General features: G+C 50.0%; 1 protein-coding gene across 1 annotated transcript; it reads right to left on the bottom strand.

Annotated features, from left to right (window-relative positions):
- Positions 1 to 223: 223 nt before the first annotated feature.
- On the bottom strand, positions 224 to 102,032 carry LOC142585367 (leucine-rich repeats and immunoglobulin-like domains protein 3). The gene is made up of 19 exons (XM_075696081.1): positions 101,516 to 102,032; positions 19,232 to 19,303; positions 17,692 to 17,763; positions 17,484 to 17,618; positions 16,070 to 16,213; positions 15,101 to 15,244; positions 14,144 to 14,215; positions 13,982 to 14,053; positions 13,325 to 13,468; positions 12,527 to 12,754; positions 11,533 to 11,696; positions 10,357 to 10,496; positions 9,849 to 10,026; positions 8,739 to 9,020; positions 7,779 to 8,054; positions 6,740 to 7,021; positions 5,907 to 6,020; positions 4,777 to 5,247; positions 224 to 4,232 (listed from the first exon to the last, which is right to left on the bottom strand). Exons 1-19 carry the CDS (start codon positions 101,707 to 101,709, stop codon positions 3,976 to 3,978), a joined length of 3,441 nt encoding a protein of 1,146 aa, XP_075552196.1. The 5' UTR covers positions 101,710 to 102,032; the 3' UTR covers positions 224 to 3,975.
- Positions 102,033 to 144,179: the final 42,147 nt, after the last annotated feature.

The raw sequence follows: 144,179 nt of genomic DNA on the forward strand, positions 1-144,179 counted from the left end.
CACGCACACACAAAAAAACTGAGTCCTTGGTGCACCTTACAGACAGCTATAATCAAGTTGTAAAGTGGTGCCGTAAGTCGCTGTGGCTTTATTTTCAGGTAATGTGCAGACTGTATTGCGACAACTCGAGACATATCCAGGCCAGTGAACAGTTGTCAATGCTGAAAGGGGCCGGCACTCGGTGTCCGCTCTGGTTGTTAATTCAATCAACAGGACAAAGGCGTACTGTGCATACTGAGTTTTATTACAACTCTTTATATTGCCACTGCATATTGCAACAAACAAACAATACTAGACATATCTTCGGGTCAATAGTGAAAAATGTTTCACTATTGTTTATGGCAAAAAAGGCGTGTGAAACAGAAAAAAAATAACCAACATCAACAAGGCTGATAAATTTGGCAAAAACGGTGAATTCAGAAATTAACAAATGCAACGCATTCACAGCATGGGCAACACAAGATGTCACTGATTCTCTCTGTCTTGACCGAGGCTGGCTGTGAAACCATTACTGGTTTTCATTTAGTCTATAAGACAACAAAAGCGAACTCAGACATACCGAGAACACATATGGCACTATTCAGAGTAATAAAATAAACAAAGGGACTGGTTTTAGACCGTTGACATATTGCAGTGGCACTATATCCATCACTTTTCTCGGCGACAAAAAAAAAAAAAGATGTAGTCTTAAATACACTTACTTACAATTTGCTATCTACAATACCAAATATGTATATTATATATCAACACCAAAGAAACAATCGCCCTTTGGAACTTCGGGAAAAAGTAGGTTACGGACCCTGACACACGTTGATTGGCACTGGGAATTGCAGCTTGCGGAAAAAAAATATTACATCGAAAAATTGTAGAAAGTATAAATCAAGCAGATGGGGAATGTTTTCCTCGTTTTTTTTTTTCCTTGCAATACAACTGACCTCAATGCCTTCCTGAGTGGAACTGTACAAAATATGGCTTGCACATCAGTCTTGTCTTGACACAATAGACCTTTGCCATATTTTCAGAGGAAACAAGTTAAATACCAAAGGAAAGGGAAGCAATGGTACAACCTCGAAACTTAAGATTTCCGTGAGCAGATTTAAAAGAAATTAGGCATCTGCGAGCTTTTATGGAAAAAGCACAGCCAAGAGAAATCACTGTGAAATCGAATGTTTTGGCAATATCCTTTATCAGCTGCGAAACGGCCAGTGAACACCAATCGCGTACACTTTTTTCGACGTCCCGGAGTAAGAGTCGTCGTCGTCGTCCTCTTTTGCAGCTACAACAAACGTTCGCACGTCCCCATTGGCTGTATTAAAACATCCTCCCTGCGAGTGTGGGCCATCGCTTTTTAAATAAAACTATATGATCTCTGGACATTGACTAATGCTACAATGATCTCCCCGTTGCGGGGGCTATACAGCTATGTACAATTGCTTGTATGTATTTACACTTGACTGCGATGATTATGAAACACTGACGACACTTGAGCTAACGCACTTTCAAAGGCTGGTAGTCTCCGCCCTGAAACCAATTTCTGAGCACACTCGGGTTTTCAGAGTCTGCTGTTTCTACACCTTGCCAGCAGTAGTGTAGCACTGGTGAGATTTGTACACATGTACGCCCCATCTCTTAGTCTCGCGCCTCGCGGTGCACGTCACGAGAATTTGAAACTGAGAATTTGACCCACGTGAGAATTCGGTTAATGCCCAAACGTGTAACATAAGCTGCCGAACAGATCACTAGTGAACGATGCGTAAGAGGACAAAAATAAAGGAAAGAGAGACGGAAGCCAAGTTGGGCCACAGTGAGCACGGACACTTTCCTTGAAAATATGCAGGTACTTTGTGTTGTAGTATTTTGTCGATAACAATTCACAACCCACCAAGAATGCTTTCTTTTGCACCGGGCAAGAAAAGCCAAGAGCTCTTTCCCGTGGCCACTCGCGCGCATAATTCCGTGTTGGTAGCAAGCTCGAACAATTGTGGCGGCATTTTCTGAAGGGTAAGCAATGACGACAACTGAGCTCGAATCACTCCGTTCTTTCATTCCTTGTTTTTGATGCGCCAGTTTGTACGCTACAGTATTTTAGCAGGCGCGGCTCCCTTTACCGATTGGGAATGGCCGAGAGTCAATACCTGGGCACGGAAGTCGCCCTGGGGACAGCGCACTGGGCAAATGTCGGCCAGGCATGCTCCATCTCCCTCGGCAATGACGACTGCGCTCCTTTATTATTATTTTTTTTTTTGGCACCTTTCTTTCCGCAACGGCCTTGAATGAGACGCCCAACCTAAACTATATACATAAGACTAACGGAGGGAGGCGAGATTAACCCACGTGGACGCATGGGCGGCAGCCTTCACTTCCCGCCGATGCTGCACAAGGAGTCTTGCTTTTGCAGCTGCTTTTCGCAGGTGGGCGCAGGCAACTTGCGAACTTTCTGTCCAGCAGCCGATGATGAGACAGACCAAAGGTGGCTAACTACGCTAGGCACAAAACATTAACATACACTCAACACCAGTGACGTGACTATGTTACAAGACACTGTAACCCCTAGGAACAAATGGGTTTACGATCAATTCCACAGATATGTAGTACAACCACGGAGACAACCATTTATACACAATGACTTGTTTCTTTCTTAAATTAAGAGTGGTGGTGGTGGTGGTGGTGGTGTTGTCGGTGCTCTGCTATGTACATTATGTAGCTAAAAATCTCTCCCCATCCCCGAAACCCCTAGACGACGACGTCTTGCACTACGCTATATACACGGACATGGAGAAAATATACATGTGCACACATAACAGCACGACGACAGGTAACCGTTTTTTTTTTTTCTTCTCTTTAAAACATGGCACAGGATAGCACATCTCCCTCGGCTTGGAAATGGCAGGCGCAAGCGCCACATTCGTAGCACCCCTTCTCGCGTCACTCGGGTTTCCTCCTTAATATTACATCTTTGGCTGCTCTGCAACAAGCGAAGTGCCGCAGTCTTGCATCACGTGGGGGGCACCTGTTGGCTTGGAAAAGCGCTCGGATGGGAGCCACTGGCCACACAGGCCGATGAAATATGCGATACCCGAAGTAGGCTTGCCTTATTTGCAGCCCCCCATCGCAACACCCAGATTTTTCTTCGCATTGAAGTGGACTGGTGCAAAACAAAACAACACATAGGTGAAAAAAAAAAGGTGACCTGAAGGCAAAAGGAAGTAGCTCGAGTTTGAGCACATCTGCATCAAATATGACACACACACACAAAAAAAGAAGACTACTGATGCAACAAACACTTCTGTCGCAGGCAAACAGTGCCCAGTGGTTACTCCAAGGTGTAAACTTGACCATGTCAACACAATCAACGGGTTTCTGTAAACTGCCTTCCCCATGTGATGCAAGACTGGTCTCCAGCACAAATTAAAATAAAAGACGGGGCATTTCTGTCATTTCTACATGAGCATGCATGTTTGCGTGCAGCGAGCGAACACTTCAGCTATGGCGGCTGGCCAAACCCTGTTTGGCGATGATCCAGTTGCTGGGCGATGCCGATTGTGTTTGCATCTTGGCGCATGCGTAAATGAGCCCCAAAACAGAGGGCACATCTCTGTATGCCGCTCTGTCCGCCAGCATTCATCGCTCCTAGCCGGTCCCGCCTGCAGTTGACAGGAGGCAACTTCTACTGAGCACCAAGGTAACCAACACAGTTGTTGGCTAGCTAGCTGCCTTTTTGCGATGTATCTCACAGTGCCACAGTTTTCCCTAGCCAATCCCGAGCGCCTCTGCAACCAATCAATTGCTTACCACACCATTTGTTCCCTACAAGCGAGTGGTGTGGCAAACGGCACTTCTGCGTGCACCTAAGCATTCGCTCACGAAACAGGCCGGCCGCTGAATGCTCAAGTGTTCACTACGATGCACCCACGTCAACCATGCTCCACCCCATTTGTGCTGGGTACATTCCGGCAGCTGCCGCTGCTGCTTCTGCTACACCACCGAAGCCATTGTGGTTGGTGCCCGACGAGCAGGGGACGGCTGTGGTGGCCTCTTGGTGCCGATGATCAGGGTCGCTCTGGTGCGCCGTCTGCCCGGCGAGAGGTGGACATCTGTCACGGCGGGCTGCTGTTCAGCAGATGCGGCAGACGCCACGTCCTGTTGACTGACCGAGGCTGGTGTGAGGCAGCACGACTGCTGGGAACCAGCCCCGCTGACTGTTGCTATGCTGCCTCCATTGATGACAACCTCTGCGCAAAGGAACCAAAGGGAATGAATGAATGATGCTTTAACTTCAGTAAATCTCAGTCTGTTCATTACCACAAACTTTCATTACGTTATGAGGCTGATAGCTCGACAAGTTTGTTGGTGTTAATTTCTTCAGAAATGTTGCATTTATACCGCAATGCAGTCAAAACCCACTATAACGAACTTGCATCCTGCACCAAAATACCTTTGTTACATCCAATATTCGTTATAAGCACATATTTGTCACCTTTTGATATTGATGAGAAACATTTAATTTATGTTGCTATATATTCCATGATTTGTTATATCAATGATCACTATCACAAGGTTAGACTGCATTTTGTTGAATACGACGAGTTTCCAAACTCACAAAGTCATTTCAAGACAACAGAACCAAGTTTAGGCAAATCCGTGTTCTACTTATCATTCCCATGCTGGCTCCATACTTGCACCTTCCATAGACATTAGCACCAGATTTGCCTCTCGTGATGTTTTGGCAGTAAGCTTTATGTCCCAGCCCACAGAACCACTTCCTCGTGCACGTACCTCTGGGCTGCAGCCTGCAATGCAGGGACGCCGAACTCCAGCTGCGCACACTCCGAGGAAACGTGGAGAAGCCAGAGTCCCGCTCATCACTGCTGCCACCACGACCACCACTGGCGCCGCTTGCTCCGCTGCTCTCGCTGCTCGCACTGGAACCGCGGCGCACACGGATGTGCCGGCGGGCGAGCGGTACGGATGCCGCCCTTGGCGCCGCCAGCTGGCCCTCCGAGAGGGACCGGGCCTGTCCACTCGCCGACGCTGTTCGCGAATGGACAGGGGAGGGAGAGCCGCTGGGAAGGCAAGGCCGCCCAAGTGCAATGGGATGCCTCGTCAAATGCCGCAACGTTGTCTGCTCCAACAGAGTGCCAGTCGCCGCACGGGGCTGGAAACTTGTCAGCGTTGCTCGCACGTGGGGAGGGCTCGGCTGGCTGCTGCTGCTGCCGCTTGCAGAGCTCAGGCTGCCTTCTCGCCGACCTGATGAAGAGAAGAGTGGTCACAGGTGGGAAATTAAATTAAATTCTGGGACTTTATGTGAAAAAAACTATGATCTGATTATGAAGCACACCGTAGTAGGGGACTCCAGATTAATTTTGACCACCCAGGGTCCTTTAACGTGCACCTAAATAAAAGGTAGATGAGCGTTTTTGCATTTCACCCCCATCGAGATGTGGCCGCCACAGACAGGCACTTGACCCCACGACCTCACATTTGGCAGCAGAATGCCATAGCTACAGAGCTACTGTGGGGCTCACCGATGAGAAGGGCTTCCATAATTGGCTAATAAGTGCAGCAGCCAGCTGAAGACTAAAGGTGGCCTTCAGAAAGCTACTCGTTTTGAGAGTGCCCGGTGCAAGACACTGCAACTGCTCTAAGTGAGACATAATTAGTATTTTAGTTCTTTGTGCACTTATAGAGTATTTTACTAGCAGCAGGCTCCAGCCCTAAGCTAACCTCACAGCAAATAAAAGTAACGAAACTACCATTACTGGAAAATGTAACTCTGCAAGAATTGTATGCCACGCTCGATCATTTCTAAACATACAGTCAATCAATTGGAGGAAAGAAAACTTTTTTTAGCATGCAATGTTCTGTGGCGTAGAGGAAGGGCAATGCAGATAGCATGGGGTACTGACCTCGTGCAAAGAAAGGCATCCTGCTTGCCCCCAGAATGAACGTCTGACTACTTGTGTCCACCTGGGAGCCCAAGTCATCACAACTTTGGTGCCCGCTCTCCTTGCTTGAATGGTCTGCAAAGATGAAACACAGTGATACATTATGAAGATATGCCTCATTTCACATGCATACAGCATCATTCCAGGCAAGCACTACTGGTTTTCAAATGTGCCTTGTCTTGCATAAGTGTGCTCTGTATAGAATAAGTCTCCCACCTGGAACCTTTCTCAACAAAAATAGATCCGCCTTGATTGACCTTCAATAGTACAGTAACTGACCAGGCCACAATAACTACATGACAATGACGATAAATGATGCGGGTATGAGTTTTTAGTTTTCAACTGCCGCGCCGAATGAGTGTCGAGTTCTGCAGAACGCTATATTCTTGGCGAATTCTTTGTTTGCGAGGTGAATCTAGTTTGTTATAGGCACGACAATTTTAATTCGGTAAAGTGAGGGATTGAATAGACAAATTTCTATGGGCATTTCAAGGGGAATTGCATTTATAGTGGAATCTCAATAAACGGAAATCATTCGACCGGAACTGCCCCTTAAACGGAACACCATCCTCATCGTTGGTTGGTTTTGTAGTCATGCAATTGTATTCAGCTTTTTCTCTCAGGAAACGGAACTCCTGATAAATGGAACCAATTTTTCTGGTCCCTTAAGGTTCCGTTTAAAGAGAGTTTACTGTACTTTGTTATATTAATTATTTCGTAACACTCTGTTTAATTATACCGATGTGTGAACGTACAACCTTAACAGCACTTGTGTAAAAGAGTCCAGGACTTACCAGAACCCGAGTCAGCACAGATGTCCCGTGTCACATGGATGTCACCTGCATCAGCCTCAGCTCTGAGAAATGGCTCCTGCTCCGGAGGCCTTCTCGGAGGTTCCACAGGAGGCGGGGCTTCTGGAAGCGTGTTGCAGGTAGGGCGCTGCCTCTTGCGCGTCTTGTAGATGATAAACACCCAGACCAGGGAAGTCCCCACGATGCAGACAACGACCACAATCACCACTATGCCCGTGGTCATGCCTTCCGCATCGGGACCCAAAGGCCCCAGTGAGGACTTGGCTGCGCAATGCAACGAACAAAGGCACATCAGTAAAGGCAACACCGAGAGTAGGTTCAAGCAGGCTTCACCATTAATCACCACGGGTGGTATTCTCGGTTGTTGACTTTTGGCGATAAATCATGTTCATGGGCTTTTTATGTGACTAGCCTCAGGGCACACTTGAGCGAATACTTTGGGAGATACTTTCACTTTCGCGAGCTTTCATGCGACTAGCACAGAACGTTTGATGTCTATAGGCAACAATGTTCCTGGCACAATACTGGGCGTGCTGTCCAGGCGTTGCACCAGGAACATTGTTGCCCGTAAGCACCAACACTTTCAGCACTAGTTACACAATATCTCATGAAAGTGAAAGCACAGTATCATCGAAAGTGATCGCCCTTAAAATGCCCTCATAGATGCATCAGTGTCTACGGGCGACACCATTCCTGGGTGCTGTGCCAAAATGGCGTGCGTGCTTGGCACTGAGCCAGAATGCTGTCGCTCGTAGACACCAATGCATCCAGTGCTATTCACATAAAACCTCATGAAAGTGGTTGGATGCCCAAAACTGAACAACCAAGAATTATGTGCCAGAATGTAAACTGAATGCAGCATGAATACGCTGTTCTGACATTTTACATTGTTGATGGTGCACAATCAATAGTATTATCGATATTGATGGTGCACTGTCGATAGTACTACCGATAATGACTAAACTACCAATGGTATTGATAGTACTCTCAATAGCTTTGCATAACTGTGGTACACACTCACCTGGCACCACCTTGAGGAGAGACAGCCCCCTCTCAATGCCCAGGGTGTTGGTCATCTCGCAAGCGTATTGGCCCGAGTCTGTCGTCCTACTGTCGGTGATGACCAGCAGCTGCGCTTCAGCCACTAGGAAGTGCCGCTCAGTGGCCACCAAGGGTGCTCCGTCCTTGAGCCAGGTGAGACGTGGTTTGGGGCTACCAGACGACAGGCATTCCAGTACCGCCGTGTCGCCGGCTGCCACCAGCTTGCTTCGCATGGGACGCACAAACGCTGGTGCCTCTGCAGATGTGCGAAGCACACGTGTCAAACGAGAAACACACGAACGTTGGCAAACACTGTGAGGATGAGGATGAACGCCTGGGGGGGGTGCTGTAGACCAGAGTTGGGTCAGCCTTTTGCAAAGTTCATGAAAAGGTGGCCCCAGGATCACTACTGAGGAAAGGCTGCTGCATGCTCACTTTATAGGAGGTACAGAATGCCGCTAAGAAAAAAAAAATTATACAGAGAAAGGGAAAAGGAAGAAGCACACTACACAGTCAAAGTTACAAGCTGCCATCATGCTGTATACAGCATGCTTGTACACCCCCTTATGTGATACCCTCCAGGCTCTCAATTAACAATAATTGAAATCCAATAACATGACCAAATATGCAGTGGAATGCATCTCCCTGCGGAGCCTGAATCTGCATGCACCAGAACATCCCGGCCCATCACCTTGGCACAATGTCATATTTGTTAGAAAGACTAGAAACAGTGCGTGAATTGCACACTCAAGTACTGTTACTGCGCTTAAAGCGGCTAATAGTATAGTAGCGGCAACAGACGGAAATGGCTAGCATCAGTTTGTGGCATCCGCGAAGTCTGTAGAAAACAGCTTCACAATCATCGCTCATAGCAAGCATGAGAGAAATCTGGAAGAAGAGAAAGGTACGAGAGAAGATGAGAGAGGTAGACGACACTCACCGAGCACAGTCAGCGTGGCATTGGCACGAACCACGCCAGCTCGGCTGCGGGCGGTGCACGTGTAGACACCCGAGTCGGCTGCCTTGAGGGCCACCACGAAGAAGACATCATCAGTGGGCATGACATGCATCCGGCGTTCCCTGGCGGCCGGGAAGTCATCCCCTCCGTCCTTTTGCCACGACACCGTGGGCGTTGGCTGGCCTGTGGCGCCGCACTCCAATCGTGCTGTGCCTCCGGCACGCACCGTCAGGTTTGAAGGAGTCTTCACAAACGAGGGTAGCACTGCAGTTTAGAAAAGTAAAAAAAAAAAGGCACAAAATAAACACACCGCACACAGCTGCACAAGGGCAAGCGTGGATGTGAAACAGCAGTCGGAAACAGTGCCCACTTTGTTTTTTCCGTATTAGCATTGCACTTCTCTTAATCATTCAGGTGCTGCTCCGCAAAGTGAGAAGCTTGCGACACTTATCTGACCAGAAATTACACTGGCAGTACATTCTTGCTTCAAGCTCTGCAGCATCAAACCAGTTCTTACCTTTACAGCTGTCTGCGTAAGTGAAGCTTGTGGGTAGCTGTTTTGAGATTCTTGTGAAGCTAGGGTGCATTGGACATACATCTTCCTAGCCACATACGTAGCATATATAGCTTGGCATTAGGTGACTTGATAAAAAATCTTGTTAAAAAAGTTGTAACGATATGTTCATTTTTGACAACCTGTTGCGTTTCCCTTGTTCATTGTTTTTTTTTTTTTTTCAATTTAAAAAGAATTTGTGCCCTTCAATGTCTTTTCCCTTTCTCATCTCTCTATATTGCACGCTTCCACACCTTCTATCTGCAGCACCTTCAGTTGGTAGTTTCCATGTGTGTGTGTCATTCTGTTTACGGTGCGAGCTCTGTAGTCTTAACGCAAGTCATTGCAGAGCAATGATTTCCTGATAAGATACAACAGTATAGAGTACAGCGTACTGTAACTAATGCCATGCTTAGTGATGCTAATCACCTGTGGAGTACTAATAAGTTTATGCTAGACATGTTTACACCTTCATTTGGAACACTACAGGAGTTGTGAAGCAGGGAATCTCGGACAGGGATGCGGCCGAGAACACTCACCATAAACGCTGATGTTGGAGTGATTGGAGTAGACAGAGCCAAACTGGTTTCGGATCACGCACTGATACCGGCCCTCATCTTTATTCTGAATGTTTCTCAGGTGGAGGTAGCTCGTGAACACCACCACATCATTGGGCTCCACTTGCTCGGAGACCTCAGTCTCGACGTCAGACAGGAACTGTTTGGAACAAACAAAAAATTATGTTGGCAAACAAACGCCTGTTTGGAATGTTACGATGGAAGCCTGAAACTCTGCTAACACAGGCAAAGCCAAGCCCATCTGCAAATACAAAGTCAGTTTCTTTCTGCTATGTCTGTTTCTAACTGTTGTTGAGTACATTGTCTGTTTCGGTAGTCCTGAATCAACTTTAACAGAGCACAGATGAAAACACTCCTTATCAACCAATAAATATGTCTAAGAAGTCATTGTATAAAAGTCAGCATTGAGCTCTGTTGATTATAAGCGACGAGCACACCCAAGAGAGAAATGATGTTCTGTTTCGGATACCTTCTGTTCTTTTCTCCACTGAAACTCAAGCCTCGAAGCACTTGCTGTGGCTGCCTTGCATACAAGCGTGATGTTTTGACCCTTGAGTGCAACCTGGTTCTCGGGGCTTTGCAGCAAGATCTGAGGCTTGGGAAAGTCCTCTGTTTCCAGGGCAAAAAGAAGAAAATAGATTAAATAGAAAATGTTAAAGCATTCCTTTCACCCAGCAGAAGCAGTAGAGGTATCATAAACTGAGAAACGCTGGGCCAAGCAAGTTTACAAATGTTATTGGTGTAGCTTTAACAGATTAGGAATACAGTTACGGTCAGGCCAGCAGAACATATATTGTGGTGGGGTGTTATATGCTATTGTGTTCTGCTTGTAAGGTAAAACTTGTTATTCTTATTTGCGTTTATTCTTAATGTGCTTGTTTACATGTCTGTGCTTTGTTTACTGCATAGCATTAACATTATCGTATGTACTATTGTGGACAAATGAAACGCGAACAAGTTATGGCTAATTAGAATAAGTTCTTTCATTTCTGCTTCCACCGATACACATGATGCATGCATCGGTTTTTATGCTTAGAGTGAGGCCTACATTTTGCCGACCATCTAAGTAAGTGCGAGATAGTGCTCTCCAGTTATCAGACACGAAATGTAATCTGTCCTGCATTGTAACTTTCTTTTGTTCATGTTTCATTTGCCCACGATTGTACCTAGGTTTATTGCACATTATTATGTACTTAACTAATCAACTTATCTTGTTATACTTCCATAGTTCACTTGTTTGCACTTTTATCACTGCTTGCTCTCTTTCTATAATTATCGTACTCATGTAATAATAAAAGCCCCCAGCCAGCTTTTCCGAAAATGACTGGGACCTCATGATGTAATGTTTTTGCCATGTATAATAAACTAAAAAAATGCAAAATAAACTCGACCTGACTTAACGTCAATAATGCCAGTGTTAGTTACGATTAGCTTCAGTGTCAAGAGGTACTCTCTTGCTGCTACGCTACCATATAGGCAGAGCTGTGACTTTATGTAACCCCACTGTTTACACAGCGAAACGCATCCAAGCACCGCTGCTTCCAGAAGAAAAAGGAAAAGGGAACATTCCCACAGTGCCATTCATTCGAGTCCATATGTTATGAAAGATATTCTCAGAACGTGCAAGTAGATCAGGTATACGCACTGCACGTGAAGTTCTCGGCTGCGATGTTGAGCACTGGTAGACCCTCGAGTGCAGGCGGGTGGCCACAACGCACTTTGACGCTTTCCTGGAAACCTTTGCGGACAATCCATGCAGGCAGCCAGAGCAGATTGCAGTCGCACAGAAGACTGCTGCTGTCCAGAAGGCTGGTGAACACAAAAAAAGAAAGAAAAGGGCAAGTGGCAGTCAGGGAATACCATTCGTGGAAAGCACATTCATACCGTATTTACTCACATAACAATTGCACTCGCGTAATGATAGCACCCCTGAATTTTGGCGTAAAAATTCGATTTTCTCTCATTCCCGCGTGATGATCACACCCTGAACTTGTCGCAGCGATGTGTCGTGTGCCAAGTCTAGCTAATGATGATCGCGCTTACCATCTGTCGAATGCTACGCCGACTCTTGAAGACATGCCAAGCGGTCTGCACGCACCCAACATTCTTAAGCAGCTGCCCCATTTCATTCCTTTCATCCACTTTCCGCACTTCCACGAAAAAAAAATAAGCTACAACCAAACTTGCCTTGGCTTAATTATTTGTAGGCTTCATAATGGTTTTGGTCAACAACAACACAAAGGGTGCCAAAAAGGCACCAGGAGAGAGGATGAAGAAGTAGACATGCTAGTGCTCAAGGTCTAAGACTTTAGTTCCATACTATATCTAAATTCATACCCCTAATACACTTCTGAAATCTTCAGACTCTTGGCCAATCCCCTTGAGTAGGTCACTACTGCATTAGTAGTAGTAGTAGTAGTAGTAGTAGTAGTAGTAGTAGTAGTAGTAGTAGGCCACTACTGCATTAAGCATATCCTCATCATCATCATCAAGGACCAACTAACGTATCCGTAGGCCCCAAGCCAGCTGCTCATAATAATTAAAACATCACCAGGTCCTTTCAACATATGTCTGTGACGATACTCTCCGACAGTAAGAATCATCGCAGCACTGAGTGAATGATGTGTTGCAGGACTCACAGGGTGGTCAGCCTTCTGCGCAGAGGAGTAAAGGTGCCCTGGCTGATGGTGGTGATTGGGTTCCTCGAGAGGTCCAGAGAACGCAGGCGGCCCAGGCCAGCAAACGCCCTCGACGTCAGCGACTTGATGAGGTTGTCGGAGAGGGTGAGAAGACTCAGGCTGCTCAGGCCGAGGAAGGGCCCATTTGTGTCCTCCATTGTCGACGAGAGGGCGTTGTGGTCCAGGTACCTGAAACGCATTGGTACAGTTGGGAGCATAATGAGTGTGTGCAGAGCGATCAACCGCTGCAAGACTGGTGATCAAGAACTGTAATGTCAACGTATAAGTTTAAATACAAAATCACAAAATAGAAACACATCATGATGTATCATTAATGATGAGCCCAGAAAACAGAGCCTACAAAGCTAACAAATTCTTCATCCGAAGCCGATTAGATTCATTGTAGGATGAAGGCCTTGTCCAGGTAATTCCAGTAGTCCCTATCCAATGTCAGCCAACTCCACCTTCTGCCTGAAAATTTTGAAATCCCATCATTCCACCCAAACCTCTGCCACAACTAACTGCATTTCACTTCCCTTGGCATAGCTATTCATTATTCTAATAAACCATCTTTACCAGTCCTATGCACTATACGAACAAACTACACTTCATCTTAATCTTGACTATAATATCAGCTACCTATGTATTCTCACTAATCCCCGACACTGCCTTCTTTACATCTCTTATCGTTATACCTATCATTATTCATTGCATTACAGGCTGGCAAATAATGCTGTACTTGACTTTGTGAACACTTACAGTTCTTTCAGTTGGTTAAGCTGCTTGAAGGCCCCTTCTTCAATGTAAGAGACCGAGTTGTGTCCGAGGTAGAGAAAGCGCAGAGACTCCGCCTTTGCAAAAGTACTCTTAGTAATGGCCTGAAGGTTGTTGAAGGTCAATTCTCTGAAAAATGCAGGAAAACACATAGTTATTACCACTAAATTAATAAACTGATGTGCCACGGTTACAGACACAGCAGCATTACACCAACACAATATATTTCCAAGTGGCCTTCTAGACCAGGGGTGGATAAACTACAGATTACAAGCTGCAGACAGCTTCTTTAGTGTCCAGTTGTGGCTCGTGCATGACTGTTCAATCAGGCAGTCAGTGTCCGTTTTAATCTAATCATATGTTGCATTCTACTGGCTTTTACCAAACTAGGTAGTTTTGATGCACTTGTGCATCTGCCATTCTTAGAAACTAGACCTGCATTCCCCAGCAGGGAGAACAAGCAGTGAAAAAGGCAGTACACATACTGCTACATGATGTTAGTGTCTCAAACTGCCATGTTTCTTCTGTAGCTCTACAACAATATGGTGAAACTCTTCTGTGGTTCTTTGAATATGCTTGTCTGTCCACCCATGTGCTAGATGGAACTATTTGCGCTGCATCATGGCAAGAGTGAATACTTACAAGTGGGTCAGCTTTTTGCAGTACTCGCAGCCCCCCATGTCCACCTCAGTGATGGCATTGTGGGTCAGGTTTCTGCATGGCCAAAGAAAGATGGTGACGCACACAAACGACACACGGAAGCACTACAATAAAATTTCTCAGGCGCAATGGCAACACACTTACAGCGATCTTAAAGAGGACAGCCCGTACAACCACCCATTGGTCACAGCCGTGATGTTGTTCAAATCCAGGTTGCTGCACAGAGTAGCAAAATGAGAAGTCAGGGTAGGTGTTGCTTCGTAGAACAAGGCACACAGCAATAGAAAGGCTGATTCTATACCAGTGATTCTACCATGCTTGAAAAAAAAAACTAACTGAGAGTGGTGCTTAGCATTTAGCTATCACAGACCTATAAGAGAATGAAATCTGCAATTATGCTGTAGAACGTAAACCTAGCTAAATGAAAAGACAGCTACCCATGCAAGCAGATAAAAAAATATATGTATTTAATAAATCAGTAGCTTACTGAAAATACAGATCATTCAAGTCTCAGAGGCATGAAGAGCTTTGGTAAATAGTAAAAAAAAAACACGATACAGGAACAGAACGAAGATTAACTAACTAAAAAGGTGTGCAATCAATAGTCTCATCTTATACATCATGCCAATGACAATCAAACGTACCAGTATCCTTTGTTCATCATGCATACACAGCTCTGTTTAACATGACACTGTAGCATCATATTCATTGCTGTTCATCACCATTGAGCGACATAAGCAACAGTGCAGAATCATATTGAAACTCAGGTTACAAGTGACAAACATGGACTTATTCCTGTTTGATCATTTTCAGCATTATCACCTTTAGTGCGCATCCGCCAGAGAAGTGAGTAAACAAAAAAAGACTGGTGCACCTATGGCACATCGAGCTGGATATCACGTCTTGCACAAGTCAACAAATTCCCAAAAATGACCAACTAAGGATACAGCCCCAGAACATACTCTCACAACCGACTAGCTTAGCTGAACCTGCTGTTCCACTTGCCTTCAGACTTTCTAAATGGTCAGTAAGGACGACAACCTACACCGTCTTGTGTTCTTGCAATATCATTAGAAAAAAACATCGAAGGCAACAACTCACAGAGTCTGAATCTTGCCGAGGTAGTAGAAAGCCCCATCAGAGAGGTGGCTGATGAGGTTCTTGCGTAGGCTCAGAGATTCCAATGCCTCTAGGCCCTTGAAGCTGAGGCCCTCAATTGCACGGATCCGGTTCTTGTCCAGCTCCCTGGATAAAGTTAAGTACAATGTTCGTCACATTCCAAACCCTGTTCAGCCTGAACGGGCAGGCATTTTTGAAAACATTTCCACGCATCCAGTCCAAACGAACATGCTCTCCTCCTGCACGTGTAAAACAATTGCACCTGGCATCATAACAAATGAAGCATTCTTATATAGTGCTTTAGGATAATGCAGGGCAGGTTTGCAGAAGCAGTAATGTCCTCAAACATCACTGTGCCTATCTGTCAAATGTCATGCGGGCTTCAACATAACTGATTTGTGAATGTTATGTTTTACAGGGGCTCAACCCAAAATTAGTACACTTGCTCCAACTGAACACGCAATGTGAAAAGCAAGCTCCACTAAAAGCAATTTTTAAAACCGGCCTTGCTTAACATTTCAGAAACAAGCTTCACCGTGAACACATGCACTTAGAACAGTCAGTGTTGGCCGTTTTTCAATCATTGCCATCTGACTCAGCTGTGCTTGTTTGGCAAGTGGAGAAAACCCACCTGTTTTGCCCGAAGTCGACTACAGTGCTCTCGGTAAGCCCCGACTAAATTCTGACACATTGGCCCAACTTATTCTAGGACCTTTTTATTTCCTTTACACCTACCAACTCAGGGTAGCTTGACGGCAAATATACAGAAGCATGCCACTAGGCTATTACAACGTGAAACCCTCTTGTTTGATTTATCATCTTGAGACTGGTACAGTAATTAGCTATGCACACAAACAACAATGTAGCAGCACCATATGACATTGGTGCACTCTGAGGTGCCACCCTTTGTGCTACCTAGGAAGCCATTAACAGGCTGACTGGGGAACTTACAATTGCTTGAGGCTTTTAAGATTCAGGAACAGGTTCTTGGGAATGGTGGCGAGACGATTCCTGTTGAGCTGAAGTGTCTGCAAACTCGTGAGGTTGTCGAGAGAACCTTTCTCGATGCTCGAAATTTTGTTTGAACTTAGTGATCTGTGCAAAGAAAGAAGAGCAACCATTTTTGCACATCAGCCGAATGCCACAACATTGTTAGTTCTAAGACGGACACTTGGGCAACGCAAATGAGAATTCTAGAACCATGGAGCCTTGCAGAGAGGGCACACAAGTGACAGTAATTGTTGGCCTAACGCAATGCACGGCAACAATTTACGTGCACACTAACATTTGCGCCGACGTGCAAACAACCACAGCCCAACAGACAGTAGCCTGTCTGTTGGACTATGGTTGCATTTTAATGAGGCTGGCTGCTTCTGACAAGAAAGCACTTTGGTCAAGGCCCAAGACAAGACAAGAAGGAATCACAAGACTGAAGTCACAAGGGAGTCAAAGGACTCAAAAGGAGTCGCATGGTCAAGTTCAAGACAAAATCGCTTGACTGGAGTTGCAGGGTGTCGAAAGAAGTTGACTTTCAGGCCAACTACACTATAAAAAAATTACTCTATTTAGAGCATATCTTGTACCCAAACAATAATCATTATCTGCCTTGCTTGCATTTTCTTTCTTGAAAACTATGCACTTGCTACTTTTGGCAAGATGTCTGTCATGCTAATAATGGGCATGCCAATTGTTACCTGCAAGTACCAGGCACACAGTGTTAAAGAAAAGAAAGGCATGCAACATAGATGATGATTATTGTTTGGGGGAACACTAAGCCCCAAAGGGTGCCTGGTGTGAGACAAAAGGAGTCACTTGGAGGGAGTCACAAGAGATTCACAGGACTTGAATGGAGTCAGCATGGAGTCGCATGGCCAAGTGCAAGAGAAAACAGAAATATGGAATCATACGGGAAGCCACAGGAGAGTCAAACTTTCAGCTCAGTCAGAGTTCATGAAAAGAGGTGCTTGTGTCACACGCCACTTGCTGCAATGTTAACTTGCTGCTGTTACTGCTAGAACATTTCTTCAAGACATGCAGGAAATTGTGTGCAATATGGAAGAAGATTCGTGGAACTGACAAAGGATTTCCTCATAGGCATATGCCCTTTAGCCTATCTTAGACAACTTTACAAGAAGCCAAAGACTACAAGACAGACTTTCGTATACACAAATTTACAAAAAGATATAGCAGAGCTTTTTTTTTCTTTCCTTCAAAACGCTACAGTACTGCGAACTATGTTGCAAATGCTTCCTCAAAGTCTCCCCCTCAAAGTCTCCAACAGATGCTGCAGAAAAACAGGTGGTTCAGATCACGTTTCCTGAAAAGTCTAGCAACTACAGAAGGTTATGACGAGGTTGGTACTTACAGGTACTGAAGGTTAGAACTGTTGGTGAAGACACCTCCAGAAATAGATGTGATCTTGTTAAAACTCAAGTCCAAATTCTTCAGCTGAGGAAGCTTCTTCAGGTCACTGGTAAGTTGTGGTATGGCATTGTGAGCTCTAAAACAGCAATGAAAACTTGTCAGAGATGTTATTGGCACAACTGTACGCATTTAGCAGGATATAAACTTACAGGTTAAGTTCAGTTAAATGGGGATGAGAGCCAAGATCTGGAACTGCAGAGAGCTTGTTGTGTGCTGCTTTTCTGAAATAAGATTGACATTATCACTGTAAATGCTGCTGTTGTAAAACTCAATGTAAGCACTGCTGCGGGGGGGAAAAGAGGGAAATACCACTGATACATGTCCCGATGATGTTACAGTACTAAAGGCATTTGTTTTAGAGTATAGTGAGAACAATATATTTAGTTTCCATCAAAATTAATGACATAAATAAAATTTTGATAGCCTCACTTTGCCAGGGAGCAAAATCTTTCTTTCACCATCTGGTTAAACTTCTGGCTGCCGTTGACTGCTTCTTGGCTCTCGAGTGCTGGAGCAGCAGATATTTCCTGCCATATAGAATCTGGTTCTTTGCTGCCCTTTTTTCCTCAATTCAGGATTCATCAACAGCTCGTAAATTCCTTCTTCGGTCAATGCGCAAACAGACCTGCCGCACAGGCTCGCCGTGTCTGCCCTGCCGAGACAGAGTGACAAAGCATCGAGACATGTGCTCCGCCTGCTTTTAGAAACTTACAAATTTTGTCTTTGGATGACCTCTTTATGGATGCTAGAGTGGGTATGCAATATTATGTTTCTGTGCGAGTTGCTTCGAGAGAGGTAGGGAGTGCACGGAAAACACAAAACAAGTATACTCAGCAGATGAAGCAGGGTATTGTGCAAGGGTAAGTGGCCAAGCTATCTTGGGAGTGGTGGTGCAGGCGTTAAATTCCCAGTAGCCTTAATTAAATTCTGAATGTCCTTCAATAGGTTGCGGATTGCCCCACCAAATTCACTAAGGATGAGTTGAAGGAGTAGACCACACTTAAAACGTGCAGCCAGAGCAATGGGCGAAAAAGTGGTTATCACTTCCAGCAGACTTCACACTATGACGCTCAGCTGTTGACAGTAAGCCTTGTCCCTTATAAAGGGCAAGAAAAAGAATGTTGCATTAATTAACACTGTTGGCTAATGATAACGGGTATGCCAGTTATGCAACTGGCCTATGCAAATACAGTTCGACCTTGTTATAACGAAGTACCATCCAGCACAAAGATGCCTTCATCATATTCTAGTTATATTCAATATTAGTTATAAGCATATATTCATTACATGCCGACATTGGCGACGAACATTTTGCATGTATATACTTCGTAATATCAGATAATTTGTTACATCCATGCTCTTTATATAGAGATTCGATTTATAAAGAAACATGCAGTGATAAACTTCACATTTCATCAGTGCCATCTCACACTTAAATGCCAGCTGGAGTACGTCGAACCACCACATAGTGAACACGAATATAACAAAATATTGGATATAACGAACAATGCATATAACGAAGGTACTGTCGTGCCGGATGCGACTTTGCTATAGAGAGGTTCAACTGCATAGCTGGCAAACAATTTGAACAATTGGGTTCTGTAGGGCCTATGTTCTTTTCACACAGCATGCAATAAGTATGCACCTAAAGTAAGGGTTGCAAAAGTGCCTCGCTAATGGATTACTCACAAGCGCTTTAATTGAGTGATGTGCTGAAGGCTCCTGGTGTCCAACACGGTAAACTCGTTATGACTGATATCCCTGCACAGACAAAGAAGGAAGAAAACTCATGAGTGATTCAGACATGCACAATTTCTAGCGAAACTAAAACATCATATAAATAATGTGGCAAACTCTATTTAAGACAAACTCTGTTAAGACGAGCTTCCTCATGAGATGAGCAGTTCCGGGGGACATATAATTCCCATGGATTCACTGCACTTATATTAATGTGATAAAGTCTGATAAGATGAATACACATTCCTCGTCCCTGCATGTTCGTCTTAAAAGAAGTAGTGGTAACAATAAGGCAATACTTACAGTGAGAAATACGAGCTTATCTCGGAGGTGTTATACATGCAAATGACAGTGACACACGAAGGTGTCAAACAACACATTTTTATAGAATGGCGCGTTTGCAGACGATTCACGCGGTAGCACGGTGGACTATCTCGCTTATCTCTCCGCTGAGTACAGTCCACGAGCGCTATGTTGTAAAACTCAAGCTCCGACGTGTACTTTCAAAAGTCGCCATCTCGTCAGCTCTGATTGGCTCACGGGGCGGCTATGGTCCGTCTGACTGGACCGAAACGCGAACATGGCGGACTCTGACAGCGTCCCCACCATGGCATATCCCACCCGTGGGGTGCTATTTCAAATCCGCCACATCATCGAATTGACCATCTCGTCAGCTCTTGATCGGCCTGCAAGGCGGCTAATATATAACGGCCTCTCCGATTGGCTCAAAAACTGTGTATGCCATTGAAGGAGTTTGACACTATATGGCGCAATTTAACGAGGTCCAGAATAACGCCCCTGGGTCACATGACATGTCACAGCACTGCCATGTTTCACACGACATGTTTCGCTGTCTCCACAGCGAAACCACGTAAAGCGTACACGCACGAAAAATAGTGCACCCTATACAGCGGCGGTGTGCGCGTGGCTAAAAAAAAGAAGGAAAAAGGAAATGGGAAAGAAAAGAAAGTACGATGAAAATAAATCGAACGGTTCCGAAATGGGCGGTAGAGCCACATCGCGCAGCTGTCTCCTTTCTCTCCCGGGGATGAACCAGAGGCGGCCGCGGTTCCCTCTCCCAGACGAACGAACGTATGCGCGTGCGCACACTGGGGCAACACACGCACGCAGAGCTCTGACGCACCGAAGGGTCACGTGCAGCCCCCTTTCCTCCCCCCCTACCCCAAAGCGCCTCGCATCACGCGCGCGCAGAAAACCGCGCGGACGCGTGATCTGTCAAAGGCGTACACGCACATTTGCGCAGCGGCTCGGAACCGATTCAATCACGCGCGCTCGCAGCCGCAACCATCGACGGAGAAGCGTCGGCTCACTGACTTCTTTTATTTTCGGCGTTTTCTTTTTTTTTCGTCGTCGTCTTTTTATAGATGGCCCATCACCGGGCGGCCTGCAGCTAACAAGGCGCATGGCCTCGTCGAACGTGAGCACGAACTAAAACAATTTGAGGAGAGAGGGGCGGTTTCGATTCACGGGAAGCGCAATCGAGTCCATCTCTGCTCTGCCGAACCCACCGTTATTACTGGGGCCAATTTTGTTTCGCGCCCCCGAGGACGGAGGATGACGATGATGTAAAGGCTTAGCTCGCTGCAGACGGTCGACGAGCTCGTGAGAGAAATTCTTCTTCCCGGTCGACTAACAAAAGGGGTATACAGAACTGTAAATGTGGTACAACTATAGCTCGAGAGGGCAAACGGGTAGTTGTACAGGTACCGCTGTAGCACGGCCGCCTACGAACGAGTATGTGGAACGAAGAACGGTCACGCGGCTCTCCTACAAAAGCAAAAGCACGAATTGCTAGACATGTACAGCCGAACGCGAATGCAAGAATAACCAACTATACACGAACAAACCAGCAATGGTGGAGACACCTAGCGGCGGCGCTTTGAACCACAGCGCATGGAAGTCGCACTCGCTTGCGAAGCGAGTGCAAAGAGTGTTGGATCAGAACGAAAGGTCGACAAGCCTGCGAACAGAAAAAGGAGGAAGTCCGAAATGCGCACGCCAGTGAGAGATAAACACATGCAAACGCGATGCAACGCAATCCCGGAGCGATATGCCTCCCTACGCCGTCAAAGGCGGCGACCGCGCTATATCAGGCGAAAAGGAAGAGGTGGCTCATTCGTGAAGGATTTCAGCAAGAAGCGAAAACGGCTGACACAATCGTCAAATGTAAGGAAAGAACCTGCACCTTTCTCACTGTATAGCCATCACTGAACCGACGGACGCATAAATTTTTGCACGAGTGCTTACACGGCAAGTTAACGCGGAAGCAGCGCGCATTTGTTTAATAGGTACTTGTTGGTTCAAAAAAAAAAAAAGAAGAGAGAGAGATATATACGTTCACACAAACATTAATTACGACGTCATACACAGACGATCGTATTTCCCCAAATGCGCTGCTTCACGCACTTCTTGAGCGCAAATCACACGCAACTAATCCGTTTCGCCCATCCAGAACAGACGGCAGCCGTCACAAACGACCACCGCAGTTTCTTGCGCATGCGCAGTGCTGCGCTTCATGGATCATTTCTGAAAGATGGCGCCGAACTTCTCCTGACGCGTAGCAGCCAGTGGATCGGTCGTCCTAGACTGGATCGAGCTGCTTCCCCGGTAAAATATCTCTCTGGAGGAAGGAAGCGTGCGAGGGGAGGGGGAAGTGGCGACGGGAGCGCAAGTCATCATGTCGCGCTGCCATCGCTGGCGAGAAAGCCGGGCCGCGCGCAGCGACTTCGGCAAGAAAAGTGCGACGAAACGAAGCCGCGCGAGAAAACAGGACCACACCGGCGTGTGAGCGAACTAGACCGCGTACACTCTTAGTGCGAACGAACGAACGCAGGCGGTCGGCGCACTCAGCTAGCGGCGGTTGAGGTCAACTCTCCCGGCGACCTTTCTTCACGCGTCGGACTCGTTTACCGCCACTTCTCTTCTAGACCCTGGTCGTGGTTCCTCTCTCTTCGTCACGGCTCGCGGAGCGCTGATAAGAAAGGCTTTCGCGCTAATGCATCGATACACACACACACACACACACACACACACACACACACACACACATGTGGAGACTGCGACATACGCCGACACTCGAGTCGGGGCTTGGGAGAGGAAGATGAACAAACACAAGTTGTAGGGTGGACTCTTAATGGCCGATCATGACAGCGAAGCTGAGCTATGGGACAAGGACACACATATGAAGGCGGGACACGCCATACGGCGCTGAGTACGACAAGGAGCCAGTGGTTACGACGTTCGGCCAGTGAGCTCGCGAGGTCACGGGTTCGGTTCCCGACCGCATTTCGACGGGAGACAACTAAATGCTAAAACCGCTCGCGTACTTGGGTGTATAGGTGGAAAGTTGGAAAGCGCCAGGCGGCCAAAAAATTAATCCGAAAGACCTTCAGAAAGATCGTAGCCTGCAGTGTGAAATTTAAGCCCGAAATTTCCTTTTATTTGACGACACGGGGAAAATGAAAAAAAATAAGAAAAGAACAAGGCGCGGCGCTCGCAGCACCTTGTTGCGTTCTTTCCCGCAACACCCAAATAAAAAAATAAAGCGTCGACAAAAGACGTTCGACGTATACAGTAGAAACCGACCAACATTGTGGCCTCGTGTGAGCTCCTATACTCTCCGCCTTCTTTCGGCGCTTAATTCTTAAGAAACGAATCCATACCAAGTACAGCTCAGATTCTACATAGTTCGCATCTTTCGATTTCATCCTACTGCATGATCGCGAATGGTAACGCGTGCTCGAGCTACCGGCGTGCCTCTTCTTTTCACCGTCTACAACAGCTTCAATAAACTGATCGATCGAGCCATCAATCAATCAAATTTGCATGCGGGCGTCTCTGTCACCGCATAGATACAGAGTCGTCGCAAAAGAAGCAATTGGTATGCGCAGAACACTCAACTAGCGAGTAAGACCTCCACGGCCATCACAACGGCTTCACCCGACGGGGAAGGGCACAGATATCTAAGTAGGACAAGAAAGGTCGATCGACGCGAAAAAAAGAGGGTGAAAAAACAATACGTGCTTACGAGGCTGCAATGCGCATTCGTTGTACAAAGGCGCGGAGAGGGAAGTATATATGATTCTTGGCACCCCCACAGCTAGCCGTTATCCTTTCTTTTTTTCTTGTTGCTTATACATATTGCGTCTGATGCACCTTCCGTCTCGCTTGTTTGCCCCCCCCCCCCATCTCCTTTCTCTCTCTCTCCCTTTCTTTCTCTCTCTCATCTTCTCTGTTCAAGGCCTGCCATACTATATTGACACAGCGCGAATCCTCAACATCCTGGCGAAGCAAAAGGGGCCCTCCCCCCGTATGACCTTTCGCGGTTCAACACCGCGCGTCGCGAGATAAAAGCTATACTCCGTGCCGCTTTAGATAAAGCACGGGTAGAACTAGATAAGGGAGCAGGCGAAGAGTACACAGCCGACGCGATAGGAAACACCCCGAGAGACTCGAACGCTAATGCGCGCAAGGAAGCAACGAGAGAACGAACGTAGAAAAAAGAAAAGGAAAAACTGATCGCGAGATGATTATTCGGGCAGGTTCTCCTTCAGCGTCTCGGCATAATAATCCCCCGGAGAAAAAAAATATATACTTACTCGCCGCATGATATAGGGATTAAGACGTCGAGGACGCCTCTTTTCTGCAAATGTATGCAGCGGGCTGGCGACAATGCTGAGACAAAGCTCACCCATTTGCAGTCATACAAAGCGTGGTACTCTTTTTTTTCTTTTTCTTTACGGCCGAGATTCCAATCAGCGTCGCGAAGCTAGGAGACAGAGCGCGCGAGAATATAGTGCGGGGGTGAGGGGGATGAACACACGGACGCGTTGCATTTAGGGCGAAGATTAAAAAGACTGCTTTTTTTTTTTTTCGTGCAACCGCGCTGGAAATGAAAAGCGGACGTTTTCGACAACCGGAAGAGATGGAAGAACATAAAAAAAAAAAGAAAGCGTGGACTCGGATTATACGCTAGCAGCAACTGCGACGTTCGCATGCACATATATATATATATGCCCTGTTGGCGTCCACGAAGCAGGAGACCTCAAAAGACCGCCGCAGCCAAAGTGAGAGGCGCGCATTGGGCTCAGCCAGAGATGGTGCCAAACACAGCTTGGCACTCGACGACGCAGCGGCGCCGCGGCTCCCGTATAAGTTTCATAATCGCTGGCAGTCCGCACATAGAGGAACGGCTACAAACCAACGCGAAAGCGAAAAAGGAGGGAGGGAGGGGGGGAGGGGAATATATTAAGGACGTGGCGATCTATCAAAACGGCACCGAGCCGCAGGGATATACACTGGCCTAACCTTACTGCTTTCCGTTTCTCAGAGTCCCCGCGCTATACTCGCATCCATAAATAGTTCCGTGCCCATGCCGCGCTCGTCGTCCTCCAATCACTCAACCAACGAAGCCTGCGAAATGCGCCTACGTACGAGTGTATACTCGTACACTAGGTACGAGTAGGTACGAGTGTATACACTACACTCGTATCTAAGTACGAGTGTGTATGACAGGTACGGCATACACGACGGATCGCGTGTGGAGTCGTATTATACCGAGCGCATATACCACGGTTCGGTACGGCGTCCGCGGTATACGGCGTACGTGCGAAGCGTCTGAAAGGCGACTGGTGTACGGCTGTTGAAAATAGTCGGTAGCCTTATGAAAGCCGTCGTTGGATAAGGTTGGTGGCGTACACTTTAGGTCGCATACACGACGGGTAGCCCGCGTACGCACGGCAGGGAGGGCCTTCCGAGGTTCTCCCGCTCCCAGTCTCGATACTCCCGATGGGGACAGGAGGAAGGCAGGCTGGGAGCTCATCCTCAAAACGGAAGGAAGGACGGAAGGAAGGAAAGAATGAAGTAAGACCAAAGAGCGAGGGATTCCGTTCGAACGCCGCTGCTCTCTGCTTGCTTTAGACGAGGGCAAAGGTCGCCACGAGACAGGACCGCCCTTTGTACGCGAAGGACGGGGCGTGAAAGGAGGCGAAGGGGCGCGGGGAGAATCGAAGAAGCTAGTTACTCTTATGAATCCACGTGCAGGAGAGAGACAGGAGGCCGAATGGGCGAGGAATGTGCGTGGGGCCAAAACCGGAAGAAACAGCCTAAACGTGAAGCGGATGTGCAGCGCGAAGGGTGCACCGCACAGTTATAGTGAACGCGGGATCAGTATTCCAGCGTTGAAAGAGCACCACGAGCTCTGACGCGAAGGCTAGCGGAGTGAGTTTTTTTTTTTTTCTATATATATAAATTCCGCCGAACATATCGACAAGCCGTATATACCACCGGGAGCACGCCAATGATGCAGAGTGAATCGATAGTACATCGGGCCCGGCGCGCCCCCTTCCTCTCTATCGACGCGAAAGGCGGAGAGAAATCGAGAATCCTAGACAGCCGCAGGGAAAGAAAGAAATGTGTTCCAAAGGAAAGAACCTCGGAGTTAGCGCCCACGGGCCGTCTCTCCGTCGAGCGCGCGGAGGCGGACGGCGTCGAAGATGGGCACGTTTGACAAGGGGGAGACCCAAAAGAAAAAGCCTGGGAGCGCCCACTACTACGACCCAACTCGAGTCGGTGCGCTTTCGCCCGCGGCCGCACTCTTTCGGACTAGCTGTTGCTGGCTGCCGCCGCCGCCGCTGTTGCCGCGATCGCCCCATCGTGTGACAGCGAACTACTAGCGTCTCCCAAGTTCCGTGCAGTGCAGCGGAAGCTTGTATACTACCGAGTCGCGCTGCCTAACCAGGAACCGGCTGCGCGTGTAGGAAGAGTATACAGAACAAGGGGCGCGGCCTCGCCCACTGGACGCGGCTTAAACCCTTCCGCGATCCTTCCATTCAAAACACCGGCGTCCCGAAGCATTAGCGACGAACAATGGGCCGAGGCCGCGAGGCCGGTGCTCGCTGGGCCGACGGGGTCCCGCGGCGTTCGCTTCACTGCAAGGAGTCGGCGAGGCGGGCGTACAGCGCGGATATTTCGAGAGCCGCCGGCTCCCCCCGACAAAAGAGGGAAGCAGTGCGCGCGCGCGGAGGCACAGAAGAGAGACGGGCAACGGAGGTGGGGGAGGGGCCACCAGACAACGGGAGCTGGGAGCAGCGGGTCGCGACGCGGAGACACGACGCTTTAGCAGCAGCAGAAAGAGAACAGTGGGAAGAGGAAGACTCGCTCGCCCTTTCAGGACAAGAAGGGCAGTGTGAAGGAGGTAGCGAACTCGAGGGGGTGTGCTCCTCAGAGGTCTGACAAGAGAAGTGAGGGAACAGAGCTGGATTCAACCCACACACGCACGCACACCCTGCCCCTGCAGGACCCTCCCGTTCTTGCCCGCCCCCGCCCCCAGATGCTCGTTCTGTCCGAAGCATCCGCGACACACCAACAGCACAGCTAGCGACGACGAGGTCGACGGCGCGGCGAGGCGGGGAGTCCGGAAACCTGACGAGACATGGAAACGCGAAAGGCCATGACTCGCTTTGCACACGCTTACGCGCGCGAAATAGAACAAGAACACCGGGAATAATTTCGAAATCGCAAAAATAAAGGCATCATTTCACAGTCCGTGAAACGTGCAGAGGCTGGCCGTCAAACTGCAGAACGTGTAAGCTACACGGTTCCGGAGCGACGAGGCGCACGGCCACACCAAAAAACTGTTGACAAAATGGTTGCCAGACGTGCCTGAGAGAAGTATCGGAGGTCACGCACTAAAAGAACGGCCTGCGTGTGGGCCTTTCAAGATGGCGAAAACCAGTGGGCAACTCAATACTACACGCTCGAGCCAGCCGACAAAGCCCGTTGCGCTTTCATGGCTCGTTGAGCGCCGTGACCGAGAGCGGCGAGCTAACCAGGCCGGCCCTAACGGTCGAGTTGCCCCCGCGCCATAAAATCCTCGCGGCGGCGCCCATTCAGGTGACGCTATTCCCATGCGCCGGAGCAACCGGGAGACCGCGGGTAGCAATAATAGTATAATAGTACAGAGTAGCGAGGACGGCGGGCAGTCTGAACGCGCGCCGGAAAATGCGGAGCACGCTTCGTGCGTAAATCATAATAGGCCTGCGCGCCAGCCAGACGTGCATGAGCAGTGAAGGAGGGTGGGAGAATCGGGGAGCAGACGGGAATCGTCTGCTCGCTCGAGGGCCAGCAGAAGGCCAGAGGCGCAGCGGTGTGCAGTACAAAGTGCGACATGCCTGTGCGAGCCGCCTTCGCAAAGTTACGAAATGGAAAAAAAGAAGGGACCAATTAAGCGGCCGATGTCACACGCGGGCGCGATCTGCTTTTATATACACCACGCTCGTGCCACGATTCCGCGACAGAGAGGCAGTTGACTAAATCGAAATTGTGTCTGAACGCTCCTCACAGGCGTCAAATGTGCCTTTTAGGTCTGAAAAGAAAGAGACAGAGCAAGCTGATTGTCATGGCGACAGCCGCGCTTGATAGGCAGATGGCACAGCACAGAATGCAAAAAAAAAGAAAACGAGAGAAACAGCACAGAATATCCGTCTTTATAATATTGGAAGAGACAAAAATGTATTTTTTGTTCTTTTCTACCCACGCGAAACGTTACAGCAATTTTACGCTCCTAAGGCGGCGTCATCCCGCTGTTCCCTGGCACATGTTCACGCTGGCTCCGTTAACGAACCTACAAAACGTGCCGCGCCCGACATCGCTGAAGAGACTAATTAAGGCCGATTTCTCCAGTACTATACATCGAAGCCCATCCCCTTGTGATGGATAGCGTTCATGAGTCCGCGCCTCTTCTTCGGCCACGTGACCTCCGCTGTTTCTCGGAAAGTTGCACAAAGTCAGCACCGCTCCGGGCGGTGGACCTATGCGACCGTACCTGACGCGCAGGTAAGTTGCGAGGTAGCATGCTGCGCCCGCACACCTCCGACGTGTTTTTCTTTCCCGGTATTAACACCCTCGCCAATCTCTACGGCGTGCTCGTTAATCTTTCTCTCGGCAAATTCATTAACGACCGCAGCAGCGGCTACAAGGCGCACACGGACGGCGTGCGTCTAACACTGTGCAACAGTAAGAAGAAAAAAAAAAAAGAAATCCAACGAGCTGCGCAGCTGGTGCAACACATACCTCGCTCTCTCTCTGCTGCTTCGTCGGGGCAGCAGACGACCGCGCTCAGAACAGACGAACAGCTGAACGCACGTGCCGCACTTCGGTGCGGAGCGTTCACACATGCGGACAGAAGCGAGCGAGCGCACGTCCGTCCTCATCCGGTGAAACCAAAACGAACAGCAAAAGAGCGGCGCTATGGGGGAAGGAAGAGGAGGGACTTGTCAAATGTTTCTCTGACAATGATTTACGCGGCTGTTGCATCGGTCCGTTGGCGCTGGTCGCAGTGAGAACGCGATTGAAGAGGAGAGAGGGGGAAACGAAGGAGCGCCCGCAAGAAGAGCAGATCAAAGCACATACACACATATACACACACACACACACGGCTGCAAAATTTCCCCGCGGGTGGTGCGTGGCTGTAGAGCAGCTTAGGCGGCACCGGCAGTCGAGATGTGCGTACGTTGTGCGCGACGCAAGCCAGGGAGTGGGGGGGGGGGGGGGGATGTGCACCACGTGACCCCGGCGGTCAACCCAATCAAGCTTCTCCGGCAGCGGGGCGCGCGGAGGAGCGCAAAAACAAGCGGAGGCGCCTTTCTCATTCCACGGCCGAAACATAGGGGCAGCGGAAAGAAAGTGACGAGCGCGCGCGCCAGAAGCAGAGAAACAAAAGTGCGAAGATGAAGCGGGAACAGCGCGAGGAGGGGGAGAGAAGCAGCTAAAACCCGGCCGAGCTGCTGCTGCAAGTGTGCACGCGAGAAAGGAGCGGAAGAAGAGCGTGCCGGCGGCAGGCCGAGGCAGCGCAAAGCGCAAACTCGGTTCCCCGAGCGGCGAGGGGAAGATATTCGGCGGCATTTCTTCGGAGGCGCCAGCCAGCCTGCCAGACTGCGGCGCGGAGGTGGCGGCGGGGTTCCTCGGGGGACAAGACCCTCCAGCGAGCGCATGGATTCAGCTCACCCAGCCTCTCAATCCTGAGTCCCCCCCATGACACCACCCCTCCCCTCGCTTTCTCGCCCCTCGTTGCAAGAAAGTTGCTCGCTTGGCCTCCCCGGACAGAAGCCTCCAGACCGAATCCTCCTTTTGTTTTAGGGATTATTGCCTGCTTTTTCGCCCCGAGCCCTTCTCCTTCTCTTTCCCCCAGTTTCACTCACGCTTTCCGCAGCCCAGGTCCTTCCGCGAGCATCTCTGGCCTCCTTTCCAGTCGCCCCTTTCTGGATACAGGAGGCAACAGTGCCCCACCGTTTCGAGCGCGCGCGAGTGCCTGACCGGACTGCGCAGCTCGATCGGTCTTGGCCCGTCGTAAAAACTGCGTCAGGGCGCGAGATTCATCGATAAGCGAAGGCCCGCGACAGCGGAGACGAAATCAAAACCAGACGGCGCCATCCCCGCATACATAGCGTATACGTACTATGCCTGCTAGACTTGGTCATGACCTCCACTCTTAATTCCGCCTCCCCCACCTCCCTCATTCCTTCTTTTATCATTTTTTTTATCAGCGTACCTCGCGTATGGTCCCTTCCTAACACAGGATGAGAGTAAACTAAAGAATAAAGTTGACCCTCTTACAAAAAAAAAAGAAGAAATGTGAGGATGAAAGGTCAGCCAACCATCCGTCAAGACGCGAATGAAGAGCAGAAGAAACCGCCCACGTATACAGAGGAAAAACACGAACTCGGGCGATTTCTCATTTCTTCACCCTCTATCTCTATTCCGTGGGAGCGTCATTTTTTTCCCGGCCTAACGAATTTCCCACCCGCCTCTCACGGGAACAATTAAAATTTCTCCCGTCGCGTCACGCCCCCTCGTGGTGCTCCCTCTCTCTGGCTCTCTCCGCTTTCGCCTCAGGTCGCGCAATGTTACCGGCAAGGTAGGCCGGCAGACGCGGAGAGCACGGAATTGTTTTTCGCAGGAACATTGTCGCCTTTTCCAACAATATGCGCAATCTATCACAGGGCGTGTTGGGAAGCGCCACCTGCTCTGTAGGCAACAATAAAGCCGCGCTCGCTAAAGAAACGGCAGCGCAGCATGATTTTTTTTATTATTATTAGTTGCCTTTTTGGCAAGCATCCGCTACCTCGGTAAAACGCAAGAAAGAAAAAAAGTTAGGGGCTGTTCTACTACCACGGGAGCGACAAAGTTAACTGTCTACAACGAGCAAAACAATTTTGCTCTTCAGTAATGCTAAAGCCTGGTTAGCTCAAGCGTTCGTCAAAAACACCTTTCGTGCCCGCACCCGCCGTGGTTGCTCAGTGGCTATGGTGTTGGGCTGCTGAGCACGAAGTCGCGGGATCGAATCCCGGCCACGGCGACCGCATTTCGATGGGGGCGAAATGCGAAAACACCCGTGTGCTTAGATTTAGGTGCACGTTAAAGAACCCCAGGTGGTCAAAATTTCCGGAGTCCTCCACTACGGCGTGCCTCATAATCAGAAAGTGGTTTTGGCACGTAAAACCCCAAATATTATTATTATTACCTTTCGGTTTTGGCACGTAAAACCCCAAATATTATTATTATTACCTTTCGTGACGTGCCCGTCGTCTGGCCGTGTAGGAGGCGTCGTCTGCTGCGCATAGAGTCGTCTGCATACAACGGCTAGCATACGCAGCAGACGGCACAGTTTAGCAGATTTTAGTTCTAGTTAATTGAACTGGGTGTCATTCTTGGGGGCCACGGCACCGTAACCCACATCGCCAATGTTCACTCATCACCATAAACATCACCATTGTTGCTTTCTTTCGTCTGCACGATTCTTATCCCAGAAAAACAAAGCCAAAGCCAAGAAATACCTTCCGAGATAATGTAGCTGCCAACCCCGTATAGGGCAGCATACGACAAACATATTTGCTCGTTGAAGCAAGCATCATCGGCGCTTCGCTTGAACACAGTCTTGAGAGACGGCGCCTCTGGCGACGACATAAAACACTAATGTCTGAAGCGCGAGTTCGTCGGCCGTTCGCGGCGCCAGCCACCATGCGTATTCCGCCCGCATCCTGCAATATCTGATCGAGCGATCTCGTCATGCATTTTTTTTTCTCGTATAAACGATAGATAGTCAAAGCACACGACTCGTATCATGCAGAAGGTAAGAGCGTGTATAGTTAGCCGCGTGGCTGGAGGCATCGTGACATGTGCAAGTGCCATGGAAGCTGCGTTTATAGGGGCGAGAGTATAACAGACCGAGGATGGCGCCGACGACGTCACGCGTATGGATTTATATATGGAGGGAGCGAAGTGGACGGTGAGTTGTAATAATGTGCGCGCTTGTACAGAAGCAATAGGAGAGTGCATGTATGCGCCGTTCAGTACACAGTCCTCCGAATCCTTTCTGTGCACAACACGAGAGCGAGGAGAGCGCCGCCGAAGTCGCACCCTGTAATATCGATGCGCTATTTCGTTCAATCTGCATGCCCAAAGGTCAACGACACGCGCGCGCACACGAGCACCGACGGGGGCCAACGCAACGTGCCGTATCGTTTCGCAGGCGTCTACAGCGCGCGCAATACCCTCTTGCCGAAAATGCCTTCGCCGGTGTAAGGTAACCGGCAATCTTGTGTACGTATACACACATCGCCGGGGCTCGGAATATCACGGTATATACACGGAAGGCACACTGGAATACGCCTTATGGTAGTAGCAACACCGCCCCCCCCCCCAACACACATATACATACACCGGGGAATGGGGGGGGGGAGGGAGGTGTCTCCCCTTTCGAAGCTAGAGGCGAATTAATGATTGCGAGCGACATGCATATGGAAATATAGACCCCGTGGCTGTGGCTCCTGTGCCGCGAGAGCGTGCGCACGCATTAGAGCAGCCGTCCAGGCCTGTTTTACAGCTTTCGCTCGGATGAGCACATTACGTTAAGGGGGGAAGGGGGGGGGGCATTTACCTCCAGAGAAGAACGCCGAAAGAGTCTAGTAATCGGCACATGCGCTCCAAGCGTACGTTCACTCCCAAGCTACGCCACACCCTCCTCCGCGGGGCGGGAAAGATGACTGCGAACAGTGTGTCCTGTACAGGTTTGCAGGGACCGCGCCGCGTTCTTGCAGGTCCGATAGCGCGACGCGTGATGGCGTCTAGTATATATGGTGCCCGTAACGATCGAGCGCTCGACACAGCAGCAGCAGCAGCAGCCAAGAGGGCGCAGAACGAGACCTTCCGGGCATGAAAAACGCACGGGTGGGGATGCCGGCATCCGAGGTACAGGCAGGAGCGGCACTGTATATATACCGTGACGCGCAGTCAATGATCGCATCGCAGCTCGTTACGGGCGCAGGAGAGCTCGCGCTTCGCTCTCCCGACAGAACGCGATGATAATGACACACACACACACACACACACACACACACACACACACACACACACACACACACACACACACACACACACACACACACACACACACACACACAGAGAGAGAGAGAGAGAGAGATGATTGGACGACGAGGAGCGAGGGAGATGTGCGCGTCCCGATGCATCTGCAGAGTGGAGACAGCATGTGGCATGGGCCTGCAGCATATATACATCTCGCAGTGTCGACCTGTTCCAGGCCTGCCGCACCAATACTAACTCCCTTATAACTACTTATAATACGTGGAGCTCAGCGAAGGTGCGGGCATCATGTCGGCCGACGAGCAGAAAGGAACACAAACCGGCTGGCGCTGTCCTTGAAGAACGAACTTTTTGGAGTTTATCGGCATTTCCTTATAGTACAGATATACGATACGCAGGAGTCCAGTTACAATGCAGCCAAAAAAGACTGCACGTAGGTTGCAACATGACAGGATCTGCCTTGAAACACGTCTACAAGACGACGCACTAATACGTTACATACGGCACTGAATGCGTAAGCGTTGGTTGTAACACACTATGCCCGCACACAGTACGCAGCCTAACCCCTTTTTTCCGTAATCCCTCCAACAAGGCACGCACTGAATGCTGTAAGAAGTCTTTTTTTTTTTTTATTCCCACTATATGTTGCCAAAGACAAGGTTGTCGCCCTCTCAGTTTCGGTACCAAGGAGCAAGGACGCAGTGAGGAACAGAGGTATACAAGGTCGGGGGCCCCAGCTTATCTGCGCTCACACTTTATGTTGCCCCGTTGCGTGGACCAAACCAGACGTGTGGAGAAGCGCGCGCTCGGAGGTGGTGTTTTATAGTGTACGTATATACGTTAAGCACGCTAAAAGCAATCAGTCAACAAAACACAAACTACAAATTGCAATCGGCGCGCAAACGGGCGTGGACACGCAACGAGGTCAGCGCAGAACGAGATTCTCGAAACTTATTGGCCGCTTACAGCTTTGCTGCATATAAATACGTATACACAAATCGCAAGATGTGGCGTCGCGCAAGTGGCCACTATAGACTGCAACGAGACGATTCTTACTATGTACTTAAGTCTCCCGTGTTGTCTCGCGCTGGCTTTCTAAAAACGACGCCTGCCGACTGGTATAAAATAGCGCGGGGGAGCAAGACAAGAGCAAGCGCTTCGCTCAGAGCAAGACACAAAGATGCAGAGTCCGCTAGTCGCCGAGAGAGAGACATAGAGAGAGCAGCATGACGAGAGCGTCCGTAGCCCAGTTTAGCAGACGGCGCCTCCTAGCCACGGAGGCGACGGGTTGCGATGCGCCGTCGGCGGCGAGGGGGATTACAGAACTGGCAGTCTTTTATATAGAAAGAGCGCTCTATAAAAAGGGGGCGGCCGGCTGCAGCCATCCGTCCCTCCCTCTCTTCGCTCACTGACGGTGGGCGCGCACCCCGAAATAGAGACAACAGTAGCTGAGCTCCGGCTGCCTAAAGGGATCGAGACACTGCAGCTCCCTTATTTAGGGAGCAAGCAAGTAAACAATGCAGGGCGCGAGAAGGGTCGCGCATTCTAGGTATGTAGGTCGATTCGAATATGGTGCCTAATACCTCGACGATAAACTTCCTTGGGGTGCGCCGTCGTTGACGTAAGAGCGGGCAAGTTGAGCGCAATACGAACGGTAAAGTGTTCTACGTGTTCCTGCACTTCAGCTCGAGGATCTTCACCTGCCAACCCTTTCCTCCCCTTTCTTACCCTGATCGCCCTCAATAGAAAAAGTGTGTATGTGTGTGTGTGTGGGGGGGGGGGGAGGTCTTCTAGCCTTTCGCAATAAAATCCTATGGAACTGTTCCCTATATGGGCACCGTATGAGAATACACTGCGCGATTGGCGGCTGTTTAATAGCAAATGACTCCTCAGGGCATCAGCTTTAACCGAAACCTACTCTTCCGTAGCACTGTACACACGTCGCACTGAAGGTAGAGGCGCCACGAACCTACAGAATGTGGAAACGGAGGACGGCACGTCAGGGCTGTCGCTGTACACTGCTCGACGAATTCTAGGGACTTTACGCCCCCGACGACGCACTTGTGCAGGCGTTATAAACGTGTTCTTCCAGAAAACAACGATCAAACACGCCCACCTCCCACTGCTGGCGGCGACTATCTACATGGAAAGTGTCGTCATCTTAACACCCTTCGAAAGGCGAGGTTAGAAAGAGACCGCCGAGAGAAAAGCAGCGAGTGGAAAAGAGACCTTTCCGATCCCGGCCCCCTCAGCTAAAGAGAGCACAGTAACGTGCACGCTGCGAAAGAAAAAGTGACTAGAAAGAAAGAAAGAAAGAAAGAAAGAAAGATGCGAGCCAGTCGAGTCACGGCTGCGTGCAGGCAGAGACGAGCGAGCGTGGGGGCAGTTTTCCCTGCTGCAAAGAAAAGGAAATCGCCACGCGGAGGACAGGACAAGGCGAGGCAGGGCGGGCAGGCAGGCAGGGCCGGGACCAAGGAATCTCCAGAATTAAAGAGGAAACCGCGAGGAGGAAGGACGCCACTTGCAGGCTAGGCAGGGCAGCTCGGGGGCCCGCAGAGAGCCTGTAATCTACTGCCGGCTGCTGGCTTGCACTGCGGGGCACAGCGGAACAGCGCCCCCCCCCCTGCCCCCCTCTCGCTCTCAAAGAGCGCAACCGCCACCCCTCACTCTCCCTCTACTACCGCCTCATCTGGGCAGGCAAGCAGGAAACCATGGCTTTTCAGTCACCCGCCTCTAACAGAGGCTGCCTGCCCCACCATCCTGTAGAAACAAAACGTCCGTAACGAAACCGGGGTTGGAAAAGAGGGAAGGTATGAGAGGGGGGAGAGAGAGACCGACCGACAAAGAGAGGTGCGTGAGCGTGAAATATAAACAGCTACACGACAACACGCCGCCTCATCTCGCCTACGGCGTGGTATAAGGAAACAAGGACCTCTTACGACACTGCCAGCAGAGGGACGCACAGCTAGGAGAATGGAGGAGGGCGAGGAGGAGTCGCTTGAATGGGAGAGGAGGAGAGAACGAGCATCAACAAGGGGAGAGAACCTGCGAGCGTCCACAGCGAAACACGCGCGCACGGCTGCCCGGTCCGCTGCTGCTCCAGCTTCCACCCTCTTTCTTACTCGGTAAGAGGTGGGGGACGATGTTACAAATGATGGCTGCTTGTAAGGGAGGGAGAGGGGGAGCATAACCGCTCGGTGACCGCCTGCCTCCACGTTCGAATGGCGCGGGGCAGCGTGGACGAGGCCGCTGGCCTGCCACTGCCCCCTGGACGACATCAGTGAGCGCGGCGCGTATGGGCAGCAAGCGTGCGAGCGACAGGTTGTCGAGGCGTCAACGCTACGCGGATTATCCGGTTGTTATCTGGTGGCGCCATCGAGTAATAACTGGCTGTTAGTGCCATCCTGCATACGGTGATTAGACCGTAACGTCGTTGTTGTTACGTTTATCAAAATGAAAATTGTTATATAAGGAAAGAGTAGTACCTGCTCGCGTAGCTGCGAGCACATTTACGACACCCGATAATCGCACGAGTGTACACAGCCACACCGAATGCAACGACAGGTCTGCGCAGTTCAGTTGAAAGCAGCTCACTAGACGTCACTTCTTGCGCAACTTCTATAATTAAGTCACCGTGAATGCGCTATCATTCGGGGTCCCTAAGCCATTCCGAGTTCCGGACCCTGTATAGAATCCTCCGAAACTGCAACGCCAAGGCATTATGCGTGCAGTACCCGCTAAAACCCTCTAACGACGTCACACACGTACGGCGGGAACATCTGTACACTCTCCCATTCGAACCTAGAGGGCAGGCTTTCTTTTTTTTATGTTTTCGGAGACGAGGCTGAACGGGACCGCCTCGCACTAGCGAGCGGCGACCGAACCCTCCCGAGAATTCGGCGCGTCGCGAACTATCCCGAACCAAAGCAAACAGCAGCAAGCTGGTGCTGTTCTTGCTGTTATTGCTCCGTGTGCCGCGCCGACGCGAGGGTGAGGTTCATCCGCGCCGCATCTTCGCAACAACCTCCAACATCCCCCCCTCCATCCCGCCCCCTCGCCAGACGATAAATGGAGGCCTTCCCCGAAAAATAAAAGAGCCCGCCACCCCCATTTTTTTTTTCAGTCCCCCATCATGTCTTCTCCTCCCTCCGCGTTATATGCGCGTGCTGGGAGTGCGTGTACCGTTCGGAGGCTTCGCACGTCGTTTGCTGGCACACGAATCTCCTCCCCGTTGAACGATGGGCGGTGAAGCAGCAGCATGCAGCAACAGCAGAAACCAGCTCGCAACAAGCAACACTGAAAGCATGGCGCGACGAGCGGTCCCTTTTGTCTTAGCGGAGGGCTCTCTCCTGCTCCCCTCCCCTCTTTCTTTGTGTTTTTTTTTTTCCTTTTCTTTCGCAAGCTCATTTCATCGCGAATGTTCAGAGTTCCAGCCCCAGCTTCCTTTCTTTCTTGTTACCGAGCAGCAGGCTAGAGCGGAGTGTAGTTCATCCCGGCCTCTCAGCTTTTCTTTTATAATGAACATCTCTCTCTCTCTCTATGTTACACGTTTTCTTAGTTCCTTTCTCGCGCGTCCGCTTTCTTCGGCTCAGTTGAGAATTACCAAAAGCAATACCGCGGTACTTTTTTCTTGCGTTTGTTTGCGTTTTCTGTTTTTCTCGAACCCTGAGCGCTCAGTTCCAGAGAGGTTCATACAATAAATTACTAGAGGGAACTCTGGCGCCGCCAGAGTATACACGTATTTGTCTAATCTTCGCTCTTGTGGCTTCAGACGTTCTTGTGGCGTTATTCATTACGCTTAAGAAATCTTCGTAAATTTCCATGTACTCAACTTTCATTTCGTTTTCCAAAACGCTCGAAAGCAATACGTTGTAGCGTAATGCATAGTACGTCACTGCGAGTTCTAGTTGCGTACAACGCAATAGTGTTTCGTTGAAAATGACCAGTCTGCAAAATCACCCACACACAAACATTCGAAGCCAGAGGGATGAATATTACGTGCATACTAGTTTTACCTACCACTCCTATGGTATTTTTACAGCGACAGCTGAAATGGCCGTACACTATAGCACCCGAGTTCGTCGTTCTAGCAGTTTGTGGAAAGCTCTGTGCTACCACGTTGCTATACGGCAGCCATACGCTGGGGGCAACGCCAACTATGCATCCCCGTATAAACGATTTGCTCCCCGATCGACTGCGCCAGCACAGAACCCCCCCCCCCCCCCCCTCCCTTCCTCAAAAAAAGAAACATCACCAAAGGCGAAAACGCCCGCGCAGCGCGCGGACTACCCGCGGGAGAGAGCGAAAAAAAAAACTGCACGAAAAAGAAAGAATGCCTTCGTTAGACATGCGGGCGCCTAATGAATTGCGGCGTCGGTGCGCCTATATACAGGACGGCGCCGGCGGAAAAAAAAAAAAAAAAAGCAGAAAATGAAGAGCGAAGGAAGATCGGTTTCTCCACGCCCTCCGACCAACGTATGAGGTACGCACAGAGCGGGCTCTGAAGCGAAAGCGAAACGATCCGTAGTAATTCCGCCGAAGAACAGAAAATGCGGAGCCGGCTGAAAGCCGGAGATAGTGCGGGGAAGGTAGGACGCGTGCGGTGAAGGCGCACCCTCTCTGGCTCCGCCGTTCCCTGGCAAGGATTTATCAGCTGGGACCCAACCTAAACGCTATCGTCGTGATCATCATCATCACAGATAACTTTACCTGGCAGGCTTTCTACTGGCCCTCTCCAAACTCACTCGCTCATTTACCAGCACGACTACCTTCCTTCGCCATATCTCCTCGGGAACGTGCGGAGTACACGCTCAAAAAGATTAGAAGAAAACAAAAAATAAAAAGAAAATAATGGAAGGGGAGATCTGTGGGCCAAACCTAAATGCCATCGTCATGATCATCGCCGCTAACATTACCGGCGTGCTTTCCATTGCCCCTCTTCCTCTCGCTCACTCACCCTTCCACCAGCTTTCCTCGAGAAGTTATAAAAAAGCAACGAGACGATCCAGTCAGAATAGATAGCAAGAAAGAAAAGGGACGGAGGAAAGGGGGGAAACTTCATTAAAGTCTGGATCCATCATGGCGCCATATCACGTCGAGTGATCTTGGCGTCTCCGACGCCTCCGAGGAGGCGCTCGCTTCTCTGCCCTACCCTACCCTTGCAAAAACTGGCCTCCCTCCCGTCCGCTTACCAACGCCCCCCCCCCCCCCCCCCTTCTGCAACACCGCTCCTCCGTACTTCCACTCCCCCTAGCCAGCCACTCCACCATACCAATCCTCGACCGTCGCCGCCGTACATACGGTCATCATCCGGGGCGACGTCATTTCCCTACAAACCTGCTCGTCAGCTTTTAATTGCAACTCCTACATCTCCCCCTCCGAACAAAACGCAAGAAAACTGCTAGCAAAAAAAAAAAAAAAGTGCAAGTATTATATATTAGAATGAAGGAAGGGCCCGTACTGGACCTGCCACCATCCCGGCGCCTTTCCTTTTTTTTTTTTTTTCTGTCCTTATAGGGGGGCAGCATCTTGGTGCGTATACCCTCATCTGCCTGCCTGCATGCCTTCCTTCTCATCTGCCTCCTCGCAGTCGTTGCCACGCTCGAACGCCTGCAGCGAAGCGCGTAATGGCATCGATGGTAATTTCTGCTCGTCGCGCGCATGCGCACAAAGTAAAGCGCGGCGCGTTGACCGAGCAAGGCGCGGTGGTGCGACGTCATTAATGGTACTTTCCACTCCTTCAGTGAAAGACGACGACGAGGATGGAGAACGGCGATCGCCCAACCGGCGCGATATGCACCGCGACGCCGCATCTGTTAACTAGTAGTTAGTAATCTACAAAGAACTAACTTAAACGACGTCTTTCCGCAACTCGCACTGCCAGTGATAAAAAAAAAGAGAACGGAGAAAGAAAGTAGACAGCGGTGTATCGATCGGTGAGTATACTTCGCCCAGACGTATAGACGCACTGAGAGACAAAGCACTTGGCGCTAAGTGCACTTCGGCCATCGTGTAACCGCTCGCTTCGCACGGTTGAGTGGACACCGCCCGCGCTAAGTGCCGGCGGCGCAAATCTGGCCCCTCAAGTTGTATCCGCAACGATAACGGCGCAGCGAACGAACAGGAATAAATGAAAACCGTCGAGAAAAAAAAAAAAATCGCAGCCTATATGTGCGGGGCATTGAGTGGGTCACCTATATTAACGCTTCGCGACTCGATTTTCAAGAAATGCCCGCAACAACTCGTCCAAGTGTCTCCACGCAACTCGCTCCCTCGCGCAGTGCCCGATATAACGAAAACGATGCTTAGTTGTGCAAGTCAGCTAACGAGAAGAAATGGAAAGAAAAGAAAGAGAAAAGAGCCTGTCTCGCGGAAGACGGAGGGGGCTTGCATCAGACAAGCGTTGCAGCGACTTCGATAAAGTGCAGCTTGCCTTGGCAACCGGCAATCGCGAGCATACGCAAACGAGGCTTTAAGCACTGCGCGAGCTAGCATCGATCGCGCAAGATCTCAGCAGTATAATAGCGAGATTACCGCCGCATCCACGTTGTCATGGAAACACGTAAGAACGTCAGAACTAGCTATAGGTCAGAACGCAAGCGAGCTACGTAAGCGAGAAGTATACATCACGACTTCCCGCGCACACCCCATTTCGGCTACGAAACGACATTCACGATGTCATTTAATAATTGTTCGCCTATCGACTCGCTTGCTATATATAGGCATTACGAGAAGACGCCGCTGTGCAGACGACCTTGCAGACGAGAGAAATCTTGCAGACGACAAAGCGGCGGAAGAATACACTGGCGCGGGCACTCGTATTCCTCAGCTGGCTGAAGGCTGCCCGCGGCTTCCGCAGTTCTGAACAGAACTACTTTGGGACAAGGCAAAGAGCAATCCGCGACGCTCAGAACAGCGTCGCCACAGCGCTCATTCGTGCGCATACGCAAGTTAATCACGTAGGCATCTGCGTATAGAATCAAAGATTTCCTGGAAGCTATAGCGCTCGCTCGCGCGGTTAACTTTTCCGGACAGGAAAGTGTGCATCAGGCGCGCCTCTGCATATACCCGCTGTCGAGATAGTCAAATCACGCCAAAAGGTGTCATCGGGCGTTGCAACACGTTGCGTGCCTGCACGACGGCACGCCGCAAGCTCGATTCTGCGCATATAGTGACAGCGCATTGCGGCAAACAACACACCGGACTACACAAGGACTGTTACACGGCAAAGACGCCGTGGTCGTCGGTAAAAAGAAAAAAAAAAGATGCGCCCTTGAAAGCAACGGCGGTGGTGTTCTTTTCCGCCCGAATGAGATATAAACGCCACCATTCCCCAAAGGCAGGTAATAAAAAGGGGCCTACTACAGAGAACGACGAAGGACAAAGAATATTAAAAACAGCGAGAACGTTCGTACGTCAGCGTTGTTGTTACACGACGTGCGAGGGGCGGGGAAAAAAGGGGGAAAAAAAAGGCGGAGAGAGATGGGAGACGCAGTAAACGATCCGCGAGAACCCAGTCCTGCGCATACACGCAGACGGCGAAAGGGATATTACATTATCCTGCGGACGCGCGACAACGCGCGTGTAAGTATTATGCCGCTCCTGTAACCACCGAGTGCGCGGGTTCGTAACGTTGACGAGCGTCGGGGCGCGTTGACGAGCGTCAGCGCGACGGCGCGTGGTTCTGCCAGAGAGGCACATCCTCCATATACACTTCCGAGGCCGCGAGACAGTGTCTTTCCCTCTCTTCTTTCCTTCCCTTTCCCTTCATATAATAGCGCATCCGGACCGAGGTACCTATGCTCGCGCGTACGTAACGCGTATAAAGCGAGAACTAATGGTCTCCCACTGTGTACAACGGACGCACACCTACATCACGCGTGGTGGCGAGCGCGCGCGCGTATTATAGCGTGCGGCGCTGGCTGTTCCCAGAACACGTGACAAGTAACAACAACAACGTAAAAAAGGGCGTAGGAAAACGCTTACGGAAAGAGAGAAAAAGAAAAAAGAAGAAACTCGTCTGGACCGCGCGCATAAGCGTTTAAGCGCGTACGCATTTTAGTAAACGCGGGCGAGCGAGAGCCACCATTACTATACGGTCCGTCGTGATTTTTGACGCCCACCTGTTTTCGTCGCGTCGCTTACCGCGAGCGAGAGAGAGCGTTCTGCAAAGCCGTAGTTTGAGGCAGGGACGTATATGCACCGCTGTATATATACGACAGAGTATAGAGGCGGCGGCGTGGGCATCTGACGGCGCCTTATCTGACAGCAGAGATCTCTGGGGTGGGTGGGGTGGAGTTGACGCGCCTTGCGAGACAAGGCCCGCGCGAGCGGCAACGATAAAGGGGTTTCGCGCGAAGTCGCCCGCGTTATAGCCTATATGACAACGATTGTGCGCGTTCCGGTGAAAAAAAAAAAAAAACACTTGCCGATTAAGGGTGTTGTGGCAGATAGCTTTAACAAGGTCGGCGACGAAGGCCCGCGCGGGAGCGAGTGGAAGAGAGTTCGTAGACTTTCCCGCCTCTCTCCGTTTTCTTCGACACCTCGCGGTTTTGTCGTCTCTGCTCATATGCGTCCGCTCAGAATCTACTAACTAATGGACCATACCAGCCTTGAAAAGAAAAAGAAAGAAGGAGAATAAAACATCATTACCGGCTTACATCACCTCCGCAAAAAAAAAAAAAAAAAAAAAAAGAAAGCCAGCTCTTTTCATACACACGAGTCCATCAACGTTACATCAAACACATTTACCTGCATGTGAATGGCGTGCGAAAGCGGTATATTTAACAAGGAAAACAAGAAGAACAAAACGGATGTCCTGATGTTTCAAAACGCATATCTCAGATATTAGAACAGAGGACTGAAAGAAAATCAATTGGACGCATCTACGATCATACAACTATATGCATACATTATGACATTCGGACGCTGAAAGGCTTCCTTTGTCGAAAGGATTTCACGCAATTCACGCATTCGACCGTAACGCCGCGTTCCGTCGGTTCCCCGCGGCCAAAAAAGGCGCGGAGCAAAACCGCCTATACGCGGCGAGGAAGAACCGCGAACGGTGAAACATGATCGGCGCACTGGAGCGGGTCGATTATTGAATAAGAAAAGCACAGCATGCCGGGACGTCCTCGCGAAATCGATACGTCAGTATACGAAAGACTGCTCACAGCGTTTCGCGCGCCAGAAAAACAAGAGACACGGAGACGGCCGAATTGCATATAAACACCATAGGCGGCAACCCCGTCGCCTCAGGAGGCCGAGAGAGAGAGAGAGAGCGTGTGTGAAACGGCGGCGCGGCTCACCATCAACGCGCCGCGCCATCCGCGACGCGCGAACGCGATTTGCCATCGATCACCACCAAAGCGGAAACAACCACTACGCTCCGAAGCCGAGCGCTCCCGACGTTTATATGCATCCGGTCCTCGGTGGTCTATCTGCCCGGCGCGCGCCATTAAGAACGAGAGACGGCGCGGAGGCCCGAACCGATAAAAACGCCGCGCGGCGCGAGCCGTAAGCCTCATTTCCTCTTCCACGATCATCCTTCGCGCGGGCGCGCGCATCCTCTTCGCGCTTCGAACGTGTTGAGCGCTGCCTGCGGTACACTCTGTATGGCGCTGCTTATACGACGCCCGAGAATCGACAGTCGCCCTTCTACGAAATCTCCATCGCTCCTCGGATCGCTCGCCTTCACTTCAGCGCTCTCTCTCTCTCTCTCTCTCTCTCTCTCTCTCTATGCCGAGGCGAAGCTTTCTGTCGACGCGGCTTCAGTTCGCCGAAGCGACGAAGCGCGTGAAAAATGGGGCCATCCGACAACGGCGCGATGCGTGAAAGCATAAGTGAGCCAGATAAAAAAAAAAGAGAGAGAAAACACTCGCGGCAAGGCCGCCGAACGATGCGGACCGAAGCCGCGTGCGCGGTGGCTATAGTACAGCGTCCGTTGTGGTGCCGATCCCCCACGAGGTTGCGGGTTCGATTCCCGACCTCGACGGCCGGACACTCGAGGCGCGCGTCGACCTGATCACACGATGTTTTATACAACGCATGCAATCGAAGGCACACGAGCACGCATACATTAGAATGAGAACAGATTGAAAGCAGACCACTCCTACAGCTGTCGCACTCGCCAAGCCGAAAAAAAAAGTCTGCGGGAGCTTACATAATCCCAGACGCGCCTGCAGAGAGAGAGAGAGAGAGAGAGAGAGACTCTCTAAACAGGTCTGCACCCAGTGGGCGCCTCCCATCTTAAATTAGCTGTCGCGTCAACACTCGCTTGCCGACACCTTCGTGACCACCACGGGGGCGGCCGACAGCTCGCGCCAGAAGGACGCCTCCGCAGAGTGACGGACCCTTCGTAGACGCATGTGCAATCCGCCGTCGTCTCGCCAAATCCGTGCAGTGCGGTAAAGCGACGAATCGCGACGGGCCGATCGGGAACGAGATAACCGGGAACCGCGTTTCGTAACGATCTATTTTGATAGTGGACCCTTTTTGTTACATTTCTCATTATCCTTCTCATTGCACAGAACGGTCGATGCTGGCGACGCGGCGAATACGGAGCCAACGACGCCGGGCGAAAAAGGATGAGAAAAATGAAGTGGATAGATACGATACAAAAAACAGCAGCCCTTAAAGAAAGGGTTCGCCGATTGCATGGGAGCTTCGTATGCGAAACCGGCCCCTTACGCACATTCCCAGATAAGAAAGGTCATTTAAATATATTTCTCTCTCTCACTTTTCCTCTCCACCCCCACAGTCATACGTACGCGAGGAGGATGATCACGGACGGATTAGCGGCGCACAACAACGGAAAAGCGGTCAAGCTTTTATATGCCGGTTGGCTCATAACTCGTTCCTGACTGGCCGACCACAGATCCCTACACTGTCGACTGCGAGCAACACGGATTAAGCGAGACTTGGTCGCACCGCGTGTAGCAGCAGGGTGCATGATGGAGGTGACCACAGCCGCGGCGGGCAACGACGCGTCAAAAGAAATAAAAAAACCGCTGGCGCCGGGTTGCAATATGCGCGTCGCGTTCCCTGGCCCGTACACACGTCCGACGTTACCTGCTGGCGAAACGAGAAGGGGGTTATAAAAAAAAAAAAGGGGGGGGGGGGGGGGTTGTTCGTCGAAAGACGCGAACGGCCTCTTCACCTCGCTGGCTTCTTCTCCAAACGCAGTTCCTGTCGCGATGCAAGTAAAGCCCCAAGTGCTTTTCGGGAGACGGGCGGGGCTCGGCAAAGGACGGCCACAACTTATCCGCACGCTCCGCAGGTGCTGTATATACGGATTTCTTTCTTTCTTTCTTTCTCTCTCTCTCTCTCTCTCTCTCTCGGCCGACGCGAGGAGCAAGGCACAGCGGGAAGTCTCACCTCGGTGCCCCGAGAGAGACCCCTCCGCGTTGCTCTCCCGCGGTCGCCCAGCGAGACGCCGCGCAGCCAGACGGCATGTCCGACAACGTACGCGGAGCAAGAAAGAGCCGGCGGACACTTCGCCAACACAGACCGCAGCCCGGACGTCCACGCGTATCGCGCGCCCAAGCAAGCAAGTTCAAAAGACCCCGCTGCTATATATATATAACACTCTGGCGGAGCGAGAGTTCGCGAGCAGCATAATACTGCGTGCGAAGCAAAGTTCGAGCTCACTGAGCAACTTAAGAACGTGCGCGGCCCTTATGTAAGACTGCCTCGGCAAGTCGCGAGAGAACGGCAGGCGCCATTACTTTGGTGCTACGTGCTGTTCGCCAGTGTGCATGGTACAGGGCCGCAAGCAGCTATGCCACCATCCAACGCTGTGAAGCAAGGACGCGTTTACTGCAGAGTGGCGTATACAGCCTATACGTTTACGGACATGGCAGAAAGCAGGCAAGATGACAAGGTATAAGCCCCGCTTCTGCAGCCTTTCCGTAACCGTACAAAGCAATCGTGCATAAACTAACCTGAAGCTGTTTAAGACACGCTCCTCTGGAACGCTGCATGCAACTGACGGAAGCTCGGTGTGCCCAATCCGCGAGCCATCCGTGAAAACTTTATCCGTACTATCTTAATAAATAAATAAAACGGTCACGTTACAGAGAGATACGACATTTGAGGAGAAGTCAATACAGGGACGGTCATAACATTGGGACAATGGCATGGGAACTTTAAAACGGCGGAGACATCCCAGAAAAAGTTCGCCCGCCCCGCACCCTCTCCTCGTTCGGTAACTGGGCACGACGCCCCGATTCACCCTAAAAAAAAACACCGATGTTCCGACGAGGCTAACAGGCACCGATGTCCCCAACAAACCCTTTGACCTAAAACACTTCCGCACTCGGGAAAGACCGGTATAAAAGCCCTCGCTACATGTATACCACGTGATTCGCATATACGCACACGGCAGCAGCGCGTTCGAAGAATAGAACGACATGAAGCTGAGCTATATAGTTGGTAAGGATTCATTAGCTCAGCTTTCGGTCGTTCCAAGCTTCATTTCTAGTACTCTGATAGCAGAGCTATCTGTTGTTCTAAGCTGCATGTCTGGCATTCTGATAACTGAGCTTTCTTTCGTTTTAAGCTTCGCTTCTAGTATGCTCTGGGCCCTTTTCCTTGAAACGGCATTCGTGTTGTCCACGTCTCTCCTCTTGTGTCCGTGTCTGTACGCCTTACCCCTTCTTTGCATTATGCCGTTCAAAGAAAGCGCGGCCCACGTGACAGGGTCTCTGCCGGAGGAGGATGTCCGTCGAAAACAAAAAAAAAAAGAAAAAGAAAACAAGAGCCACCGATCGCTAAACGTGTCATGCGCGCGCATTCTCTGAAAAGAAGAATCGCCGCGCCATCACAAGGTCCTTCAGCGTATGCAAAGCGTCCCCCCCCCTCCTCCCTCGCGACTCGTCTTCCCACGGTGTGTTATAAGGAGACGACTCAACATATCGTCCCTTGGGAACGTGTCACCCCCAAGGCTGTCACAAGCTTCCGTCCGTCCCGCCGTGACGCCGCCGTGCATCGTCGCGGCCCGCAGAAAGCGAGAAAAGAAACCGGTACCAAGCGCTCGCTGTTCTATAGATCGTCGAGAGGGTTTTTGCAGAAGCAAAGCTTCGCGACAAGCGACTGCGCACGGTGCCAAGCTCCCGCGGCGCTTGCACTATGCCGCTGCATGACGAACAGCGTACGCCGTAATACAAGTTACACCTTTATGAGTGAATAAGGATGCAAGTGTGTCCATGAGCCACAACCTTACACCCGTTTCGGGTGTAAGGGTGCGAGTTAGATATACTTACTCCCTTATTCACGTTTAAGGGTGCTAATTCTCTTACAGTGATAGCGAAAGTGGTACTGCTCGATCTGCATGAGCAGTTCATGAATATATATCAACCTTCTTTCGCTAAATGAATGAAAATGTTTTCACAGGGTATTCTACCAGTCTACATAAACTAATTAGGGTGCCGCTCTGTGAGCTCCCTTATAAGGGCGTGTCGCGGGAAGCCCAGCGCTACATATCGCGACGACGTTCTCATCAACGGCGACGATCTAGACGCTTTCATTACAGCAATTCAGATGGCGCAAGCGTCGCCTCTTCGGTCTGCATGCGTGGTTGCGAGATATCGCAGAGCGCGACACATACAACACGCACCACGCCTTTCTATGGAGATGGTCTCTTCAAGCGACCGATCGCACAGGTCCACAAAAAAGGTGACGAAAAGGTGAAAGAAAATGGGGAGGCGGCGAAGGGGGGAGAAGAGTGGGGGGGGGGGGGGTATATAAAACGGAGTTGCTACTTTGCTTCTTTCGTCTCTGCAAACGAAGCGAGGCCCCGGTTGCGAGTATACCGCGAACGCTAAAGAGCTGCCCCCCCCCCTCACCCCCGCCCCGCTTCCAAGGCCAGGACCGATGGCGCACGCAAGACCACGTGACGAAACGGATGAAATATGCGCGGCCGATTATTGTTCTCTCTCCATAGCCTCTTCGGACATTACGAAACATCGGACATTGCGAAACATCGGCGGCGCGCACGCAAAGAAGGGTGAGCATGAATAGTATGGGGGAGGGAGATTCTACGCGCAGCATTCAATGGGGGTGCCGAAGTCGGCGGCGGGACCGCTTTGTATGTGGACCGGACGTCCCCGGCTGGTATAGGACGGGGTATACAAACGCAAATGAACGTATACGTCGATTGCGCTGCCGATGGCTATCATCGAACCGCGCTGCAGCCCTCAGTGAACGCGCCCACCCTGCTTACGCAACGGCTGCGTCAGTGTGCTCGTGTATACGTATACGAACAACACGTCGGCCGGTTTACTAGTGCATATCCAAAGCTGACTATGCGCGAAGGTATCAGAATTAAGCGTCTGCAATCGTTTCTGACTCTGCGCTTCGATCTTCGAAAAGAGAGAAAGAGGCTACAGACCACACAGCTATAGACCAAACGGCGCTCCACGCTTCAGAAGAGCGCGCGCAATTGATGCACTCCAGGCACAAACTGTATACCCGCACGATTACACTCCACACACCACAGGGTTACGAAAGAAGAAGACGCACGAGATGTCATTTAGTTCGAAGCGCACACGTTAAACTTTCCGACGAAGTGGACGAAATAGAAACGTCCAAGCGAAAGGTGCCGCAGCATGCTATGCGTTAGCTCCGAGGTTGCCCCCCAAGCGCGCCAGATACAGAATTTACCACGCGCAACTTCAACGTATATTCTGTTACCTCTGAGCACTATATATACACGAAGTACATATATAAAAGGAACACAGACCGCGGAGATAAAAATAAAGGTAGAAGCTTCTCGTACAATATAACCACGCACGGTGGCGCACAGTCAACAAACTGTCCCGACGGACCGACCAATCGCAGCCCTATCCCGAGTGACGATATAAGGACAGAAAATGAACACGGTTGCGGCACTATACGCGGTAGGTATATCCCTCTCTCTCTCTGTTCGGCTGCGCTATAGTTTATCGCGTTGCCACACGGCATCCACGGGCCTCTAAAAGGATACGAAATAAGTCCTTCGTAATCTCTACACAACCAAAGGAGAAAAAAGAAAACACGAAAGAAAGAAAGAAGACCCAGCGGAGGTAGAGAACGAACGAACTGGCCCGCCGCAAGCAACTCAGCACCGCGGTTGCGTCAACAAATGAATGAGTAACAAGGGGAGCGGGCAGGGTCCGGCCAACATTTTTAACGCGGCGCGGCGCGCTTAGCAACAGCACCGCAGCAGCAGCCCTGCCAAACGAACGCGCGCGCGCGTTCGCGGTCGGCGAGATAAGGTCTCCCGATGAACGAACGTGGCGCGCAAATGGGCTCTCTCTCCCTTTCTCTCTTCAGAACAAGCGCACACAAGCGGACGAGGTGAAGGAGGAGGGGGGGTCCTACCAGCCAGCACCTCTTGGCAAATGGACATCGGACGGAAAGGCCGTCGCAACACACGTACTGCATAGATGCGAGAGCTGTATAGCGGCTCTTTTCCAAGAATGGGCGGCTCGCGGCGGGTATCTCTCTACGCGTGCATGTATGTGGTATAGCGTGTATATATATGTATATATATATATATATGCGACGACGGGCAGCGCGGCCAAGCGGACACGGCGCGCCAAGGGCGGAAAAGGGAAAGCGACGAAAGGGCAAGGACGACGACGAGAGGTGTTTGTTGCGGTGAAGACCCTTCCGTTCTGGCGTATCCGTACACCCGCATGTGTACCGTCGCCAACGCAAAACGGAAGTCTAAAAAAGGGACGCCAAAGAGAACCGCGTGTTAGCTATGCGCACACGCGGCCTTCGAAGGCGCTTACTCAGGGAAGGTGAAAAAAAAAGACGTTCAAAAACCACTGCTTTGATTACATTAAGATAGGCGTTCGACGTCCCGAAACTGCCCTAAATGTAGGTTATGAGAGACGCCGTATGTGAAAAAAAAAAAAAAAGGCTTCGTATCAATTTCGACCACCCGGGGTTCTGTGGCAGCCGCGAGTCGAACCCGCGACCTCGAGTATCGCATACTAGTTTGCCACGCACGGCAGGCGTTGGGCGGATGTATACAGGATGGACGCAAAGCAGCCTGTATGCATCAACCGATGCTTGTGCATAGTACACGCTGCGGGCGATGTGACCTCTGGACGAGAAAAGCGGGCGGAAACTTCTCGCAGCGCACCCACTTTAGGGCAAACTACGTCACGCGTACACATTATACAACTCAGACGAATATGTTCGATTCCTTCTCCCCACCCCCCACCCCACCAATCGAAACCAACTACTCGCTCCAGGCGGGCCCGGTTCTCCCACACCATAGTAACACACGCTCCGTTCCCGCGATCCGAATCAAAGTCCTCCACGACACGAAAAACAAGAGGAAACGAAAAACACTTAGGGCGGCACATACCGGCTCAAACGTTTCGCCTATACGCTTTACATGCACGCACCAGGCCTCTCTCGGAGACAGCGCATGCACTCACGATAAAACTTCGCAGAATGAAACGAGAACGACAGGAAACAGGCGGTCATTTACACACACACTAACCAGCAACCCGATAGCCCGTAACCAGAGTATATGTATATACACAGTCAGCTATCCCGGCGCGTGCGCTAATCAGCTCCAGCAGCGTGCGGGGAACGGAGCGAGCTAACCCCGCACGCATACACAGCAACTGCGGACCGACCGGCGCTCGGTCGCCGGATAAGCAAGCGTCCGCAAAGAAGAGCGCTTCGCCGACGGTTTGCTGAAAGGCACCGCGCAATGCGACTCCGCGCCACATACGATGTCGTCGTCGTCAGGGTCGGAAACGCGCCCGGGCAGAATATTAAGCAGACAAGGGACGGACGGAGGGATGGGGGAGGTTGCCGACAGGTGGGCGAAATAAAGAACGCAAAATTGGGAAGCGAGCAAGCGATCGTACACACAGAATGAATAATGCTCCGATAAGCAGGGAAGTAAGCAAAGTATATCGCCGCCATTTCCTGCCTGCGCGGTCCCTTGCGGTGTGCTATGTATTGGATTGTACATGCGTACGCGAGCGGAAAAACCTACGCGCGCGCACGCACACACACACGCTCGCACATACACACAACGCGCATCCGCGATCGAGAGCGAGCCGACACACCATGGCGCGCAGTTGCAGAGAGAAGACAGGCGGTCTGGCTCAGCCAGGAAAGGCCTACGCACATCCGCTTTTATATACTGCTACAGACAAGCGGCGCGCAGCGCAATGAAGGAAACGGCTGGAAAGAAAGATGAGAAAAAAAAAAGAAAGGATGACGAAGGGAAAAAAATAGAAGCAAGCTCAGGCGTACGCGAGGTATTAGAGAGAGAGATAGGAGAGGACGGACGTGCGTGAATGCGATCAGGAATGGCGGCAGGGGGAAAAGAAAACGCGCCGATACAGAAAGCCGCGCACGCGCTCCTCGCAAATCGAGCGATAAAGGAGAGAGCGCGGGCAGAGAAGAAAGAAAGCCGAACGAGGCAGCGGAGTGCGTAGCAGAAAAACAGGCCCCGCCCGAATCGCGAATCGGATGCGATGTGCTATGGGAAGGCTGTGCCGCATATGAGCGTGTAGCGTAATCTGTACATTATGGGTATAATGCACTGCAGTGTTGCCAAAATCGTGCAGCGTGCGGTCAAAGCTGCCGATCGCCCGCCGCGGCCAATCGGGAACGAGTAAAAAGTCGCCCCCGCCGCCTCTATGCCCCGCGTACGCGACCGCTTTATAATCCGTCTCCCCAATTCGGTGACATTGGCTATATGTCACTTGCGTCCAGCCAATCACTAAAGAGACCCGGCTGTGGAGCGGGGCGCACTCGCTCCATTGCGTTCCCGCTAGCTGTTCCGTGAAGCTTTCGTTCAATCACACTCACACGGAGGGTGTTCGGAGGTGCACAATGGGGTGAGCCTTTCTTTGGGTTTTCAATATTCTGCTGTTGGCTCACGCGTCTAGCTTTTGGCTCACTGCTCAGATTTGGTATAGACGGAGCGTGCCACGCGGTGCAGCGAAGGATACGTACATATGGTTCGTGTTCAGCCGGTTCGTTAACGTACACAGCCAAGCTGCGTGTTTCAGAGACCCGCAGAGGAGGGCTCTCTCGCCCCATTGCGCGTTACTATAATCCTTCGATGAAGCTTCCATTCGGTCGGCGTCGCGCAATTATATAGGAGAAGCGCGGAATACAGAGGGGCCACTTTTTCTGTTTTTCTCTCTCTCTCTTTTCCTGGTTGACTGACAATATACGATTAACCGCTTTGGTTGCAGCGCGCAGATTGGCTGAGATGGATTTATAGTTGAAGGGAAGGATCACGGATGGATTGGATTAGCGCGTGCTGCGCAGCGGAGACACAGCGGGTCAGTGGATCGAACGAGTCATTTTAATTCCGGGGATCTCCGTCGCGTTCATCACAGAGGGTGATGAGATCCACACTGCTGCGCTCGAAATACGTGAGGCGCACAGCGGTGTGGATATATATATATATATATATATATATATATATATATATATATATATATATGAAAGCCACCTTTGTAATATGGCGGATACTGCAGCCCCCTGCGCGTACTCGTGCATTTCATCCAACGCTGGCTGGAAGGTGCCGATAACACTGCTCTAAAAGACGTTCGAGAGAGAGAGAAGGGGCGGGGCGATTGACGTGAAAGTGGCCACGCCTCTTAAAGCTGCGATTATAGGCTTCGGTTAAGCAAGGCGCGGAGTTGCAAGGGAGAGAAAGAACACACAAAAAAAATCTGAAACATGGTTTACGCCTAATAAACGTGACAACACGAAAGAAAAAAAGAAAGCATTCGACGGCGAGCAAGCACCGAGCGCAATAAGGCGGGAGGGGGGAACCGGAGCGCGATAACTCATCCCTATACAAAACGCGGCAATGAAATATCGATCGCTCGCGAACAGCTTCGAAGTCACGCCCGAAGGGGGGAGCGTATATATACTTAGCACTATCGTGATCCACGCCGAGCGATTTCGCTCTCCGATTAAAGGGACGTATATACGTACACACTGAGCACACGGCATATCAGACACGAACCGCTTCTCCACGGTGCGTTATACACACGTGCTTCAGCGTCAACTTCGTGTTGTATACGGGGGCCATTACCTCTTATCGATCGGCGCACGGTGTCATTTTGTTCGATTTTATGGCGTTCCAGATTGCCGTATACTTAGTCGGGATAACGTCGCGAAAACGGGGAACACCAGTGATCCACATCAACGCGTGAATATATCCCAACCTACACTATATAGCGACATCTCGTCCAAGGAGACCCCGTCAAGTTGTGACCCTGACGGCGTTAAACAAAACGTGAAGTTTTAACATATCCTTTACAAAAACTCATTCAGACAATATACAGACTGTCTGTATACATCTCTTACATTCACCCGTCTTCCTCCCTATATATATAATGTGTGTGTGTGTGTGTGTGTGTGTGTGTGTGTGTGTGTGTGTGTGTGTGTGTGTGTGTGTGTGTGTGTGTGTGTGTGTGTGTGTGTGTGTGTGTGTGTGTGTGTGTGTGTGTGTGTGTGTGTGTGTGTGTGTGTGTGTGTGGTCTACATGTATACTTTCTGTACGTGGGCAAAAGTATTTCGAAGGTTACTTCGCTCGTCCTACAGTTGCGGGCCACGGATTTCCAAACGGCCTTATTTGCGCAACGTCCGCATAGACATCAGTCGACAAACTGTAAGGCCATAAAGTATACGTGCTGGTGTACACATACGCGTGCACGCTATAAACGCGCACGGCAGGCAGAGCCAGCCAGGCACTCCTATTTATTCGCGCGCGCAATTCGATAACAAACGGCAGTTTGCGATAAGGCGGCATCGAAACGCGAATGCCGCGTTCTGTGGCGAACCGCCGCGCATGGTGGACGGCGGCGCAACAAAGAGAACGTCGTCGTCAAAGAGGGTCTAACCCGTTTCGCCCAATGTAAATGCGCGCGTGCGCGATAGAGAGAGAGAGAGAGAGAGAGAGAGAGAGAGAGAGGGAGAGAGATTATACATCCACAGTTGCAGGCGCTCGCTACGTAGACGTTATGCGAGTGCATCAGTGTGTATGCGCGCGCGGCGCCATGATATATGAAGGACAACTAAAGAGCGCGAAGTGGACACAGACAGAAACAAAGAAAGACGAGTACAAACGCACAAAACCACTTTTGTTTCTCTGTGGATGTTTGGGAGGCGAGGAGGAAGTCTCTGTGTCCAGTTCGCGCTTATTTAGTCGTATCTATGGAATAACGACGTGCCCGAAGTGCCACCGTGTTTGTGTTTAGGGGTGGAAATGGGAATAGGTGGGGGTGGGGGGTGGATCGCACGCACACGCCTCGCAAAGTGCTGAGAAGAGACAGATGCGCAAGCAGTATAGCGAGCGCTTCTCCCCTCCACGGAACCCACGTTGTACGCGTATACACTGCGGGGATCGGCCGGAAGCCCTGTTAATGCATCTCAAGTGGAAGAAGCCGCCGGTCTCCTTTAGAAGTGGCGACGCCGAACGTTGCTCGACAGGAGAAAGCGGAGCTGGAAAGGCCCGCGCAGGGTCTCACGTTCGTGGCCCATAGGTCTCGCGCCTATATGCTATATAGCGAACAGAGCTGCAGCCCAAACGTAGGAGGGACGATCGATCGCGTGTGAGAAGGTCGGCGGTATAGTTTGCTGAAGTAACGAAAAAAAAAACGTATCCTCGCATGCGATGTCGTTGGCTCCTACATACAAACAACGACAACAATGCACTCGTATACGCACATGCGCGACGATGGACATTCTCGGCAGGTCAGTCGGGTCGTGTGCTGTCCTCAAGACCGTAAACAACGCGTGCGATCCGTTGACCTTTTTTTCTTTTCCCGAGCGAGCTGCTGTTGTTTGCGAAAGCGCAAACCCGAAACCCCCGAGCTCCTTGTCACATCGACTGGAATCTTACTTAAGCCGCATCTCCGTGGGTTTGAAATCTGAGCGCGTCGCAACCGCATAGGCGTCGGCTGTAGTCGGGTTCGCGCGGCGTTGAAAAAGAAGATCCGTTTCCCAACAGAACATTAAAACGCCCCGCTCCAGTTGCACCCCCATCGACTTGTGTCAGGTCTTGAAACGCTCCCTGTGGCGCGTTGGAAGCTTCGATCACATAATGCGCGTTTCTTCGAGAACTCAGCGCCGCGAGATTCTACGTCAATCGTGGAAAGGCGGGTACATCTCCTCACCCGGAGTTTACGAAACGGTTACGTATCCGTATACGCGGTAACACTACTTGTCTTGGCCATAAAGCGTTCCAAAAAAAAAAAAATTATATCCGTCCCATAAAACACCTCAGGACGCAGTGCCGATGAAGGGCCGAAAATACGTCTCCCACGTATACATGCTTCGTCTGGTCGCCCGCTTCAGCGTAATACATCCGTAGACCCAGCAGCGGCTGCCGCGGTACTTTGCGAGTGAAACGCGTGAATTACGAGCCCAAATGCAACGCAACGCCGAAAATATAGCGTCTATATATAGTAGCCTCCCCCCCCTCCCCCCAATGCGGTTGCCGCTTTGGCGTATATCCTCCACATGGAGCTATAGCTGGCCATGGTGTTCGAGCCAAGACGCTGCTCTCCCGATAAGAGAAGAGCCAAATGCGGTGCGAGCGCTCTTGCACGTTCGGCGCGAGCACGCCGAACGCGGAGTGAATGCATACACACGCAGCGGCTCTCTGTACGGTACGGTACGGTACCGCACCACACAACAACGGCCCGTGCGTACCGATTAAAAAGTATAGCGACGCCGCCGGGCCGGGCCGCTGGCCCCCCTTGCGCGGAGGCCGCGCGGTGAGCCAGCAAGGTCGCCGCGCCGGCCGTGAGGAGAGGGAAGAACCCCTCCCTCCCTCCATCGGATCGGGCTTCCGGTTTCGACCCGACCGACTCGGCATCGCCAGCGGAGCGTTGGCTTCGACGGCGCTTTCACACCACCGTCGTTTGTGCCAACGCGGCTATATTAAAGAAGCAAACTTTTTTTGTTGTTGTTGTTAACGAATTGGCTTGCGCTGCAAGGAGTCAGCTAACCGAGCCAAACTCTTCCCATGTTCTAACTGAGCCGAGCCAAACTCTTCTCACGTTCTTCCATGGCCATGTTCTAACCCATAGCGGGTTAGACGATGACTTACCCCACTCCCCCACTTTATGTTGCCCATAGCGGGTTAGAAGCTGACCCTCCCCCTAGCCCCAGCCGACCACCGCTTGTTCAATTTCATCCAACACACCGCCATCTCCGAAATTCCCTGCGCGCCACGGAAGCAGCCCCGATCTCGGAGCTCACGCACGCGCAAAACTCCGAAAATATAGGCCCCGTCATTTATATTTCTTTTTCTTTTTTTTTACGCACCACCTACAGGTCGCGTTGCTTGAGACGTTTACGTCGACACGTTGTTTCTGCGCGGAGAATGACGTATACATTTCTTTTCCGGTCAGAAGGCAGGGTACAGGAGGTTTTTTTAGAGAGAGAGAGAGAGAGCGAACGATCTACAGAGTTGGATATGAAGTCGAGATAATAAAGTACTAGGTAAGATCTAAAATATATATATATATATCGCGAGCGATGACCCGAGGCTAATCCCAGCGCGGTCTGACAAACTTTTGTGTGTACACAAAAGCAAAAGCGAACCGCGCGCAATACGCCCGCTATATCGATCTGTAATTTCAGCTCGCGGACAGCGTTCGGCGCGACTATCGGTCGGTCGCCGCGGTGGGTTCACAGAGCGTACACACACGCACGCCGAGCCGGGTGTATACGTGATTTCAGATCGAACCAGACCTTATAGCTTACAAAACGTCGGTGCGCGCGCGCGCGTGTGTATCGCGTTCTAATGCATGCGAGCACGATACGTATAAGCGTTCGCACAGCGGGGCGCAAGAGCCGTCCCGACTTGCATTAGGAAAAAGGCGCACGCGCGCGTACACGGAGAGTTTTTCCCCGTAAGATTTCATCGGTCGCGTGTGTAGAGGAATTAGTGCCATTAGCGCTGCTGTCGCGTGTCAAATCGGATCAGGCGAACCTTGCGAACACGCGAGTTTTGACTGGCGCCGGTCTCCCTGTAAAATCTCAGCGGTGCCGCGCGATGCAAAAGCTCGCTACGCGAAGCCGGTACGTGCAGAAGCCTCTGTAAGGTGGCGCGCAAGTCGACTTACCGGTAACTCTACAGGCGAGAGGTAAGATATGTTTATTTAAAAGAAGCAAGGGACGATCGGTGGAAAAGGCGACAGAATAGATGTATGTGTCAGGGAGAGAAGGATATACAAGTTACATATATGCGTATAACTTTGTAGCGTCTACTAGGCCTCGCCCGTCCACCTGTATGTTATCGAGATTTTGTCTTGCGGTAGCAGTGACTATGCTCTATTGCGACCTAAAGTTTCGCGATCGGCAAAAGCAAGAAGCCTTTTTTTTTATTTTTTATTTACGGCTTTTTCAGAAAGCAATACAACTTCATCTAGAGGCTGCGTGTAAGGACGCATTGTAAGATACACAGTGAATGCACGTACTTCATCCAACGCGAGGGAAAGGGGGAAAACTCGAGCACACACGACACGATAGCGAAGTCCTATACATCGAGCATGCACGGCCCATACTTATCTTGTATAGCTACAGGCGCTGCCCATTCAGCGAGAGCCCGTATAAGGGCCTCCCCTCCCTCCCCGCAAGAAAGAAAGAAAGAAGGAAAGTCAGATTTAGTTTTTGATCCCACCATTCTTATCTAACGAGGCACCCGTGCTCGAAGTCCCTCCCGTGTTCCGGGGGAAGGACGACGACGCGGTTGCATGGGGATGCCGCGACGTAAGGTCTCGCGCGCGCCCGGCGAGGTCGTCGGCGACGAAGAAGGACCACGAAAGAAAAAGTCGTAAATACGTCGGGCGACAACGACGATTTACGGGCGCGTTTCGGCCGCGCCGCGCATCTTAAACAGTTCGCCGCACGGCGCGGCCACCGCATCGCGATCATCGACTCTCGATCGCGTGGGTCTCGCCAAATCCCGCGCTGCAAGCTGTCTCTCTCGTCGGCCAATCGCAACGGGACGCGTATAAAACGCGCGCGAGCTGTTCCAAGCGCGTATTCGCCCGTGTTCGCGACTGATAAGACTTATAGTTACGACAGCCTTAGTTTGCTGTACAGTAATACGGCTGCGATGTCAATGAGAGTCAGCCAATCACGGAAACCGCCTTCACTTGTATGCAGACACGAAAGACGATGGACCCGCAGCGAGCGGTTATCGCGTTCTGCTTCGTCGCGCAAGGTCGTGCGTTCGATTCCCCTCGTCGTTGAAATCCAACCGGTTTTAAATTTGAGTGCGATTCCAACACACAATGCACGCTTTTAGCGCGGCAGTGCATGGAAGGAAAGAGAAAAGCAGAAGGCTGGGAGGTTAACCAGAATAACGTCCTGTTGGCTACCCTACACATGGAGAATGGGAAAAAGGATGACAGGGAGAGAGGAGGGAAGGCAGTGCATGAATACGTACATGTACACGTAGCGGGACGCGAACACGCGGTCGCGTTAAGGACAGCAAGCAGTAATAGAGCCATGCAGGCGTTGTGGCAAGCGCGACACTGTCGCCCCTGTCACGCTCTGCTCTCTCTCTCTCTCTCTCTCTCTCTCTCTCTCTCTCTCGCCTTTTTTTTTTCTCAGTTCTCTTTTTCGTCAACGAGGAGCACAGTACTTTCGCAGGACATACGAAGTCCTATATGCAGTATACACGCGCTCTAGATTCCATCTCACAAAATCCATGCAGTACAGCGAAAGCTATTATGGGCCACGATGGCGAAACAAAATTAAGAAAACCATACGGATTGTTCCTCCATTGTAGAGGCGCCCCAATAAATCGCACACGTTCTTTAAACAAATTTTACTACCATTACCACTACTACTACCAGTAATAATAATACCACTACCTACTACTACTAATATACTACTGCTAATTCTACGTCGAACGCCACTGCTCATCGCCTTTCGCGCGTCATCGACTGAAAGGAAGGCTCACGGACAGTTCCTCCCTTCCCTGGAAAATGCAGCCTGTTCTCTCTCGTCACTGACCGGATTGAGCACGAACTGTACTGCACAGAATTGGTGAGACGGAGGACGGAAGAGAGACAGAACACATGCGGCATGCCTCCATAAATCTTCCCACAGGCGGCGTTGCCATATAGCTAGCTCCGTGAGAAACGCGTGCGCTCAGCGATAATACATAAATTTAAAAAAAACGGGGAGGGAAGGACACGGGGAACGTTGAAATTCAATTTATCCCGCGGCTGTAACAGCTTTCGCTTTCCACCACGCGGCGTCCCAATCGAGGCTTTCTCTTTTACCGTAACTGCGAGTCGGCCTAGTTGGAACAGATTCATTAAAAAAAAAAAACTTTTTTGCGCAAACAGGGACGAAGTTACTTCTTGTGTTACTCCTTGTGTCTTTGTGATACTTCTTTTCTTCGTCCCTGTTTGTTTGCGCACAAAAGTTCTTTGTTTTATGTTTCTCTTTTAGTTCACCGCAGTCACGAAGGTGCAGAATATTCTCTGTGCAGATCACGGCACAAAGGCGTGCGGGCAGTTTCTCCATGATCGAATAAACCTAGCCATTTAAGAAACGAAAAAAAAAAAATTCTAGCTGATGCATAACTCATGTTTTGTTCAACAGCTGAGACGACTTGCAAATTAACGTGTACCGATAGTATATTTTTCAGCCGATTTCGCAACAAGTTTGCCACGAACTTGTAACCTATAGCCACTGCTTCAATCTGGAAGCACGCTAAATACGCGCAACGCAGGTGTTCGTAAGCAAGACGTGAGAAGCAAGACGTGAACTTATCATGCGTAGACCACACGATGTGCTATATATATATATATATATATATATATATATATATATATATATATATATATATATATATATATATATAAATGCGGCGGAGGCCCGTCGCATACAATACAAAGATCTGAGAAACGCTGCCGCTTTTTTTTTCTCTCTCTCTCTCTCTCTCCACGCAAGAATTGCCGAACACCGACGAACAGGCGTCTGTCTCTACACCAGGGTGGCCCCGCACGCACGCCGTGACGCAAGACCGGACTTCCGAAAGTCTTCGCGAGGGAAGACAGCGGCGGTCGTGGCGCAAAATATGATCCCCGTGGATCGTTGGCCTGCCTGCCTGCCTGCCTGCCTATGCCAGCTACCGGTCGGCTACGTGGTGGGGGGACCCGAGACATACAAGCGGCGGCGGCAGCGCGTCGCATAAATACGCGGCGAGGACGAAAACGAAGCAGCGAGTGAGACTGCCGGCGTAACGTACGGCTCCGGTGGCGCCAACGGCGCCGCTTGAGAGCGACTGCGCGTCGAATTTTCTTTTGTCGGGAGACAACCGCCTGTTGCGCAAAGGAAAAAAAAAAGGGGGGGGGGGGGGTACGTGGACAGTAAAGGCGGACGGAAGAGCGCCAGCGGCATAAACATCGCGCGTTCATAAATATGTGCGTCCCGCGGCAGTGTCCGGGTCGTGGTGGTGATGGTTGGCGGTGCGGTTGCAGCCGAGGTTGACAACAACAGGTATATTATATATGCGCATCGCGACGGCGACGCTCTTGCGCATGCAACAAAGAGAGAGAGAGAGAAAAGAATAAGCTGCGTCGGAGAAAGTGTGCGCGTGAGAGAGAGGGAGGGAGGTTCGCGTCTGCGTCGTGAGTTACGTTCCTAGAACCAGGAACTCATCCCATTCCAGTTCCTAAACCTGGTTACGCATGCCGGCACGTGCGTTATGCATATATACAGGACCTATGCGTCGCGTCCAGAGTGAGCGAGAAGGCCAGCACCTGAAACCATTCGAGGACAGCACTATATATATATAGCAGGTATCCCTATATAGCTTTGCGGCTGGGAACGTACGTTTTACCCAGTTCGGTCGAACGACAATGTTAATTCCGTAACGTTGGAAGAACCAATCAATCAATCAAGCACTAATTTTCTCAGCAAGATGCCTATGCAACGGAAGTACGTGACTAGATAAAAAAGAAAGCCGTTCTCTCGCAGCCTGACAAGCAGCACAGTAGTGCTTGCAAGTACTAGTAATGGGCGACACGCAGCTATGCGTCATTCCGAGGAGACGGAGGACGAGCGGGACCTTTCTCAGCGCGAAAGGCGAAAAGTATTTCGCCAGGGACAACGAAATCCTACACGACCGGTAAGAGCCCTCTAATCAAAGTCTAGCTCAAGAACCTCACACCGGTTTTCTGCGGACGTGTTCACGATAGAAGACACGCCAATGACGTTAAAGTCCGAGTTGACACGGTGAAAACGGCGAGGTAAAGTCAGGATGCCAGCACTGAAAGAAAGAAAGAAAGAAAGAAAGAAAGAGAAAGGGAACACGAGTGGGATACAGGAAGAGAGAGAATACAGGGGCTCTCGAAACGCGAGCCGGAATGACGACGTCGACAACGTTACGCTCCGCGACCGAGGAAGTTGATTCACGACACGCAAGTCGCCCGCGCTTTTTCCCTCTCGAGGCGTTATCACGTCGTAACAGTTTGTTGGCAAGACGCGCGCAGGGAGGAGAAAGGAAAAAAAGAAAGAAGGCCTTCCCCGTCAACTTCGCTAAGTCTTCACAAAGTTGACACACATACATCCCAGATAACACGCGCCGTCTAGTAACACATCGCGTTATCATCACGGCGGCGGCGACCGTGCGCCCCGCGAAGCACCCCCCCAAAAAATATCTCGATAAGCGTGTTCAAGAAGGGGGCTTCCGCTGTGTGTACAGGAGGCAAAAGAGGCCCTTGCGAGCGAGACGCTCCCAATATGCCTCGAGGAGAGAAACTGAAGAAAGAAAGAAAGAAAGAAAGGAAGAAAACGAGATGTCATGGCGGCAAAGCAACGCGCCCAGGCTACCCAGGGGGGCTACGGACACCGTCCCGAGCCTGTGCGGGACCTCCGAAGGCAGGAGAGAGAGAGCGAGAGTAAGTACGGGGGACAGAGAGGGAGAAAGAGAGGAAACAAGATGGCCGCCCCTTGGAAGATGGGCTTTAGTAGAAGATGCTGCTCGCAGCGAAACCCCCCCGTGAAGCCATCCCGCTTTTCTCCTCGCGTCGCTTTTCGGTCTTGTCGGCTGCGCTATGACAACGAACATGCCGGCCTCTTCAGGCCTCCCTCACTGCCGACAAAGCTGAGGGGTGGGGGGGGGGGGGAGGGGACCGATTTATTAAACGCCGAGGCGCCGCCGAGTCGCATGCATCGGACCTGGACGGTGCCGCGCGCGCGCGCACACTTGCGCTGGAAAAGAAGGGAGGGGAAGGAGGCAAGGTGGGGCCTGTGGTGGTGGTGCGCCCCCCCGTCTCCCTCTTGGGGGGAGCCAGTTTGCCGCCGCCTGCCTCACCTGCAGCCCCCCTCCCTGGCTTCTTCTACTTGGCAGGAGCAGAGCTCGAGAGCTCAAGCGGCGGCGGCGGCGGCACAGAGCAGCAAAGACGGCAGCGCACGACCGGGCGCGCGAGGATAAATAAGCGGAGCCCGAGTTTGGCGACACAGAGGCGGCGGCGGCAACAGCCAGGATTTTTCGGAGGGTGCGCCGTGGCGGAGAAATAAGAAAGACGACGACGATGTCGACGAGCCGAGCGAGGGGACAGGGCAACGACGCGGACTCTCGGGGAGGACGACGCCGCCGCCGCGACAGCCCCGCAAGAGTCGCCAGTCGCCGCTCCCTCTTTCATTCGTTTTCATTTTCCGCTGCTGGAACGGCGGCGCTGTGACGCGTACGCGCTGCAACCGGCCGAGTGTCAGTTTACATCGCGAGGGAACAGCAGCAGCGACTTATATGATGGGTCGGGGTGGGGTAAGCGGAGGGGAGGGGACAAGGCAGGCAGAGAGTGCGATATATAGTCCTCGGGCAGACTACTCCCTGCAAAGGCAGTCTCCCGAAAAAAGGGCTTCCCGACCTCTCAACGACGATGAGCGGACCTTCGCATTTTCACGGCGAATCGCTTCGCCGACGACGTAGCGGGCTTGGACCTCTCGCGAGAAAGCCTCCGGCTTCATTCTGAACACGACCAGCGGGACATTCGCTATTGCGGCTGAGCAACGCGGTCACGACAAGGAGGATGACTTAAAGAGACACGAAAGAGAAACACTAAATCACTTTACATACCGATAAAATATTCGTATAAACTTCTATGAACGTTAATTTAGCGGTGATGGGTTGAATATTAAACCGAAAAATGAGGGTCAAAATTTTTTTGTTTTTTATGCAGCGCCCAAACCCATGCGCCGACACGTCAATGTGACGTCACAGATACGGGGGGGGAGAGGGGGGTCGTATTTTGGTCATATAGTGGCTCAGTGAAAGCTCTTGCAACTTCCTATGATCAGTCCTTAGCTACGTTAGAACACAGTCCATCCTTAACGAGAAAAAAAAAAGAGAAACTAGGTCCGCGCAGATTCCGTCCGAATCCATGACGTCACGGCGCATTGGTGCGGGAACTTGAAGGCGGCGTCGCCACCTACAGCTGTTGCGTCCCTGCTGGTTTATGAATCCTCTCGTCGCGGCAAGAGTGGCTTATTTCTAATGGCAACTTACTAATACAACTAAACGTTTCATTCCTATTAATGTCCCCTTGAAACACCGCGTACAAATGGAGAAAAAAAGAACGATATTCACGAACTACTAGCAGGGAGCGTCACGCGACCATCTTGAAGCCTGGTAACAAAGGAGGTGAAGTAAATGGGAACCAAATGCGAAAAGGGGGTCTTCGTCACGTCGTGATAAGGCTATTCGGCGGCCGTTATGTCGACGCGAGAAATAAAATAGGCATACACGTGGCAGCTTCCCATACATTCGATATATGGGCCGACGCGACGACTGAGGAAGACTAATTAAAATCTCCGCCATTTGCCTGCCCTTTTCCTGACTGACCACAGAGGGCTTTCTCTGGGGCAAAACGATCGCCGCGAGAAACGCGGTTTAGCGCAATCAACCTCCGGGTTCCTGCAACCGGCCAAGGCCACACGCTGGACAGAAAGAAAGGGGAAGAAATAAAAAAAAAAAAGTCACGCAGATGGCGCGAGCCATTGTGCATATGGTATAGTCTCCGAGAGACAGAGCTCAGACAGGTGAGCTTTTCAGCGCCGTTTATGAATCGCCCTCGGCGGTTTTAAGCTCTTTTGTTCTGTCGCTTAGTCTTGCTCGTAAACATTTGCCCGAGCCTTGTTTTCTTTTTTTTTTTTTCTTACGTGGTCACGCGTTCGACTCCCGCGCGCGCACTTCCGAGCGATCTCGTTTGCTGCGTGTCGAAGAACCTCGCGTAGTTCAAGCCGGCCGGGCGGTGTCTTCCGTACAGTCGTACAGCCGTACAGCCAAAGTGAGAGGTGAAAGCCCCGCAATCGATCATCTTTTTCTTTTTTGATGCGCGTACTTTTTCTTTACTTCTTATCCGACAAGTGCGTTTACGACCTCGAACCCCTTAGCAAGTACAACGCTTTTTCCGCCCACTAGAAACCACTCCGACCGAGACGGACGCCACGACGAGCCTGTATATAAACATGCATTGTCCAGTATAGACATGGGGGGCCTTAAGCAGCTGCGACCTGCCTCTCGCCGTCCCTCTCCCCCTCCCCCTGTTCCACCTTCACCTCGCGTCATTGTTGAACGCATCGGGCGCTACCGTGACAGCAGCAAGGACGCGCGGAAATTTTTTGCAGACAGCGTCGGCGGCAAGTCCTTTGATGTGAGAGACGTATTCCCCAGGCATCTTTTCAAACAAACACGCACACACACAAAAAAAAGGAAAGACAAAAGAGACTATAAACTGCGAATAAACTATTGTCTCTGGCAACCGTCGGGAACAAGAGGCAAAACAAACAGGTCCTTCCACGTCATCGCGTGGGGGACAAAAGTTTAAAGGGTCTAAAAAGAGGGAACCTAGAACTGAGAGAGAAAGAACGAAAAAAGAAACATGAGAAAGGAGAGAGAGAGAGAGAGAGAGAGAGAGAGAGGGAGGGTACTGTGCAGCAGGCAACCCGCGCCGCGAAGTCGGGCGCATCTGCGCGCGATCGTGCGCAGCCCCGGTAGCCAAGCTAAAGACGCAACAGCCCCTCGGGCCGGCAAGAACAATCGCTCGCGCTGACAGCTGCGGGCCGAAACGCGCGCGCAACACAGCACGCGTCGGCCGCAGTAACAGCTGCCGCCGTTGTTGCTGTATAGCTGCTGCTGCTGCTGCTGCCTCTTCTGCTGTTGTTGTTGTATACCGCTTGCTGTGGCGAGGTATGACGCGCGCGGCACGGCGGTACGCACCTCGTGCGCGTTCGTAAGCGGAAGCTCACGCAGAGCAAGCAGCTCACGTCTACGCGCGCCCACGCAGCGTCGTCGGAACGCCCGTTCGTTTGAGAACGTCTACGTTACGTCTACGAAAATACGTTTTGAAGACGTCCTCTTTTTTACGTCCGCCTCGCGAACGGCGTATAAACGATTGCCGCATCGTCAGGAATGCTCGCGCGCGACGTCGGCAAATTGCGCGGGCGATAAACGTTCGAACAAACGACCGAACTGCGCAGCCGGGTTCGAACGTTCAGGATGAGAAAGTCGAGATTCGCTGCGGCGAATCGAGAGGACGCTGTTTTATACGGAACGCGGACAGCGTGCGCGCCACCCACCAGCGCCCCACAATGCTACAGCCACGCACTACCGCGACATTAAAGCTCTTAAAAGTTAAGTACACAAGCGTTTTTTGCATCCCACCTACGGAACACCGCTGCCGGAACTGTGAATCGAACCCTCGATCTCGCGCACAGCGGCAGGACGCCGCATAGCGCACATATATAGGGCGCGAGTCGTTGGGCCACAAGTTACAGCTTACAAGAAAGAATCGGGGCTTCCAAGCCCGTCTATACGGGCTTGCCCGCTATAGATGCATAAGCACCGGAGTCTACCACGAACCTAGCCTTATTAGGTCGGCTGGAATGCAACTTCCAGCGCCTTTGGCGACTATAACATACGCGCCCTCTCATTTAGGAACAGCAAAAAAAAAAAAAAAAACTATACGTAGTCAACACGCCCGCATCCGCAATCCAACGCTCGCAGCAGCGCTGCGACGACGCGACACGAGCAAAGGATGACGATCGTCCCCGCAAAGTGCACACCGCGGAGGCTGCGCGAGAGACGCTGCAGTCCCACGACCGCCAATTAACCGCGCGGGCTAAATCGGGACACGCCGGGGCATCCACATAGCTGCGACTCGTGGAACGCGACCTCGCGTCTGCACGTACGTATGCCACAACGGCGGCGGGATTCGTGGAAACGTATATACGCCGCCTACGCGCGCAGCACGGAAGAGAGCACGACGCGCGCGCGAGCGAGCGGGCGGACCGAAATATAACCAGACGTTGCCTAACGCGGCAGGCCGGGTCACGAGCTCGATTTGGAAGAGACGTGGGTTGCGGGCGCACGACGGACCTTGCGGATTGTAGCCGCGCCCGCTGCTGCTGCTGCAGGCCAGACGATTCCACGAATCTCGGAGGCTGCATGGCACGTACATACAATACGTCCGTGCGTGCACAGACGCGCGACACGCGAGCACACAAAGCATAAACGTCATCAACCACGTCAAAAAATAAAGAAAACAAATTAAAACAACCCGTTTACGTCTTGCATGTTTGCATCTGTTCTTCAGGAGGTTTACGTCTATGCCTGGCCACGGAGAGTGCATTCGGAACGAGAAAAAAAAAGATTTAAGTAACAATCCATAAGCAATTACTGATCGTCAACAAATAATTAACTGAATTATCACTTAATTACTAATTACTTTCCAGAACTGCCCACAAATGAAAAACTGCCTCCGGCGCACGTGAAACGCAACGCTACTACAAGATATGCGTTAAGTTTCCAGTGCTGAAATCACAATTTTTATGTATTCAATTCGGCGTATCAAAATTGATACGCTGGGCTGTGTGTTTGTGTGAAGTCAAATAAGTCTACTACTAGTAGTATTATTACTGCTACTTCTAACTAATAATAATAATAATAATTGTAATCGTGAGGAGAAGCTTGTGGCGAAGAGACGGATAGAGCGTAGAAGCAAAGCGAACATATATATAGGCAAGGTGACATCACCTAACGAAATTCTCACGTGCCCCACCAAGAAATAGCGTTAGCCTCAACGACGATGATAAAAAATGACAATTACGATGCACTTCCCCCATCCACTCCTCCACGCCCTTCTCCCATGCCTATAACTACACGTGCAACCAACCGAAAATCATGGCAAATTCTCTCTCTCTCTCCTTTCACAGCGAAAAATAAAGGGCACGCGACAGACACGAAACCAAAGCGCAACAAATACACCGCACTCCGCAACACTGTAAAATTTAAACCCTTAAATGTGAAAAATGGAGTAAATAATGGCTATAACTGACACTACAAGGGTGTGTACACCCTTAAAAGTGAAAAGGGAGTAAATGTGGCTATAACTCGCACCATAAGGGTGTGTGCACCTATAGAAGTGAAAGGGGGAGTAAATGTGGCTATAACGCGCACCCTAAGGTGTGTAAATCACACCCCTAATGTGAGAGTTATAGCCAGATTTGCTCCCTTTTTCACTTTAAGGGTGTAAATTATTTTACAGTGTATGTCCCATACGCTGCTCCCCCCCCCCCCATCCCACAGATGACGTAAGAAATCGAGGCAGGCCAGCCGCGGATGCGCATGCATGTCCTTCCCGACCTACGCACGTCTGCATTCACGCGGGCGAGGCGCTCGCAATTGAGCCTCAACCGACCCCGACACGCCCGCGTCATTTCACTCCCCGCCGGCCGGGTTAACGACGACGGCAAAGGGATCGCGTCGGCGCGCGACGGCACAGAAAAAATGTAGGCGAGTATCAAAAAAAAAATGATAATCCTCATAATAATAAATACACAAACGTCAGCAGCACCACCACCACCGGGCCCAATGCGCGGGCGTGGAAAAGTGCGCGCCGCGCGGTCGAACCGTGGGCGAGAGGAATTACGCACGCTCGCGTAGTAAACTCCTGTAGACGGCACGCGGCCGCCAGGTCTCCTTTTGAGAGGACTGGGCAAGGCTCGCTGTTCATCGGGAGTACGTCGTGAAAGAGAGAGAGAGAGAGAGAGAGAGAGAGAGAGGGGACAGTGGGCGACCGCAACTGTATACGCGCTTTCTTTCTTTATTTATTTCTTTCTTTCGTTTTCCGTGTCACTGCAAGCGACGGTGTCGCGGCGGCTACGAATGCACATAGTGGACATGCGCGGTGTCAACGCGCGCGACAATAAAAAAAAAACCAGAGCCAAACTCAACCAATCTCGACTGAAGTATAGATTTACATAGATTCAAACTAAACTTCGAGCCTGTATACATGTAGACTTAAGCTTTCGTTTTCGATCGCCTGGAATGAGAACCTACATAATTTGGAACGACGAAGAGCCGAGCGAGCTTGCTCGCGGTACGTGATTTAGAAAAAGAAATGTTAGGCGTATATGCACTTAGAAAACGCGGAGAGATATTATTATACATATACGGGAGGGGAGCGACAAGGACTTTGCGTTGTCCGCGCACGCGATTTTCGTTCCGCTTTCGCGCGCGTCTTTCGAGAAACGCCCAAACTTTCGATCCACGACAATCAAATGTGGCGCAAAAGGATGGGGGGGGGATGAGAGAGAGAGAGCTGCCGACCGAAGTTTCCAATACAATGGATCGATCGATCATGCGCTCCACAAATAAATCGGCAGTCCCGAATTCGAGTCCCATATATACAGCGGGGCTGATCAGCATAGTACAAGCTCGAGACGTTTCACGAATTGATCACCGAGAGAAACGCAGGTGTTTCAAGATGTGTATACACGTTGACTGCTGCTCGTTTTGAGTCTTAAATGTATGCTCCGGTCGAGGTTACCTTGAACGGAAGCAAAAACAAAAACCCACGAAAAGAAGGGCACGGTTGGACAGCAACTGTAACCACCGCAATGCACGGGTCGAACGCGAGAACAAGAACCGACGCCAGACGACTTCCAAGAAAACAACGAAAGGTCGATACTCTGACGCCTACACTCTCACACGATATGTGACGCACTTAGCGACGACACGACTTGTTTACATGTAGTCAACCTCGTCTGGTGGGATAAAAAAAATGACATGAACACGACACGCTGCTGCGCCATATCGAAACAGTAGATACAAAATTATTTAAGCCAACTGCCACGTGTCTTGAGCAGCGGCCAAGAATATTTAAATATAGCGAGAGCTGGAACGCGGCTGAAGGGGAAAGCTGAAGATGCTTCCGATGTACGAAACTGCACGTTTCGGGAGCTTATGCCAAGTGTGAACCAGTAAACAGAGCTCAATTCGAGGAGCAAACGCTAGGCCACACTGTGGTACGAAATAAAGTCTCAAAACAGCTGCGACTGGAAAAGCCTCGCCACGGACAGGCTTTCGCGAGCGTACGGTTATAATGAATGTCGGATATAACGAAACAAATTTCGGCCGGCTTAGATTTCGTTATACCGAGATCCGAACTCCCCACTCCCACATCGCGTTTTCGCTGCCCTCCCCCACGTAGTTCACACTTCACATATCAGACGCTGCGCGTTTCTATCAAACACACGCTAGAGGTTGAAATCGCCAGTACAGCTCAACGTTAAATTGTCAATAAACGAATGAAGGATGCTAGGTGAAGTAAAATATTCCAACTATTTCAGCGGCGTGATACTAAACTCGACTCAAAAACGCATCTGAAAAGAGAGAGAGAGGGAAAATAACATATACGACATTCCTCTTGGCTTGCACGAGGGAGCGAGATTAGCGAGGGATTACGTTGAGGTGTAGCGGGCACTCCTGGCTCGCGTTCCAGGATTGACCTCCGTCCCACCGCACGGAGCTTACCGCTCTCTCTCTCTCTCTCTCTGTCATATGCCCCCTCCGCCATCTTGTCCCCCCTCGCCACGCCGTTCCGCCCGCGCCCACGGACATTGCACGTCGCATTCGTATTCCGGCCGCACAGAAGCGCGTTAGCTCGCTTTGCACGCAATACGACTGCGCCACGCTTATTCTTGCGGCGTGGGCGCGCGCGCGCGAGCTGGGTGACCTCGCTCGAGATTTGTCCTAAATGAGAGAGAGAGAGAGAGAGAGAGAGAGAGAGAGAGAGAGAGAGAGAGAGAGCTTAACAGGCGTGCTTACAGTCGTACGCGCAGTGCGGGGTCGCACACACGCAACTACACGTACGAGAACAGCCTCGTGCCTCTCTCCACAAAAAAGAAAAAAGCGCAAGAAGCGCAGGCGGCTGACCGCATGCGACCCTGCCACTACGTGGCTGCCGGTCTCTTCCTGCCGAGAAAAGAAAAAGACGGCCAACGCCAACTCTTTCGGTCCCCGACCCGCCGGCTATCTATTACACATTCACTGCATGTACAGGGCGTACAGACTGTGCCGGGTACGCCCGTGTATACAGCGGCGGCAATAAACTGCGTACGCTCGCGGGCCACTATAAAGTGTGTACAGCCCACGCGGACCTCAATATACCAACACGATACGTCTCGACCTGTGCTCGGCGCGTACGCGTGTAAAAGGGGGTGGAGGGAGGGGTGCGTGTGACAAAGCCTAGGCCAGTCACCGACCGGTCCTAAGTTGCGAACCTAAAAACCAGCCTAGTCTGACCAAATCATTCCCGAGAAACGCCAACGTTTGTACTCTCACCAAGAGTGCATACGAGGCTGCACACTTAAAATTATTTCTCTTTCTCTCTCCCTCTCTGCTGCCGCGCGAAGCAGGACGTGCTGGATTTGCCCAAGCAGAAGTAGAGAGCAAAGCACTGCAGGCTAGAAATGATAGCGGTGACAAGTGAAGTTTAAATTAATTCATGCATGGGGTTCTACGTGCCAAAACCACGATCTCTGATCATGAGGCACGCCGTAGTGGGGGAGCGAAAACATTATTCGAAATGTACTCCGGATTAATTTTGACCACCTGTCGTTGTTTAACGACCACCTAAACTTAAGTACACGGGTATTTTTTCGTACACGGGTATTCGTTCGAAGGATTCGGGACGAGACGCATTTCGGCGTACAACAGCCCGCCCCCTTGCTCGAACCTATCCAAGGCGCGAAAGCCCAGCTCCCCAAAAAACAGCTGCTCCGCTTCCCGACGGCAGGCAAGCGATGGGGGGGGAATAGCGGCTTTCCTTGGGCTTTCCGCACGTCACGTGATGTTTGTTATCGCCTCGGATGCGCGCGCCACCAACTACGCAGCGGAGGAGGTGGTGGTGGGCACGTGGTCGACGCACGACCCACCGCCGCTCCCAACAGCCGGCGCGACGAGCGTTGCGCTGCGCTGCGCCGGGGGTGCCCTCCTCTCCCCCCCCCCGCCACCCCACCCGTTTCTGACCCGTTCCCCCACTCTCTCTATCTCGCGCTCTCTCTCCCTCTACCCTCAGCCATTAGGCTCTCCCATACACCTGGCTGCCGGCAGCAGCAGCAGACTGTATGGCGACGCCGCGGCAGTTCCCTTTCCCGTCACCGGGACACACTCACGCTCTCAACGCCCGCGGGCGCTCCAACGCTGGGCGTCGTCTACGCTCACCCCCCGCAACAGCCACGCCAGCTGTGCTCTCACCGCGACGTAGAACCTATTCTTCTTCGCAGCTCGGCGACGCTGTGTACCCCCGGCAGCAACGGCGGGTCACAAGCACGGGGTCTCGCGCGCGTGGAAGCGGGAAACAATGCGCAGGATTGTTCGGTCCGAAGGTGACACGACCCGAGTCGTCTCCACACGCTTGCCTCGAAGAGGAAAGAGAGGCGCTCGCTGCCCGCGCGTGGTTGAGGCTTACCCTTTTTTCTTTTACGTAACTGTCCTTTATGTAAGCGACTCAAAGAGCCGCCGTCCAGCTCTACCTGACCTCCTTCGGATCCCTGAAGCTCGGTCGCTGCGTTAGGTGAAAAGACAGAATAAGCGCTTACCGCGTTATCGCTGCTCATTTGAATTCTTTGACGATGTCTGCTTTGACTACTTCGCCTGGAGATACTTCAACCATATTTTCTAGAGCAGTGGTTCGGCACCTTGTATAATATAGTGCCGTGCCATGCGCTTGTCCCAGAAGTTTGGTAGGGTGGTGTGCGTGTGTGTGCGTGTGGTGGGCATTTTCGCAATGTGCATTTTGTTTAGGAGTGTGATTCGCGATTTCGACATTCCAGTGCTGTCAGCTTGATCTAATTAAACGCCCGTATAACTTTGTGCCAAGAGCGCGCTTTTCTTGCGATTACGCCTCGGCGCAATACTTTGTAAATTTAATAGGCTCTTCCGGACTGCATAAAAGGTGTAGAGATAAAGAAAATAAAGGCGGTGGGGCTATGGATCGGGTCCGTGAATTGGCAACGGCTATACCACTGCACTCTCCTCGTGGGTACAATGGTTGTCGGAGCGCCACCGCCAATTCCATCAGCTCACAAACAGATTCTCCTTTATTAAAAGCTCGGTCGTCTCGTGGGGCGCGCCACGCTATAGATGGGACAGCATAGGCGGAAAGAAAACAAAAATAAAGGAGGGCGCTGTTTATGCGGGTTCGTCTTTCACGACGACTTTTACTCGACGTATAGTGTGTTTGTTTGTTCACACAGCTCTTTATCCTCTCCATTCATAAAGGCGACTGAGATGGCCGGGACCGCAAGAAATAGCCGCGAAAAGGCGCGGGTTCGCTAGAGGCGATCGACCTTGACGCAGGGAGCGCGCAAGGTAGCCTTTCTTTCTTTCTTTCGTTTAAGCGAACAGCAGCTGCAAAGGGCCGCGCCCACGCCTTCCGCTGTCCTCAGCTGCACGGTGCCTCACTTTCGGGAGGCCCAATTTCCGGCAGTGTGCCCCGATTCGAGGCATTTGGTTTGTTTTGAGACGCGGAGGAACGGCGGCCTCGTATATATATACTACACACGCATCACGCTAGACTGCGTGCTTCCGAACTCCTCCGGAGAAGCATGTTGTATAGGCTGCACGTCAGAACATACGCGAGGGAGAGAAAGAGTGAGACCGCGAGCGCGGGTTATTTTCGAGACCCGAGGACCTTGGGAGCGGTTTATTTCGACACCGGCGTTATTCCGGGAAGACGGAGAAGAAAACCGTCCCCCTCGGTTTTTTTTTTTTCCTTTTTTTTTCCCCCGAGTCGTTGGGGGCGTATATCCAGGGAGCGAGCCCGCGGCTCGGGGTGCCTCCGCAAACCCGGAAAACATCGTGCTGTCCCGGTTCGTAATTTGTTTTACACTTCTTTAGGAAGCCGGCACCGGTAGAGCGCTCTTGTCTCTAGCCGAGCGAAGAAAGTCAACAACGAAACCAAGCACATGCGAAGGAAGCTGGGCACATTGGGGGAAGGGAGGGGGGGGGGCGGACGGTTGTAGGGCAAAGCTCTTTTCACTCGTCGAGGGGTGACGCAGGAGCACTTCCGGTACTCCGACTGTGACACGACGCGGGTGACGTATCGCGGTCATTAGTGGGAGGCAAGGAAGTTGCTCCAAAAAGACAAACGCCGCCCCATTCTTCATCCTAAGGTTGGCAATAGCTGCGTTTCACTTCAACCCTACGTACGTGTAACACCTACGTATATACGCCTACACGAATCGAATAAATTCGGCTCGAGTCAGTATCTGAGGCCGAAATCCGGCCGTCGGGCTCGTGTAAACGCTACAGTATAGCTGTGGCTTAAGCGAGCATCAAGGCGGCGAGGTCGGTCATTTCGACCTCTGCTATACGCGTGTCTGTGAGCGTGTACTTGCGTTGCACCCTCCCGTCGAAATGCGCCTGCCCCAGCATGGGAATCGAACCCGATACCTTGATTACCCGAGTAGCGGAACGCCAATATCCACTGGAAGCCATCCCGTTAAGCGACGGAGCTCGTACGACGTGGGTCCCGTGTCCTCTCTTTCTCCGCTATCTTTCTTTACTTTCCATCTCCTAACCCGTTCCCTGACGGCCCTGTTATCGTGCTCTCGTGCGCGTTCTCCATTATCTGATGCTCACCGTCCGACGCGCTGAGGCGACCTGCGCCGTCGATTGTTCTCTAGCGACACAGAGAGAGAGAGAAAGAGATATTATTCGCGAAACGCGACTTCACCTTTGCACGGGGAGAGGCTGGCTGTCGGCATACCGCAAGCTTACAATTTTTCTTTTTTTTTCCTTACGCTTCTCTTTGTTCCTCTCGTTCTTTTTTTCAATCAAACTCTCCTCCGCACAGCACAGAGGACACAAAGGGCACTCTAGAGCTGCTGCTGCTGCTGCTGCTGTTGTCACCCTGTTTACGAGCGGCCCACTGCGGGGCAGCAGGCTGAAACGCGGGGGCCGCAGTTCCCGTACGGGCCGGGCCCTGCCAGCACACTATAACTGCGCCGTAAATCGAAGCCTCGCAAGAGCGCGCCGCCCCGCCCAGGGAACTCGAGACCACGACGACGAAATTGGGAGCAGCGCGCGCGCCTGCGACGATCGCGCAGACTCTCTCGCCACCACGGCGGACGAAGGACTGCGAGGAGGAAAAGGTCAAAAGGTGCGCTCGCGCACCGATCACATGCTCCTTCGCCGTTGCTGCGCAGTGACGTTTAAATATATGTCCTCCGCGAGGAAAGTGGCGAGGGAGGAGGAGAGAAGGGGGGGAGGCATCCCGTCCCTGTCGCTGCTGTGTCAGCGGCGGTATTTTGAGAAGAGTAACGAGTTCGTCGTCGTCGTCTGCCGGGCGTGTGCCGTTCGGCACGTTCGCTCGGGCACCCCCCGTCTGACTACGGGTGCATCTCCTTCCTGCAACTATGGACCTGGCGACCGACGGCCCTCGTCTGAGATGTGCGAAAGTGTATGGCGCGTATACGTGTGCGTGAGAGAGAGAGAGAGAGAGAGAGAGAGGTAGCGCAGTTGCTATGGCACTCTGCTGCATGAGCACGAGGTCGCGGGTTCGTTATCCCGACAGCGGCGGCATCATTGCGACGTTCCCAATCAGTTTGCAATCGATAAGTACGGCATCCGTGTTTCCTCCACCACGCACCTCGTCGATCTTTTTTTTTTTTTCCCCTAATCCATCCATGAAACAACAACGGGAGTGGCTCGCAGTGTTTTCAGACGTATATAGGACCCGAATGTATTATTTTTGCAGCAGCGGCCGACTACAGAGTGCACCCGATTGCTCAATCAAGAAGGGACATCAGCGAGGGATAGCGCCCGGAAACGTTTGACTCCACGCGAACGACCGCTAGCATGGGACGACCCTCATATATTGAACGTCCGGCACCCCAGCCTTCGCTTATACGTACAGTCGGGTTAACTATAACATTCACCACGCGTCTTCCGCTAAGGACCTCTCTCTATCTGCGCACTCTAACGTGTTTTCTGTGCCGCGACAACCGCGGTCGCGATCATTGCGGGCGTTACACTAGGCATATGGTCAACACAGTTCGGCGCGCGCAAGCAATCCCGAATAATGTATACGTGTTTCTCTGCGTCCAGTTTCGTGGACCAGCTTACCACTCGCGGCAATCATCTCAAACACGAAGGGAGGAAAAAAGAGAGAGGAAGAAGAAAGGGAGCGCGGAAGTAGGGAAAGGAATTGATTGGGGAATCAATTAGGGAATCAATTGGTGAATCAAGTAAATGACAGTAGTAGAGAGCAAGGAGAGGAGTGTAGCTCGTACAAGAAATGATGGAAGGCAGGGTGAATTAAGGCAAGAAGAGACCAGAAAGTGCGGAAAGAAGGAAGTAAAGGTAGTAAGGGAGACACGGTTTAAGAAAGGGAACGGAGGAAACAAGGAAGTAAGGAAAAGAAGGGAAAAATAAGGGAGCAAGGAAAACGCCTGGTCCAGCGCTATACAGACTTCGATCGGAACGACGGTCGGCACTCCGTATACCATACTACAAAGCCGGGGAAAAACGGCAAACCAATGCGATTATCGAAAGACGAACCCGTGGCAAATGAGCTCCGAGCCGACTTCCGCTATATGGTCGTCACGCGCCGACGGAGCAGACGGCGCCAAACCGCCATCACAGCGGCCGCGCGGCGTATATACGGTGGAGCCAATAATCGAAACCGGGCGCGCGCGGAGTCTTGGCCACGGACGCCAGCAGAAGATAATACGACCACGGTCGTCTGCTACAACTTCTGGTAACTGCATCAGACGGTCGGTCGGTCGTTACATTCGCTCGCGGAACGGGATCGCGGGTACCCCATCCACCGCGCGGAACGAACCAGCGCGGCCCGGCGTTTTGGAGGACATCACAATTTACCCTCTCGCTATACTCGACAGCGGAGAAAGCGATGGATCGATTCCGCTCCCGAGGGGCTCCGCAAAGGCAGGCGCTTGAAGCCATGGCGGCTCTATATACTGACACCCGCGCCTGATCTGTTGTAGTAACTAGCTGCCACCGAATTACATCGATGATGTCGCGGTGATATGCGCACTTAGCGAACGCTGCCGTTGTTCGACGAACTGCATGAACATGCGCGCGACGAAGCCAGTTTTAAGTTTTTTGGGGCGTATGCCAGTAACCCTTCTTTTCTCTCGCGTTATACGCGCGAGTACATGTATTCTGGTGCGTATACGTAACTTACAAGTTCCCTAGTTACTGTCATGTACCTGCGTGAAAGAGAACGTCATGACGAAATAATAGTATAATTAGAGGAGGGGGGGGCATTCAAACAAACGCCTCCAAAACTGAGATTGCTGCACCGATGACAGCGATGACGTCACAAGTGGCGTATCGAAGACCCGCGATGGAATCCTCACGCATGAAGAAGTAAACTTCCGTCTTTTAAGCAAGTAAGTGCCTCTGCCATAAGGTAGTATGACGATAATCACGACAATACCTGCAACAGACGTGACCAAGTGAGATTGAAGGACCTGATAGCTAAAGGTCGCCGAAAGATTGTACATACATACGAAAAACTCCGCGGACAGATCGAAATAGCTCACCGCAAGCCACGCAAGCCGTGTTCAAGCCGTGATTACCAAAGCGAAAGGAACGATTACGCTCAGTGACGACAGTCAAAAAGAAAGAAAGAAAGGGAGAAGGAAACCGCGACGTGATAGCAAGTAGGAAACGATGTTGATTCCGCCCAGTTGCCAAGGCAGCCTCGACACTCGCAAATTGAAACAACTGTAGCGGTCCATTCTAGATGGCTAGCGAAATCCAACAACAGCAATGCTGACAGAGAGGACTTTCGGTCACAGTGGGAGAAACAGACAAGTGAAACAAGCAAAGAAAAAAACACAATACAGTGCAAGAAAGAGGAACTTCGAAGAAAGAAAGAAAGTGCTGAATCAAAACTCCAGCACCAAGGACTAGCGTGGTACAGAAAGAATACGAGGAGGGCGAAAGGAAAGAACCCAGGACTGGATAGACGGGGGGAGTCTCTCTTGTGTCTCGTCGAAGATTTCGGGCATCCCGCGCGCCACTCCAGCGGCGTTAGGGGGGAGGGTGCAACAACTACCGAGGCATAAAGCGTAATGGCGGCGAGAAAGCCCCCCGGTTTGGCCGTACACGTGCATCGAGTTTCTCCCCGGCCTACATCCCCCCCTAAAAGAAGAAAAAAAAAGAGAAAAAGAAGTGCACAGAAGGAGAGCAAACTGCCGTGGTCGCCTGGATGGCCAGGAGGAGGCGATGAGGAGCAAACCAGCCGGGAAAGCGACGGCGGCAGCAAAACTCCCTCTCTCCCTACCCTTAGTATTTTTTCCCCTCTTACACTCCCGGAGAGGCCATTTTTCCGCGAGTGCGCAAAAACGAATACCACGAGGCGTAAACACCTTTTTTTTTTTTTTTGTTCGTTCGTTCGCTTCTCTTTCTTACAGCTCTCTCCCACCACTTTTTTTTTTTTTCTCCTGCGCTGACGTCGTACAAACGTCCTCGCACAACGCCACACTTGCTCGTTTCCTCCCTCACGCACGAACAGAGGCGAAAAAAAAAGCGCCGTCCGCTCCTCTAACCCCCCCCCCCCCACCCACTTCCACTTTCTTTTTTTCTTTCATATATATAATTTGCAATGGCTCCGTCAGTGCGGCCGACAAAACGATCAGGCGGGATGCGAAGAAGAAGGAAGCATGCATTGAGGGGTGTGGGGGGGGGGGGGGGGGGAGCAAGCGGTACGAGGGCTGTTGTGCTGGCAGCAAGTGCGGAGAGGAGGGAGAGAAGCAGCACTCGTAGGATAGGACCACCTCTCAAAGAGCCCGTCCCCACCCCCTATTTTTCACATTTCAGGTTCCGGCAGGACAAAAAGAAAAAGAATGAGAGAAAGCCACGGCTCTGCGGCGAGGGAGGACGAAATGCTCTCCAAACTGTACACGGTACCGCGAGCCTTCTTTTCGTCCACATTTTGCCGTTCTCGGGGTCCCTTCTCCGGACCTATAAGCCCGCCTGGCCTGTTGAACGGCTCACGCAGTTAGTTCTCTTTACTTCCTTTCTTTGTTTCTTTCGTCTACTTCCCGCAGCGACCGACATTATTTCTCGGCCACGGCGCAAATGCGGTCAGCGAGGCTGGCGCGTTAACGCGCAGGGGGACGATGTCATGAGCAAGAAAGAAACAAAGAAAGAAAGAAAAAAAAGGGAGGGGTGCAAGTGACGCCACAAGCGGCGCCGATTAAGTGTAGCCGCGAAAATGGGGACGTGGACAGTTGATTAGCCGGTCGCATGGCAGCAGCTGAGGGCCCAGTAGAGTGTTGGTGAGCGCGAAGTGTAATACTCTGTAATGCATAGACAGGAAGAGGATAGTTTGGGGGTTGGCAGGGAGAGAGAGAGACTTTAATAGCCCATCCCGAGATACTTTTTTTTTCGTTCTTGCTTTAAGTTCTTCGCTTTTTATAATCGCTGCCGTTAGCTAGCACGCACACCCGCTGGAACTTGGGTATCGAGGGCAGCGACGTATCATACATGTACGCATGGCGTTAAGAGTGAAGTTTCTCGTTTGGAGAATGTCACACTTGCACATCTGGGCGACATCTTTGTTGTGGGACGTCGCCGTGTAACTGCAGGCATAAATAAAGTTCGCTCCAATCCAATCTATCGATCCATACACTCTCGCGTTTCGTTCTCTTAACCACGTCGTAAAAAGAAAGATCTTGTTTCGGAGCATTGCACTGTGTTAAGGACGAATACGCTGATGGTACAGAGCACTCAAACGTTTTCGCTATACATACAGTTTGTTTGCCCAAATTTTCGCAGCCACTAGTAGCGCGAACAGACCAGAGATGTAGGGCCGGGGTTCTAAAGAAAAAGGGAGTGCAGGTCGCCGCAACGCTTGTTGTCCTAAGGGCTCACTTGCTGAGACTTTGAATCCCCGTTCCGGATTCGTACGTGTCCTTCAGCGCACCACACGGTGTGTCCCCGGAACCCCGCCATCAAGGCCCAACGACAGCCATACTGTCAATCGGGTCGGGCAGGAAGTATAGGCCTGGACACTTTTGACAAACTTTTTACACTCACAAATGCGTATTGGTCGAACGGCGTTGTTGGGTTAAAGGAAGCGTCGCCAGCTTAGAGGTCCTGGTTATCGCGAACATGCTATACAGGTATAGGAACAGTTCGTTAGTTCAAACTCAGTTAGTGGGGCGCACCGCGATCAGGCAATGTTTTACCGTGAAAAGATCGAACTAAGCTGCAACGCTAACCACGGTAAACACACATGTGGCAGTGACAACGTTATCCCCGCAGCTCTGGGCAACTACGGCGCGTCCGTGTAACAGGGCCATCAGGAGCTTAAATTAACCACGGTTAATCTAAAATTCAGCTACCCAGCGCACAACGCCGTTAAGCAACGTTTCTACAGTGAAAGATCGAACTGCAGCTCTTGCGTCAAGCACGCTAACAGCACATGTACTTACAAGCGATAAAGTTGTCCTTGTACATCAGCGCGACCAGCTGCCGCCGTGTAACGCGGGTATTAAGGAGCCGAGATAACGCGGCGCCTGTGCAAAGCCGCGAGTTCGCTTTTTTGCTGGAATCGCGTCGTCGTTCGAAAACCTTGAAGCGGCCATATCCCAGCTCGCCATGCAAACGAGTCGCCCAACGACAAAACCAAGAAAGGACAGAAGAAACAGAAAGGATGACGAGAGAGTAGGTACGGAAGCAGCTAGGCTGAGGTCGCAGAGGTAAACAAAACCAGATGAGATAACGCCTTCTGTGGAGAACGCTGAGGCGATGGTGTGTGTGTGCGCGCGCGCAGCGAAATCAGAGCACGAGAGACGAGTTAAGCTTGTACGCGTACGTATACACCAGATAGAGTATACGTTTCCGTTATCTATCAGGTAGCACGCGCGGTCCTTGAGAAGAAGTGAAGCGGGACATGGGAACGGTCCTTCCCGCCTGCAAGAGATACAAGTCCAACCCGTACACCCACACACACACTCGCGCAAGACTACTACTACCGCCAGTGCAGGTCCTTCGGCATACATCTCAGAAGCTCGAGATAGCAAGAAGCAGCGTTTGTGCAAACACACACACACACACAGAGAAAGAATAGCAGCGAAGATACGCGTGCTACCGGAAAGACATCTTGTTTACACTTGAATCAGCACGGCTTCCAGCTTGCCTTCTGGCGAGTTTATGCACCCGTCGACGTAACGCTTACGCGCGGCCAAAAGCGAGGGATGCGCGATCGCATACAATGCGAGAAACGAACGTGTACCTTGGATGCCTTGGATCACGATGCGAATCGAGGCGAATTTCACGGAAGCTCCTGTTCGGAGACTCAACAAATCTGACCGACCCCCGGCTCTCTATGTGGTCCGACAGATCACGAGACGAGAGGCCGTTCGCGAACGAAACATGCCGAAGCGAAAGTTGTTTTGAAGGAGCGCTCTTATCAACCGAAACTCATCCGGTTTTGCTCTTTCGTGTGTGCACTAGTTCGCCCTCCGATTTCCAGGGGCGAGGTGTACCCACGCCACTGTGGCAACACCTCCCCCCGCTCCCTCCCTAAACACCTTCTGTCTATCCGACATGCATTGCCTCAACCTTTCGCAAGCCTTTTTCCCCGTGCCAACAACTGCTCGCGTGATTGCGTGCGAGCAGTCACGCCAGCACATCACCGCGGTATGCACAGCAAGTTGCTACCTGCACCGGCAACACACCCGTCGGAGACTCGCATGCGCGTGTTTAGACACGGAAAGCTTCTGAAGTACGGGCGGAAAGAATTCGCGTATTCGTCAACAATGCCGCGAACGCGCCGGCAAGAAAAGAAAAATTAATAGTACAGGAACAGAGCCTTTCCGCGTAGCCCCAACGCCAGTCAAAGAAGCACGCCTGCGTATAGTAACGCGCTGGCCAAAGCCAGGACGCCCACCTGTTCGAAACACACACGAGTTTCGTGTCGCAAGCGACGCGTGCGCATTTCGAAAAGAAAGAAAAAAAATATGAATAAAATATCGCGTGCCCCCTCTGTTTTCCTTTCGCCTCGGAAATTGAAAAACACCGCCATCAGCGCGCAGGCGCCGTGCGAGCCGGGTGCAAATGAGGAGGCACGAACTTCGACAGAAGGCGAAAAGAAGGTCGGTCGTAAAGAATAGAGATGCTTATCGGACTCCCTCTCGAAAAAGGCGATGATCCGAACGCCAAAAACAAAAAAAGTGCCGACCCCCCCCCCCCTTCCGCGGGCTAGGCATAAAAAGCTCGAGTAATAACAACACTATATAGGAGCGCCGGCGAAGCTGACGAAGCCGACAAGCATCTCGGTGACTACGAATATCTCGAATGAAAATCGCTGGAATCGCGCTCTTCCTCGCCCGTAAACGCGGAGAAACGCGAGGAGGAGATCCGGCAGAACCTCCACGATGTGCGTCAGGAGGAAGGTAGTAAGTACATAATGCAAATTGCGAGCGCACGCAAGCGCAGAGAGAAACGGAGAGGGGGCAGCTAATACGACAAGCATATGTGCGTCTATCTCGCATACATATATTGGCACCTACGAGACATAGCCCCAACTCTGATCACGCAAAGAGCATTCCGAGCCCGCGTCACGAGCTCAATTTCGCTTTACGTACGTCTACATGTACCAGCTTTCAAAAGAAATACGCATGGATGCCTATGACATAAAGGTTGCGAACTCATGACTACACACCGCGCCTCCTATAATAATAATAATAATAATAATAATAATAATAATAATAATAATAATAATAATAATAATAATAATAATAATAAAGTTTAACGGAAACGCCCTGCTCCTCGCTATTATATAGCACAGCTCTTCCGCGATACCGAAGTGCGAAGTATGAACCCGACCTTATTTCGAATTTGACGGTTGCGCAAGCAAGCGCTGGTAACCATCGTCTCGCGCTAACCAGAGGGAGCCTACATAAACGTGCGCCCATCCGTCAAGGCAGGAACAGGAACAGCAACGCGAAACCGCCATCACCGCGCGGTGTCAGATGCGCGCAAAAATACAAGCCGTCACCGCATGTACGTTAAGTGCACGCGCTGACCTTACACGAGCTATAAGGGCGTCGGTTGTTGTCCCCGTTTTTCGCCGGTCATCCGCAGAGGATTTCACCTCCTGCTGGGACGTACACGACAATCTCGAGGCGAGCGAGCAAGTTCGGTAAACGGCGTCGTCACCTTTCCCGACTTGGAAAGGGCGGGATATAACATTTGTCGATCTGTTTCTCCCGCAAGGTTCCGCCTTGGTGGCATTAGGAAACCGTCACCCATAACGTCGCCGAATGTCTGCGACTCCTCATCCGTCAAGGCAACAACAACGGCATCACGAACAGCTCTCTCTCTCTCTCTTGACCGCACGGTTTGCCATACGGCACACTATTGTTGAATAAAACGCATGCAGTCCCTGCTGCACGCACAAAATGGTTTCACGCGTGTGCAGTTTTGTACGCGCGCAGCGACTGACGATGACTAATGAGTTTTCACAGCGAAACGGCTGCAGTTCTGGCCAAAGAGCGCCAGACAACCCAGTGATTGCAGACACGCAAAACTCTAATGACATTGAATCGGATGCGTTACCACGAGACTACAGTTGGATCGATAGCCAAGAGGAAAAGGAACGTCCCTATAACGTGCCGAGTGTGAAGCTTAAACGTAATCTATTCACACCAACCCGTCCTACGGCTCGGCTCTCCTTGGAAACGCGCATCCAACTTACACGTGTAACTTATAACAGTCGACGGACAAATGGTCGAAAGCCGAGGAAGAAAGAAACGCGCAAGGAAACACTTAACACGGCTGCTGCCAACACAGAGGCATCCGCGCATCGCCTTTTTCCCTTTTCCCTCGCAACTCGCGCCGACAACGACGACGTCATCGACATACACGCTAACGAACGGGGACGGATCGTGGCTATCTGCGTTACAGGCAAGACGCGCAACGCTGCATCACGAAATACATATATATGGAGGGTGGCTGGCAAACCCGAGACAACGCGGCAGGCCGGGGAACTACAACCGAGAATGGCGACGGGGTGGGGAGGGGCGAACTGCCAAGGTTCGCGAGCATGTTACATACGCGAGGGGAAGGCAGGGGAAGGCCGGTCTTTCGCAAGCACGACGACGGCGAAGCAATGCGGAAACTCCGCTGCCATTCTATAGGTATAGATGGACGCTCGCGCGCCGGACAGCTGGCCCCGGGGCAGGTTGGCTGCGTTTTTCTTTTTTTGTTTGTTGTGTTATTACTATTATCGTTATTATTACGAAGACGCGTTCCTCCTTCGGGACGCAGATTGAAAAGCGCGTGACCGGGGAGCTCATTAGGCGCTGCCGCGAGAGACCGCGACGAACGAAGCACTTACGAACGCATAGATGGAGGGGCGTAGGATTTGCGCAGCTATGTACTAATACAGCAGCGCGCGAGTCGTACTCGACTGGGCGGATGTTACAGCCCGCGTGGGTGCGCGCACGTCCGTGTGCGTAACCAACCAGCTGCTGCTGTTGGCGCTCGCGCCAGAAAGATTCACGTATGGTGTCCCCGATATACGAACTGTATCCGACCGAAATTAAATACACAAATTACGCCAAGGTAAGAAGAGATAGCGTGGGCGAATAGTTGTCGCCTGACATTTTTTTTTTTTTCTTTCTCGTGCGCAGCTGGAGCTAATATGACTCAACGGTCAGCGAACGGGTACCCTTCTCGAGCGATCGAAAGATTCGAAGACATCGCGGCTCTCTCTCTCTCTCTCTCTCTCTCTCTCTCTCTCTCTCTCTCTCTCTCTCTATCTCTCTCTCTCTCTCTCTCTCTCTCAACCTAACCTGCAGTATATAAGCGGCGGGGCGTTAAGCAAAACTCGAGGCGGCCTTAAAAACTATCAACAGGGCAGCTTTCTTGTACTAAGTGCCGGTGCACACTACCTTGCTCTCTCTCTCTCTCTCTCTCTCTCTCTCTCTCTCTCTCTCTCTCTCTCTCTCTCTCTCTCTCTCTCTCACGTTCGCTGGTTTGTGGATTCGCAAAACTTCGCGTCCGGCGACCGCAATTTAAACGCCGCGTCGACTCCACGTAACCGAGAAATCGGCGCCGGGGATATACATATAACCAGTCCGGACGAGGCAGGGTGGTTCGACGAAACCTTGACGCCCTTCGCGAACACACCGGCAATTCTATACGACCACCATAAAGAAAGGGGGGGGCAAAGAAAAGAAACAAGGATAGGTTCGGAGAAGCTGGCAAGGCAACGGCAGTGCGCTCGATACATGCAGGCGCATTCCGTCCCATACGAAGTCGCCCGGAAAGCAGCAGCAGCAGCAGCAGCAGCAAGCGGGACCGCTGGGAGACGGGGCGGAGGAGCGGCTGCTTGCCACGACGCTGCCTTGCCTCGGGCAAGGACGCGGCCTCCAGGTGGAGAGGGGGAGGGCGCGCCGCTCCAAGAAGGGGAAAGGAGAACTGGGCCTTCGACGGACACGCACACACACACACACGGCACCTACCTACAGCGGTGCACCGGCGTTTTGTCTGTAACCTGCCTCAATCGGGACTTGCGATGCGAATACAAAAAAAAGAGATGCAGGGACGGCGCTGTAGCGATTAACAGCGCTCTCAGATCCGAGATAACACCCCGAGAGAATGCGCTCGGATTTTGCGCGTACAATACCTGTACCGCACCTTGCAAAGATGTTGACTTTAAAATTCGCGAAAAAATCCCGTGGACACGACACGGAGGGAATGACATTGCACGCCGTACGGGATGAAAGTAAACAACGCCCTTTCTGGGATGCACAGGCGCTTTATTTAGCGATGATTTAGCTTCGGGACGTAGCAAACTGAACAGCAAACACTGAAGGGCAACACATTGCTTTTAGATCAGTTATTTTTTTTTTCTTTTCAGTGGCTGCCGTTGTCGATTCCGCCTGGTTCAGGAACTTGCATATGAGATTGCTCGAAGCTAGCACCCCTGCTTGTATTTTTGCACCATCAGAATAGTTCCAACAAAAGGTTCAGAGACCAAAGGGCGAAACTTTTTTCGCGAACAGAATTTACGTGTTTCGTAAGATTTGATGAAACATGCATCTACATTTCGTCTTTCACCCTCCTACTTTTTCCGCCTGTTATTCCCTTCTCATAATCCAGCGTAACCATTTCCGCTTCGCTCTTCCCAAGATGCAGTGGCAACAGACCTCTGGTTTCATTTGTGGTTAACGAACCTTTGAAATAACAAACATCCGTAAAACCGTAGAAACGAGGCCCAATTCCTTAACTGTACGAACAACTTGAGAGAGTCGGCAGGTGTGCGATACCGGTGTCACACGGGCGAGGTTAATGCCACTAAAAATGTGTGACCTTAATTTCCATTGTGGGGGGTCTAAAGCTGCTGCCACCTACCACGCCCATTCTTCTTTTCATATTTCGAAGTGCGAAAACGCGTTCTCTTTACTCAAAACAATTGGGTTATACACGGTAGGAACTCACGCAGTCTTCCTACAATGCTTAGTCGACTCGGACAGTATAAGCGAAGAAGTCTTTTGAGCGCGGTGACTTTGCGTGCGTGAGAAGAACCACGACAGCCGCATTATAATTGCGCGCGAAGAAACACATAAGAAAGCTCTATTCGGCCGGCTACTAAACGCTGAGAAACGGCACACGCGGGGACACGAAACTCAAAAAGAACAACGCCTTAAGGACACGCCCAGGCGGAAGCCAATTGTACGGGGCGTATTGTATAGCACAGTGTGAGCCAGGACTCGCATAACAAGTGCATGTGTTGCCCTTATATACCACGAAAGAAAAAGAAACGTTCTTCCCTTGACTTCTGCACGCTCGGCGGGAAGAACTGTTTCGCGTGCAAAAAAAAACATCGCGCGGTCGAACCACTTCGTGCGCGCCCCTCGACACTGCCAACAACACACCAAGCTGGGGAAGCCGCGGCAAGTTCCACCACATGTCGACCGGCTTTCGGGTGCCATTAATTTGTGTTGCAGGGCGTTGTTTCCGCCGGCGGCCCGTATTGCGAGAAAAACCGATGACAGAGCGAGGGCACCATGCCACGCCCGAAAGTCTTCGCATCAGCGCAACAAGTTTCCAGACCAAAAGACGAACAAAAAAAAAAAAAAACGCGCTGCCTGCTTCGTCAAGTGCGCGGAAACATTGACAGAAACACTATACTGGGACGACAGAGTTGTCCTTGTAACACAAAAAGCAGACTTGAGCGAACCGTTTACAGGATACGCATGCTATATACCAGACGGGACGCAGAACAGAGCTCCAGACGACTGAGAAGTTGTGTCGTCTGCCTTTCTTCTATAGTGCTATACTTGCAAGGACAAAACCCCCTGCTGCAGAGCAATCGCGAAAGTAACTCTAAACAGGAGACTTAGCATTATAATGCATAGAGCCCACTTGAGCGAAGGCCTGAGAGGATAAGCAAAGCAAACAGCGCTAATAGACAGGACACAGAATTAAAGAGTAGAAGCGCAGACGGGGCAGCTGTTCTGTCGTCTGTCCATTTCTACCGAATTAGGTCTTGACTACAGAGAAGAATGGGTGCTTAATGTATTTAATGGTCCGACTTACACCCTGCGCATAAAACGTGAGTGTGCACAACGCAAGATGTAAAACAAGATATCCAACATTCTTTTTTATTCCCAGTTATACTTATGACGTGATTCAGTTGAAATGCAAACGAAGTTCGATTGAAAAAAATGAGCAGCGAACTGACAGAAGCTCTAACATTGGCTGAAACTACACGTCCATAACTTCATGTTTCCTGTTTCACGTGAGTTGATGTTGCAATCGAGCACCTATCAGAGTTAAATAAAAAAACATAGCAGTCACGTACTTTCGATGATACAATGGGACACGAAGTTCGTATATACAGTGCTCGAAATTTTAAACGCAAAAAAAATATGGAGATTCCTACAATGCGTTGCTTGCCGTTCGCCTACACTTCTAATCGCGGCCTAATTCAGGCTCCAAAACTTACACATCTGAGACTACTCCATGCTTGTAGACACCGGCTACGGAACAATTAAACGTCGCGCATTCCACGCGATTACCCGTAAAAAAAAGAAGCGTTCGCTGCAGCTGGCGCTTGAATATTTTTTCAGCACCGTACACCAATAGTAAAACGGCGGAGATGTGTGTGTCTGAGCTGCCCCTCGAACGAGGCGAATAAATCGAGCCTCTTGTTATGTAACCGGTCTCACTGCGAGCCACAGCGCGCGCACACACAATGCTATCGCGAGGGGACGGAATTCCTCACACGTCCTCTGCCAAGAGAGAGAGAGAGAGAGAGAACAGGCGGCCGAGTGCGCTCTACGTGACCCAAGTCATGCGCAGTGCGACGAGATGGAAGCAAACCTGGCGCTGACGCTACAATGCCATAATAGCCCTGCAGCGCTTCCCCACTATCTGCTTCCGAGACTTCGCTGTTGCTCGCATGACTGACGTCATCTATAGGACAGGGCCGTTTAGTCCAAGCTGCCAACGTTCAATCTCGTTTTTGTCTATATATATATATATATATATATATATATATATATATATATATATATATATATTAACCAGTGGGGCAGGCGGCTCAGTGGCTTTGGCGTACTGCTGAGCACGAGGACGCGGGTTCGTTTCCCAGCCACCGAGGTGGGCTTTGTTGTAATGATTGGATTTCGCAGAGCGACTGCTGGCGGTACAGGATCGCACAGCAAGTGTGTTACAAACGTCGCCGTCCACTCCTCGACACATATTTTCATGTTTTCGACCAGACACAAGAAATATCGCAAGCGTTTGTAGTTTCCTGTTCATAAACTATAGAACATCTATGTGGCTTCCATCAAGAATACATATATGTATAACCTACATCATAAGCTATAACGCTCTTGCACCGAGCGGAAAAACCACAGAGAATTGAAAAAAACCTCCGCCAACGCGAGATTCAGCGCCGGAGAGAGACCTCGCAAGGCTCAACCTTATAGCGTGCCCACAGAAACCAGCATTATTAATCTCGGCGCGGCGCCGCTGCCGCCACCGCCACCATAACAGCAGAAGCGCTAGTAACCGCGATTCTTAAGTGACAACCGGGGTTATTGTGTGTGCCCGCTGTTCGGTACGTATAACCCCCCCCCCCCCTGCTACCCCCCGGGGGCGTGCAACGCGCGCTGCCGTTGTACGCAAATGCCGCAGGGCACCCGCGACGCGGGCGCACCGTCATGGCGATGCGTGACTGGCATTCGAGTCGGGACGCGTAATGTAACGGAAGTCCTATTAACGCGCGCGCGCGCGCGCGTCTCGAGCAAGTAAAAAAAAAAAAAATATGCATGGGCGGCAGACAAGCGAGCGGGCGGGCGGGCGGCCGCCTGCCTGCAGCCGCGTTGTATTACTACGCACGCTCACGATGTTGCCTGTGCCGTGGGAGGCCCAACTACGCTTATAACGCGCTTCGCAAGACGACCGACCATACGGCGGCGGCACTCCAGAACCGTTGGGAGGGCGTGGGACGCCCCGCCGCACGCTTCCCACGGTGAGAAGGGGGACACGGAAAGAAAGCGGAGAAAACCGTAGCAAAGAAAGAAGGCCTAACCGAGATGAAAGCAGTGCGTGACGGCGGCGGCGGCGTCGGGACAACGTAGGCGGCAATTGCCCCGGCGAGCACGCGTGCAACGTGCACCGGGTGCCACCGTTACTCTTTCATTATTATTGTTATTATCATCGTTTTCTTCAAAGCGCGCACGATGTCGAGACACGCGGACGGCGTGCCCGATTCCTTTCCGGGTCAAACGGAGGCTACGAGTATCTATGCGCGTAAGGGCACATTCACACCGGCGACTGACAGTGGTCGCGCGACCAAGTTGGTCGCAAAGCGACCAGTCGCAAATGGTCGCAAACGGTCGCCTTTCTTGAAAAGCGACCATTTTGGGCCAGTCGCTCTCTGCGCGATTTTTCAGTCGCGCGACCGTGGTCGCAAAACTGATAAACCAATCAGCGGTGCACCGGAAGTGATCTTTCGTGTGTCTACATCCGGCCTCCTTTGGCGTCGCGTTCAAATTCCGCGTAGATTCCAAGAGTTCTCGCTGAGAACGATAATCTCCGGGATTGCGACTTGCGGGTCGCGCTCAGCCGGGCTTGCCGGTGTGAACATCAGTCGCCTTCGGTCGCTTTTTGATTGCGAGTCGCAAATGGTCGCGCGACCTCCTCAAGTCACCGGTGTGAATGTGCCCTAAAAGAACAAACGTCGCAAGCTCTTGCGAGCTGCGACACCGCCGAGGCAGCCCAGTCGCGGAGCGAGCGCGCGGGAACCGAACATTAAAGCGCCGTAACCGACGCAACGTGGCGCGTATGTCGCCCAAATGTAGTACGCAGCGGAGTACGCGATTCAGCTGAGCTACAATATGCGTTGTTGCCATTCACTTCATACCCCATCGTTTGATTATACCTCCTTGTTTCGTCGTGCGTGCGTGCGCGTCACACACCCTGTCCGGCGCCGGGCGACTGCAGCCTCAGCGGCGCGACTGCAAGGTCGCGAACTCTACAGCGAACTCGGCGTGCTCCCGTTGGGCACCAAATCCCCACCTCCTCCCTCCCCGCTCTACACACACTCACACTCACTCACCCTCTCTCTCTCACACACACACACACACACACACACACACACACACACACACACACACACACACACACACACACACACACACACACACACACACACACACACACACACACACACAAGGTGTCAGGTTTCCGCGGAAGTGGCTCGTGACCGCAACGAGATGACGCATGTAGCTTGAAGGCTCCCCGCACTGCGCCCGCAAAGTGCCAGCATGTCTCCAAGGCTATCTATAAGCAAAGGCAAACATTCGAAAAGTGGAACGACGTCGGGTCGCGGGCGGTGAAGGCAACGCCCTGCACCACTTGACTGTAGTCTCCGAGATGGCACGGGCGCGCCTTTCTTTTTTCGCTCGAAGGTGCGCCGGCGGGATCTCGGAGGCCACGACATGACCATCGGGAGCAGGCGCGTTCGCGGAGCGGAGGCCACACGCGGAAGGGCCAACGGGAACGCTACCGCCGCGACCTTGCCCCCCCTCCGCACTTACCTCGAAAAAGAAAGATCATGCGACGACGCCCTATTTCCGCGCCCAACAGACCTATACAAAACTCTCGGCTTCCAATAAGTGTACATGTACAGGGCCTTCCGACATGGACTGTGGCAAACGTTATTATCAGTGAATTCACATAAAAAGATGTATTCCTCGGTTGAATCAGATTCATCCTGCGCAGACTGTTCGCCACCGCCGCAATAGCGACAGGTGTGAATCCTTCGATGACAAATCAACTTTTCAATAGCGAAGGACAAAATGTCGAAACGTCAGCCAGTCTGCCCGGCTCGCTTTTTAGAGTGGTTAAAGAACCTGAAAGCACCAAACTGTAGTTTATCCTGTTCATTATATATACGCAGCACCTTTCTGAATATTGGCCAACGCTAGTTGACTTTGCGTTTAATCTGACGTAACCTTTCTTTTTTCCACAAGTCACTGAAGGAAGCAAAGGTTAATCGACGCTGAGGCCTAATGGAGGCGCCTAACCAAATAGTATTCTGTGGGGCCTTGATTTAATGCTGCACGCAACGTGCCATGAGCTCTTGAATACTAATGAAGGTTTTCTCACAGAGTGGACAAACCTGCGTTCAGGCACACACCCACCTTTCCTGCCTGTGTGACCATCGACATGGAATGGAAAAGAAATGAACGCGACGCCTCGCGTGCAACCGTTGCTCTTTTTTTTTATTTTTTCCTCGTCGCCTTAAGTGTGACCCGCGGCCGACCTTGAATCAACGGCTGATACATAACACCTGGCAATCTGCTCGACACCAGACTTACAGAAGAGGAAGCAAGTGCAACTCCCCCTTAGAACAATGATCGGCTGGGCCCAGGTGCCCGAATCTCATTCTCGAGTTGCCGAGTCTCTTTCTCTTCTTCAAACTTCCTTCTCGAATTCGCTTCGGGTCGATTCGTCCCCGGCCCCGCGGAGAGAAGAGGCAGCAACTACATATAGTAGCATGCAGAGACTACACGTAACACCTCATTGAAGGCTGCGACGGACAATCGGAACCCCCCCCCCCCCCATTAAGCTCCCCGGGAGGCATCCTCTCCCCCCCTCCGCCACAAATAACAGAAATTCCGCACGAACGAAGCCACGCCCACCGCCGTCCCGTTGCTATCAAAACGGCGCGCCGCGCGGCAAGCTCCCGTTCGCGCAACGCCGCGCGGCGACTTCCTCTCGGTCGTCTTGACCGACCCTTTCTCAACCCTCGCCCCCCCCCCCACCCCACTCGCTTCCCCGGTGGCCCCTTGGAAGGCACGTACGACGAGCGCTCGGTTGCATGGGTATACTACATAGGCGCACGCCGAGCACGCATGCAGCTTAGACATACACACGACAGAACGCACGCCGGGCTTATGCAAGCGCGCTGCGGCGGCGGTGGTTGCGTAAAAGAAAAAAAAAAGAAGGAAAAGAGAAAAGACCGCTCCCGCGTCCGCTCGTTAAAACAGCGCGCCGCCGACTCAGCGCTAGATACATGCCTCGCGCGCAAGCTCGCTTGAAAAACTCCCCTGCGTGTGTGTGTGTGTCGTGTGGCAACAGGCTGACGCAGGTGTGCGCCTGCTAACATGTATAGCAACAGGATTCCTTCCTTCCTTTACCTGCCTTTTAGAAGTGAAGGGCGCACAACTGTTCGCTTCGGTCGCTGATCCAGTGAGCGTGGCCTTCGGTATAGCCTGGCAAGTTTTCAGCGAAAGCGTTATATATATATATATATATATATATATATATATATATATATATATATATACCCACACACACTATTCGTGGCGCGTCAGTTGCTGCTGCCCCCTGGCCTCCCCTAGTGGATCTCTCCTCCCGTTTCGAAAGCCGGCAGTGGCCTCATCGGCCTAAAAATCGTGGAGTACACGAATTGTAGCGTCACCTGTCGGCGGTCGAACAAACTACGGATCGTTCAAATGGCTACACCAGAACAGCCTTTTAGACCCGCCGGCGCTTCCTCGCAGGGGCGCTGGCTCCCCGTAAAGAAACAATGGAAGATACCTGTTCGCAGGAGATGCGCAGACTTTGAAGCAGCGTTTCCCAATTTCGTAGCACCGCCTTCCTACCTGTGTGATGATTTGCTCGAACATGTTAGGGTGTGTCATTTGCAATAATTTGCAATAGCCGCCGTTGTGTGTGCGTGTATACGTGTGTGCGATTGAGTGAGTGAGTGAGTGAGTGAGTGAGTGAGTGAGTGAGTGAGTGAGTGAGTGAGTGAGTGAGTGAGTGAGTGAGTGAGTGAGTGAGTGAGTGAGTGAGCGAGCGAGCGAGCGAGTGAGTGAGTGAGTGAGTGAGTGAGTGAGAGCGAGCGCTTCGTTCCTATGGTCGAGGTCTAAGAGGATGTCATTTCAATGGTTGCCTGCAATTTACATGTGCTGCCGACATGCGACCAGTCCATGACGAAACGCGTCAGAGGGAAAGAAGCATCCGTCAGTAAGAAAAAAGAGTTATTCCAGGTATATCAGACCGTTATTACCTCAGCTGCCACCACGGACTCCCGGCAACAGTAAATACGCGGTGTTGCGGCCCACGCTACACACGCCCTTTGATCGATCGCACACGCTGCGGCAAGTCGAACCCCCCTGAGCGACAACTCCCCCCCCCCCCTGCCCCCCTACAGCGACGTCGTAGTCGTTCCGAAGGCGATATGTCCGCGCGATGTGGCAATACTGCGCGCGCACGACGAGACTGCATTTCGCCATAAGTAGACCCCAAAAGCCGAACAAGCTCCGCAAAACACCGAGCGACGCGTGACCAAGGTCTGCGTAATTTCTGGCTTCAGACAGGTTAGAGGAAGAACGACGCGTAAGAACGACAGGATGACTCAAGACGACGACAGCTCCTGCCGTTATTTGGACGCACGCTTCGACTTAAAAAGGGGAGACTATTAGGTTGTGACAGCATACGCTTCTGCAACAACCGAGCGCGGTCGTCACTCAGACCACGTGACAAGGCTCCGTGACGCAGAGAAGAGGCAACAACTAACGAAATACACGGAAGAGGCCGCCGAGAAGTTTCCCCCTCACCGGCGCTCCGTGATGTCACGCACTTCGACAGCGCTCTGCATGGCTAGGGTCTACAGATGTTGGTTCATCGGCAAAGGAAGGACTACGGCGCATTAACTAAAGGATCGAAAGACTCGACGTATAGCAACTTCCGAGAATTTTTACCTCGGCCAAAACGGTTCAGACATGCGTGAAGGTGCTTTAGAAGCAGTGAGTGTAGAGCGTTAACCCCCCTTCCCCACCCCTCATAACAGACTAATGCACTCCTAAAAACACGGCGATCGATAAGAACATGAAATCTTCAACCCTATATACGCAAACTCCTCGCAAAATTTGGTCTTTCGTTAACCCCGGAAAGTCCGTACTTCGTACCAAGATGCATTGAACAATTGTTCTTTTTTTTTTTCCCGGTCAAGAAGAGAAGGTTCGTTGAGCACTGGCTGCGTAGTGAAATCTAAATTAGTGTGGTAATCAATTACTGAGTAATTTGCTGAAGTTTCCGAGACTGAGACATCGCTCCGGCGTTTCAAAAACGCCACTATACTGCAGGTTTTGCGTCAGGATTATAAAACTTAGTCAACCACAAAAGTTTGCGGACCACGGGATCTCAAAGGAACGTTCAATTTCTGAGCAGCCTGTAAAAGCATGGTCAGTAAAGCCGGACATCACAGAGTTGTTCAAGTACACATGGTATATGGCTGTAAATGCGAATATATACTATATAGGCTGCGTTGCGAGGCTCCGCAGACATTCCAGCTTCTTTTTTCTCGGATCTCGTGTTCCGCAAGACTTTGTGCTTGACTGTACGTATCGAAAACGATACGCCGGCCTTTGTGGGGTTAAGTATATATGCACGTACGCTTGGGGCCAGAACCGCCGAACGGTCGAGAGTGCGCAACTCACGCACCGCTCGTGAGTCACCGCGTTTCGCCCGTCCAGGAGCGCGGGTCCCGTTCCCGGCCTCGCTCGCCGACGTGTTAACTAGCGTCGCTGCGGCCAGCTGTCACAACGACATGATGTATGCTCGCCACGCCATACCGACGGGGAAATAAAAAACAAAAAAACTCCGCGCGTCGCCAGCAGTTGGGTCACACGGACGCAAAACTCGCATCCACCCAGTCACGACTTGGGCAGCGCGCGCTGTTTTCTGCTGCTTTTCCCTTAGTCATGCTTTGCTTTGCTCTCTCTCTCTCTCTCTCTCTCTCTCTCTCTCTCTCTCTCTCGGCCTTGAATCCGCACTGCACTGCAGGTCAGGGGGGGGGGGAGGTGGCGCCCGCCAGCACATACACACGCACACACGGGCGGAGGGTCCGTCGAGCGTTCCAGAACGACACTGCTAAATATATGACACCCGAGATGCGAAAGAACGACGACAGTGGAAAAAAAAAAGAAGGCAGGACAACAGGAGGAACGCCAGGTCGATCCTTTCCCTCGCACTGCAGCACAGTGCCAATAAAGCCGCCGCTGGCAGCCTCCTGCAAGCGATCCTTGCTTTTTTTTTCCTCCTCTCCAGGCTCGCGCATGCAGCTCCGCGAACCGCGCCAGGACTCGGACGCGTTTGTTGCCAGCGACACGGACGTATATAACGGGGGCGCCGTCGCAGTTGTTCGCTGGCTGCCTCGAACAACCTTCGCTATAGCCAATTCACCCATCCCCGCATGCAGTTCCTTCGCAGCCCATGCGAAGTAGCGCGCGGCGAAGTCCTTGGCGCGAGTCGGCCGGCAGTGGCAACAGCACCGTCCTCGGCAGCAATAAGGTTTAGCTTTGCTTATTAATGTTTCTCGCGGACTATGCGGACTATAGACTCCGGCCGCTGCACATTGTGTGCGTGTGTGAAAGACACACGCACACACAACGGCGAACAGTAAGCTCGGAAGAACGGGCGATATCGGCAGTATGTGTATACCCTCCCGCTGTTATACGATGTTGGCCAGGTGTACGCACGCAATCACCGCGGAGACCTATACAGATGCCACTCTAATTATGCCCGCGAACGGATGAGCCACCGAGCCTCGTTCGTCTTCTAAACGCGCGAGGCACGATAACGGGATTGTAAACGATTCGAATCGATCAACGCTATAGTAAAACAGAGCCGAGGGCGCCGTCAAAAATATGAATCTCTCAAAGCATATTTAGCGCCAGCAAACAAGGACGGAAGGGAGACGACACCACCAATGCGCTAACTTCAACAACTTGATTTGCAGGAAATACATCTATATAACCCATGCACAGTGGCGCCACCTTTCCCGAATCTTACCCATCCAAAAAAGCCGTCTCCTTATCTAACAAGTCGACTGAAGGGGCACTAACACACGTGTCACTATTCCGCCAGATAGCCTGAGCCTCATATAATCTCTCGCACGTCTTTATCTTTGTGCTTCGCAAGAACCCGGCAGGATCCATACAACGGCGCACAGCCGCATTCCTGACAGTGGGTTGACAGATGACCGTATTGCTTATTTTTCACATTTTGGCTATGTTCCCGTAATCGGTCATTAAGACATCTCCCTGTCTGTTCGATGTATTTTTTCCCACAGGACAGCGGAAGCTCATATACAACAGCTTCTACGCATCCCACTGGCGCTTTTCGATGATTCGTAGAGCATCTGGCAGCTGGCTTACACGGTACGGGTCCGTTAATCGACATATTTTTGCCAGCTTTTCCTCTGCGGAAAAGATCACTTTTGTGTCCACCCGGCTAGCCATTTTCTTAAGTTTATGTGCCGTTCTATGCAGGTGGGGCACTACCGCTACCTTCCTTCTACGTTCCGTCCCTTGATTTGCCGTGTCCCGAGTTGTGCTATCTGACCTGCACCTTTTTAGCAGCCCCTCGACGACCGAAACTTGCACTGATTCCGGAAACCCTGCTGCTGACACGTGTGTTAGTGCCCCTTCAGTCGACCTGTTAGATAAGGAGACGGCTTTTTTGGATGGGTAAGATTCGGATAAGGTGGCGCTACTGTGCATGGGTTATATAGGTGCATTTCCTGAAAATCAAGTTGTTGAAGTTAGCGCATGGGTGGTGTCGCCTCCCTACCGTCCTTGTTTGCTGGCGCTAAATATGCTTTCAGTTTACCAACACGCCCACCAAATGGCAATTATGAATCTCTCTCCGTCTTACTGCGTCCCATTTCTACGCAGTCTCAAGTTTATACATACATAAGTTCCTTTCATTTTATCTGCACAATACATATATGATTGCCACTCCGTATAAGCTTGTCGGTGCAGCGCTGTCCCGCGGCATGCTACAGTCCCACCGCGTTCCCTATTACCTCTATAGAATCAACCATCATGACCCTGTGTTTCCGAAGCGGCTCTCTAGTTCTCCCTCGTTAGAATTTACCGATGAACGACTTCACAATGGCTGCAGCAGACAATCGGGAGTTTCGGCGGCGTCATAAACACATCAGCGCAGAGTTAGCACCATGTGCACCCTACAACCTATAAACCGGCACACAACGATTCATTACGTCTGCACAACATTCAGCGTGTGCTCGTGCAGACTCCGCTAACTATATATCAACACCCAGCAGCGCATCCCAAACGACGCATAACACGCGAACCTCTTCGCGTACGTGCGATGCGCGGCGTCTATATCAAACCGTTCCCTTCGCATGTGGTATATAATGTTAGCGGAAACGATGAATTCACGTACGACAAATCACGTCTGATCGGCCACATGGATGTTTTCGTCTGCTAAACGATACTATATAGCAGACGACAACGCGGACAGGAACAGGAAGCCCGAGGCCTATAGAACGCGTGTGCACAGCGCATTGCGCGCAGGAAATGAATTACGCGAAGTCATTCACGCCGAAAATACGCAGGTCAAAATAACGTCCGGTTGCCAACTGCACATATAGCAGCGTGGGACACGGGTTCGATACCCGGCGGGAGTACAGTTTATGTGTTCGTTTATTTCCTCAGAGGTCTCTTGTTGAGACATCAGACGGGGGATAAACAAAGATAACAAGAGTCACAATGGGTTGTTTTCAATGAGCCGCTTGAATGCAAGTGGATCGATGACAGCGGTAACTTCGGTGGGCAGGCCATTCCAGTCTCGTGCTGTGCGCAGAAAACCAAATGGTGGGCTAGAAACGAGCTGGGTCACATGGCAAAGCTTTTGAATGCGCTCTAAAATGACATTTTTTTGAGACCGAGTGCCCTAAGTAATTTACTTTGATAGCCTTTCTACGGACCATGGCCCGTATTAACACTCACCCGTACAGACAGAGACAGACAGACACAAGAAAAAGAATGGAAAAGAATAGCCCTACGCTAGAAGTGATCGTAAGAGCAATTAAATTAACATATGGGGCCAAATTCTCAAAGCTTTTCATTCGCAAGTGCAAGCTCTTTGCCACAGACTGGCCGCCTCCGTTAATAAGATGTCCAGCATCTGCATTGGCGGCCCAATTTGCTCTTACGAACAATTTAAATCGTAATATGTTTTTTTTTTTGTGTGTGTGTGTGAATTCGGGACACGATTAATGAAAGCCTGGCTGCCGTCCAATGACAACAACGAGCGCTTATACACGAACGGGGAAAGTTTTGCGGATTCGGCCGCAGCTTCGGTTTGGTTTCGCGGGAGCTGTTATACGTCGTGACGGAAAGATTATAAACGCTGCCGTGCCCGCGTTTGTGACAAAAAAAGAAAAGAAAAAGACGGATCACGCGCTTATACCACCAAACAACGAACGTGGCCGGCATGAAGTGTTTTTTTTTTTTCTCTCTTTTATGTTACTCGCGCCTCATGCTCATGTTTTTTTTTCAGCGCTCCAGGAATTTCGAGGTCGGAAGCACAGTCTTCGTTCCACACGCACGCGACCTCGTCGACGGCTGCGGCCTTTCACTTGCCTCCTCCTCGCCCGCGACCACCATCGTCGACACCCGCTGCAACGGCGATGTTGCCTCGCGCGTTTTTAATGTTATCCACCGTGCCAACCAGGCGCTGAATATCACGCCAGATCGCAGCGAAGAGCCCCACAACGGAAACGGGAAAAAAAACGTACATATATACGAAGACGCGGGGCAGCGAATGCGAAGGGAAATAAATGCGCGAAACAAGGAAGAAAGCTTGGAAGTGACTCCACTTGGAGATCTGCCCGGCATTCAGTGCCCGAGAAGGCGCGACCCAGTGAACCGCGGCGAGGAGGGATTTACTTTCTTTTTCTTTTTGTTGTTATTACTGCATGTATCTTATTTCCCGCTAGCGCGCACAAATGCGCCAGCTGCGAACGTGTAAACGTGCATTTCATTTCCCCCCTTTTGCGCAGGTATACAGGGGCATTTCATTTTCGCTCAGCGGCAAGCCAGCCGGCCAGCACTGCATATTTCATAGATATTTCCAATGCCCTTCCTTGGGCGCTGCGGTACATATATGCTGCGGGAACAGGGAGGAGCGATTTGTTGCTACGAAAAAAATAATAAGGTCTGCAGGCCTCAACGATACCGTCCGGCTCTGAACTCCTTGACTGTGAAGCCGGACCTCGTTACAACGAATTAGTACCCGACACGTAAACATCTTCCTTATATTCGATTTCGACACACGCACGTGTCACTTGCATGCTGATATTGGCGACAAACGTTTCACGTCTACTTCGTTGTATTCGTTAATTCGTTATATCGAGATGCGACTGTACTTTTCTTCGCTATGCGCACACAGTCGCGCGTCTTCGTACGCTACGGCACTGCCACGCGTGGCGACCTGCGATATGTGTAATGGAAAGGACGGACAGACGAACACAGCAAAATTAACCGAGTTTCGAGCTTTTAACTGCTGTCGCAGTAAAAGTCAATTAGAAATGGGGGGGGGGGGGGGCACACGACGTATGTATCTGTTATGACAGCCGCATGTATTAGACCGGGCTAATTAACCGTGCACTGACATACTGTATACGAGACTGAGCCCGTGGCTATATCAAAAAATATTTACAGTAAGGGCACAGTAAGGAGGGGAGGGGATACAGCGCTTACTTACAACTACTATACGAATTTAATTCTGTTTAAAAAAAGAATGCCGTTCCAACCAGGCCAAATCGCATCATTTCTAATTTTTCGCCGGTCCTGACATACAGCGGAAGCGGAGAGAGAGAGGAGCGTACTTCTGCGCTGTCAAGCTTCGAAAAACTGCAAAAAGCGGGACATACCTTTTTTTTTTTTTTTTTTCCCGGAGCCTACCACCTCTTTACAGAAAACCGGACGCAGATCAACATCAACTCACTTTTTCCAAAGTAAAGGGAATTACGGGAGACGAGTTCCACGGAGTAGAAGAAGCTTCTCGTGAAGCAAGCAAGTAGGCATCTTTTCTAAACATAGATTGCATCTTTAACTTTTATTTCGTTCCGCTAGCGTCAAGCTGTTCGCCAAAGCCGACAGTTCGCGCACTTACACGAGCGGATGCCACATGAAAAGTGCGCTGGGTCACGCTGAAATGAAGCCTAATTAGGATGCCGCAACGATCTCTACCCACCCCCCACCCCCCTTTTGCACCAACGTATCTCTCGACTCCGACAGGCCTCTTTAAAAACCTCGGTGTTGCTTAAGCGGAGCGCGCGTTCCCCACAAAAAATTTACGATGCCCGGCATCCCACCTCTAATAACACGAACGTCAAGCCGAGACGGGGTCCCCTTCATTAAAACTTTGCGCTCCCATTCTCAAAAAACTAACAACACGAAGCGAGGCACGTCAATCACTTTTGGAAGCTTCCGCAACCACACGAGCTCGCAGGAATGGCACGGCGATCGCAAAGCCGCTGCGCTCCACATACCTCGCGCATGTGCAGGCTGCTACGGCGCTATAGAAAGGCAACGAACTGAAATTACGGCACTGGGGGTGTGTGGAGCGATTACGCAATACAATACATACACATATACACTGCGACATTGAAATGCACTGACGAAACACAGCAAAGGGCTTTTGCAGGGACGCAGCCTTGAAGCCCTGAACCAGGGCAGACGGCTGTACAAGTCGATGAGTACAGTAAGAAAAACACAAAGCCAACAAATGCTTGAAAGAGTTTCGTGTAGAACCAGACGGCGACAGACAGATAAAAAAAAAAAAGTGAAGCTATCAATTAACGAAACCTGCCTGCGTTATACGCTTACACTGCGTCCGCTGCAATGCAGAAAAAAACGAAATAAACAGCAGCAGCAAGATAACGGGGTCGTCGAATGTGAGTCCCGCTGCAGTTGCGGTAACAACAAAAAAAAAAAAAAAAGTCGCTGCTTCGCGAGGAGGGAGAGGGCAAAGCTGCTACATCCATTGCGAACACATTGTTCTAGCGGAAGAGTATATACCCTACTCCCCTTTCTCCGCGCTCGTAAAGAGCACAAATCAAGGTTACAATAAGCTACGCATCGCAGACTGCCTAGCGCCGGCGCGCGCCGCGCTTCACTGAACACCTGCTGGCCCGAGTTTCGTTTTTGCTTTGTCGATTGTAGGCTACTCGTAGAACGTTCATCCTTTTATTATCATTCTTTCCCCGACGGCTGCTGCGTATTGAGAATTAACCACACGGCTAAAACCTGACATCCAGAGAGCCCTCCCCATATAGGAATCGTATGCTACGTCGTTCTGAAACTATTGCTGCCAAAACCATGGACCCCTCGCAACAAGAACACACGGTCCGATCGGCGCCGTAATCCGAAACAGTCAAACGCCTGGTTGTCAGTTTTGAACAGCTGACAGTGACGATAAACTAGCGGCCGCTACGTTCAGAATAGCGACGTCGATGCGGTCGTGCACGCAACCGAACTTGCCCGACCCACAGGGCAACCCCTCCGCTAGCCCCTCATTTGCCGGCGGTAACGGAACCGGCGGATTCCCGAGCGGCTCCCATTCAACTGTCGTACAACAGAAGAACGGAAGTTGGGCGTAAAAACGGCTTGACAGCGCGAAGTGAGAAAAGTATGCGACCTCGAAGGAAGCTAATTGCGCGCAAAAAAAAAAAAATTGCTGTCGCGGGAGAGACGGCGCAGGGAGAGAGCGGTTAGGCCTAACGAAGGACGCCGCACAGGCCGCCGCTGCCTTCTGGGAACCGCCGGACGCGCTCGGCTGCCGTTTCGTGTTGACGCAACTGTTTAGCCACGATACATATTCATTCGAATAAGGGTTGCGACTCACGTAACCGTGACACATTATTCGGCGCGAGATACTCAAAACGATAGGAGCGATGAGTTACAACAGCGGTAGATGTCCCACGCAGGGGAGCGTGCAATCTATTACGCCTGACGTTTATGGCAAAGCCAAGAACAATAGTGCGTCGCTAACGGCGCTCGGAATAGAGCTACTGTGTGACGACGTGCCGATCGCATCCACGTGTGGTCCGTGCACGGCGTGATCACCGGCAAAAAAGAAAGAAGGAAAAGAAACGGAAAAGCGAAACGAAAAAAGCTGTCACCAGTACTCACAGAATCTCGACCCACGACGGTAAATCCCTGGGTATTTCTGTCAATCCCTGTCGGCGGCACTCGAAAATCGGGCCGAGGCACGAACACTTGGACGGGCAGTACATCTTCTGCCCGTCCGCGGGCGCCGAAAGCGTCAGGAAAAGCACGAATTGTGTCCAAACAACGACCCAGACCCAATGGGAGAAGGTCGCCATGTTGGCGGATCGGCCGCCGTGGCCGAAGGAGCTTGCTCTCCGGAGACGTCGAGCTTCTCGTCGGCGCGAGAGAGCCCGCCGACCGGGTCACCGATCGCACAGTTTCTGCACCGTCGACATCGTCGCGTTCGGGTATATCACACCGGTGGCCGACGTCGGTGATCACTGCCGATGCCCAGCGCCGGAGGAGACATCGCTTTCTTGCTGCTGCACCCGAGCAGCGCACACCCGTTTACAAACACACACACGGCCGTCACTGCTCGCTTCCCGCACGCCCGCCGCCGCGGTTGCTTGAGCGGGCGGGCGACTACAACTTTTTGTTTAGCTCTTTTGAGCCTCCGCCTTGCGGGATGCGGACGAATCTTACGCCCATACACAAACGCACTCGCGCGGCCGCGCGCTCCGGTTGGTCGGAATCGTTCACGTGACGTGCGCTTGCGCGCGCCTCCACCAGGGGACGCGAGTTGACGGGCGGCTCTCTCTCGGACCTCCTTTCTCTCCGTCTATTCACTCACTTCCTCCTCCTCCTCCTCTTCCTCAGCCGCGCTTTGCGGGGCTGCTTTCCGCTGCTCGCGCCGCGCCTACCCAGGCTTTTACGTTCGAATAAAAGAGCGCGGCCCCTCTGCGCAGCGGGTGAGGGCGGTTGTTCGGCGGGAACAAAAAAAAGAAAACTGAATACAAGAGCGAGGCGTCCGCGCTGGTGGTGCCGTGGTGGTACGCGCGTACTTGTCCACATCTGCAGCTGGGTTCTGAAGCTGGGGCCGGTCCTGTCGGCTTCTTCGCCGGCCTCTCTGTGTGGTTCAAAAGAAGCCCCCTGCCTACCCCCGATCCGTTGTCGCTCTTGTTAGCCTGGTCGAAGATGCCTCCAGTCGTTTCCGCGAGCAACCAGAAGGCTGAACGGTTTTCCGCGCACACGTGGTCTCCTAATTCGAGGTTCGTGTGCTGCTGTGAAGTACGTGTGGCAGCACGGCTGTAACACGTATTCCTTGTTACAACTAAGGCTGTGCTATATATTGTCAGACGCATACTGCAGGGACAAGTGAACACATTATGGTAAACACTTCAAACACTCGCACCTTCAGTCTCAGCAGTGACACAGTATCCAGGAATACATTCCAGAAGGAAGCAGGCTTTGCAGGGAAGCAGGCGTACACACACAAAGCAAAGGGAGGGGGTAACATTGTTCTGGAAAGCTCTTTCTTTCTTTGTTTCTTTCTTTCTTTCTTCATCGTGCTTATATACTTTAACACGTCTCTAGCATTCTAGCAGCAGTGCCTCTAAACACATGCACGAACATTTCACAACAGAACGTACTGAGTTGATGGAACGTCCCAGCCACTGACTTCATACACAGAAAACGCATCAGCAAGCTTTGCCGGCCAATGCATGCAACCAAATTCTCTTTAAGAATCGACAAATTCCCTCACTAAATATTACAACAGCATGTTACGTGTAAGCTCGATCAAATTTATCGACAGAAACTTCGGTGAAGGAACCCGAGATATCAAGAAAGTGACCCCGAGACGCTGGACGCTTGCACGTCGTCGCCCGTTCTACCCTATTTAAGAAATACGACTCCTTTGGGTCGTATCTTGCCACACAACAATAATCGTCTGTCTTGTCCGCATTTCCTTTCTTTAACGCTGCGAGCCCGGTACCTCCTAGTAACGAACGCCATGCGCGTTATCAGCATGGAAGAGCATTATTGGCAGGAAAGTAGCGAGTGCAGCGTTTTCAAGAAAAGAAACGCCGTTAAGCAAGCCATACTCTTAAGCAAACGTAAACCTTTGGGGTGTATATTTGCCACACAACGATAATCGTCATCTGTCTTGCTTGCGTTTCCTTCCTTGAAAACGCTGCGCTCGCTATTTCCATGTCGAGAATGCTCTGTCATGCTGCAGGATAACGGGCGGCATGCCGTTCGTGACTTGGAAGTACCGGGCTCGCCGCGTTAGAGAAAGGAAATGCGGACAAAACAGATGACGATTATCGCTGTGTGGCAGAAGGGTGCAATGTTGCTTAAAAGTGCAGATGACGATTGTCCTCACTCTAAAATAGTGTACACCCTTTGGGGTGTACACACTCTTAGAATTTACACCCTTTGGGGCTTATCTTGTCCCACAACAATAATCCTCTTCTGTCTTGCCCGCGTTTCCTTTCTTTAACGCTGCGAGCCCGGTACTTCGCAGTCACGAACGGCATGCGCGTTATCAGTGTGACGCAGGATTCTCGACAGGAAAGTAGCGAGCGCCGAATTTTCAAGAAAGGGAACGCAAGCAAGGCAGATGACTATTGTTGTGGGACAAATATACACCCCAAAGGGTGCAACTGTTTTAAGAGTGTAACGAACGATATGCGCGTTATCAGCGTGACGCAGCATTCTCGACAGGAAAGTAGCGAGCGCCGAGTTTTCAAGAAAGGAAACGCAAGCTAGGCAGATGACGATTATCGTTGTGGGACAAATATACACCCCAAAGGGTGCAACCTTTTTAAGAGTGTATCTGCCACACAACGATAATCGTCATCTGCCTTGCTTGCGTTTCCTTTCTCGAAAACTCGGCGCTCGCTACTTTCCTGTCGAGATTGCTGCGTCACACTGATAACGCGCATATCGTTCGTTACACTCTTAAAACAGTTGCACCCTTTGGGGTGTATATTTGTCCCACAACAATAGTCATCTGCCTTGCTTGCGTTCCCTTTCTTGAAAATTCGGCGCTCGCTACTTTCCTGTCGAGAATCCTGCGTCACACTGATAACGCGCATGCCGTTCGTGACTGCGAAGTACCGGGCTCGCAGCGTTAAAGAAAGGAAACGCGGGCAAGACAGAAGAGGATTATTGTTGTGGACAAGATAAGCCCCAAAGGGTGTAAATTTTTGTAAGAGTGTACTGGGAAGTACCAGGCTCGTAGAGTTAAAGAAAGGAATGTGGACAAGACAAATGACGTTTATTGTTGTGTGGCAAGATACGACACAAAGTGTGTAAACTTTTCTTAGAGTGTTTGTGTTGCAGATATACACCCCAAAGAGTGTACATTTGTCTTCGCTCGTAAAGAAGATTACGCCCTTGGGGGCGTATCTTGTCCAACAACGATAATCGCCATCTGTCTTGCCCGCATTTCCTTTCTTTAACGCTGCATGCGAGCCCGGTACTTCCCAGTCATGAACGGCATGCGCGTTATCGGCGTGACGTAGCATTCTCGACAGGAAAGTAGCGAGCGCCGAGTTTTCGAGAAAGGAAACGCAAGCAGGGCAGATGAAAATTATCGTTGTGCTACAAATATACACCCCAAAGGGTACAACTGTTTTTAGAGCGAGGCAGATGACGATTATCGTTGCGGGACAAATATACACCCCAAAGGGGGCAACCATTTTAAGATTGTAGTCTAAATTGTATAGCGGTCTACGTCGGAGTAAAGTGACACTCCATATTCACCCGACTCCTCCGCTATGTTTTCTTGCTTTAGTAAGTTCCTTTTCTTGCGTTTTTTGATCGTTTGTTTATTCCATACACATTCCTTAGACGCTGGACTTTATTTTTGATGAGTTAGGCCCATTGGCGGCCTGTTATGACATGACATGACAACTTTTTTTTCCCACAGTTCTGGTAGGTACTCACTGGAATTTCAGCGCATTCCGCGACAGATTATGAGGAGACGTAGGTACATCTCGAAAGCGTTGCGCGAACCACGCGATTTCAACGAAATATGATGCGCACGTCATCACGACGCGGGCTCATTTCCCCAATTATAGCACAGAAACACACACACACACACACACACACACACACACACACACACACACACACACACACACATATATATATATATATATATATATATATATATATATATATATATATATATATATATATATATATATATATATATATATATATATATATATATATATATAAGCTGAAAACGAATAACTGCAAATAAATTTAGTGTATCTTTGTTAACTACACTTATAACGTCACAATGCGCGTTGTCATGCAAGTGTACGTGCGCCTATATCCAGCTATAATCCAGCTGATGGGACGAAATTGTGCAAATCGTCACGGGCGATATTTTAGCGAATGTTATCACGAATAATAATAATAACAATAAGATCAATGATAACATTTAAAACAATAATATCGGTGCACGCGATGCTGTCATTCTGTTCTTGTTATTCCGTGAAGCTCACCATCGTTCGGCAGCAACATATATACGACTGCCCACTTGTTCGATGCTGTATAGTTCTCTTCGTAGGAAGCTTGTCTTGCTTTTATATTTATTTATTTGTTTGTTTGTTTGTTTGCTTATTTATTTATTTATTTATTTATTTATTTATTTATTTATTTATCTGTCTTTCACGATGCCTCGACTCTTACGTTAAAAACGCAGCACACTGGAGCCGGCAGTGCTCACAGCCGTGCGGCGTTTCCATTCCCTTTATATGAGAACGCTGCTACGCAGAAATGCCTCCGCGGTACTATCGCGATGTGGCCGAAGCTTCAACGATACAGCTGCGCTGTGTGAAACCGCATGCGACGCGCACATATTTTCATCGCATACACGTATATGTAGAAATGCCGGAGAACGACATCGGCAGCACGCTGTTCGAGAAAGGTCTCCGCACTGTCGCGCTGCAGTGTCATGCCTATACCGACGGATCGCATTTCTGTATATTTTAACGCGGCGGCGCTCTGTACACTGTAAACGTAGTTTATCACCCTTAAGGGTGCCATGAGGGTGCTAACTCGGTTCATAAATCACACCCATACACCCTCGCGGGTGGGAAGGCGTGAGTTATATGACCGTTTCACACCATTCTGCATGCACTGAAGGGTGTAAATTAGCTTACAGTGTGTAGACACATGTATACTCCGTGGTTATTTTAAGTTTTCTTTTCTTTTAGACAAACCATTGGTGAAAAAAATCGCACGAAGCATATACAGCGCACATCTATACCTGCTCTGATGGTTCTGCCGAAGAAGTGGACATCACTTACGCGATACAAAAGCGCACTGACCAGTTGGCTTTACAAAAGGTTCATTGATTAACTGTTTGACCGTTCATTTTAGTGTGTCAGCCTCAAGGGTGACTATCGATTTCGATCGAGGCCTGTGGGGATCAATGACGATCGCATGTGCCCCCTCGAGACTGGGGTATCAGACACAGCTGTCACCATCGCCGAGCAACCGGGACTGCTCTGCAGAATTCCCCAGCCCTACGGACCAACTTTTGAGATTCGTTTCCAATATCCCCTCAGTGAATGCATATAGACGTTCCAGCTAGTTCATCGACCCAAACTCTTTCACGCACGCCTCTTGCAAAGTGTTGAGTGGAGCGCTAATATATTTTGTAGCCCATATTTTGGGCCTTCGAAAGGGGCGGCCCATTTACGTGCACGGTAGGATTTCTTCTAAGTATAAACATGACTTCTCTAATGTGGGGGCTTCAGTTTCACAAATGAGTGTCCCGAAGTGAGCAACTTTAGAAAGTTAGCTTGCGAATAATTTAACTAACTACCTGGACGTTGCGATTCGCCTGGGCTCTTATTTCTTTTTTGTCATTTGAAACGACTTGAAGTTAATAGACATTGAAGCCAGGAAAGTCATAGGAACAATCATCATTATCATCATCATTAGTATCATCAATTATATTAATGACCAGCAAACGCCAAATGAAAGTGGTCGAAAAGACACATTCGGGAGTCGAACACGCGCGCGCACGCACGCACGCACGCACGCACGCACGCACGCACACACACACGCACACACACACACACACACACACACACACACACACACACACACACACACACATACATACATACATACATACATACATACATACATACATACATACATACATACATACATACATACATACATACATACATACATACATACATACATACATACATACATACATACATACATACATACATCAGCACGTCTGCTTTTAACGGATATCATTCACCGTTAGTAAACGATACGCCGCCTTCGGTTTTGCACAGCTTGAGCTTAGTTGTAACCGCAGGCCACGTACGAGTGAAGCGACAGTGAAGAATGCATACAGTCCTCGTATTCCAAGACGCTTCGCCCGACGTCGTTCCCCCCAGCAACAGAGAATGATAAGCCTGAAATTCTATCCCCTGCGTGGAGACGCCTGACAGCAAGCTGCCGTCTGCGACTCTTGCAACAATGTGTATACAAATCGGACAGCGCGCATAAATTATACCCTCCGAGAAATGCGCTCTGCCGCACTACTGGATTTGCTACAAGACGCCTTTTTTCTCCCTCTTTTGTTTTCTTTTTGTTTTTATTTCCCTCTCTCCCTCTCTCTCTTTCTTTCATTTCAAATTCACAAAATGTCAGCGTCGCAGGGCAGCGGCATGTGAAGCCAGATGGCAATGCACCTTCTACAATTGACATCATGTGCTTGTTGCCTTAAATGGCAACCTTTCGTTTTTTTTTTCATTCAACAAAGGGTTTACTGTACGTGCACAGGGCGTCCAGAATGTCAACGCGTGTTTTAATCGTCCTATCACTTCAGACATTATGCATTCACACGAGGGAAAGAAGCTATGAGGCTCGATATTATCAGAGGTTCTTGCGCATACAGAAAGATAGCAGACGACATCAATCGAAGGCGGCAGACGACGCCGTTTTGTGGCAGAAGACAAATTCCTGAAACGGACCTCCTCATCCACTAGGGTCCTTTCTTTTCATTTCTTTCTTTCTTTCTTCCTTTCTCTTTTTTTTTTTTTTTTTGCAGCGTTTTAGATGGGAACGATACAGTTGACACACAACGCTAACTACAACTGAAGTTTACTTTCCTTATCACCGCTAAAATTGCAAATGACCAGAAAAAAAGCAGGAAATAGGGGAGGCAACAATAAACCTTGGCCTCCTGCCATCGTGCTTTCGCTTGGCTGACATTACGTCAATTTAAAACGAATCAAAAGTGACTCAATACTCGCAGCAACAGTCCCAAGTGCGTAGCCATGACGGTATAGTGACACTGCCGATCACTTTGCAACCGAGCCCATATCGCAGCGCGAATTCACAGCGACCCTGTGGGCTTCCTGCCCAATCCGCCGATTCTTGTTGCCATGGGAGCTAACGTATGTCGCTCTTTCGCCAATCGCGATTCAACTCATTAGACAGTATAATCACTCGTGGCGTCTCTCTCTCTCTCTCTCTCTCTCTCTCTCTCTCTCTCTCTCTCTCTCTCTCTCTCTCTCTTATACGCAACATTTGTGATAGTTGTGATAGTGAGGAGTCTGCTTTCAACCGGGCGAGTAAACCTGGCCATGGAGCTGGGTGGAGCAGTTCCACCTGTACAGGCAAGAGAGAGAGAGAGAGAGAGAGAGAGCAAAGATAGGAAAGGCAGGGAGGTCAACCAAACGAGCGTCCGGTTTGCTAACCTACACTGGGTAGCATCTCTCCAATGCTATTCACTGCGTGCTTGGAAGAAGTATTCAACCTATTAAACTGGGAAAGCTTAGGAGTAAGGATCGACGGCGAATATCTCAGCAGCCTTCGGTTTGCCGATGACATTGTTCTATTCAGCAACGATGCAGACGAGTTACAACAAATAATTTATGAGCTTAACAGAGAGAATGTAAAAGTGGGGTTGAAGATTAATATGCACAAGACAAAGATAATGATGAATAGCCGGGCAACGGAACAAGAGTTCAGGATCACCAGTCAGCCTCCATAGAGTCTGTAAAGGAGTACGTTTACTTAGGTCAATTAATCACAGGGAACCCTGATCGTGAGAAGAAAATTCATAGAATAAAAATGGGTTGCATCGCATACGGCAGACATTGGTCAGATCCTGACTGGAAGCTTACCATTATTATTGAAAAGGAGGGTGTACAATCAGTGCATTTTACCAGCGCTGACATATGGGGCAGAGACTTGCAGACTGACAAAGCAGCTTGAGAATAAGTTAAGGACCGCGCAAAGAGCGATGGAACGAAGATTGCTAGGCATAACGTTAAGAGACAGAATGAGAGTGGTTCGGATCAGAGAGCAAACGGGTACAGACGATATTCTAATTGACATAAAGAGAAAAAAATGGAGCTGGGCAGGTCATGTAATGCGCCGGTTAGATAACCGTTGGACCGTTAGGGTTACAGAATGGGTACTAAGAGAAGGGAAATGCAGTCGAGGACGGCAGAAGACTAGATGGAGCGATGAAATTGGGAAATTCGCGGGCGCTAGTTGAAATCAGTTGGCGCAGGACAGGGGTAATCGGAAATCTCCGGAATACGCCTTCACCCTGCAGTGGACATAAAACAGGTTGTTGTTGTTGTTGTTGTTGTTGTTGTTGTTGTTGTTGATGATGATGATGATGATGATGATGATGATGATGATGATGATGATGATGACGACGACGACGACGACGACGACGACGACGACGACGACGACGACGACGACGACGACGACGACGACTGTGGGAAGGGAGAAGAGGAATGGCCAGACTTTTCAAGAAGCACATGCTTGTGAAGTGTAGCTCCAATACCCCCGCCTGCAGAACAACGAACGACTACAGACTGCAGGAGCTATGGATGGGCCATACAGACCGGTCTCGTCCAGCCATATATACACTGGAAACATTCACTCGTGCACTTTTGTATTTCCTGCATGGGTACTCGTAGGCTTGGTGAAATCATGCTTGCTAACTTTTAAGTTCAAGAGAAATGTAAGTTCACTCTTAAATGAATATCGTTATTGTTGCGCAGCGTTTATTAATACTATAGTCTGTAAGAGTATAGCATACTACTTTGTATTATTCATCTTATCATCATCATCAGCATCATCATCAGCATCATCATCAGCATCAGCCTGGTTACGCCCACTGCAGGGCAAAGGCATCTCCCATACTTCTCCAACTACCCCGGTCATGTACTAATTGTGGCCATGTTGTCCCTGCAAACTTCTTAATCTCATCCGCCCACCTAACTTTCTGCCGCCCTCTGCTACGCTTCCCTTCCCTTGGAATCCATTCCGGAACTCTTAATGACCATCGGTTATTTTCCCTCCTCATTACGTGTCCTGCCCATGCCCCCCATTTCTTTTTCTTGATTTCAACTAAGATATCATTAACTCGCGTTTGTTCCCTCACCCAATCTGCTCTTTTCTTATCCCTTAACCTTACACCTATCATTCTTCTTTCCATAGCTCGTTGCCTCGTCCTCAATTTAAGTAGAACCCTTTTCGTAAGCCTCCAGGTTTCTATCCCGTACGTGAGTACTGGTAAGACACAGCTGGTTATAAACTTTTCTCTTGAGGGATAATGGCAACCTGCTGTTCATGATCTGAGAATGCCTGCCAAACGCACTCCAGCCCATTCTTATTCTTCTGATTATTTCAGTCTCATGATCCGGATCCGCAGTCACTACCTGTCCTAAGTAGATGTATTCCCTTACCACTTCCAGTGCCTCACTGCCTATCGTAAACTGCTGACTCTTCCGAGGCTGTTAAACATTACTTTAGTTTTTAGCAGATTAATTTTTAGACCCACCCACCGGCTTTGCCTCTCCAGGTCAGTGAGCATGCATTACAGTTGGTCCCCTGAGTTACTAAGCAGGGCAATATCATCAGCGAATCCCAAGTTACTAAGGTATTCTTCATTAAATCTTATCCCCAATTCTTCCCAATCCAGGTCTCTGAATACCTCCTGTAAACACGCTGTGAATAGCATTGGAGTGATCGTATCTCCCTGCCCGACCCCTTTCTTTATTGGGATTTTGTTGCTTTCTTTATGGAGGACTACGGTGGCTGTGGAGCCGCTATAGATATCTTTCAGTATTTTTACATACAGCTCTTCGACACCCTGATTCCGCAATGCCTCCATGACTGCTGATGTTTCGACTGAATCAAACGCTTTCTCGTAATCAATTAAAAAAATATATAAAGGTTGGTTATATTTCGCACATTTTTCTATCACCTGATTGATAGTGTGAATATGGTGTATTGTTGAGTAGCCTTTACGGAATCCGGCCTGGTCCTTTGGTTGACGGAAGTCTGAGGTGTTCTTGATTCTATTTGCAATTTCCTTAGTAAATACTTTGTAGGCAACGGACAGTAAGCTGATCGGTCTATAATTTTTCAAGTCTTTGGCGTCCCCTTTCTTATGGATTAGGATTATGTTAGCGTTTTTCCAAGATTCCGGTACGCTCGAAGTCATGAGGCATTGCGTATACAGGGTGGCCAGTTCCTCTAGAACAATCTGACCACCATCCTTCAACAAATCTGCTGTTACCTGATCCTCCCCAGCTGCCTTCCCCCTTTGCATAGCTCCCAAGGCTTTCTTTACTTCTTCCGGCGTTACCTGTGGGATTTCGAATTCCTCTAGACTATTCTCTCTTCCATTATCGTCGTGGGTGCCACTGGTACTGTATAAATCTCTATAGAACTCCTCAGCCACTTGAACTATCTCATCCATATTAGTAATGATATTGCCGGCTTTGTCTCTTAACGCATACGTCTCATTCTTGCCACTTCCTAGTTTATTCTTCACTGCTTTTAGGCTTCCTCCGTTCCTGAGAGCATGTTCAATTCTATCCATATTATACTTCCTTATGTCAGCTGTCTTACGCTTGTCGATTAACTTCGAAAGTTCTGCCAGTTCTATTCTAGCTGTAGGGTGCGAGGCTTTCATACATTGGCGTTTCTTGATCAGATCTTTCGTCTCCTGCGATAGCTTACTGGTATCCTGCCTAACGGAGTTACCACCGACTTCTATTGCACACTCCTTAATGATGCCCACAACATTGTTTTTCATTGCTTAACTCAGGTCCTCTTCCTGAGTTAAAGCCGAATACCTGTTCTGTAGCTTGATTTGGAATTCCTCTATTTTCCTCTATCTTCTTATATGGCTATGTTATTTGTTTGTGCGTGTGTTCTTTTTTTACTGCCCTCTCCTGCTCAAAGGCATGCACTCAGGCTGACACTAGACGGACGGACGGACGGACGGGCAGATAGATAGATAGATAGATAGATAGATAGATAGATAGATAGATAGATAGATAGATAGATAGATAGATAGATAGATAGATAGATAGATAGATAGATAGATAGATAGATAGATAGATAGAAACCATAACTCTCAATTAAACTTGATATATCGCGCTATTACCTACAAAGAAATTTGGCACAGCTCCAGTGGAAAAACGCAATATATACGGCCTCTTAAAGCGTTAGCGCTTGACACGTTCTAGAAACGCACTTCAACATTTCATGAGACTATGGCATTCACATCACAATTCTAGAATAGCACTTTTATATTCGCTGCAGTTTGGTTCAGTTTTGTGCGATCTCCTCGCTCCTTGTTTGCGGGCGAGGAAATAACGTTAGGAAAATACAATGAAAGTATCTAGCAGTTTCAAGGAAGCTAGACTGCAGTTATAGCAATTATGCTTCATAAAGTAAGTGTATACAACGAACAAGAAATTCAGGCAGAAACAATCCTTTACGATTATCTATCATGCGAATTATCTTCGAAAGGTATAGACGACGCGCATGTGCACGGGCAAACTTTCTATTTCCTAAATGTTATTGCTTGAACTGCTTCACTGTCTTCCCGTCCGCTATAAATCTTGTCAGGGTTACTTGGTTCAATCCAAAACTACACCAACGTATGCACACGCAAGAAAACGCGCACGAGGAAATTGACACATATACAATGAGGACAGAACTGGTTCCCATTTTTTTTTTCAACTTCCACTTGAACTGCTCGCCTGCTCCTCGTCTGCTTTTAATACTTTGGGTGGGGCTAATTAGCTCAATCCGAAACTATAGACAGGTCTCCGCGCGTGAGAGCACCAACAATGGAAGGGACGCATATACAACGAGGACTGCGTCAGTCCTCTTTGTACGTGCCCCCCTCCTTCGTACGCGCTATCGCTTGCGCAGACATTTCTCTAGTTCCGTGTATTATACCTCTACTGCACGCCTGACGTCACACGTCGCGTCTGCTAGGCTGGCCACCGAGCGCCGTTATGCACAACGCGGGCATCAGCGGAACCCGTAGACGTTCGCGCACAAATATGCCGCCCATAAAAAAAAAGGGGGGGGGGAAGAAAAGAAACCCACAAGAGTCGTGAGAGAGGAAATGCCTTCAATCCTGCGTTGGTGACCCGTCAGGGTAATCGTAACCACTTCGCCTGGCGCTCACGAATTGCTCGGCCGCGTGTGCACATATCATATTGTCACGATCCGACTCGGCAGTTCCGTGCAGTGTTTAAGGAGACGCAGCTGCGGTAGGGGAAGTCCAGTGGGAACGCATAGCGTTAGACGCTTTGAAACCAAACATAAGCATTTCTACCACGCTGCATGGTTTGTCGCGTCGCCTTAACCTCACTCATCGGCAAAAAGAAAGAAAAAGTTCAACTTAGATATGCTCAGTTGCTCAGTATGCTCAGATATGCTCATTGTTTCGTAGGCAACGAAAGAGCTTCCGTATGAGAGGTCGGTGCACTTTGGTCCCATCCTCGGAGACGTCTCAGAGGAAGGTTTGTTTTACAATTTTACCGACATTGCGTCATGTTTTACAGGGGAAAAAGATGACGCTATTTGGGAAAATGTAGGGCCCGCCGGTCTCCGTACCTTCCGTTGCAAATGTTCCGATGGTGAAAGGTCACTTGCTTCGAATAAGTTTGCACAAACAAGTTCTTGAATGAACAGCAGAATCTCTGAAAAAAATCACTGTCATAATAGAAACGGCTTCTTGCATGTCATTTCTTTTGTTGTTTTGTTGCATCTTTACTACAGCTCCATGCGCGCCGTCTGAAGTCAAGTCCTCGTTACTAAAGTGCGTATGCATACCCGAAAAGACGTATGCTGCAGGAGAAAGCTTTTTTTTTTCGTTTTTATAAGAAATGTGCACTGTCTTTCCCCTTCCTTAGCCCGCGTTTACTTTTCGCGTTATCTTACGAACTGTAAAGTCCACAGGTTGGCAGGCGTGGTACTATATCCTTCACTGCTCCTAATGGGAGACGTGAGAACGCGCGCGCTGGACTGTCGCGTATGGTGCGTGGAAGTTGCGTGCTCGCTTTCTTTTCCGCCCCACACGTGCTGTTTTCCTTCCGAAATGTGCGCACAAATGAGGTCTAACGAGCCGCAAAGAAGGAAAGAAGCACGCCAAAGCGAGGCCCGGGCAAAAGAGAAAGAAAGGCGAAATGAGAGAGAGAGAGAGAGAGAGAGAGAGAGAGAGAGAGAGAGAGAGAGAGAGAGAGAGAGAGAGAGAGAGAGAGAGAGAGAGAGAGAGAGAGAGAGAGAGAGAGAGAGAGAGAGAGAATGCGGACCGCTGCAGTTGGCCACGACATTCGGAATGCATACGAAGAATAGGCTTCGCAAATGAACGCGCTTGTTGAATACAAAGTACTACACGCACGCGAACAAAGGGAGAAAGAAAGAGAGAAAGGAGGAAGGCACACACACACACACACGCCTATACATATAAATATAATCACTGTCTGTCTGTGTTGTGCTGTTGTGTATGTGTGTGTGCGAGAGAGAGAGAGAGAGTCAGAGGAGGAGAGAGCACAAAGAGACCAAAGCGACGGAATGCTCCCAGCACGTGACTGGAGAGATATGCGACGGTCCCCCAGCGAGTCAAAACTGCATTGACTCCAGTTGACCGGACGGGCAGAGTGTGCTGTCACTCTGCGCGGTATTGATTTACAGCCCCTTCGACGGAACGTCACTGACCCGGGGCTGTGGGCTGCTCAGTTCGTTCCTTAGACCACGAGTCGTCTGAACAAACGAAAATCCAAAGGCACTAGCCCGACGCTGATTTTCAAACGTCGCCAGCGTGGCGGCATGCATGATAAAGTGATACGTTACTTCCCAGCTGTCCGGGATTACGTACCACCAGGTGTCGATTGCCGGGCTCTAGTTTATACTTTTCGGTTGTTGTAGCACGTCTGCTCTTAATTGCAGACTATACACAGCGGGAGGTTCTAACCGCGCACATTGGCGAGTGACAAAACAGGTACACAAAGAAATAAAAAAAAAACAATTGGGTGGAACTTATTTGCGATGTCTATCCAACTATGCGAATAGCATTCCTTTAAAACGAAATTGAATACGAAAATATTTCAAAAATCGTTATTATATATTTTTTTAATTGAACAGGCGTGGTGAACGAAGTTCGGCCCACATTTTTAGACTACACTGTCTTCGGAATCGACCTACATTCTTTAGTCTACACACCCCTTCGGGATCGGCCCACGAAAACGGCTAACTAAATAGCCGGAGAAAGAAAAAAGGTGGTCGGACAGTCTCGAGTACGGTATATGCGCGCTGCGAGCTTATTCAAATGACCGTTATAGAGCGTGCGTTGTAGACGCAGTTTGACCCCCTGCGGTATACAGGGTGGCGTTCCCTGCAAAACAGAGCATATGCAAGATGTCCACCTAAAGAACTCGGCCTCACCAACTCTGCAGTGAGGCGTAGTGAAGGCTCCTGTCAGCCAAATGGTAATCCACACGGCTTGTTTTTACAAGATGAGGAAGGAGCAAGCCTGGCCCCCATTCCATAGGGGACCGCGTATACCGATTAGATAACAGACCATTTTCAGAGAATAAGATTCTAGGACCATGGGCCCACGCGTCGCAGGCTTACAAAGCGACGCCGGCACTGCTACGTTTCATGAAAGTGACTGGCCTCAGTGGTCATAGGAGTGAAGTTATGGACATCCTCACGTACCTCTTGCCGATAGTACTTTCCTCACTCCCTCTCTTTCCTTTTCTTCCCTTAAAAACCTTCCCCTGTGTAGGATAGCAAAGCGGATGTGCGTCTGGTTGACCTCCCTACCTTTCCTTCCTTCCTTTTCATCCTCCTCCTCCTGTACCCACACAATAAGGGCAGCGAGGGGGGTGGGGGCATTGGACCAGAAGCAATTGGCACACATTCCGTCGTCAACTAGCTGTTTGAGATGATAACCGCCCGTTGATGATGATTTCCATACTGTTGCACATTCCCCGTAACAGGGGAATCGGGCACGAAGCGCATCCGCATGTCGATAATAATGGCGACGAATTGCCATACAATGGCATGTACGCCCACAACGGGCGATCTGCCAAGAAGCGGCAGGTATACATTGCAAATAAACGTGAAGAAATCAGGAAATATAAGCCAACGTAAGATTTGTAACATTGCGTGAGCCGGGTGAGCGAGAGCACACGTATATACGCGTCAGTTACCCGTACGCCAAGGAAGGAGGATCGAAATGCGCAAATTTATAGCAGTTTTTATTAACCGCTTCATGAGAGCTTCGCTCTACGTATAGATTTCCTCGTGTGAGCTGGATCTACGCCATTTTCTTTTCGTTTTGTTTACTCAAGGGCCCGTTGTATCATTACACAGGGGGTGAGTACAATGAATGGGGAAAGAAAGAAACACACACAACAGTATTCTGTGAGCTGTGGGTTAAAAGACAAAATTAAGCCGAGAATGAGAAAAAATCGACCCATATAGGAGACGCTGCTCGTCATGTTCGAGGCCAAGTACCGCAGCATTAAATGCGTCACGTCAATTCGACACTCTCGTTACGCCATTACCCGACCCTCATTGTTGAGATAGCTCGAACCGGATGTTAGTTTGTTTCTCTTCCGGTTAACCTGTCTGCCTTTCCCATATTTCATTTATTTCTCTAGCTATCTTTCTCAAGAAGCATTCCAGCTCTTCATTCGGACGTATAGCCCCAGACCTAATCGGGTTTGAAGGCTCTGTGCTGTTTACAAGGTTGAATTTACTTCTTATTGTTTCGAGCGCTTCATATTGTGTGGACGATCGAGTACTTGCTCCGCATGGGCGCTTCCCCTTTAAATTGCGAAGATAAACACTTCACGGAGTTAATCGCAGCGTCTGGTTGTGGCTCGGCGCCTTGCGCGCACCTATAACCATACGGCGGCCGCGTTCGGATGTGGGCGGAATGCAAACAGCACTCGTGCACTTGTAATTAGGCACATGTACGTCACAGAAGACCACGTGATCGAACGTAATCCGAAGCACCCTCTCGCCTACACTTCCAGTGGAGGCACTTCCACTATAGAGCGTGCCTTGCTTATCTAAGCCCGTGTGCTGATCGATTGGAAAAGCCAAAGCCCCGCAATTTGTTTCTGACGCTCGCGTACTTAGATTTAGGTGCGTGATAACAACTCCACGTGATCATTAGCGTGCCGGGTTTTTATGCCCCAGCGTATCTGATTATAGCCCGAGAGTAGGTTGCAGGATGCAGATATTGCTATAAGTTCTTTCTTTCTCGTACACTCACGTCTACGGTTTAGATTTCAGGTCCAATTTGTCAATCCAACCCTTAGTAAGATGAAATGAAGACAGAAACGGAGAAAGAAAATCGAGGCTTCAGATTCGACGCTGATGCGAAAGCGTCACTTGAAATTCTGACGAAATTTTTACGCAGGGCTATCGCATTGAAGCGTCTACACAGAAAAATGCGGCCTACTGCCGGAGTGCTGTTTATTGATTGGTGTTTGGTGCACGCTTAGAAACAAGAATAAAAATGAAGTAATGCAGAAGAATGGAATGGAAAAGAACCCGGTAGTTCATCACGAAGCAAATCCACGGCAGCCTAAGTGACGACGTTGGTTTCTCAGCCTTTTCTCAGTGGCTTGGCCTGCAAATTTCTCCCATACTGTCATCGAACATTGTCGGCGGCGACTGTCCATCATCGCAAAGGCCACAGAACAAACGCTTCAAGGCGCTTCGCGACGGGACACACGGTTCATCGCCATCCAGAAGGCATACGGTAATCAATGAACCCCGGTGAACATTGTCTGTTCCTTTCTCATATAGAGTGCTCGTCTGGACGAGGCTCTTGCAGCTTCTTGTCGCACAGCTGTAGCTCGAACTTTGATCAGAGTTCGCGGTGCTCGTCACCATTGTCAAAGAGGTGACTCACATCGGGGTTTCAGCTTTCCGTTTCTTTTCTTGCGACTGGAACGATTGGAATGCCATGAATGAAGTTCGACTCAGGCTTCCAGACGACATTGCAAGATATCTATCTATCTATCTATCTATCTATCTATCTATCTATCTATCTATCTATCTATCTATCTATCTATCTATCTATCTATCTGTCTGTCTGTCTGTCTGTCTGTCTGTCTGTCTGTCTGTCTGTCTGTCTGTCTGTCTGTCTGTCTGTCTGTCTGTCTGTCTGTCTGTCTGTCTGTCTGTCTGTCTGTCTGTCTGTCTGTCTGTCTGTCTGTCTGTCTGTCTGTCTGTCTGTCTGTCTGTCTGTCTGTCTGTCTGTCTGTCTGTCTGTCTGTCTGTCTGTCTGTCTGTCTGTCTGTCTGTCTGTCTGTCTGTCTGTCTGTCTGTCTGTCTGTCTGTCTGTCTGTCTGTCTGTCTGTGTCTGTCTGTCTGTCTATCTATCTATGTGATGATTATAAACACAACACCAATGAAGTGCTTTTAGGAGGAGGCATACATCAGATGTTTACATTGATGTATGTATGCGCTTCACTGTATAATATATAATTGACTTAACTGCCTGAAACGGTAAAATTCGATCAGTCGAGGGCTGAGGGCGATGTAATGACATCAGCAGCCAGTGATCGCTGCTTCAAATAGATAACACTTCTGCATCTAGCCCTTCACCAAGCCACAGAGCAAATTTTGGTTATACGCTGGAAGTTGTTACGTACCCTCTGGGGAGCGTTTTGCCGCAAGAATTCCTCAAATCGGTTCGTTATTAACAAAGGCAGAAATAAATATTTGAAGCGTTGCGAACCCATGATTTCAGGAGGCGAACTTCACTGTCAACATCGCCACCCTCGCCCCGTCTAGCTTCAGCGAGCAAAATAAATTACTTCCCTGCTTTCTCCCTTACCGGAGCCGAAGGGTCACGACACGTCACGTCATGGTCCCCGCCTACATTTTTTTTTTTTCCTGTATTTCTCGCGGGAGTCCGTGAGGTGTTGCGTTTCGTTTTACTCTGTGCACGATCATGAGAGCTGTGCACTAGAACACCTTCGTTGTTGTGTTACTGCTTCTGCGAAATGGATCCCTCAGTGCGCGCATGTTTGGAGAGGGTGGCCCGGCACATGGATCCTTATTGCGATACACCGCGTCATTGTACTGCTGGAACCGCCGTCAGGGAGGACGCCTTTAACTATAGCAGTTTGGTAAGTCAGTGCCACATGAACATTGAGGCAGACGCGAGCGGATGAGAGAGCATGATCGCGCGCTGGGACACGGTAGAAAACGACATAGTTCGGTTCTCTGCGCGCGCGACTGCACGACGTGGGAACAAAAAAAACGAAACGGAAGTATGCATCTCTCTTGCTACGGAAGTAAACGATAGACACGCAGACATTCGATTTGTATATTCTTTGATGTCTCTAAACTTTAATTCTTCTTCTAAAGCAACAGATCAAACAATTACCTGCTGTTGCCTTGAGTAATTCTCAGTCACGTGTCACTGTCAGTGACGTCACAGCACTGCCATATACGCAGGCGCACTTGTGCGACTGACGTCGGCTCTCCGGCTGGGAGCGCCGCGCGCGCGAGGAGAGGGGCACACGGCGTTTGGTTTGATATTTCAGCTCTTTTCAGGGCGCGTAGCGGTGTAATACTTTGCAGACACGATCGTTAGTGCGCATTGCGTGCACTGCGCTTGTCAGCTCAAAGAGAGAGAGAGAGAAAGAATGCATAGAATTGCCAGTCCTGGTGAGGGGCCCCTTAAGGAGTTCGCAGAAGGAAGGCCCCAGCGAACAAGCAGACGATATCCAAACGCCGGGTGCGCGCCCGCGTCGTCTGCTGCGAGTTTTACGCCCTCCCAAGAGTCGTCTGCTCGCTCGTACGGGCGCTGAAGACGCGTCGATATGGCTGTTCAAACAATCCGCGCCAGGAATGTACAATCGTAAACGCGGTGGCCTCGAGGGTACTGAGAAGTGTAGTATAGTAGTTCCAAGAGCCTATGTAGACGTAAGACAGGTCCATTCCTTCGACACACAGATACGAGCAAGGGCACACGATGGCGCACAAGTCAAGGAACTGGGACACCATAACCGCAGTTTCCGACGCAGAACCAGCTTCCAGTGGGTGACGCTCACATTTGCGACGATGCTATATTCAACTAAAGCTCTCGGAGGCTCTTTCTGTTGGTGCTTTTCAAAAATAAATAAATAAATAAATAAATAGTTCTATTCATTTTAAGAGCATAACGCTTTAAAGGCGACAGGACGAGTCATCTATTCGTAATGTTTAGAATGCGGGGGAAAAAAGAGATCGCTGCGTTTTCGGAGTTGGTTGCGACATGTTTTTACGTGTCGTAATCAGTTGTGGTAATGTCATATTGTTGCATATCGCGTACATGTTGTTTCTCTTACTTTCTTTTTTCTTTCTTTCTTTTCCTGGCGCTGATAGGTGTGCATGTGCTGTGCTCGGAACTGTCATATTTCCTTGTACCGACGATGACGAAGTTACCGAGCAGCACTGCTCAAAGGCACAGACTGGTGGACAGATGTATGTATGTATGTATGTATGTATGTATGTATGTATGTATGTATGTATGTATGTATGTATGTATGTATGTATGTATGTATGTATGTATGTATGTATGTATGTATGTATGTATGTATGTATGTATGTATGTATGTAAGCGTGCGTGAGTGTGTGTTTGTGCTTGTGTCACAAGCGCGAAGTGGCAGTCGTGCGGCGCGCTTGCCTGGACCCGTTGTCTTTTTTCGCCCAGGTAGAGAATGCTTATAAAGCGATTAAGACGGTGACACGCGCAAAAGAAGTAGAACGCAGGAAAATTACCCGAGTGCGCAAGCCGACGGGCGATCGCAGGCAACCCGTTTGTGCAGAACTTACAAATAAATAAAGAAGAAAGGTGGGGCCGCGCCCCGTCCCTGACTCGCGCCACGGTCAAGTCAACAGAAGGAAGCGGCTTTGTTCGAGCACTTGGACACACACGTGCACGTGGATCTGAGGGCGAGGGAGAGCCTCGGCGCTTTACAAGTGGTACACATCGAAGCTCCAGAGAAGAGCCCGGAATAGCTGTAGGGCAGGCGGGCTGCCTTTCTCGGTGAAGCAGATGGGGCGATGTCTGCGCGCAGACACCGGACGGCACGGTAGCAGCCGTAGGCTCGTGAATGAGCACGTCTTTCGCGTTGTGTATTTGAATATAGTCTCATGGATTGACTGACTGATTGATTGATTGATATGAGTGAGATTGATTGATTGATTGATTGATTGATTCATTGATTGATTGATTCATTGATTGATTGATTGATTGATTGATTGATTGATTGATTGATTGATTGAAATGAGTGAGTGAGTGAGTGAGTGAGTGAGTGAGTGAGTGAGTGAGTGAGTGAGTGAGTGAGTGAGTGAGCGAGCCTTTCCCGGAGTCGCAAAAGGTGTATACGCTTCGAAACCTGCTGCCGTCAATTTACCCACGCACCGTGATCGAATCTGACGATTGTCACTGCGGTGGCGCAGAATTGACACGGCCGGGACATAAGTTAACGATTAGCGAACCACCACTGTGCGGCCGGAAGCGGGAGGTCGTGGGTTCGAAACACGCTGCCGTCATAGAGAGAGCAAGGCAAAGGAAAGACAGGGAGGTTAACCATAGATTATCTCCGGTTGGTTACCCTGTACCAGGGAAGGGGCAAATGGATGCGGTAGGTGAGAGAGAGAAAAAAATCAGTGCCCTTCCACTCTGTGAAGAAGGATGACCAGCGAAGGTGCGTATGTGGGCCCCTGCACGAACTGCACCTCCACCGCGGGTCGGCCCTGCATTGCACTCTCTTCGGTATCGGCCCACGTATGGGGAGTGCTTAACGCCTGCTTCACTTCCGCCGCGGGTCGCGCTGGTATTTCCCTACCTTCGGCATCGGCCCACGTATGGCGAGTTTTTTACTTACCGCGCCAACAACGACACGAATGAGACGAACAACGACAAACACACACAAGCACACACACGCACACAGACGCGCACGCACGCACACAATGCAGACTGTTTCTGTAGGCACTGTCACACAGTCTGCGAAGGCGTTCCTAGTGTTACACATGCTACGTCACACAGTGTACTGTCACTATTCGCCACAAAGTCTAGCGGTTTCTTTTAACTAACGCAGCAGCGCCTTCATAGCGGATCTCGCTGATGCTCGCATATATACCAGTTTCCAAGCGTGTTTTCCGTTATTGGGCGCTTGTCCAGTTGGTCTAGGGTGGCTGGTTTGCGAGTTGAAACGAGGGCGCTAACAAAGTGGACTGAACTAATGCACAGAACTTTGCGACTCATGTACTGTTGGACTGCATATTTTTTTATTCATCCAGTGTTCTACTGAGTGCCATATTTCGTGTCGCTATTCTCCCTTTTTACGCAAATTCGTTTCCTTTGATAAGTGACAAGGAGTAGCCGGTGCCACCATAAAGGTGCCAACCTCTCCTAATATTCATCTCAATAAAAAAAAAAAAAAAAAAGAAGGTGCGCGATTGTTTCGTTGCACCCGCGAAAGTGACAAAGTGGGCTGTCGGCCATTCCGATAAGAAAGGAGTACGCATTTAAAAATGCTACTCCAAGCCATAGACCAACTAGGAGGGCGCAGTCACGTCGTGGAAGGTCGGGCGGAATACGGAGCTGTAAATTAGGGTCCAGAGTATGAAGGCGTGCACCTGTGAATTCGGATGGATTCCACTGAGCTAATGTTAGGTCACGCGCAAGCGCGTTTCTTTTTTTTTTTCTTTCTTTTTCTGCGTCGGCTCTCGAAAGAGGAATGGCAACGTCGCTGACGCCATCATGTGCAGATCGGGCAGCTGCGTCCGCTCGATCATTTCTATATTATAGGTCGGATTGCGCAGCATTTTGACGAGACACACGGAAGAGAAACACATACCCCACAGAGCTCTGTGGTGTGTGTTTCCCTTCCGTGTGTCTCGTCAGAACGTTGCGCAATCCAACCTCTATAATATGCTATAACAACACGCCCAGTCTTCAACCTTCGCTCGATCATCAATTGCCACGTATACCGCAGTGGCTAGGCAACCATCGATATATTTATCGTGTCCTTCGTCAACTATGCGACGGTGGACTACTCGATCTGATCGCTGCGACAAGCTGGTCGTGAGATCCATGGCTCAGTGTTGAGTACACTCTGTAGGGCTGCCGTGGAATCACAGAAGAGTGACCATGCGTGGGGTGGTTCGTTCTCAATTAAATGGAGAGCCGCACGCAGGGCTACCAGTTCGGCAGCTGTCGCTGATGATGCATGTGACGTTTTTAGCTGTATTTTGACGGATCTTGCTGGTATCACCACACTGGCAGCTGAACTTGTGGGTGTGACCGAGCTATCGATGTGAATATGTACGGGGCCACTGTGCACCTCATGTAAATGTAGTAATGTGGCCTGCTTCAGGGCAAACGACGGCATGCTAGCTTTCTTCGTGATTCCCGGGATGGTGAGGCGTATCAGTTTTGTGCAGGCACCATAAAGGTCAGGATGGTCTTGGTGCAAGCATGTAGTTCGATGCCGACGAGGTACGATTCATCATCATCAGCAGCAGCCTGGTTACGCCCACTGCAGGGCAAAGGCCTCTCCCATACTTCTCCAACCACCCCGGTCATGTACTAACTGTGGCCATGTTGTCCCTGCAAACTTCTTAATCTCATCGCCCACCTAACTTTCTGCCGCCATCTGCTACGCTTCCCTTCCCTTGGAATCCATTCCGTAACTTTTAATGACCATCGGTTATCTTCCCTCCTCATTACGTGTCCTGCCCATGCCCCCATTTCTTTTTCTTGATTTCGACTAAGATATCATTAACTCGCGTTTGTTCCCTCACCCAATCTGCTCTTTTCTTATCCCTTAACCTTACACCTATCATTCTTCTTTCCATAGCTCGTTGCGTCGTCCTCAATTTAAGTAGAACCCTTTTCGTAAGCCTCCAGGTTTCTGCCCCGTATGTGAGTACTGGTAAGACACAGCTGTTATAAACTTTTCTCTTGAGGGATAATGACAACCTGCTGTTCATGATCTGAGAATGCCTGCCAAACGCACTCCAGCCCATTCTTATTCTTCTGATTATTTCAGTCTCATGATCCGGATCCGCAGTCACTACCTGTCCTAAGTAGATGTATTCCCTTACCACTTCCAGTGCCTCACTACCTATCGTAAACTGCTGTTCTCTTCCGAGACCGTTAAACATTACTTTAGTTTTCTGCAGATTAATTTTTAGACCCACCCTCCGGCTTTGCCTCTCCAGGTCAGTGAGCATGCATTGCAGTTGGTGCCCTGAGTTACTAAGCAAGGCAATATCATCAGCGAATCGCAAGTTGCTAAGGTAATCTCCATTAACTTTTATCCCCAATTCTTCCCAATCCAGGTCTCTGAATACCTCCTGTAAACACGCTGTGAATAGCATTGGAGAGATCGCATCTCCCTGCATGACGCCCTTCTTTATTGGGATTTTGTTGCTTTCTCTATGGAGGACTACGGTCGCTGTGGAGCCGCTATAGATATCTTTCAGTATTTTTACATACGGCTCGTCTACACCCCGATTCCGAGGTACGATTGGCAACAGTTATTCGACTGAAACGTGTGTGGGGCCTTTCTGGAGGTAAATCAGCAAGATTTGTCAAAAGGTAGTCGGGCAACGTGCCGAATATGCGCCCTGAGAGTGTCGGTGGCTAAGCACGTTGATATCGGGTGATCTCGAGCCATGACAGTGGTTGCCGCTGTAGACGCACACTTCGGAAGACCGAGACAGTTAAAATGCCCGCGGCCTTTTGCAATATATTACAATTCATTAGAATTCCTCCTCCTCCTCCTCCTCCTCCTACTACTACTACTACTACTACTACTACTACTACTACTACTACTACTACTACTACTACTACTACTACTACTACTAATAATAATAATAATAATAATAATAATAATAATAATAATAATAATAATAATTGAAATGTCAGTTTCGAGATATTTATTGCAAAAGTGTGCCATGACATACATCGGCGTGCCAGTCACTTTAGTGCTACAATGTATAAAACGGCGTTCTGTAGAAAAAAGAAAAGAAAATAAGTAGAACCGTACGCCTTTACCGCAAGTATTTAAGGGGGATTCCAAATGGACATGCCTCGTTCAGTCACAGGCGACAATTCGTAAATGACAGTATGCGATGCTAACTAATTAGTTTAAGACCTAATGAGTCATTTTTGTAATTAGTCAATTATAAAGTTATATTTATTGTGCCATTAATGTTCACCTCTGTGAGCTCTACAGTTCAGGGATTAGAACAATGTAAAAAAAAAGTGCACTCGGAAGGTGCCCAACACAGACTCCATTTCGTTCTGTCGCAGTTCTTCTTTATACTCTTTATTTTTCCCTCCGCCCCTTGTCTTCTTTCAACTTCGTCCATCTGCAGGCCGTCATAGGATTGCGTCATTCCTCCCAGCATTGTTTGCATCCCTCCTGGCATGATACTTGTATATATTTCCAAAAGGCAGAGGATTCCGTGGTCTCACTGGGGCCAATGTACCATATGGCCTTTAAATGTCCTTGTTGACTCGCCGTCTTGATCACACGAAATGTCCCGTTATAGTAGAGTAGTTTGCTGGGCCAGTTGGTGCATGGTGAACATATAACGGTTTCCAGCGAGTACGGACGCGAGCACAAGTAAGTAGAAACGGACAGGACAACGATGTCCGTACTTGCTGGAAACCGTTATATCTCCCGTTATAGCCCGCGTTCAGGCTTGGCCCTCTTTTTGCCATTACGGAGTCACGGACGTCGAGTGTTGGCAACGTTGTGTTTCGCCACTTGTCGGAATTTCTCTTCATCCTTTCACGATACCTTGATCTACCATCTTCCATTCTTGCTGCTTCTGTGAGCTTTGTGTTCCTGTCAATGCCAAGGCGGTGTCTCCCAGTTGCAGCGAGTATAGAGTGCCTCTTAGGCCAGTTGTATACACGAGCGGTTGTGCTTGGTTCAACAAAGAAGGTTACCCACATCGTAGATCGTTTGAAGCCGACTGCGCCAAAGTATGTGACAAAACTGCACGTGGTAGCTGCACAACACAGACTCCATTTTTGTTCTTTTGCACGTGTTCTTTATACTCTTTTTCTCCCCCTGCCCCTTGTCTTGTTTCAGTTTCTTCTGTCTGCAGTCTGCCATATAGGCAATTAAGAAAACAAAACCGACAGAGACACATTAGACTGCTTAAGTATGGGAAAGCAAAAAACATTACATAGTTTGCAGACCTCGGTGCATCATGAACGCGCTTATTGCACGCACTATATCCTTTAGTCATCCGAAACCAACCGTGGAGCCGCAGTGGCGTCTCTAGAGTAGAGACGCCACGGCGTCTCCACGGTTCTGGATGACTAAACGAACTGCCACAAATGAAAAAAAAAAAAATTAACGCTTTATGTCACTTCTTCTGTCTGGTTGTTGCAATAACAGTTTTTTTTTTTTTTTTTAATCCGTGGCTTTGGAGATGCGTGCTCGACTCGCACCCTTGGAGAGTCCGGGTTCGATACACAGCCAGACGGAAATGCACGAAATGTTTTCAAAGCAATTAATTTACTTCGTTTGCAGGAACCTCCTCGAGAAATTTCACACCGATCCGAACATTTTTTTTTTTTTTTACGTGGTTTTACTCTTTGCGCTGTCGTCCATTTTCGGTACCGTCTTCCGGTCACGCCGACGCCGACGAATTTTCGCGTAATGGGGCATGCAACGCTTTCGTATTAAAAATCTGTACAATTAATTTAAATAATCAACACCTCGCATACGTGCAAACAGAGTCAGCAGTGGTCAAGCAAGGGCTCAGACATCCCTATAGATAGTACTATACTGCTGGTTCCTTACAAGATCCTATCCCCTTGTAAACCCGGGTCTCTTTGGGGTGCACACTATATGTACGATTATTAAGTCATGATGTATTGTTTGATCACAGAGAGCAGAAATGTGCTTACTGTTACTATACTTTGTGAGTTCAACCGGAAAATACGCGCCTCTGTGTCTGTACTGCGTTTATTTTGGCCGCTCTTCAGTTACCTATAACATGTCGAAATATGCGCCTCCGTAAAAGCTACCACGCGTTAAGAGCGTATATCATGTGAGTCGACTCACTCATATATATATATATATATATATATATATATATATATATATATATATATATACATATACAGATGGGGGCGCTGGAGTGAGTGAGTGAACAAACTTCTATTGGGTCCAGCAAAACGCGATTACTGTTTATTCTGCCGACCCATGGTTCAGAGCGCATAAGACGATAGCACTCGTATCGCGGTAGTCCCGCCTCCGTCGCGAGAGCTTATTTTTCACGAGCTCTCGAAGCACGCGGCTCAAGGTCGCAGAACCGAGAAGGCGTTATAAATTGGCGTTTATAGACGAACTGACCTTGCGCGGCCGGAATGTGTACAAGCTTCTGTCCCGCGATGGACATTTTACGGCCTCCACTGGCAAGAAGCAGATGGCCCTCGATGCCGGGAAATAAAGGCAGGTAAATGCGGGCCATCGAAGTCCTGCGGACGTACTACGTAGGCCGGTGAACTGTAAGCAAATCGGGCGCGCCTCGCGCCTTACACGATCGCTTAGAGACAACACTAAATCATTCTTTGCTGTAAAGAGACCCTTTCAAACCTCAACTTTCATTCATTTCGCGTAAAGAAAAGGCTGATCGTTGCGGTAGAAAGGGCAGGCAGGTCATCTCTCTCTCTCTCTCTCTCTCTCTCTCTCTCTCTCTCTCTCTCTCTCTCTCTCTCTCTCTCTCTCTCTCTCTCTCTCTCTCTTTCTTTTTTAGGTGTCACGCTGGAGCCTCAGGCACTGGTGCGTGAGTGCGACGTCAGGGATTTCGACCTATGTTCTCGTCATAAGGACTGTTTTTGAGCAAGTATATGCTCCCGTAATTTGACAAAATATATATATACATATATATACTGCGGTGTTTGACGTGCCAAAAGCGCGATCTGATTACGAGGCATGCCACAGAGGGGGGGGACACCGAATTCATTTTGACCACCTGGGGGGGTTCTTTAGCTCGCACCAAGCGTACGGTATACCCGGGCGTTTCTGCATTTCTTCCGACATCGATATGCGGCCGTCGTAATTTGATATAGCACGCCCTCGGGTTCAACAGCACAACGACAAAGCCGCTATGCACGCCCACACGTAACTTGCCCTTATATATAGGCTGAGTCTTCGCCTTCTCTCTTCGTTCTATCTCTTCCCCTTCTCCCTTCCGCCAGCGTATACAGGGTAGCCAACCAGACTCTTGACTGGTTAACATCCCTGCCTTCTTTATATTCTCTCTCTCTCTCTCTCTCTCTCTCTCTCTCTCTCTCTCTCTCTCTCTCTCTCTCTCTCTCTCTCTCTCTCTTTCTCTCTCTCTCTCTGTCTCTCTCTTTGGATCATCTAGTATGCAACGCGGTCCTTACTAATAATCAGCACACGCGGGCAGACGCTGTCAAATTGTGTGACGTCACGTCGAGTTGTTGCGGGAGCCTCAGCGCGACGTCGCCACCTGTCTTTTGTGTTCGCATCGTTTCCGGTTTAGCTGTAAAGTCTCCTCTCCCGATGAGATAGCTATTCCGTACTCTGCAATAATAATTGACTAATAGAGCTTAACTTAATATGTTTCGTCAGTGATCCTTTAACGCGAAAGTTTCATCAACGTGTTTCTCAGCCGGGATACTCGAAAGAAGCACCGGATAACATGCGATAAAACGATGAGCCCGTATAGGAGCTAGAAACATGCCCGTAGTGAAATATTGCGCGCGCACCGTGGGAAGGCGGCGTATCACTTCCGAAAAAATAAAATTGATCTACACACTTTTACGAAAGAGTTGTCGTGTTATGGAGCGCCCGAACACCGATTCTGACCACGTGACGCTCTTTAACGCGATAGTTGCTGCAGAAGTTGTTCGTCCAAGATGTATACGGGTTACGCATATCAGCGCCAACTGGCGTCACACCATTGAAGCAAACACCCGGATAGGCACTGCTTGTTCGTCCAAATCGCAATACGCCCGTGCGATGTTTACGGAAATCGCGGTAGATGACGAGCTTGATTTCTCGCGCTCAGTGCTCACGGCGTATTCGGACGTACGCGCCGGCTGGGAGTCGATCCCGCGACCTCGGTCTCGGAGGCTAGACGCCATAAGCAACGTAGCGAACGCGGCATGGCGGCAACGAAAGCATCAAGTGAGAAAGTTGAAATTAAAAAAAGAAAGAAGGAAGGAGAAGGAGGAAGCAAGAAAGAATAGAGAAGCGAAAGAAGTAAGAGGTAGAATGAAGGGGCCGATAAGAAGCCGAGCGGTACGGTATTGCAAACAGTGGCTGCAAAGCCTTTTCAAGTACGAACGACGTGAAAGCAAGGGAAAGGAACCGGCTTGAGACGTTGGCAGACTCTGAAGAAAGAAAGAAAGAAAGAAAGAAAGAAGCCGGCGTAGCTTTGACAGAGAAGCCGACGCGAAGCAGAACCGCACACCTTCGACTGGTTATCTCTCTACCGACGCCCATTCACAAACCGCAGTCGAATGGCAGGACACGTTGAAGGCCCAGTCGTCGTCCCGCCCGTGGGTGGCGTTCGTTGAACTCTTCATTGAAGCGTGTGCGTAAACGCCGACAGCGATGTCATCGAAGCTTAACCATGCACCTGCAACGGCGGGCAGGCCCTCCTGACAAAGGCTATAGATAGTTCAATTTGTTTTCGTTAGCCAGTTCCCGCCGTTTTATTTTTTTTTTTCTTCTGGGCTTGAGGAAAGTCATCTACCGTGCACCGAGCGTTTACTTCAGCGAGCTGGGCAACGGTTGCGATGGGCACGCTGTAGCTTCCCGTCGAACGGTGCGCTCAGTGAAAGTTTAACTCAGTCTTTCTTCGTTATTCAAATTAAATTGAAGAATAACTTTGGACGCGCCCTCACGTGACTCTGCGCTGTGGCCCATTTGCGCTTTCCTGCGGATGAACACACGGTCGCTGGTTCGAATGCCGGTCGCATTTCGAACGGGGCAAGGCAAGATAAAGCTCCCTCTTGTATAGGATTGTGTAGATTGCCCCAAGTTGGTATAACAACACGCATACTGCAACTGCCGTTAAGTGACGCTGTTGCAGTATGAAAAGGAAACGATCTCCACTGTGCTACGGACACACGTTGAACGAATCCACGTCGCCAAGTCAATCCGGAGACCAGCACAGCGCCGAGTCTCCGGATGACCGCATTGCAGGATATACGCGCTGTGCGAGAACCGCGCAAAAAGGGGCCGCTTAACATCGTTCGACCAAAAAAACTGCAACGTTTGGCAGACGTGATCGAGCGTGCCTTATAACATCGCATTCGATTGAACGCTGCTTATACGAGACGCTATATGGAATTCATTTGTCCAGCGAGCCCCCTGTGTCCCACCTGCGGCATTCACGAGGACTGGCACCACGTGATTTGTATTTGCAGACGGTTTACAACCTCATGGGGCTGTCTTGGGCAACGCGCGATGCGACACGCGACTTGAGCTGAGGGACGTTCTTGGAACGCGGCAGTGTTCTGGCTTTAAACTGCGCCCCATTGAGGCACGTACAGCATTCGCGTGTGATACAGCTCCCTCAATGAGACCCTATAAGTAACCTTGTGTGCAAGTAACCTTGTGACATTGAAAGCATATGTCGCCTTGAAGAAGACAAGTCCCCTCGTCGAAACGTTGGCTCCTGCTTTCACCTTGTTCTCGTTTTGCTCATCGTCTTGCTGGAAATGCATTTCGAGCGGGGCTACGTGTCATTCAGCGTAGCTGCTCTCTCTTTCTTTCTGTATTAATCGCTCATAATCCATTACATCTGGTGCATAGCATATCAAGCTTATTGTTAGCTACAGACTAAGTCGCCTAGTACTAAATAAACTTCCTCCATATCTCTTATAACTCCAATGTTACTTTGTTACGTTGAAGTCAATCAATCAGTCAATTGATCGGTCAACCCTTGTCAAATGGCAGAGGTTTCGTTATCGCTTTTAAGTTTGCTCGGCACCTCGCGCAATGTGAAAACTGCCCAGCTGCTCTATAGTAAATTCGGGCCTCTGTGCATTGTGTGTTTTCGTTATCACGCTTCACTGATGAGTCGGTGACATTGAATTTATTCACCTAATCTTTCGTCTCCCAGTCGTCATACATAGTTATGGCAAATTGAAAGCCTCGGCTCATCCTGCTACGTCATTCTTCTTAATGCCGAAAAGGAATAGCTTTGGCCATGTTGGTTAATCATAGTGATACAAGTAACATAGCGCAGTAAGGACGGGGGACAAGTCGTGACAGGACAGGCACTAACTTTCACCAAGGATTTTATTGCGGGTCCTGAGAATATATGTACACCCATCCGCAGAGAGGAGGAAGGTACACCGCCAAGTACCGACAATGTCACAAATTCAAGACCCCCCACCCCCCCTTTTCTTTTTTTGATGAAGCCACTGTCGGCCAACTGATGCAATCGTTTCCTGCCCGTGCGATCTCGGTAGCTTCTACGATTTCCCTAGTTGCTAATACTATGGCGATACTGAGATCGCACGGGCAGGAGATGATTGCATAAGTTGGCTTTCAGTGGCTTTATCAAAAAAATAAAAATAAAGGGGGAGCTTGAATTAGTGACATAGTCGGCATGTATATACGCCCTCCTCTCTGAGGATGGATGTATATATATTCTCAGGATCCGCAATAAAATACTTGTTAAAAGGCAGCGCTTGTCCTGTCTCAACTTGTCCCTCATCCTTACTATAATATTTATAGCTTTTGGCGCGCAGCTCTTATAGGCGCCCGTTCCTGCGGCGAGCATCGACGTCGGCCATGGAGGAAGGAAAAAGTTAGGAGGTATCATCGCGCAACGTGGTTGAAGCCACACACCTGTCGGCCCAACACGTGACCGGGCGTCAGAGTGCGGGATTGGCATCCTGCAGTGGCTCTGCAGGCAGAGCCACTGCAGGGCATACGAACAAGCGTGCACAGAATAAAAGCTACCGGCGTAGCTACTGGTAACCAAACGTCTAAGCAAAGCCTCGATTCTTGCTCCGCGATGTCGACGCGAGAGGTCACGTGTTGGGCCACCATTGAGCAAAGAGACTATAGCTTCACGGAGCGTTCGTTTGCCAAGGCGACTGCGGGACGTAATGCTCTCTCCTAAATTTTTTTTTCCTTCCTCCATGGCGTCGGCGTTGCCACTCGTAACCCAAGCGAAAGAACACAGCGAATGATGCAAGAGCGAACGCGAAGCGCAGATGGAGATGAAAGACGGCGACAACGAAGAGTGCGCGAGGAGGAAAAGCCGAGGAGGAGGGCGTAGCGGAACCGTGAGGTGGAAAGCGGAGGAGGAGGGCATGGCGAAAGCGTGAGAAGAAAAGCGTAGTGCCGCGCAAGACGGGCTTTGCGGCGACGGTGGCCACGAGATGACGCCAGAGTAGCGCGCGTTGTCTGTATGGAAACAAAGCGCTGCATGAGCGGAGGTCTGTCAGCGGCGTCTGCTGTGAATCGCGTCCACGCGTCACCCGCACGTCGCCTCTCGCAACACACTTCGCTCCGTTTCCAACGCGCCGCGCGAAACAGATTGTACGCGCCAGCCAGTATATCGCGAAATGAAAACACGTACACAGCAGGGCTAAAATTTCGCGTTAGGGAGTATCGTAACCGTGCATAATTTCTTTTTCTAACTATCTGCCTCACAAACGCTTCGCTTCACGCAGACTCCGAAATGCGCGTTGGATCAGCACATTTGTTCTTTTTTTTGTTTTTAGATCCTGAAGGTTACGTCGACCACGGTAAGCTTCGAGTCCACTTAAATTTCACGCAGCTGCATAAAGATGTGGAAACGTTCATCTGTAGTGAAGCTTGATAAGAGCGTGTGTGCCTCGCGTAGCGGTCGCGCCGCGTTCTTTGAAAGGACGCGGAAATGAGGACACGGTCGACCTGCGAAAACGCGCGTTCTATCCCGTGGAGACTGCGCGCACTCAGTACTTGAACAGGGCTCGACGCGCTTATGCCGCGTCATAGTGTCGTCCAGGAAAGTTTGTCGAGACTTCATCGACCATTATTTCTCACAGCAACAACGGAAGCGACAGGGCGAACTTGTATTATTTTTTTTTTTTTTGCGTGTGTGTCCTTGAATTTGTTTCCGAGGTTCAAAGACTACGGAATCGAGACCCATAAACAACGGAAATACAGTCGCGACCGCTTATAACGAACCGCGGGCATATGTGCACCCCCCCTCCCTGCCCTCCCTTTGGCCATACCTGGCCCTTGCGCCATTAAACATCGAACATTGAATCATTTCCTCCCCCAAAAAAGAATTTTCGGTATATCACCGTAATTCGATGTACCCAAACTCGCCTTACGTCAAGCTTCAACTGTTCAAGTTCAATGTAATCGACGTCTATAGTTCGTTGTGAGGGGGTTATCTTACGTGAGTGTTGGTCAGTGTAGGTCTCGCACGTTCGATATTTCTTTTTTTTTCTTTGTCTACAGCTGATCGAAGACAAGAATTAAGAATTACGCAGTCGTTGCTACGCACTCATCTGGGCCGCTGCAGCACAGCCATGCGCGTGTAGAATCCCCCCCCCTCTCTCTATCTCTCTCTCTCTCTAAAACAATGAAGCGAATGAAGAAGCAATCACTCTTTTTCTTTCTCTTACAAAAAACAAAATGGCGGGAAACGACACCAGGAGGGCACAATGCATGCCGTGGATAGATCACATACCACATGATATGTCGGAGAAAGAAGCCACAGCGCGGAATGACAACTGCGCTGAAACATAAAGGAGAGCATGCAAAACGAAAAGAAAATTTGCGAGTGATAGGATGGGTTGGGAGCTCGCGCAAGGTCATCTCGTGACATTTCAGTGAAGCAAAGGCGAGGAGGAAGCGACCGCGGAAGATGAATGATGCAAACGTTGCTAAAGCATGTGAATGCTAAAGCATGAGCACTGCCAAGGCAGAAAGAATAAGACGTCAGCCTCGGAAAAAATGCCAGCTGCGACAAAGAAAGAAAGAAAGAGCGACCGCAGAAAGAATGCGAACTTGAAAAGGTCTTGGCCGTGATCGACATTATATACTGAGCGACGCAGCGGCATGCAAGGGGAAACGTGCGTTTCGATCGCGGCTCGTTAACGCGAACGGGGACTGCTAATTAAACGCGACGGATTAGGAATTCCCCGTTCGTGACACTGTTCTGCGCGCGTAAATGGACAGACTAAATTGCGACACTAAATGCTCAGAGACGACAGCTTTTGTCGTGTGTGAGCTAACTTTAGAACTGCTGTCAGTACAGCCGTTTCTCTATTCTTTGTTCGACGGTTTCTTTTTCTTTCTTTCTTTCTTTCTTTCTTTCTTTCTTTCTTTCTTTCTGAGCTCGTCTATGAATTACGTAAGAGGAGCATCTGGCGCATTGTAACACGCACCAAATAACGTCTCCTTGCATACAGTTAATAATAATAATAATAATAATAATAATAATAATAATAATAATAATAATAATAATAATAATAATAATAATAATAATAATAATAATAATAATAATAATAATAATAATAATAATAATAATTTTAGACTGTTACAGCATTCTGTGACAACTCTATGAACTTTTTTTTCGTTGCTTCGGCGTGGGAAATTATGTCAGCGGAGAAAAACGAAGACCAAGCTTGCTCTTTGTCGAGTTTCCGCCGATCCGTTAGTGTGACGTCACGGACTCCAACGTATCCCCTCGTTTTCTGGGCCGTTTTGGCGCACGGTAATGTTCTCGAGCCTCGCTAAAGGCTGAGTCTAAGGTTCATTTAAAATGCGATGTGTATTTCTACATTGTCGATAGAGAGTTAACTATATATAGTTAACTCTCTCAGATCCGAGCCGAAACCTTTGCCATCTGTGACATCACTACGAGTTGGTGCTGGAAGTTATGGAAGGCGTCGCCAAACGTACTTTTCTTTTTGCTATTGGTTCTTTTACGCATTACCAAGCCTGCTCTCACGGCTAGGGCGGCCTCTTTACCATTTCAGAAGTGTAATCTATTAGTACAACTTGTTATTGCGCTCTATAGTGTGTACTTAAAGCGATACAGAATGGTAATATTGTACGCGAAGTCAGCTAGAAGGGTACTGTAAGCACAGGAGGCACTGAGTACACTTCCTGCAAAAAAAAAAAAAAGCAGGAAGTGTACATAGGAAACTGGACAAATATACAACCCAAAGGGTGCAAATGTTTTGAGAGTGTATAACACTGTCTACACCCTTCAAATAGTTTCCATCCATTGGCGCTTGTCTCGTCCCACAACGATAATCGTCATCTGCCTTTCTTGCGTTTCCTTTCTTGAAAACTCAGCGCTCGCTACTTTCCTGTCGAGAATAACGTGTCACGTTGATAACGCGCAAGCCGTTCGTGACTTGGAAGTACCGGTCTCGCAGCGTTAAAGAAAGCAAATGCGGGCAATTAGACAGATGACGATTATCGTTGTGGGACAACTTATATGCCCCAAAGGGTGTAAACTTTTTAAGAGTATACATCGGCCGTGCACACCGTGTATTGGTGCGTGGCGTGTGTTACGATGCTCCAGTGCGTTTGCCTTGACGCCCCCTTCCTCCCTGTACGCGTACGCACAGATTTCCCACACGCACTCAGTGCTCCCTCTATCCCTCTTTTCATCTTTCTATTCCCCTTCCCCCACCCCCAGTGTAGGGTAGCAAACCAGGTGCTCGTCTGGTTGACCTCCCTGCCTTTCCTATCCTTACTTTCTCTCTCTCTCTCTCTCGTTCGGCGTGGGCAATCTTAGCTTTTCCTTTGTTCACCAAGTGGACCTGGTGACATCGATCGACGGTGGAACATACATACATACATACATACATACATACATACATACATACATACATACATACATACATACATACATACATACATACATACATACATACATACATACATACATACATACATACATACATACATACATACATACATACATACATACATACATACATATTTCAACGCTAATATGTACCATATTCTGACGCCGTTTTGGACCCTGTCCACTCGAGCAGAAGAAAACGGGAGAAAGAGAGAGACCAACAGGTGTACACGCAAGCGTGCTGCTCCTTAAGCATTCCACTATACAAATGCGAAACGACGTTTTACATTCGGTTTGCACGTGCAAGCGATCGCACGTGGAGCAAGCACAGCGCACGGGCGCCCTTTGGCACCCGCTCGCTACGCACTGCGTGCGAACTGTGAAAAAACATGCGGCGATGAATTCCCTGTCCCTCGTTTTCCGTCGCACGGCATTTGCTCAACGTCGCGAACGCGTCGTTGAGCAAATGATCTAATTCATTCGCGCACGACGCAAAAGCAAAAGATCTAATTCATTCGCGCACGACGAAGCCGCCGTCGATCCGCTTAACATCGTCAGAAAGAGCGAAAGAAACGCGTTAGCACCAATGCCATAAGGGATCCGCCGCAAGCATCCTTGTGCGCACGCCGACAGAAAAAAAAAAAAGAGAGAGAGAAAAAAATGATTGATGCTATAGATGACGCGAAATGTCAGGTGTACACGCATTCCCTCGAGGTCTCAACGTCCGCAGGTCCGGGCGAAACTCGAGTCGCCAAAGTGGTGACTTCTTTGCATTCATGAAAATGCTACTCGTGCGGTTTCTGCTGTTGTCCGAGGAAGAAAGAAAGTCGCAGATTTTGCCAGATGGGTGAAGCAGTGACAGCAATAGCAAGGATGAGCACTGCGCATCTGAATTTGGGATGCTCAGAAATTTCCTATTGAGTCCAATCGTATATGCCTTTTTTAAATTTGTATCTATTCCTTTTTTTTCGTGTACTTTTTCATTAATGAATATTAATACTTCGTATATACTATCACTGCTTTGATCTTAACCTGCTATTTCACCTTTCAATACGACTTACTCCACCATAACAGTCCCGAAAGTTTATTTGTGGTTGCAACATGGGATAATCCACCTACTACACTTGGCAAAACCTCAACACAGTGAACACGAGTGCGACGGGCTAACAACAGAAAAGACGTTCGAACTACGCCTTTGTTCAAACTATACGCAAATGTCACATATCGGTGCTATACGCAGCCCGCAAACCAACTCCTGTCGGGTACAGAACGAACGGCGTCCTGCCACCTGCGAAACGTTCCATGCTCATCTACTCCTACTGATGCAAGCGTCTGTGGCCTAATGGTTAGAGTATCGGACTTAATTGCTAGATGTCCTTTGTTCGAATCCGGGCGTCAGACATCTCTCTCTCTCTCTCTCTCTCTCTCTCTCTCTCTCTCTCTCTCTCTCTCTCTCTCTCTCTCTTTATATATATATATAGCAATTACAACGGGCACTCCAGGCCAACTTTCGCCGTTGGCGTCGTAGTAATAATGTTGCTTATACATCATCGTCATCATAATCAGCCTGATTCATATCCACTGCAGGACGAATGCCTCTCCCTGCGATCTCCATTTACCCCTGTCCTGCGCCAACCGATACCAACTATAGTGCCCGCGAATTTCCTAATTTCATCGCTCCAACTAGTCGTCTGCCTTCCTAGACTGCCTTTCCCTTCTCTTGGTACCCATTCTGTAACCCTAATGGTCCAACAGCTATCTAACCGGCGCGTTAGATGACCTGCCCAGCTCCATTTCTCTCTCTTGATGACCATTGGAATATTGGCTATACCCGTTTGTTTTCTGATCCAAACCGCTCTCTTTTGTCTCGTTAACGTTATGCCTTGCAGTCTTCGTTCCATCGCTCTTTGCGCGGTCCTCAACTTGTTCTCAAGCTTCTTTGTCAGCCTATAAGTCTCTGCCCCATACGTCAGCACCGGTAAAATGCACTGATTGTACACCTTCCTTTTCAATGATAATGGTAAGCTTCAAATCAGGATCTGACCAATGTCTGCCGTATGCGATCCAACCCATTTTTATTCTATGAATTTTCTTCTCATGATCAGGGTTCCCTGTGATTAATTGACCTAGGTAAACGTACTCCTTTACAGACTCTATAGAATCTGACTGGCGATCGTAAACTCTTGTTCCGTTGCCCGGCTATTCATCATTACAGTTGTCTTTTGCATATTAATCTTCAACTCCACTCTTACACTGTCTCTGTTAAGGTCCTCAATTATTTGTTGTAACTCGTCTGCATTGTTGCTGAATAGAACAATGTCATTGGCAGATGGAAGGTTGCTGAAATAATCACCGTCGATCCTCACTCCTAAGCCTTCCCAGTTTAGTAACTTGAATACTTCTTCCAAGCACGCAATGAATAGCATTGGAGAGATCGTGTCTCCCTGTCTGATCCTTTTCTTTATTGGTACCTTCCTGCTTTTCTTGTGTAGAATTAAGGTAGCTGTAGAACCTCTGTTGATATTTCCCAAGGTATTGACGTAAGCGTTCTGTACTCCTTGATTACGTAATGCGACAACGACTGCAAGCATTTCTACTGTATCAAATGCCGTTTCGTAATCTATGAAAGCCATATAGAGAGGCTTATTGTACTCTGCGGATTTCTCGATAACCTGAATAATGACATGGATGTGATCCATTGTAGTGTATCCCTTCCTGAAGCCAGCCTTTTGCTTTGGTTGACTAAAGTGCAGCGTTGCCCTTATTCTAGTGGAGATTATTTTGGTAAATATTTTATATAATACTGGGAGTAAGCTAATGGGCTTATAACTTTTAAATTCTTTAACATCTCCCTTTTTGTGGTTTAGTATAATGTTTGCATTCTTCTAGTTTTCTGGGACATTTGCAGTCGATAGACACTTCGTATAAAGAGCCGCCAGTTTCCCAAGCATTATGTCTCCTCCATCTTTGATTAAATCGACTGTTATTCCATCTTCTCCTGCCGCTCTTCCTCGTTTCATGTCATGCAAGGCCCTTCTGACCTCATCGCTAGTTATAGGAGGAGTTTCTGTATCCTGTTCATATTGTTTCTACTGGAGGTATCCTGACTCCTCTGGGTACTGTACAGGTCAGTATACAATTCTTCCGCTTCTTTTACTATATCTTCGAGATTGCTGTTGATATTACCCTGCTTATCTTTCAGTGCATCCATCTTGGTTTGTCCTACGCCAAGTTTCTTCCTCACTGATTTCAGGCTGCATCAATTTTTTACGGCTTCTTCAGTCATTTTCATGTCATAATTTCGAATATCACTTATTTTTGCCTTGTTGGTCAGTTTTGACAGTTCCGCGAATTCTATCTTATCTCTTGAGTTGGACTCTTTCATTTTTTGTCGTTTCTTTATTAGGTGCTTTTGTTTATTAGGTGTTTGCATGTGCTATATATATATTGCTATATATATACATTGGCGTCGCCGTAATAATGTGGCTAGTATATATATATATAAATATATATATATATATATATATGCCCCGTTGTAATTGCTATCAGAATAAAACGTCGCAGATACAACCCACATGTTGGAGTCTATGCGAAGTGAAGCGCTTAAGTAAAAACTGTAACGCCCGGCATTTCGGTATGTGTGTACAGTAGTTTAGAAGAGGCGGTGAGACGTTATAAGAACCACAGTCTGGAAGCACACCACTGTCACGGCCAGAGAGCCCCGTTTGGAAACCTGCCATGAGCACGATATTAATAGAATGATAACGACGGGCCAACAATGGGGTAACAATGGGCGAACAATGGCCCAGCAATTGCTTAGTTAACAGTGAGACAGCGATGTGCTAACAACAACTTGCTAACAATGGGATACCAATGGCTTAGCACATACGATATGACCCGAGTTTACAGGTCGAAAACAAAAGCAGCATACACGAGAAAAATGGGAATATCCTGTATACACAGACTGAGATCACTGCAGAAGAAAAGCCGCACGTATCACAACCATATGGATTAGCGAACAGAGCAAAGAATTACGCGTGAGAGTTAATAGAAATCAGTCGAAGATGAGAGTTGAAGTGCTGGTGACAAATTCCACATCTTTAGAAGTGAAAGTGGAACGGAACACTTACTCGACGCCGGTACGTTGTAACCAGACTCAGAACGGGTCTCCGCATGAGGCTTCTCTTTTGCTTAAAGACTGAAACACACACCGTGCTAGAATATTATTATTATTATTATTATTATTACTATTATTATTATTATTATTATTATTGTTGTTGTTGTTGTTGTTGTTGTTGTTGTTGTTGTTGTTGTTGTTGTTGTTGTTGTTGTTGTTGTTGTTGTTGTTGTTGTTGTTGTTGTTGTTGTTGTTGTTGTTGTTGTTTCAGTAAGCACTCTGCGAACGGATGTGATCGAACACTAGGGCATCGCAGAAACTCGTGTAGCGTGGGCTGCCTAGCTAGGCGTGATTGACATTTTTGCCCAGACGAAACAGATTGTAGTTCGCATTCCTTCCTTCGTACTTCTCGTGAAAAAAGAAATAGTACCACAGCTTTATAATGCCAATTATATTTCGCAGCTGCCTGTGTATAGACTTTATTCTGTGCTGCGTTTCGTCTATTATGCCCGCTTTGTGATCTGAGCGCAAGTTAGATATGCTCCGCACGAAGCACGTAAACAACAGCGCGCATGGAGAACTGCTACGCCGCGGAGAGGCGTAAAACTGTTTTATGCTTGAAACATATTGCTACGTTTAATTTATATCACCCACCTGTTTCTAGCTCTCTCGCTTATCTGTGTGTTTACCAGCAGTTGTCCAACCCGGAGGAGGTGACAACTGCTGTTAGATATTGTTAGATATCGTGTTAGCATTGTGTCGCGTGGAACACGGAATAAATAACGAAGTCGCAATTTCGCCCGAAAGGCGAAGCATCGATTGCGACAGCAAATTAGTAGATGCATCTATACGAAGTAAGGATGGTAGTTTTATCGGCCGTGTAAATCATTAAACATTCGCTTATAAACAAAATTGACATGTTACGCGTTTACAGGCAAACATGAGCACACCGCGCTCGACGATCGCGGACACTCGCAGCCAAAACGCTGTAGGGAGGAAGCGCGGCAGCAGCAGAGAGCGAAGTGACCTTCGTGCTGCCTATCGCTTCAACGCAAGCTGAGCGGCGAGAACACAGCGCACACACGAAGCTATGAGAGCGTATACGCGCATTTAGCCTGTCCCCATAGCAGATCGCTTTCAAGATAGGGCCCGCGTGCTGCCGCGCCACACACAGTTGCCGCCGAGTAATACGCCCCCCCCCGTCCCTCTCCTCCGTGCCTTACACGCGACCGAAGACGGCGCGCTTCCTCTCCGCTTTCCTCCACTGCGGGCGCGAGATTGAGCCACCCCCGTCGGTTCACCCTCGCACGCTCTCCCTCGCAAATGCAGCATACGACGCGCGGCGACGATGTTGTCGCCCTTGTACTTTACGAGTAACATCACGACGACGGCGACGACATAAACGCGCTGGAGTGTCCACAATATGGCTATCAGAATAAATAAATAAATAAATAAATAAATAATGGTCATCGTTTCATTCTTATTAATTACTCTCTCTCTCTCTCTCTCTCTCTCTCTATATATATATATATATATATATATATATATATATATATATATATATATATATATATATATATATATATATTTCTTTTTTTTTTCGTCGTACAAATGTGAGTGTCTACGTAGACATACTCGCTAAATGTTGGCGATAAGCAGGCGGCGCGAGAATAAGGCGTCGGCTCACTCGCGATCATAAAGTCTTGCGCTCTCATACACGTTGCTCTTGCGAGTCAGGGACGCCAAAAACGCTCACAAGCCTGACGGCTCCAAGTATACGAAGCTTGCAGAAGTCAAGGACCATACGTTCTATGTGCTGTAACTGTGCTCCAGATGTTTCTATTTTCTGCAATAGAGAATGCGCGCAGGAATCTATCAAAATATATAGCAGTCGTTCTGCGGGAGTTCTGACGACCCACGCCTGGTCGTTCCTATGCCTGACAAGCTGCTGAGACGGCACACAACCTTGAGAAAGCCGTCCACGTCACAATAGCTTGGCATGCCGCTTTAGCATGGCTTGCAGCTGTTGGCAGCAGGGCTCTTGGAAGCATCACCCAACGGTTGTTGCTAGCGCGCCGCGTAAAGTATCGACTATGGCCCGTATTCAAACAAACACACAAACTAAATATAAAGGAGGCTCGTGCGCTCGAATTGTTCGTAAGATGAAATACCAGCCAATCCTGGAGCTGGGCCGGCTATTTAACGAATGCTTCGCACTCTGAAGCGAAGTACGCTCTGGATGACCGACAGTTGCAGCAAGGCAGCGGTACTTCCACTGGTGTCGCGTTTTTCTTTTCTTTTCATTTTTTTTAAGTACACCCCTGTGGACTTCCCCTAAGGCCATAATTATGATAATCGTTAGCAACGCCTGTGTCAAGCGCACCTTTTTTGTGTGTGTTTTCTTCTTCAAAGTTCTGTCTTGGTATTGCATTAATGATGATTTCAACCAAGCACCAACTAACCCAACAACACGTCGTCCTTAGTTGGCACGCGATAATAACGGAAATAGCGACAGCAGAAGACAGCCGCAGCAGACGACAGGAACAGACGACAAAAGCGTCGCTGATGCTAGCGACATCTACCAGTTGTCTCGTCGGCTCAATCCTCCAAAAGTCAGCGCCATTGCTTCTTTAACTCAGCTTCCGTGACGGCAGGCGTCATATGCGCAAGGAGGTTAGAGCGGAAGGGGGGATTCTGCAGTGAGCGCTGAAGGGAGCCGAACACAAAAGAAGCGAGCCGGGATCGGTTTCTCGGTTCCCCGCACCTGCCCCCTCTCACAGCCTCCGTCGGCCAGTAGACAGCAAACAGGACTCCGTTCGGGGCGCAGCGGCAAAAGAGGGAAGTAATGAAAGAAAAAGAGAAGCGAAAGGATACGAAGGAAGCGGAAGAAACTGCACGTGCAAGCGTTCTTTCCGACCTCCGCCTTCCTTCCACTACGACGCTGTGTCATATGCAGGTGCGGCCCATCTCGCGGCCTGAGAGCTCAGGTGCGAGGGAAAAAGAAGAGAATACCCGGCTGCACACACATTCCACACGCTGCCCTCCTTCCATTATGTTGTGTTCTGCGATGCCGCGTATTGTGTTCCTCGTCCAGGTGAGGAGTTGACTAGAGCAGTGACGTTTGTCAGAACGGGGATGTCGAATGTCGCAAACACGGCTATATCAGTTGCGGAATGAATGAGCGCAGGGAGAATTGAAAGAATGCGTTGATCCAGGCGTAGTTGGTAACAGCGAGGTACATGCTTTGAAAGACGACACTGCAGCTGGCGAACCATTAGCTGTGTGCCAATATGATCATCCGCGTACTTGGATCAACACAGCGGAGGCTGTGAACGGCTAGCCAATAGTCTTTGACATTACGTGCTAGATTATATGGAATGGACACAGAAGCCTGTCTGTAGATGATGCAGCGGATGTCTGTATTTGGACATCTAGGTCTAATGTTCAATTACTTCAGATGGCATCGCAAGACGGCATAAATATAATTAA

This window comes from Dermacentor variabilis, chromosome 6, assembly GCF_050947875.1.
Source record: "Dermacentor variabilis isolate Ectoservices chromosome 6, ASM5094787v1, whole genome shotgun sequence".
NCBI lineage: Eukaryota > Metazoa > Arthropoda > Arachnida > Ixodida > Ixodidae > Dermacentor > Dermacentor variabilis.

Coding starts and splice junctions, on each gene's coding strand:
- LOC142585367 (XM_075696081.1), bottom strand. CDS start 101,709: ATGGCGACCTTCTCCCATTGGGTCTGGGTCGTTGTTTGGACACAATTC. Junction 8,055..8,738: donor TGCCACGCTGACTGTGCTCG/GTGAGTGTCGTC, acceptor GCACATCTGCAG/AGGCACCAGCGTTTGTGCGT. Junction 6,021..6,739: donor CTGTGCTGACTCGGGTTCTG/GTAAGTCCTGGA, acceptor TCATCTTTGCAG/ACCATTCAAGCAAGGAGAGC.